General features: G+C 41.4%; 2 protein-coding genes across 4 annotated transcripts; both read right to left on the bottom strand.

Annotated features, from left to right (window-relative positions):
• Positions 1–25,781: 25,781 nt before the first annotated feature.
• LOC139751390 (ADP-ribosylation factor-like protein 3) lies at positions 25,782–70,018 on the bottom strand. Of its 2 annotated transcripts, none has more exons than XM_071666767.1 (5): positions 69,883–70,018; positions 54,741–55,001; positions 53,264–53,351; positions 40,736–40,884; positions 25,782–29,941 (listed from the first exon to the last, which is right to left on the bottom strand). In XM_071666767.1, exons 1-5 carry the CDS (start codon positions 69,883–69,885, stop codon positions 29,900–29,902), a joined length of 543 nt encoding a protein of 180 aa, XP_071522868.1. In that variant the 5' UTR covers positions 69,886–70,018; the 3' UTR covers positions 25,782–29,899. The 2 variants fall into 2 exon arrangements, with proteins under 2 accessions (XP_071522868.1, XP_071522869.1); XM_071666768.1 differs by lacking the exon at positions 25,782–29,941 and adding an exon at positions 29,956–30,351.
• Positions 70,019–79,255: 9,237 nt separating this feature from the next.
• LOC139751389 (uncharacterized) lies at positions 79,256–136,066 on the bottom strand. Of its 2 annotated transcripts, none has more exons than XM_071666765.1 (6): positions 135,822–136,066; positions 105,219–105,853; positions 104,721–104,831; positions 101,778–101,889; positions 97,394–97,480; positions 79,256–88,998 (listed from the first exon to the last, which is right to left on the bottom strand). In XM_071666765.1, exons 2-5 carry the CDS (start codon positions 105,846–105,848, stop codon positions 97,425–97,427), a joined length of 909 nt encoding a protein of 302 aa, XP_071522866.1. In that variant the 5' UTR covers positions 105,849–105,853; positions 135,822–136,066; the 3' UTR covers positions 79,256–88,998; positions 97,394–97,424. The 2 variants fall into 2 exon arrangements, with proteins under 2 accessions (XP_071522866.1, XP_071522867.1); XM_071666766.1 differs by having other exon boundaries at positions 135,733–135,887.
• Positions 136,067–144,179: the final 8,113 nt, after the last annotated feature.

Below are 144,179 nucleotides of genomic sequence, written 5' to 3'. Positions count from 1 at the left end.
ACTTGAATCTCCCACCAGTGCTATGTCATCAGCAAACAACAAATGATTCACTTCCCTGGCCACTATCACTTTCTCCAAGACCTTTGCATTTACCTCCCTAACCACCTCATCCATAAACAAGTTAAAACAGCTATGGTAGCATCACACACCCCTACCACAGACCACCTTCACCAGGAACCATTCAACCTCCTATCAGATCAACTACTCACACAAATGCCTTACTCTTTTGATAAAAACTCCTCGCTGCTTCTAACAGCTTTGCTCGCACAATATATATTTGTAACACTTTCCACAAAACATCCCTATCAACCCAACCATATGCTCTCTCCACATTCATAAATGCCATACACAAATCCTTCTATTTTTCTACATACTTCTCACACACATTCTTCAATGCAATTACTTGAGCCACATATCCTCTACCACTCCTGAAACCAAACTGTTCCTCCCTAATCTGATGCTCTGTGTATGCCACCACCCTTTCTATCACCACTCTCCCAACCAAATTACAATGTACACTCAACAAATTTATATCTTTGTAATTCCAACAATCACCTTTGTTCCACTTGCTTCTGCACAGTGGTACTAGACATGTATTCTACCACTTCCTTAGGTGCCTCAACATGATCCATTCATTCAATGATAATCCTTTCTAAACAAACAACAACACAGTAGCTCCTTTTCTAAAGAAATTGAACTGAAATATTCATCCAATCCAGGACCAGCATCTATTAAAGAATCCTGCTGTTACTGAAGACCTTGCAGCTCACGGCTGTGCTACTTCCACCATCAAGGAAATGCAGACTCTTTTGAAGTGAAAAGTTCTTTGGCAAGACTGTACTCTCAATGACACAGCCTCGCCAAAGTGACTTTTTACTTGTATAATATTATAACCTTGAGCAGGCAGAGTCCATTAACACCTGTACATACATATACAGTTTCTTTCAATATACTTCACTGCCATTTCCTGCATTGATGGTAGTGCCAGGAAACAGACAAGAAATGGCCCGTCCACTCATATACACATATATATATATATATACATATATGCACAAATGTCCATACATGCACATAAACATGCACAAACGTCCATACGCGCACATAAACATCATATACATATCAACATATACACATACATACATTTACATACACACACAGAGACATATATACACATGTAAATTTTCATACTTACTTCCCTTCATCCATTCCTGGCACTACCCTGCCCCACAGGAAACAGTATCACTACCCCTTGCTTCAGCGAGGTAGCGCCAGAAAAACAGGCAAAAAAGGCCACATTCGTTCACACTGTCTCTAGCTATCATGTAATGCACTGAAACCACAGCTCCCTATCCGCATCCAGACCCCAAAGACCTTTCCATGGTTTACCCCCGACATCTCACATGCCCTGGTTCAGTCCAATGTCAGCACGTCAACCCTGGCATACCACATCATTCCTATCCATTCTATTCCTTACATGCTTCTCATGCTCCTGTATGCTCAGGATCCGATCACTCAAAGTCTTTTTCACTCCATCATTCCTCCTTCAATATGATTTCCCAGTGAATGTTGGCTTGTGGCAGGAGTGTGTGATGTCCCCATAGTTGATTAATATGTTTATGGATGGGGTGGTTACGGAGGTAAATGCAACAGTCTTGGAGAGAGGGGCAAGTATGCAGTCTGTTGTGGATGAGAGGGCCTGGGAAGTGAGTCAGTTGTTTGCTGATGATACAGCTCTGGTGGCTGATTCGGGTGAGAAATTACAGAGGTTGGTAACTGAGTTTGGAAAAGTGTGTGAAAGAAGAAAGTTGAGAGTAAATGTGAATAAAAGCAAGATTATCAGCTTCAGTAGGGTTAAGGGACAAGTTAATTGGGATGTAAGTTTGAATGGAGAAAAATTGGAGGATGTGAAGTGTTTTAGATATCTGGGAGTGAACTGAGCAGCAGAAGGAACCATGGAAATGGAAGTGAGTCACAGGGTTGGGGAGGGCGAAGGTTCTGGGAGCAATGAAGAATGTGTGGAAGGATAGAATGTTATCTTGGAGAGCAAAAATGGGTATGTCTGAAGGAACACTAGTTCCAACAATGTTATAAGGTTGCAAGGCATGGGCTATAGATAGGGTTGTACAGAAAAGAATGGATATGTTGGAAATATAATGTTTGAGGACAATATGTGGTGTGAGATGGTTTGATCGGGTAAGTAATGAATGGGTAAGAGAGACGTGGAAATAAAAACATTATGGTTGAGAGAACAGAAGAGGGTGTTTTGAAATGGTTTGGGCGCATGGAGAGAATGAGTGAGGAAAGGTTGACCAAGAGGATAATGTGTCGGAGGTGGAGGGAACGAGGAGAAGTGGGAGACCAAATTGGAGGTCACAAGATGGAGTGAAAAAGATTTTGAGTGATCAGGGGCCTGAACATGCAGGAGGGTGAAAGGCGGGCAAGGAATAGAGTGAATTGGATTGATGTGGTATACCGGGGTCGACGTGCTGTCAATGGATTGAATCAGGGCATGTGAAGCGTCTGGGGCAAACCATGGAAAGTTCTGTGGGGCCTGGATGTGGAAAGGGAGCTATGGTTTCGGGCATTATTACATGACAGCTAGAGACTGAGTGTGAATGAATGGGGCCTTTGTTGTCTTTTCCTAGCGCTACCTCGCACACATGAGGGGGGACGGGGATGTTATTCCATGTGTGGCGAGGTGGCAATGGGAATAAATAAAGGCAGAAAGTATGAATTATGTGCATGTGTATATATGTATATGTCTGTGTGTGTATATATATGTGTACATTGAGATGTATAGGTATGTATAATTGCGTGTGTGGACGTGTATGTATATACATGTGTATGGGGGTGGGTTGGGCCATTTCTTTTGTCTGTTTCCTTGTGCTACCTCGCACACGCAGGAGACAGCAACAAAGCAAAATAAATAAATAAATAAATAATACATATATATATATATATATATATATATATATATATATATATATATATATATATATATAAAATATATATATATATATTTTTTTTTGCTTTGTCGCTGTCTCCCGCGTTTGCGAGGTTGCGCAAGGAAACAGATGAAAGAAATGGCCCAACCCACCCCTATACACATGTATAAACATACACGTCCACACGCAAATATACATACCTATACATCTCAATGTACACATATATATACACACACAGACATATACATATATACACATGTACATAATTCATACTGTCTGCCTTTATTTATTCCCATCGCCACTTCGCCACACATGGAATAACATCCCCCTCCCCCCTCATGTGTGTGAGGTAGCACTAGGAAAAGACAATAAAGGCCCCATTCGTTCACACTCAGTCTCCAGCTGTCATGTAATAATGCCTGAAACCACAGCTCCCATTCCACATCCAAGCCCCACAGAACCTTCCATGGTTTACCCCAGACACTTCACATGCCCTGATTCAATCCATTGACAGCACGTCGACCCTGGTATACCACATCGATCTAATTCACTCTATTCCTTGTACGCCTTTCACCCTCCTGCATGTTCAGGCCCCGATCACTCAAAATCTTTTTCACTCCATCTTTCCACCTCCAATTTGGTCTCCCACTTCTCGTTCCCTCCACCTCTGACACATATATCCTCTTGGTCAACCTTTCCTCACTCATTCTCTCCATGTGCCCAAACCATTTCAAAACACCCTCTTCTGCTCTCTCAACCACACCCTTTTTATTTCCACACATCTCCCTTACCCTTACATATATATATATATATATATATATGGGAGGGTATTGATTGAGAGGGTGAAGGTATGTACAGAGCATCAGATTGAGGAAGAGCAATGTAGTTTCAGAAGTGGTAGAGGAGGTGTGAATCAGGTGTTTGCTTTGAAGTATGTATGAGAAATACTTGGAAAAACAAATGGATTTGTATATAGCATTTGTTGATCTGGAGAAGGCATATGATAGGGTGGATATACTTTGTGGAAGGTTTTAAGAGTATATGGTGCTAGAAGCAGTGAAAAGTTTTTACCAAGGATGTAAGGCATGCCTACGAGTAAGAAGAGAGGACAGTAATTGGTTGCTATTGAATGTCGGTTTGTGGCAGGGGTATGTTATGTTTCCATGGTTGTGTAATTTGCTTATGGATGGGTTGTTAAGGAGGTGAATGCAAGAGTTTTACTGAGAGGGGCAAGTATGCAGTCTCTTGTGCATGAGAGGGGTTGGAAAGTGAGTCAGCTGTTGTTCACTGAGTTTGTTAAAGCGTGTGAAAGAAGAAAGTTGAGAGTATATGTGAATAAGAGCAAAATTATTAGGTTCAGATGGGTTGAGGGACAAGTTAAATGGGAGGGAAGTTTGACTGAAGAAAAACCGAGGAAGTGAGGTGTTTTAGATATCTGGGAGTGGACTTAGCAGCAGATGGAACCATGAAAGCAGAAGTGAGTCACAGGGTGGGGGTTGGGAGTGAAGGTTCTGGGAGTGTTGAAGAATGTGTGGAGGGCGAGAACGTTATCTCGGAGCAAAAATGGGTGTCTGAAGGAATGCTTCCAACAATGTTATATGGTTATGAGGCATGGGCTATAGATAGGGCTGTGCAGAGGTGGGTAGATGTGTTGGAAATGAAATGTTTGGGGACAATATGTAGTGTGAGGTGGTTTGTTCGAGTAAGTAATGAAAGGGTAAGAGGGATGTGTGGTAATAAAAAGAGTGTGGTAGAGAGAGCAGAGGAGGGTGTGTTGAAATGGTGTGGGGACATGGAGAGAATGAGTGAAGAAAGATTGACAAAGAGGATATATGTGTCAGAGGTGGTGGGAATGAGGAGAAGTGGGAAAACAAATTGGAGGTGGAAGGATGGAGTGAAAAAGATTTTGAGCAATCAGGGCCTGAACATATAGGAAGGTGAAAGGCGTGCAAGGAATAGAATGAACTGGAACGATGTGGTATACCAGCGTTGATGTGCTGTCAATGGATTGAACCAGGGCATGTGAAGCATATACGGTAAACCACAGAAAGTTTTGTAGGGCCTGGATTTGGAAAGGGAGCTGTGGTTTTGGTGCATTACACATGACAGCCAGAGACTGATTGTGAACAAATGTGGCCTTTGTTGTCTTTTACTAGTGCTACCTAGTGTGTGCATGGGGGGAGAGGGGTGCCATTTCATGTGTGGCATGGTGGCAACGGGAATGGATGAAGTCAGCACGTATGAATATGTGAGTGTGAGGGCTTGGAAAGTGAGTCAGTTATTCACTGATGATACAGCACTGGTAGATGATACGGGTGAGAAACTACAGAAGCTGGTTACTGAGTTTGGTAAAGTGTGGGAAAGAAGAAAGCTGAGAGTAAATATGAATAAAAGGAAGGTTATTAGGATCAGTAGGGTTGATGGTCAAGTTAATTGGGAGGTAAGTTTGAATGGAGAAAAAATGGGGGAATTTAAGTGTTTTAAGATATCTGGGAGTGGACTTATCAGCGGATGGAGCCATGGAGGTGGAAGTGAGTCACAGAGTGGGGGAGGAAGCAATGGTTCTAGGAGCACTGAAGAATGTATAGAAGGTGAGCACATTATCTCAGAGAGCAAAAATGGTATGTTTGAAGGAATAGTGGTTCCAACAATGTTATATGGTTGCGAGGTATGGGCTATAGATAGGGTTGTGCGGAGGAGGGCAGATGTGTTGGAAATGAAATGCTTGACAACAATATATGGTGTTAGGTGGTTTGATTGAATAAGTAATGAAAGGGTAAGAGAGATGTGTGGTAATAAAAAGAGTGTGGTTGAGAGTGCACAAAAGGGTGTGTTGAAATGGTTTGGACACATGGAGAGGATGAGTGAGGAAAGATTGACAAAGAGGATATATGTGTCAGAAGTGGAGGGAAGAAGGAGGAGTGGGAGACCAAATTGGAGGTGTAAGGATGGATTGAAAAAGATTTTGAGCGATTGGGGCCTGAACATACAGGAGGGTCAAAGGCATGCAAGTAATAGAGTGAATTGGAACAATGTGGTATACCGGGGTCGACCTGCTGTCAATGGATTGAACCAGGGCATGTGAAGCATATACGGTAAACCACAGAAAGTTTTGTAGGGCCTGGATTTGGAAAGGGAGCTGTGGTTTTGGTGCATTACACATGACAGCCAGAGACTGATTGTGAACAAATGTGGCCTTTGTTGTCTTTTACTAGTGCTACCTAGTGTGTGCATGGGGGGAGAGGGGTGCCATTTCATATGTGGCATGGTGGTAACGGGAATGGATGAAGTCAGCACGTATGAATATGTGAGTGTGAGGGCTTGGAAAGTGAGTCAGTTATTCACTGATGATACAGCACTGGTAGATGATACGGGTGAGAAACTACAGAAGCTGGTTACTGAGTTTGGTAAAGTGTGGGAAAGAAGAAAGCTGAGAGTAAATATGAATAAAAGGAAGGTTATTAGGATCAGTAGGGCTGATGGTCAAGTTAATTGGGAGGTAAGTTTGAATGGAGAAAAAATGGGGGAATTTAAGTGTTTTAGATATCTGGGAGTGGACTTACCAGCGGATGGAGCCATGGAGGTGGAAGTGAGTCACAGAGTGGGGGAGGAAGCAATGGTTCTAGGAGCACTGAAGATTGTATAGAAGGTGAGCACATTATCTCAGAGAGCAAAAATGGTATGTTTGAAGGAATAGTGGTTCCACCAATGTTATATGGTTGCGAGGTATGGGCTATAGATAGGGTTGTGCGGAGGAGGGCAGATGTGTTGGAAATGAAATGCTTGACAACAATATATGGTGTTAGGTGGTTTGATTGAATAAGTAATGAAAGGGTAAGAGAGATGTGTGGTAATAAAAAGAGTGTGGTTGAGTGCACAAAAGGGTGTGTTGAAATGTTTTGGACACATGGAGAGGATGAGTGAGGAAAGATTGACAAAGAGGATATATGTGTCAGAAGTGGAGGGAAGAAGGAGAAGTGGGAGACCAAATTGGAGGTGTAAGGATGGATTGAAAAAGATTTTGAGCGATTGGGGCCTGAACATACAGGAGGGTCAAAGGCATGCAAGTAATAGAGTGAATTGGAACAATGTGGTATACCGGGGTCGACCTGCTGTCAATGGATTGAACCAGGGCATGTGAAGTGTCTGGGGTAAACCATGGAAAGGTCAGTGGGGCCTGGATGTGGAAAGGGAGCTGTGGTTTTGGTGCATTACACATGACAGCTAGAGACTGAGTGTGAACGAATGTGGCCTTTTTATAATAATGCACCAAACCCACATTCACCTCCCTAACAACCTCATCCATGAACAAATTAAACAACTATGGAGACATCACACACCCCTGCCGCAAACCTACATTCACTGAGAACCAATCACTTTCCTCTCTTCATACACGTACACATACCTTACGTCCTCGATAAAAACTTTTCACTTCTACCAACTTGCCTCCCACACCATATATTCTTAATACCTTCCACAGAGCATCTCTATCAACTCTATCATATGCCTTCTCCAGATCCATAAATGCTACATACAAATCCATTTGCTTTCCTAAGTATTTCTCACATACATTCTTCAAAGCAAACACCTGATCCACACATCCTCTACCACTTTGGAAACCACACTGCTCTTCCCCAATCTGATGCTTTGTACATGCATTTGCCCTCTCAATCAATACCCTCCCATATAATTTCCCATGAATACTCATCAAACTTATACCTCTGTAATTTGAGCACTCACTTTTATCCCTTTGTCTTTGTACAATGGCACTATGCAAGCATTCTGCCAATCCTCAGGCACCTCACCATGAGTCATACATACATTAAATAACCTTACCTACCAGTCAACAATACAGTCACCCCCTTTTTTAATAAATTCCACTGCATTCCCATCCAAACTCGCTGCCTTGCTGGCTTTCATCTTCCACAAAGCTTATATACCTCTTCTCTGTTTACCAAATCATTTTCCCTAACCCTCTCACTTTGCACACCACCTTGACCAAAACACCCTATATCTGCCACTCTATCATCAAACACATTCAACAAACCTCCAAAATACTCACTCCGTCTCCTTCTCACATCACCACTACTTGCTATCACCTCCCCATTAGCCTTCTTCACCGAAGTTCCTATTTGTTCCTTGTCTTACGCACTTTATTTACCTCTTCCAAAACATCTTTTTATTCTCCCTAAAATTTAATGATACTCTCTCACCCCAACTCTCATTTGCCCTCTTTTTCACCTCTTGCACCTTTCTCTTGACCTCCTGCCTCTTTCTTTATACATCTCCCACTCATTTGCATTATTTCCCTGCAAAAATTGTCCAAGTGCCTCTCTCTTCTCTTTCACTAATAATCTTACTTCTTCATCCCACCACTCACTACCCTTTCTAATCTGCCCACCTCCCACACTTCTCATGCCACAAGCATCTTTTGCACAAGCCATCACTGCTTCCCTAAACACATCCCATTCCTCCCCCACTCCCCTTACGTCCTTTGTTCTTACCTTATATTATCCCTGGGGATAAGGGAGAAAGAATACTTCCCACGCATTCCTCACATGTCACAGAAGGCGACTAAAGGGGATGGGAGCAGGGGGCTGGAAACCCTCCCCCTCTTGTATTTTAACTTTCTAAAAGGGGAAACAGAAGAAGGAGTCACGCGGGGAGTGCTCATCCTCCTCGAAGGCTCAGATTGGGGTGTCTAAATGTGTGTGGATGTAACCAAGATGAGAAAAAAGGAGAGATAGGCAGTATGTTTGAGGAGACGAGCCTGGATGTTTTGGCTCTGAGTGAAACGAAGCTCAAGGGTAAAGGGGAAGAGTGGTTTGGGAGTCTTGGGAGTAAAGTCAGGGGTTGGTGAGAGGACAAGAGCAAGGGAAGGAGTAGCATTACTCCTGAAACAGGAGTGGTGGGAGTATGTGATAGAGTGTAAGAAAGTAAACTCTAGATTGATATGGGTAAAACTGAAAGTGGATGGAGAGAGATGGGTGATTATTGGTGCATATGCACCTGGGAATGAGAAGAAAGATCATGAGTGGCAAGTGTTTTGGGAGTAGCTGAGTGAGCGTGTTAGTAGTTTTGAAGCACGAGACCGGTTTATAGTGACGGGTGATTTGAATGCAAAGGTGAGTAATGTGGTCGTTGAGGGAATAATTGGTATACATGGGGTGTTCACTGTTGTAAATGGAAATGGTGAAGAGCTTGTACATTTATGTGCTGAAAAAGGACTGGTGATTGGAAATACCTGGTTTAAAAAGAGATATATATATAAGTATACATATGTAAGTAGGACAGATGGCCAGAGAGCATTATTGGATTACGTGTTAATTGATAGGCGCGCGAAAGAGAGACTTTTGGGTGTTAATGTGCTGAGAGGTTCAACTGGAGGGATGTCTGATCATTATCTTGTGGAGGCGAAGGTGAAGATTTGTAGAGGTTTTCACAAAAGAAGAGAGAATGTTGGGGTGAAGAGAGTGGTGAGAGTGAGTGAGCTTGGGAAGGAGACTTGTGTGAGGAAATACCAGGAGAGACTGGGTACAGAATGGAAAAAGGTGAGAACAAAGGATGTAAGGGGAGTGGGGGAGGAATGGGATGTATTTAGGGAAGCAGTGATGGATTGCGCAAAAGATGCTTGTGGCATGAGAAGTGTGGGAGGTGGGCAGATTACAATGGGTAGAGAGTAGTGGGATGAAGAAGTAAGATTAGAGAAAGAGAAGAGAGAGGCATTTGGACAATTTTTGCATGGAAATAAAGCAAATGACTGGGAGATGTATAAAAGAAAGAGGCAGAAGGTCAAGAGAAAGGTGCAAGAGTTGAAAAAGAGGGCAAATGAGAGTTGGGGTGAGAGAGTATCATTTAATTTTAGGGAGAATAAAAAGATGTTCTGGAAGGAGGTAAATAAAGTGCGTAAGACAAGGGAGCAAATGGGAAATTCAGTGAAGGGGGTTAATGGGGAGGTGATAACGAGTAGTGGTGATGTGAGAAAATGGAGTGAGTATTTTGAAGGTTTGTTGAATGTGTTTGATGATAGAGTGGCAGATATAGGGTGTTTTGGTCAAGGTGGCATGCAAAGTGAGAGGGTTAGGGAGAATGATTTGGTAAACAGAGAAGAGGTAGTAAAAGCTTTGCGGAAGATGAAAGCCAGCAAGGCAGTGGGTTTGGATGGTACTGCAGTGGAATTTATCAAAAAAGGGGGTGACTGTATTGTTGACTGGTTGGTAAGGTTATTCAATGTATGTATGACTAATGGTGAGGTGCCTGAGGATTGGCAGAATGCTTGGATAGTGCCACTGTACAAAGGTAAAGGGGATAAAAGTGAGTGCTCAAATTACAGAGGTATAAGTTTGTTGAGTATTCCTGGGAAATTAGATGGGAGGGTATAGATTGATAGGGTGAAGGCATGTACAGAGCATCAGATTGGGGAAAAGCAGTGTGGTTTCCGAAGTGGTAGAGGATGTGTGGATCAGGTGTGAGAAATACTTAGAAAAGCAAATGGATTTGTATGTAGCATTTATGGATCTGGAGAAGGCATATGATAGAGTTGATAGAGATGCTCTGTGGAAGGTATTAAGAATATATGGTGTGGCAGGCAAGTTGTTAGAAGCAGTGAAAAGTTTTTATCGAGGATGTAAGGCATGTGTACGTGTATGAAGAGAGGAAAGTTATTGGTTCTCAGTGAATGTTGGTTTGCGGCACGGGTGTGTGATGTCTCCATGGTTGTTTAATTTGTTTATGGATGGGGTTGTTAGGCAGGTGAATGCAAGAGTTTTGGAAAGAGGGGCAAGTATGCAGTCTGTTGTGGATGAAAGAGCTTGAGAAGTAAGTTAGTTGTTGTTTGCTGATGATACAGTGCTGGTGGCTGATTCGTGTGAGAAACTGCAGAAGCTGGTGACTCAGTGCGTGAAAGAAGAAATCTGAGAGTAAATGTGAATAAGAGCAAGGTTAGAATAAGAGCAAGGTACAGTAGTGTTGAGGGACAAGTCAATTGGGAGGTAAGTTTGAATGGAGAAAAACTGGAGGAAGTGAAGTATTTTAGGGAGTGGATTTGGCAGCGGATGGAACCATGGAAGCAGATGTGATTCATAGGGTGGGGGAGGGGGCGAATGTTCTGGGAGCATTGAAGAATGTGTGGAAGTGAAGAACATTACCTTGGGAAGCAAAAATGGGTATGTTTGAAGGAAAAGTGGTTCCAACAATGTTATATGGTTGCGAGGCGTAGGCTATAGATAGAGTTACGAGGAGTCGGGTGGATGTGCTGTAAATGAGATGTTTGAGGACAATATGTGGTGTGATGTGGTTTGACCGAATAAGTAGTAATAGGGTAAGAGAGATGTGTGGTAATAAAAAGAGTGTGGTTGAGAGAGCAGGAGAGGGTGTTTTGAAATGGTTTGGGCACATGGAGAGAATGACTGAGGAAAGATTGACCAAGAGGATATATGGGTCAGAGGTGGAGGGAACGAGGAGAAGTGGGAGACCAAATTGGAGGTGGAAAGATGGAGTGAAAAAGATTTTGATTGATCAGGGCCTGAACATGCAGGAGGGTGAAAGGCGTGCAAGGAATAGAGTGAATGGGAACGATGTGGTATACCGGGGTCGATGTGCTGTCAATGGATTGAACCAGGGTATGTGAAGTGTCTGGGGTAAACCATGGAAAGTTCTGTGGGGCCTGGATGTGGAAAGGAGCTGTGGTTTCGGTGCTTTATACATGACAGCTAGAGACTGAGTGTGAACGAGTGTGGCCTTTGTTGCATTTCCTAACATTACCTCGCACACATGCGGGGGGAGGGGGTTGTTGTTTCATGTGTGGTGGGGTGGCGATGGGAATGAACAAAGGCAGACAGTATGAATTATGTACATGTGTATATATGCATAAGTTTGTGTGTATATATGTATATGTTGAGATGTATAGGTATGTATATTTGCATGTGTGGACGTGTATGTATATAAATGTGTATGTGGGTGGGTTGGGCCATTCTTTCATCAGTTTCCTTGCGCTACCTCACTAATGCAGGAGACAGCGACAAAGTAAAATAATAATAAATAATAAATAATATTTGTCTAAATGACTTTTGAAGGTATTTGTAGTCTTAGCATTCACTTTGTTTGATGGTAACTTATTCCAGTGCTTAACACACCTACAGGAAAAGATTTTTCCCACGGCCATACTAAATCTAGTTTTCAATTTCATTCCACTTGTCCTGGTAACCGTATTTTCTTGTATTTCAAAAAGATGTTCATGATTTATGTTATCAAACTTGTTCAGAATTTTGAACACTTAGATTAAGTTGTAGCGGTCTACACTTTTTTTAGGGAGAAGAGATCTAATCGTTTTAGCCTCTCTTCATATACAAGGTTTCTAAGGGATGGGATCAATTTTGTTGTGCATCTTTATACTTGCTCTAATTATTCCTCTTCTTTTTATAGTTTGGGGACCAAACCTAGACTGCATATCAAGGTATGGTCTTACTAAAGAATTATAAAGTGTGAGAATTGTTTCTGGTGTCTTATAATCTATGCTCCTGAATATGAAATCTAACATTTGATTGTCTTTTCAACATGCTTCTTTACACTGTTTAGTGTACTTCAGATTGTTGCTAATGACAACCCCAAGGTCCCTTTTCTTCATTTACTTTAGTAAGAAAGTTTTCGAAGTTATTAGTCGTAACAAATATTCTCTCCAAAGCGCATAACTTTACACTTGGCTACATTAAATTTCATTTGCAATCTATCTGACCACTCTGATAGAAAGCTAAGATCTCTTTGCATCATTTCACAGTCCTGCCTCTTTACAGATCTTTTTTTTTTTTTTTTTTTTTTTTTTTTTTTTTTTTACTTTGTCGCTGTCTCCCGCGTTTGCGAGGTAGCGCAAGGAAACAGACGAAAGAAATGGCCCAACCCCCCCCCATACACATGTACATACACACGTCCACACACGCAAATATACATACCTACACAGCTTTCCATGGTTTACCCCAGACGCTTCACATGCCTTGATTCACTCCACTGACAGCACGTCAACCCCTGTATACCACATCGCTCCAATTCACTCTATTCCTTGCCCTCCTTACACCCTCCTGCATGTTCAGGCCCCGATCACACAAAATCTTTTTCACTCCATCTTTCCACCTCCAATTTGGTCTCCCTCTTCTCCTCGTTCCCTCCACCTCCGACACATATATCCTCTTGGTCAATCTTTCCTCACTCATTCTCTCCATGTGACCAAACCATTTCAAAACACCCTCTTCTGCTCTCTCAACCACGCTCTTTTTATTTCCACACATCTCTCTTACCCTTACGTTACTTACTCGATCAAACCACCTCACACCACACATTGTCCTCAAACATCTCATTTCCAGCACATCCATCCTCCTGCGCACAACTCTATCCATAGCCCACGCCTCGCAACCATACAACATTGTTGGAACCACTATTCCTTCAAACATACCCATTTTTGCTTTCCGAGATACTGTTCTCGACTTCCACACATTTTTCAAGGCTCCCAAAATTTTCGCCCCCTCCCCCACCCTATGATCCACTTCCGCTTCCATGGTTCCATCCGCTGACAGATCCACTCCCAGATATCTAAAACACTTCACTTCCTCCAGTTTTTCTCCATTCAAACTCACCTCCCAATTGACTTGACCCTCAACCCTACTGTACCTAATAACCTTGCTCTTATTCACATTTACTCTTAACTTTCTTCTTCCACACACTTTACCAAACTCAGTCACCAGCTTCTGCAGTTTCTCACATGAATCAGCCACCAGCGCTGTATCATCAGCGAACAACAACTGACTCACTTCCCAAGCTCTCTCATCCCCAACAGACTTCATACTTGCCCCTCTTTCCAGGACTCTTGCATTTACAGATCTACTTCCTAGTTTTGTATCATCAGCAAATTTGGAGATCTTAGATATGTGACCGAATTCTAAGTAATTAATGAATATCATGAAAAGAATGGGGCCTAGAACTAACCCCTACGGCACACCACTTGTTAAGTTTAACCAAGCTGAGGCTTTACCATTTAATACATGATGCTTTCTTCTGGTAAGCCAGTCCCTAATCCATTTACAGTTTTTCACCGATACCATGTGCTTTGAGATTATGTAAAAGTTTCCTGCAAGGTTGCAAAGGGTTTTTGGAAATCTACACACACTACATCAGATTGTACTTTTTGGCCCCAATTCTGATAAAAAAAAAGCAAAAAATTCCAGCAAATCTGTCACGCAGGATTTTCTACTGCAAAAACTGTTGGTTGTTCAATATGATTTTTGTATGTTCTAGAAACATGACAATGTATCTCGTATCATTTTTTCCACTGTTTTACCTAACAATGATGTGAGGATTACTGGGCAGTAGTTTAAGGCACACTTTTTGTCTTGAGTGAGAAACTGCAGAAGTTGGTCACAGAATTTACAACAGTGTGTGAAAGGAGGAAGTTGATTGTAAATGTGAATAATTGCAAGGCTATTAGGTTCAGCAGTGTTGAAGGAATGGTTAGTTAGGGTGTGCCAGGAACCAACAAAAAAAGGTCACATCTGCTCAATCTGCTCACCCATTCTTTAGCTCTCGTGTGCAATGCACCAACACCAAAGCTCCTTATCCACAACCAGACCCCACAGGCCTTTCAATAGTTTACCCTAGATGCTTTACATGCTTTGTTTCAGTCCACTGACAGCATCTCAGCCCTAATATATCACATTGTTCCAATGCACTCAATATTGTATGCACCTTAAACTCCCCTGCATGTTCAGGCCCCAATTGCTCAAAATCTTTTACACTTCATCCTTCCATCTCTAATTTAGTCTGCCCCGTTCTCCTTGTTCCCTCCACTTCTGACACATATCCTCTTTGTAAACCTTTCCTCACATTTTCTCCATATATCCAAATCATTTCAGTACATCCTCTTCAGATGTCTGAGTGTGTGTGGATGTAACCAAGATGAGAAGAAAGGAGAGATAGGTAGTACGTTTAAGGAAAGAAACCTGGATGTTTTGGCTCCAAGTGAAACAAAGCTCAAGGGTAGGATGTTTTGGCTCTAAGTGAAACCAAGTTCAAAGGTAGAGGGGAAGAGTGGTTCAGGAAAGTCTTGGGTGTAAAGTCAGGGTTTGGTGAGAGGACAAGAGATCAGGAAGGAGTGGCACCACTCCTGAAGCAGTTGTGGGAATATGTGATAGAATGTAAGAAAGTAAATTCTAGATTGATTTGGGTAAATCTGAAAGTGGATGGACAGAGATGGGTGATTATTGATGCCTATGCACCTGGGCATGAGAAGAAAGGTTATGAGGCAATTGTCTTGAGAGCAGCTGAGTGAGTGTGTTAGCAGCTTTGATGCACGAGACTCAGTTATAGTGATGGGTGATCTGAACACGAGGGTGAGTAATGTGGAAGTTGAGGGTATAATTGGTGTACATGGGGTGTTCAGTGTTGTAAATGGAAATGAAGAGCTTGTGGATTTGTGTGCTGAAAAAGGAGTGGTGATTGAAAATACCTAGTTTAAAAAGATAGATACACATAAGTACACAAAAGTGAGTAGAAGGGATGGTCAAAGGGCATTATAGGATTGTGTGTTAATTGACAGGTGTGTAAAAGAGAGACTTTTGGATGTTAATGTGCTCAGAGGGGCAGCTGGAGGGATGTCTGATCACTTTCTTGTGGGGGCAAAGGTGAAGATTTGTAGAGGATTCCAGAAAAGAAAAGAGAATGGTGGGGAGAGGAGAGTGGTGAGAGTAGGTGAGCTTGGAAAGGAGACTTGTGTGAGGAAGTACCAGGAGAAGTTGAGTGCAGAATGGCAAAAGGTAAGAGCAAATGTCATGAGGGGAGTGGGTGAGGAATGGGATGTATTTTGGGAAGCAGAGATGGCTTGTGCAAAAGATGCATGTGGCATGAGAAAGGTGGGAAGTGGGCAGATTAGAATGGGTTGCGAGTGGTGGGATGAAGAAGTAAGATTGTTAGTGAAAGAGAAAAGACAGGTGTTTGGACAATACTTGCAGGGAAGTAGTGCAAATGAGAGGGAGATGTACAAGAGGGAGATGTACAAAAGAAAGCAGCAGAAGGTCAAGAGAAAGGAGCAAGAAGTGAAAAAGAGGGCAAATGAGAGTTGGGGTGAGAGAGTATCATTAAAATTTAGGGAAAATAAAAAGATATTTTGAAAGGAGGCAAATAACGTGCGTAAGACAAGAGAATAAATGGGATTATCAGTGAAGGGGGCAAGTGAGGAGGTAGTAACAAGTAGTGATGAAGTGAAAAGGAGATGGAGTGAGTATTTTGAAGGTTTGTTGAATGTGTTTGATGATAGAGTGGCAGATATAGGGTGTTTTGGTCAGGGTGGTGTGCGAAGTGAGAAGGTCAAGGAGAACGTTTTGGTAAACAGGGAAGAGGTAGTAAAAGCTTTGCAGAAGATGAAATCTGGCAAAGCGGCCGGTTTAGATGGTATTGCAGTGGAATTTATTGAATAAGGGGGCGAGCGTGTCGTTGACTGGTTGGTAAGGATAATGAATGTATGTATGGATCATGGTGAAGTGCCTGAGGATTGGCAGAATGCATGCATAATGCCATGGTACAAAGGTAAAGGGATAAAGGTAAGTGTTCAAACTACAGAAGCATAAGTTTGTTGAGTACTCCTGGGAAATTATATGGGAGTATTGATTGAGAGGGTGAAGGCATGTACAGATCATCAGATTGGGGGGAAGAGCAGTGTGGTTTCAGGAGTGGTAGAGGATATGCGGATCAGGTGTTTGCTTTGAAAAATGTGTGTGTGAGAAATACTAGAAAAACAGATGGATCTGCATGTAGCATTTATGGATCTAGAGAAGGTACATGCTAGGGTTTTAGGAGTATACAGTGTGGGAGGTAAGTTGCTAGAAGCAGTGAAAAGTTTTTACCTAGGATGTGTACAAGTGGGAAGAGAGGAGAGTGATTGGTTCCCAGTGAATATCAGTTTACGGCAGGGGTGTGTGAAGTTCCCATGGTTGTTTGATTAGTTTACAGATAGGGTGGTTAGGGAAGTAAATGCTAGAGTTTTGGAGAGAGGAGCAAGGATGCAGTCTGTTGTGGATGAAAGGGCTTGGGAAGTGAGTCAGTTGTTGTTCACCAATGATACAGCTCTAGTGGCTGATTCAGGTGAGAAACTGCAGAGGTTGGTGATTGGGTTTGGAAAAGCGTGTGAAAGGAGAAAATTGCGGGTAAATGTGAATAACCAAGATGTGAAAAAAGGAGAGATAGGTAGATGTTTGAGGAAAGGAACCTGGATGTTTAGGCTCTGAGTGAAACGAAGCTCAAGGGTAAAGGGGAAGAGTGGTTTGGGAATGTCTTGGGAGTAAAGTCAGGGGTTAGTGAGAGGACAAGAGCAAGGGAAGGAGTAGCAGTACTCCTGAAACACGAGTTGTGGGAGTATGTGATAGAGTGTAAGAAAGTAAATTCTCGATTAATATGGGTAAAACTGAAAGTTGATGGAGAGAGATGGGTGATTATTGGTGCATATGCACCTGGGCATGAGAAGAAAGATCATGGGAGGCAAATGTTTTGGGAGCAGCTGAATGAGTGTGTTAGTGGTTTTGATGCACGAGACCGGGTTATAGTGATGGGTGATTTGAATGCAAAGGTGAGTAATGTGGCAGTTGAGGGAATAATTGGTATACATGGGGTGTTCAGTGTTGTAAATGGAAATGGTGAAGAGCTTGTAGATTTATGTGCTGAAAAAGGACTGGTGATTGGGAATACCTGGTTTAAAAAGCGAGATATACATAAGTATATGTATGTAAGTAGGAGAGATGGCCAGAGAGCGTTATTGGATTACGTGTTAATTGACAGGCGCGCGAAAGAGAGACTTTTGGATGTTAATGTGCTGAGAGGTGCAACTGGTGGGATGTCTGATCATTATCTTGTGGAGGCTAAGGTGAAGATTTGTATGGGTTTTCAGAAAAGAAGAGTGATTGTTGGGGTGAAGAGGGTGGTGAGAGTAAGTGAGCTTGGGAAGGAGACTTGTGTGAGGAAGTACCAGGAGAGACTGAGTACAGAATGGAAAAAGGTGAGAACAATGGAAGTAAGGGGAGTGGGGGAGGAATGGGATGTATTTAGGGAATCAGTGATGGATTGCGCAAAAGATGCTTCTGGCATGAGAAGAGTGGGAGGTGGGTTGATTAGAAAGGGTAGTGAGTGGTGGGATGAAGAAGTAAGATTATTAGTGAAAGAGAAGAGAGAGGCATTTGGACGACTTTTGCAGGGAAAAAATGCAATTGAGTGGGAGATGTATAAAAGAAAGAGACAGGAGGTCAAGAGAATGGTGCAAGAGGTGAAAAAGAGGGCAAATGAGAGTTGGAGTGAGAGAGTATCATTAAATTTTAGGGAGAATAAAAAGACGTTCTGGAAGGAGGTAAGTAAAGTGCGTAAGACAAGGGAGCAAATGGGAACTTCAGCGAAGGGCACAAATGGGGAGGTGATAACAAGTAGTGGTGATGTGAGAAGGAGATGGAGTGAGTATTTTGAAGGTTTGTTGAATGTGTTTGATGATAGAGTGGCAGATATAGGGTGTTTTGGTCGAGGTGGTGTGCAAAGTGAGAGGGTTAGGGAAAATGATTTGGTAAACAGAGAAGAGGTAGTAAAAGCTTTGCGGAAGATGAAAGCCGGCAAGGCAGCAGGTTTGGATGGTATTGCAGTGGAATTTATTAAAAAAGGGGGTGACTGTATTATTGACTGGTTGGTAAGGTCATTTAATGTATGTATGACTCATGGTGAGGTGCCTGAGGATTGGCGGAATGCATGCATAGTGCCATTGTACAAAGACAAGGGATAAGAGTGAGTGCTCAAATTACAGACGTATAAGTTTGTTGAGTATTCCTGGTAAATTATATGGGAGGGTATTGATTGAGAGGGTGAAGGCATGTACAGAGCATCAGATTGGGGAAGAGCAGTGTGGTTTCAGAAGTGGTAGAGGATGTGTGGATCAGGTGTTTGCTTTGAAGAATGTATGTGAGAAATACTTAGAAAAGCAAAGGGATTTGTATGTAGCATTTATGGATCTGGAGAAGGCATATGATAGAGTTGATAGAGAAGCTCTGTGGAAGGTATTAAGAATATATGGTGTGGCAGGCAAGTTGTTAGAAGCAGTGAAAAGTTTTTATCGAGGATGTAAGGCATGTGTACGTGTAGGAAGAGAGGAAAGTGATTAGTTCTCAGTGAATGTAGGTTTGCGGCAGGGGTGTGTGATGTCTCCATGGTTGTTTAATTTGTTTATGGATGGGGTTGTTAGGGAGGTGAATGCAAGAGTTTTGGAAAGAGGGGCAAGTATGAAGTCTGTTAGGGGATGAGAGAGCTTGGGAAGTGAGTCAGTTGTTGTTCGCTGATGATACAGCGCTGGTGGCTGATTCATGTGAGAAACTGCAGAAGCTGGTGACTGAGTTTGGTAAAGTGTGTGAAAGAAGAAAGTTAAGAGTAAATGTGAATAAGAGCAAGGTTATTAGATACAGTAGAGTTGAGGGTCAAGTCAATTGGGAGGTCAATTGGGAGGTAAGTTTGAATGGAGAAAAACTGGAGGAAGTAAAGTGTTTTAGATATCTGGGAGTGGATCTGGCAGCGGATGGAACCATGGAAGCGGAAGTGGATCATAGGGTGGGGGAGGGGGCGAAAATCCTGGAGCCTTGAAGAATGTGTGGAAGTCGAGAACATTATCTCGGAAAGCAAAAATGGGTATGTTTGAAGGAATAGTGGTTCCAACAATGTTGTATGGTTGCGAGGCGTGGGCTATGGATAGAGTTGTGCGCAGGAGGATGGATGTGCTGGAAATGAGATGTTTGAGGACAATGTGTGGTGTGAGGTTGTTTGATCGAGTAAGTAACGTAAGGGTAAGAGAGATGTGTGGAAATAAAAAGAGCGTGGTTGAGAGAGCAGAAGAGGGTGTTTTGAAATGGTTTGGGCACATGGAGAGAATGAGTGAGGAAAGATTGACCAAGAGGATATATGTGGCGGAGGTGGAGGGAACGAGAAGTGGGAGACCAAATTGGAGGTGGAAAGATGGAGTGAAAAAGATTTTGTGTGATCGGGGCCTGAACATGCAGGAGGGTGAAAGGAGGGCAAGGAATAGAGTGAATTGGATTGATGTGGTATACCAGGGTTGACGTGCTGTCAGTGGATTGAATCAGGGCATGTGAAGCGTCTGGAGTAAACCATGGAAAGCTGTGTCGGTATGTATATTTGCGTGTGTGGACGTATGTATATACATGTGTATGGGGGTGGGTTGGGCCATTTCTTTCATCTGTTTCCTTGCGCTACCTCGCAAATGCGGGAGACAGCGACAAAGCAAAAAAAAAAAAAAAAAAAAAAAAAATGTGAATAAGAATAAGGTTATTAGGTTCGTAGGGTTGTGGGACAAGTTAATTGGGATTTACATTTGAATGGAGAAAAATTGGAATTGAAGTGTTTTAGATATCTGGTAGTGGACTTAGCAGCAGATGGAACCATGGAAGCAGAAGTGAGTCATAGGGTGGGGGAGGGGGCGGAGGTTCTGGGAGCAATGAAGAATGTGTGGAAGGAGAGAACATTATCTCAGAAAGCAAAAATGGGTTTGTTTGGAAGAATAGTAGTTCCAACAATGTTATGTCGTTGCAAGGTATGGGATATAGATATGGTTGTTGAGAGGAGGGTGGATGTGTTGGAAAAGAAATGTTTGAGGACAATATGTGGTATGAGGTGGTTTGATTGAGTAAGTAATAAAAGGGTACGAGAGATGTGTGGAAATTAAGAGTATGATTGAGAGAGCAGAAGAGGGTGTGTTGAAATGGTTTGGACATATGGAGGAAATGAGTGAGGAAAGATTGACAAAGAGGATATATGCATCAGAGGTGAAGGGAAAAAGGAGAGGCAGGAGACCAAATTGGAGGTGAAAGGATGGAGTGAAAAAGATTTTGAGTGCTCAGGACCTGAACATACAGGAGGGTGAGAGACATGCAAGGATTGGAGCAATGTGGTATACTAGAGTTGATGTGCTGTCAGTAGACTGACCAGGGCATGTGAAGCATCTGGGGTGAACCAAGTTTTTAAAGGTCTGTGGGGCCTGGATGTGGATAGGGAGCTATGGTTTCGGTGCATTACACGTGACAGTTAGAGACTGAGCGTGAATGAATGTAGTCTTTTTCTGTTGGTTTTCCCGGCGCTACCTCATTGAAGCAGGTTGTTGTGATAGTATTTCCTGTGTAGGGGGATAGCAACAGGAATGGATGAAGGCAAGCAAGTATGAAGATGTATATATGCTCCCATATAATTTCCCAGGAGTACACAACAAACTTCTGCTTCTGTAGTTTGAACACTTACCTTTATCCCCTTTAACTTTGTACCATGGCACTATGCATGCATTCTGTCAATCCTCAGGCACTTCGCCATGATCCATACATACATTGATTATCCTTACCAACCAGTCAACAACACACTCGCCCCCTTATTCAATAAATTCCACTGCAATACCATCCAAACCAGCCACTTTGCCAGATTGTTTAATTTGTTTATGGATGGGGTTGTTAGGGAGGTGAATGCAAGAGTTTTGGAAAGAGGGGCAAGTATGCAGTCTGTTGTGGATGAGGGAGCTTGGGAAGCGAGTCAGTTGTTGTTCGCTGATGATACAGTTTGAATGGAGAAAAACTGGAGGAAGTGAAGTGTTTTAGATATCTGGGAGTGGATGGAACCATGGAAGCAGAGGTGAATCATAGGGTGGGGGAGGGGGTGAAAGTTCTGGGAGCATTGAAGAATATGTGGAAGTCAAGAACATTATCTCAGAAAGCAAAAATGGGTATGTTTGAAGGATTAGTGGTTCCAACAATGTTATATGGTTGCAAGGCGTGGGCCTATTATAGATAGTTGTGCGGAGGAGGGTGGATGTGTTGGAAATGAGATGTTTGAGGACAATATGTGGTGTGAGGTGGTTTGATCGAGCAAGTAATAATAGGGTAAGAGAGATGTGTGGTAATAAAAAGAGTGAGGTTGAGAGAGCAGAAGAGGGAGTTTTGAAATGGTTTGGTCACATGGAGAGAATGAGTGAGGAAATATTGAACTAGAGGATATGTGGGTCAGAGGTGGAGGGAACGAGGAGAAGTGGGAGACCAAATTGGACACATACATATATACCCATGCACACAATTCACACTGTCTGCCCCCATTCACTCCCATCGCCACCTCTCCACACATGGAATACTTTCCCCTCATGTGTGCGAGGTAGCACTAGGAAAAGACAACAAAGGCCCCATTCGTTCACACTCAGTCTCTAGCTGCCACGCAATAATGCCCGAAACCACAGCTCCCTTTCCATATCCAGGCCCCACACAACTTCCCATGGTTTACCCCAGACACTTCACATGCCCTGATTCAATCCACTGACAGCACGTCAACCCCGGTATACCACATGGATCCAATTCACTCTATTCCTTGCCCTCCTTTCACCCTCCTGCATGTTCAGGCCCCGATCACACAAAATCTTTTTCACTCCATCTTTCCACCTCCAATTTGGTCTCCCACTTCTCCTCGTTCCCTCCACCTCCGACACATATATCCTCTTGGTCAATCTTTCCTCACTCATTCTCTCCATGTGCCCAAACCATTTCAAAACACCCTCTTCTGCTCTCTCAACCACGCTCTTTTTATTTCCACACATCTCTCTTACCCTTACATTACTTACTCGATCAAACCACCTCACACCACACATTGTCCTCAAACATCTCATTTCCAGCACATCCATCCTCCTGCGCACAACTCTATCCATAGCCCATGCCTCGCAACCATACAACATTGTTGGAACCACTATTCCTTCAAACATGCCCATTTTTGCTTTCCGAGATAATGTTCTCGACTTCCACATAGTCTTCAAGGCTCCCAGGATTTTTGCCCCCTCCCCCACCCTATGATTCACTTCCGCTTCCATGGTTCCATCCGCTGCCAGATCCACTCCCAGATATCTAAAACACTTTACTTCCTCCAGTTTTTCTCCATTCAAACTTACCTCCCAATTGACTTGACCCTCAACCCTACTGTACCTAATAACCTTGCTCTTATTCACATTTACTCTTAACTTTCTTCTTTCACACACTTTACCAAACTCAGTCACCAGCTTCTGCAGTTTCTCACATGAATCAGCCACCAGCACTGTATCATCAGCGAACAACAACTGACTCACTTCCCAAGCTCTCTCATCCACAACAGACTTCATACTTGCCCCTCTTTCCAAAACTCTTGCATTCACCTCCCTAACAACCCCATCCATAAACAAATTAAACAACCAAGGAGACATCACACACCCCTGCCGCAAACCTACATTCACTGAGAACCAATCACTTTCCTCTCTTCCTACACGTACACATGCCTTACATCCTGAATAAAAACTTTTCACTGCTTCTAACAACTTGCCTCCCACACCATATATTCTTAATACCTTCCACAGAGCATCTCTATCAACTCTCTCTATCATATGCCCTCTCCAGATCCATAAATGCTACATACAAATCCATTTGCTTTTCTAAGTATTTCTCACATACATTCTTCAAAGCAAACACCTGATCCACACATCCTCTACCACTCTAATAATTAATAATAATAATAATAATAATAATAATAATAATAATAATAATAATAATAATGTGGCGCCAGGAAACAGACGAAGAGCAACCCATCCACACATATACCCATAAATATACATAAATGCATAAACCAACAGAAAAGGCCACATTCATTCATACTCAGTCTCTAGCTGTCATGTGTAATGCACCATCATTAATGGGATGGCCTTTATCAGGGCCTCAGCTGCCCATGCTGTCTCAGCTATAAGAAAAAAAAAAATTTCTCACTTGCAACTTTACTTCTACCCTTTCTAATCTGCCCACCTCCTACCTTTTCCATGCCAACGGCATCTCCTGCACATGCCATCACTGCTTCCCTTAATACCTCCCATTCCTCACCCACTCCATCTATTCTTGCCTTTTGCCATTCTACATTCAATTTCTCATAGTATTTCCTCATACAAGTCTCCTTTTGCCATTCTACACTCAATTTCCCATTGTATTTCTTCATACAAGTCTCCTTTCTAAGCTCACTCACTCACCATTCTCTTCTCCTCAACATTCTCTCTTTTTCGAAGACCTCTACCAATCTTCACTCTTGCCTCCACAGCAGCCCCTCTCAGCACATTCACATCCAAACGCCTCTTTTACATCCCAATCAATTAATATGTAATCAAATAATGCCCGCTGACCATCTCTCCTACTCACATACGAATACTTGAGTACATCCCTCTTTTTAAACCAGGTATTCCCAACCACCAGTCTTTTTTCAGCACAAAACTCCACAAGCTCCTCACCACTTCCATTAATTACACTGAATACCCTATGCACCCCAATTATACCCTCAACTTCTACATTGCTTATCTTCATCTAAATCACCCATCACTAATACCCAGTCTCATACATCAAAACTGCTGGCACACTTACTCATTTGCTCCCAAAACACTTGCCTCTCATGATCATTCTTTTCATGGCCAGGTGCATGAGCACCAATAATCCCCCCATCTTTTGTCATCCACTTCCAGTTTTACCCACATCATTCTAGAATATATTTCCTAACACTACCACACATTCCCACAACTAATTCAAGAGTATTGCTACTCCTTCCATTACTCTTGTCCTCTCACCAATCTCTGACTTTACTCCAAAGACATTTCCAAACCATTCTTCCCTTTTACCCTTAAGCTTTGTTCCAATCAGAGCCAGAACATCCAGGTTTCTTTCCTCAAACATACTACCGATCTCTCCTCATCTTGGTTACACCCAAACACATTCAGAAACCCCAGGCTGACCCTTCAAGGAGCATTAGTACTTCCTGCCTGGCTCCTTCTGCTTCCTCTTTTAGAAACTGAAATAAAAGAAGGGTTGGTGGTGTTCTGGTCTGGCATTATGCCTCTCATAAAATCTTTAACATGTGGACAGGAAAGGGAACTGTTTACAAATTTTGCCTCTAACAAAGCTATCATGTTTGAACAAACCTTCATTAACGTTACATTCTTTGTGTATTGAATAATAGAAAATTCAATGATATTTCTTGTGGGAAAGGAATCACAATTAATAAGTGAATTAAAGTTACACCAGTCAATACAATGGTCATAATTTTTAACAATTACACAAAGCATTTCATTCTTGTCCTATTATTATACTATATTTGCTACTTACATTCAAAATAAAGATCCTTATCAGTCTGCCCAACATAAAACATATTGCAGTTTTTACAGGGGAGTCTCAGAACACAGCCTGTAAAATTTTCTGGCAAGCTTTTGATTAACATATTCTTTTTAGTCCCATCCTCTCCCAGCTTTTTTGCGTAACACAGCCTTGGAGCTGTTTAGATAGGGGTCCTGAGGTTATTACCCTAGGATCCTTTTTATAAAAGGGTCCAGTGGTTGTATAATACTGCAATTATAGTAATATCAGTAAACATATGTAAAAACGAATCCAAGATGATCACATTATATCATGCTGTTGCCCATGCCATCCTGGTAAAAATGGAGCAGCTAAATTATCATAGTTATAAATGATATGAATTTTTTTTCAATTATCAACTAAGTAATCCTTTTCAATTTTGACATAAGTCAGTTCATCAAAATATGATAGAATTTTCCTTTTGCAATCTTATGTAAACATAGAGAATTTTATCAGTTTCTCATCTAGTCCTTGGAATGATTTAAAAGAAAATTATGTGAAAGTTACTGCAAATAATAAGGACTTTAATATATAATACTATATGAGGTATTCATTGTTACATGTGTTAACAAATCTCAATAATACATAAGCAAATCAAAGTGGCAAGTGTGTGTTGTTTGATATCATCTTTATTCCCCATCCATTCACAAATACAAACTAACTAACATCTGCTTCCTATTACTTTTTACATTAAGCATTTGCAAAACTATCAGGACTTTTTCAAATTACAACTGCTCTGTTGGGTAAAGTAAACGAGAATGGCAGCCAAAAGTATCTGAAAATGCAGTAAATAAGCATAACAACAAGATATACATCACTATGTAGGGAAGATATCATAGGTATACTGTACTATGATTACCAAAACTTCTCATATACAAGCCATGCTCAAAAATACTAAACCTACAGCATAAAAGTAATTGAATACGTCCAAAGTTGGAAAAATACATTGACACAATTATTAAAGCAAAATGACTAGAATGACTGCTATACAAAAAGAATCAAACCTATGTAATTGAGGATAATGTCATGAAAATAAATGTGCAAATAAACAATGTTATTACTTTCAACACTGCCCCCATACTGTAGTCCGTATTCTGATAAGACAATCCCACAAGAACAGTAAACAGATTTTTGTATCTCATAAAATTGGGATAGACTAGACTGTATATTTCTCTGCATATGAAGACTAGAATTCAATGCTCACATAAATAGAATAAACATGACTAGATAATTGGTTCTCAAAATCAACAATTGTGCTTTACAAGAAAATACTAGCAAATTTGATTTAAGGAATTAGCCTATTTTTCCATAATTTCACTACTGGCTGTATCCTTATCACTAAAATCAGGTCCTGTCTCATGTTCAGCCATGTTACATGATCTTATACAACTAAGCTTAACACAAAATGTGGACACAACACATGGACGGAGAGATGTACACATGGACACAAATGGTAGCTATGATGAGCTTCTGCTTTGCAGACTCATGAAAAATTTAGATGAATTTGATGAAAATAAGTATCATGAAGATCAGGACAAAAATGATAGTGGAATGTATGACACTCATGGCCACCAAAAGCATTGGTATCAATGTTGCTGGACGGATTATGATCACAATGTTATATAACCTGGTCCCTGGAACGTGTTGAGGGATTCATAAGAAAATGAATTAGGAAAGTCTTCAAAATTCTTATACAATAACTAGATATTTCGTAATACACATCACTGCATACTTCAATCCAAAATGAAATAAAAAATCCCACCACATTATAATGAATATAAGCTTCCCTCTTCAAGAAACTTTGAGCAGAGCTACTATCATATCATCTAAATACAAAGCAGTACTTCAAAAAGGGAAAACTTTAAATACACTGTTCCACAGCTGATTTCCACACACTAATCCAACTTTAAATAATTCATGCACTGTACTGTGATTTCACCACACTAATACAACACTGTATAATTCACACACAGTACACGAGACAAATACATATTCAGGGTTCTGAATAAACTCTTCTACAATCTAAAACAGTGGTTCTTAAACTTTTCTCATCATGACCCAAAACTAGATCATTCATGCATGCTTGCAACCTATGGTATGATATGAACAGAAAAATTACAGAAATGTATTTTCTATGCTTTGTTAGTTTAAACAATCTATCATACAACATAATATGGTCCAAGTTAATAATATGATAATCTAATTAAATGTACATAATATAATTCAAATCAATGTGAGGGATGACCTTGTTTTGTATTAGACAGGTCTTCAAAGTGAAGTGTTGTGGCAGACATGCTGCAGTGCAGATCATGCTCAGTCTGCAGCCTGTTTTGAAGCTTCTTTGTCAGCACTGATGTTGAAAATCCTGCCTTACCAGATTCAAGTACATAACAGTATCACCAGGCACAAATGTTTCTAAGCAAAACTTATAATAAACCAGCCATCATTACAAGCAACAGCGTGAGTATGCTGGCCAGTACCAGAATGAAGACTGAAGTTTTTTACACTTTACACTTTTGATGAAAATAATAATTTTGTGCCCAACTTAAACATTTTGGTGTCTCTTCTCATGTAAACCATTTGAACATATAAGCAACCTAAGTTTAGGTTGTGACCCTTAGTTTAAGAACCACTGATGTAAGATATACAGCAATCACTTTCCTGGTAATCTCATAGCATTCCTGTAATTCATGAGATATCTAACTGTGAACCTCCTTCAGGTATTCAATTTTCTTAGACAATAAAAACAATATATTTCCATCAATTTTCATCCATCAGTAGAGATCTAAGGTCAGGTATACATTTTGAGTGTTATCATCTATATGCTGACTCCCATTTTATTAGAATGGCATTCCCTAGTAAATTAAGGCTGAATCAGTGACAGTCCTTAGCTCTTCTAATTCATCAATCCAACCATTTTGGCTCAAGACCTGTAAAAACATCCAAGGACTGTGATAGTAGTGATGCATTCATGCCACACTGAGACCTATAAGGTGCAAAAGCAATTCAGACAACTGACCCTATCAGCAACACAGACTACTGAAGATGAATGGACAGTAATGACAAACCAACACTGCCATTCAAAGCCTACTAGGAGAATGGTTCACAGAAAATCATTGGTAGCTACCTATATCAAAAGTAAATTCACCAACTGCAAAGTATTCTTTTCTAGAATAATTAAGAACACATACGTTTCTTTAGGATAAGTTTAACAAGCCAAACATATTTCTTTCAGTGCTTAACTAAGTGGTATGAATGAATCCTTTTAAAAAGAGCTAAAGCCACAAAAAGTAATTTAGGCTGGTAAATCACTCACGTTAATGTAAGTCTAGACACCACTGCTCTGATCCTACTACTTGCATATAATAATCTGAAAATTATGTGGGTATCCATTCTGATAAACAGTGGGAGAAAGCATAAAGGATATGCTCAGATAAAGCTGTGAAGGTTTGATTTTCAGTACAGCAACTACTGGTCTTTTCATCATAAAAACAGACATAAGCAAATCTATCCAAGGGGCTGAAAATATTCAAAGCAAAATGAAATTTGTCTCACAAGACAAAAAATAAATACTTTCAGATGCCTACTGATGATTTCACTTTAACCTATCACACTCTGAATAACTATTACCACTTTCTTTCCACCAACCTTCATGCTTATATCATTGGGGTGAAATTTCAAGTTCAAAGATGACACAAAAATATAAACATGATGCACCAAACATAATTCACCTGTCTAAGAATAAAAACTGATTCCCTCTTCTGCTGAAGCAGACACAACTTTGGTATAGTAGGCTTGTACCCTTTTACTGGTAAAAACAAATAAACTCATCTTCTGGTATTCAATCAATGGCCAATCATGAATCTAGTGCATCAGTAAGTTATACTATCAGGAAATTACTGAAAAAAAATACATATCGTAATTTCGTATGATAGTTGTACTACTATCCCACCGTTATTTTCACTTACATAAACACTGAACCCACTATACATCGTCATTTAAAAACAAAATAACAATCAAATAAAATACACAACTTTTTGTATCCAATGCATACTTCACTGATGTTAAGAATTCAATGAAAAAAAGACATTTCTACATACAGTAAAAACATATATCAAATATCTAATAGTTGCAATAATCTCTGGTGATAAACAAGCTTCTGTTCTCAGCAGTGTAGTATGTATCCATGATACTTACACCACACACAGAATTTCTTTTTTGGGAACACTGTAAATGATTTCTCATGTACTAACAGTATCTCTGTCTAAAGTAATACACAGTGACCTTTAGATTCTATATTTACATATGCAACCAAGTGTAAACATCATGTGATTAAAATAGTAAACAACATATTTTGTCAAATACTGTACAACAAAATCATAACAGGCAATCTTCAAAGTAATGTTAACTTAAAAGAAACTTGAGCAAATTTTTCTATGCCATGATTATTAGAATTCTCAAGCAGCTAGTGATCGATGATTAAAAAACAGTGTTGCATAAAACAGTTGACTGCATAACAAATAATTTCATCAATCCAATTTAAGATCATTTCAAATCAATTTGTCAACCCTGTTCAAGATCATTTCAAACAAAATATCCAAAAACATATCCATTAATTCTAATTTGTGCAAATATTGTAAGGTGTAATGTGTCAGTCATTTCCCTAATACAGTGACAAGCGCATGTGGCACTAAGACAGATTACACTACATGCTGTAAGATTGAACATACCTCACTTCTTTTTGAGAGTCTTACAAACCCACTCTAATCCATCCTGTGGAACAAGAGCACAATATTAATCAATCTTAAACTCATACTAATCACACAAAACAACAATCTAAACTTAAATCTCTAGCATCATCTCTTAAAATACAGCACTCCCTACATGAATCCTTAAATTTACACTTTTCTAAATATTCCCTTACGGTTATATCCCTTTCATCCACATATAATTTCACTAAGTCCTTCGATCTCACTCTTTCACCTTGTTTCCTCTTTCTAAAGTCATCCTTTTTGCATGCATTCTTTGCTTTTGTCAAAAGTATCTCATCTCTCCATTCCTCACCTTTACAATTACTCCATTCTCTATCTTATATTTCATTCCGACATACTCAAGTATCATTCTGTCCGCTCATCCTCCTACACATTCTTATTCTGGGAAATCCATCTCCATCACCAGCAATCCTGAAAATCGAAGGGGCTGAGTTCAGACACAATTGCAGGGTTTTTTTTTTTCTCTACTCCTCATTACATTCCTCAAACTACCAGCAACATGTCAACTTTCTATCTTCACCCCTCATTAAATTCCTCGAACTACCAGCAACTTGTCTACCTTCTATCACCATCTCAGGTCCATTCCTAAAACTTTACTCAGGAAATTTCTGATACATTTGAGATCCTTAGCCTAACTTTAAACTTGCCATCCCCCCCCTCCAGTTTTTACCTTTACAAAAGAAGGAACAAAGAAGGGGGCCAAGTGAGGATATTCCCTCTTAGGTTCAGTCTTCTGTTCTTAATGCTACCTCTCTATTGTGGGAAATGGCAAATATGTATGAAATTTTTTTTTTTTTTTTTTTTTTTTTTTATACTTTGTCGCTGTCTCCCGCGTTTGCGAGGTAGCGCAAGGAAACAGACGAAAGAAATGGCCCAACCCCCCCCCCCCATACACATGTATATACATACGTCCACACACGCAAATATACATACCTACACAGCTTTCCATGGTTTACCCCAGACGCTTCACATGCCTTGATTCAATCCACTGACAGCACGTCAACCCCGGTAAACCACATCGCTCCAATTCACTCTATTCCTTGCCCTCCTTTCACCCTCCTGCATGTTCAGGCCCCGATCACACAAAATCTTTTTCACTCCATCTTTCCACCTCCAATTTGGTCTCCCTCTTCTCCTCGTTCCCTCCACCTCCGACACATATATCCTCTTGGTCAATCTTTCCTCACTCATTCTCTCCATGTGCCCAAACCACTTCAAAACACCCTCTTCTGCTCTCTCAACCACGCTCTTTTTATTTCCACACATCTCTCTTACCCTTACGTTACTCACTCGATCAAACCACCTCACACCACACATTGTCCTCAAACATCTCATTTCCAGCACATCCATCCTCCTGCGCACAACTCTATCCATAGCCCACGCCTCGCAACCATACAACATTGTTGGAACCACTATTCCTTCAAACATACCCATTTTTGCTTTCCGAGATAATGTTCTCGACTTCCACACATTCTTCAAGGCCCCCAGAATTTTCGCCCCCTCCCCCACCCTATGATCCACTTCCGCTTCCATGGTTCCATCCGCTGCCAGATCCACTCCCAGATATCTAAAACACTTCACTTCCTCCAGTTTTTCTCCATTCAAACTCACCTCCCAATTGACTTGACCCTCAACCCTACTGTACCTAATAACCTTGCTCTTATTCACATTTACTCTTAACTTTCTTCTTCCACACACTTTACCAAACTCAGTCACCAGCTTCTGCAGTTTCTCACATGAATCAGCCACCAGTGCTGTATCATCAGCGAACAACAACTGACTCACTTCCCAAGCTCTCTATTTATTTATTATACTTGGCTATTTCTCACATCAGCAAGGTAGCACAAGGAAACAGACAAAGAATGGCTCAACTACTCATATACAAAAACATATATATATATATATATATATATATATATATATATATATATATATATATATATATATATATATATATATTTTTTTTTTTTTTATACTTTGTCGCTGTCTCCCGCGTTTGCGAGGTAGCGCAAGGAAACAGACGAAAGAAATGGCCCAACCTCCCCCCATACACATGTATATACATACGTCCACACACGCAAATATACATACCTACACAGCTTTCCATGGTTTACCCCAGACGCTTCACATGCCCTGCTTCAATCCACTGACAGCACGTCAACCCCGGTATACCACATTGATCCAATTCACTCTATTCCTTGCCCTCCTTTCACCCTCCTGCATGTTCAGGCCCCGATCACACAAAATCTTTTTCACTCCATCTTTCCACCTCCAATTTGGTCTCCCTCTTCTCCTCGTTCCCTCCACCTCCGACACATATATCCTCTTGGTCAATCTTTCCTCACTCATCCTCACCATGTGCCCAAACCACTTCAAAACACCCTCTTCTGCTCTCTCAACCATGCTCTTTTTATTTCCACACATCTCTCTTACCCTTACGTTACTCACTCGATCAAACCACCTCACACCACACATTGTCCTCAAACATCTCATTTCCAGCACATCCATCCTCCTGCGCACAACTCTATCCATAGCCCACGCCTCGCAACCATACAACATTGTTGGAACCACTATTCCTTCAAACATACCCATTTTTGCTTTCCGAGATAATGTTCTCGACTTCCACACATTCTTCAAGGCTCCCAGGATTTTCGCCCCCTCCCCCACCCTATGATCCACTTCCGCTTCCATGGTTCCATCCGCTGCCAGATCCACTCCCAGATATCTAAAACACTTCACTTCCTCCAGTTTTTCTCCATTCAAACTCACCTCCCAATTGACTTGACCCTCAACCCTACTGTACCTAATAACCTTGCTCTTATTCACATTTACTCTTAACTTTCTTCTTCCACACACTTTTCCAAACTCAGTCACCAGCTTCTGCAGCTTCTCACATGAATCAGCCACCAGCGCTGTATCATCAGCGAACAACAACTGACTCACTTCCCAAGCTCTCTCATCCCCAACAGACTTCATACTTGCCCCTCTTTCCAAAACTCTTGCATTCACCTCCCTAACAACCCCATCCATAAACAAATTAAACAACCATGGAGACATCACACACCCCTGCCGCAAACCTACATTCACTGAGAACCAATCACTTTCCTCTCTTCCTACACGTACACATGCCTTACATCCTCGATAAAAACTTTTCACTGCTTCTAACAACTTTCCTCCCACACCATATATTCTTAATACCTTCCACAGAGCATCTCTATCAACTCTATCGTATGCCTTCTCCAGATCCATAAATGCTACATACAAATCCATTTGCTTTTCTAAGTATTTCTCACATACATTCTTCAAAGCAAACACCTGATCCACACATCCTCTACCATTTCTGAAACCACACTGCTCTTCCCCAATCTGATGCTCTGTACATGCCTTCACCCTCTCAATCAATACTCTCCCATATAATTTACCAGGAATACTCAACAAACTTATACCTCTGTAATTTGAGCACTCACTCTTATCCCCTTTGCCTTTGTACAATGGCACTATGCACGCATTCTGCCAATCCTCAGGCACCTCACCATGAGTCATACATACATTAAATAACCTTACCAACCAGTCAACAATACAGTCACCCCCTTTTTTAATAAATTCCACTGCAATACCATCCAAACCTGCTGCCTTGCCGGCTTTCATCTTCCGCAAAGCTTTCACTACCTCTTCTTTGTTTACCAAATCATTTTCCCTAACCCTCTCACTTTGCACACCACCTCGACCCAAACACCCTATATCTGCCACTCTATCATCAAACACATTCAACAAACCTTCAAAATACTCACTCCATCTCCTTCTCACATCACCACTACTTGTTATCACCTCCCCACTTGCGCCCTTCACCGAAGTTCCCATTTGCTCCCTTGTCTTACGCACTTTATTTACCTCCTTCCAGAACATCTTTTTATTCTCCCTAAAATTTAATGATACTCTCTCACCCCAACTCTCATTTGCCCTTTTTTTCACCTCTTGCACCTTTCTCTTGACCTCCTGTCTCTTTCTTTTATACATCTCCCACTCAATTGCATTTTTTCCCTGCAAAAATCGTCCAAATGCCTCTCTCTTCTCTTTCACTAATACTCTTACTTCTTCATCCCACCACTCACTACCCTTTCTAATCAACCCACCTCCCACTCTTCTCATGCCACAAGCATCTTTTGCGCAATCCATCACTGATTCCCTAAATACATCCCATTCCTCCCCCACTCCCCTTACTTCCATTGTTCTCACCTTTTTCCATTCTGTACTCAGTCTCTCCTGGTACTTCCTCACACAGGTCTCCTTCTCAAGCTCACTTACTCTCACCACCCTCTTCACCCCAACATTCACTCTTCTTTTCTGAAAACCCATACAAATCTTCACCTTAGCCTCCACAAGATAATGATCAGACATCCCTCCAGTTGCACCTCTCAGCACATTAACATCCAAAAGTCTCTCTTTCGCACGCCTGTCAATTAACACGTAATCCAATAACGCTCTCTGGCCATCTCTCCTACTTACATAAGTATACTTATGTATATCTCACTTTTTAAACCAGGTATTCCCAATCATCAGTCCTTTTTCAGCACATAAATCTACAAGCTCTTCACCATTTCCATTTACAACACTGAACACCCCATGTATACCAATTATTCCCTCAACTGCCACATTACTCATCTTTGCATTCACTTCTTCTTTCCACCTCCAATTTGGTCTCCCACTTCTCCTCGTTCCCTCCATCTCTGACACATATATCCTCTTGGTCAATCTTTCCTCACTCATTCTCTCCATGTGACCAAACCATTTCAAAATACCCTCTTCTGCTCTCTCAACCACACTCTTTTTATTACCACACATCTCTCTTACCCTATCATTACTTACTCGATCAAACCACCTCACACCACATACTGTCCTCAAACATCTCATTTCCAGCACATCCACCCTCCTGCGTACAACTCTATCTATAGCCCATGCCTCGCAACCATATAACATTGTTGGAACCACTATTCCTTCAAACATACCCACTTTTGCTTTCCGAGATAATGTTCTCGACTTCCACACATTCTTTAACGCTCCCAGAACTTTCGCCCCCTCCCCCACCCTATGATTCACTTCTGCTTCCATAAACACCCATACAAGCACATATACATACATCAATGTATACATACATATACATACACAGAAATATACATGTATACACATGTACATATTCATACTTGCTGCCTTCATCCATTCCTGTCACCACACCGCCACACATAAAATAGCATCCTTCCCCCTTCAGCAGGGTAGCACCAGAAAATGACAAAAAAAGGCCCCATTCACTCATACTCAATTTCTAGCTGTCATGTGTAATGCACCGAAACCACAGCTCCCTTTCCACTTCCAGGGCTATTTTGTGTGTGACGGGGTGGTAACAGGAATTTATGAAGGCAGCAAGTATGGATATGTACACGTGTATATATGTCTGTGTATGTATATGCATGCATATGTTGAAATGTATATGTGCATGTGCAGGCATTTATGTATATACATATGTATGTGAGTAGGCTGGGCCATTCCTCATCTGTTTCCATGAGCTACCTTGCTCATGTGGGAGACGGTGACTGTTACAGTAAAATAAAAAAATTATTTATTCTATCCCTGGGATAGGGGAGAAGGAACACTTCCCACATATTCCCTGTGCATCATAGAAGGCAACTAAAAGGGGTGGGGGGCTGGAAATCCTCCCCTCCAGTTTTTACTTTTCCAAAGGAAGGAACAGAGAAGGGGGCCAAGTGAGGGTTTCCCCTCTAGGGCTCAGTCCTTTGTTTCTGACGCTACCTCGCTAACATGGGAAATGGCAAATATGAATGAAATGAAAAATACTTGTTATACTTGATCACTGTATCCCGTGACAGCAAGGTAGCGCCAGGAAACAAGCGAAGAAAATCCACCACTCATACAAAAATGCATATAAATATACACATATACATGTCCTTATACATATCAATCCTCCCACCTTCCAGTTTTTACTTTTCCAAAGGAAGGAACAGAGAAGGGGGCCAAGAGAAGATTTTCCCTCTGGGACTCGGTCCTCTGTTCTTGATGCTACCTCACTAACATGGGAAATGGCGATTATGTATAAAATAAGAAAATACTTATCATACTTGATTGCCGTATCCTACGACAGTGAGGCAAAGCCAGGAAACAGGCGAAGAAAAACCCATCCACTCATACACAAATGCACATACATGTCCTTATACATATCAACATATACACATATACATACATACACATACATAGACTTTTTCATATTATTCAGTATTTCTCGCATTAGCAAGGTAGCGGTAAGAACAGAGGACTGAGCCTTTGAGGGAATATCCTCACTTGGCCCCCTTCTCTGTTCCTTCTTTTGGAAAATTAAAAACGAGAGGGGAGGATTTCCAGCCCCCCACTCCCTTCCCTTTTAGTCGCCTTCTACGACACGCAGGGAATACATGGGAAGTATTCTTTCTCCCCTATCCCAGGGATAACATAGACATATACATTTGCTTGTCTTCATCCATTCCCAGTGCCACCCAGCCCCACAGGATCAGCATCGCCACTAACTGCATCAGCGAGGTAGCACCATGAAAACAAACAAAAAAGGTCACATTCAATCACATTCAGTCTCTAGCTGCCATGTGCAAATTGGAGGTGGAAGGATGCAATGAAAAAGATTTTGAGTGATCAGGGTCTGAACATGCAGGAGAGTGATTGGCATGCAAGGAACAGAGAGAATTGGAACGATGAGGTATACAGGGTCGAAATGCTATCAATGGACTGAACCTGGGCATGCGAAACATCTGGGGTAAACCATGGAAAGGTCTGTGAGGCCTGGATGTGAATAGGGAGCTGTGGTTTCCGTGCACTACAAATGACATCTAACATTTTATGAGAATGGATGTGGCCTTTCTTAGACAGTTCCTGGTGCTACCTTGCTAATGTGGGAAATGGTGATCAATTATGAATAAAGAATAGGAACAATGTGGTATACTAAGGTTGATGTGCTGGCAATGGACTCAACCAGGGCATGTGAAACATCTGGGTCAAACCATGGAATGGTCTGTGGGGCCTGGTTGTGGATAGGGACCTGTGGTTTCAGTAATACGGGTAACGGCGATCATATATGAAAAAATTATATATATTTCTTCAACAAATCTTTAAACTTTTTAATATAGTGTTACCGCTATGGCATAATGCTAACTTTGGTATGTACACCTCTCGTTTAGGTGGCTTAGCTTCTCTGAGTAAGGATGAGAGTCAAGAAAGGACTATGGGACATGATAGTCCTCCTGACCGTGAGCTAAGGTTTGAGAGGAGCATGTGGTATAGCTAAACATAATGAAGGAAGTGCTGATGCATTCTCTCTATTATTGTTAACAGTAATGTGATATACTGTGCATATACTAAATACAAAATAAAAGACAGGACGAGATTTACATAAAAATATCCAACCAAAGAAGCCAGACATGTGGGCTTGTAGTGATGGAGCAAGCAAGAGAAGGAGAGAGAAATGACAGCCTTCTCTTTTTCTTTTTAACATGGTGGTCAGGGGGATAATAAAGAAGTAATTCTATCACCAACACTGTGCCCCAGTATGAAATAAGGGTACATAATACAGAGGGAAAAGAAGCTCATCAGACAGAAAGAAAAGAAAGTTCCATATACTCACCAGAAAGCTGTTAAACAACACTCACTCTCACTCTTTATCACCTCTTTATAAACGAAGGAGCTGTCAAACATAACCACATCCATTTCCACTGCCCTCAATTACTACTGAACCTGGCCAACATAAAAGTAATGACACAATTTTCTCTATTTTCTGTTACTTCTGAATGCCAAAGGTGGTGGTGCTTGTGGTAATGCTAATGGTGGAGGTGGTGTTGCAGGTTATAACTGATCTCTTCTTGACAGTTTGTAGTTGTTGTTGTTGTTATAATTGACTGTTCTTGACTGCTAATGAGTGATGATGGATGATGGTGGTATTGGTGTTGCTGGTATTAGAATTAACACTGGCATGGTAGACAGTGGCGGTACTGATGGGTAGTGGTGGTGCTGGTAGTTGTGAAAATGATGATATTGGTACTGCTGGCAGTACTGATGAGTGGTAGTGTATGGTAGGGTGAGGTGCTGCTAGTGCTGGAGGTGGACTTAGTATTTTCATTCTTGTGTGTTACTGATTCTGCATTGTGTTTACTTTCATAAACAAACCAATACATCAAAAAACTTAATTAGAATAGAATAATACACGTCAAAGTAACTGCTAAAGAAAACAAACACATGCTTCCACAGTCACATCATCCTGGATCTGATGTAGGCAAGGATTTGCACTTATGTTCAATACACTGTTATGTTCCAGGTGACATACATTGTTTTTTCAAGCAGATTTTCTACCATATTAACATATATACTAAGTAATGACTCAAACTATACTACAAGTTAAAGGTTGCTTTTAATTCAGTTTTCCACCATTTGATTTCCTAGGTTATGATACTTCACAATTTTTTGTATAATTAGGCCACGATACTGCACAATTTCTTGTTATAATCAGACTATGATACTGCCAAATTTCTTGTATAATTAGGCCATGATACTACACAATTTCTTGTTATAATTAGGCTATGATACTGCACAATTTTTTGTTATAAAAAGTAAACCCCATTCAGAATGACTGTTATACTGCGAACATCAGCACTCAAATCCATGATTTAATCTTTTTGGGATTAGCTATATTTTTGTCAATAATAAGTGTAACAAGAAAATGACATTACAGAAGTTCACTCATTAAATAGTAGAGATGCTTCTCCAAAAAAGTGATTTCTTATTTCTTTTCTAACATGTATGTATGAAAATCAAAAATCACTTTCAACACTATTTCAACATATGCAACATTACAACATATGAATTTGGGTTGTATCACCACCATAAATTCATGGGTGGGGGAGGAAGGTTACTCTCTCATCACCTCCCTACCCAACACTAACACCATCTCAAATTTTCTTTTTAACTCATGGGATTCACTATTTAGTTGTTGTGGAATGAACTGTTGTAGTTGTTAACTCAAAAGTGGTAGATTCCAAAATTAATGAGAAAATGACACAACTGTGACTTCCTACTGAATGACTGCTCTGGCAAACAATTATCTGCTTCTCCAAAAAAGTGATTTCTCATTTCTTTTCTAACGTGTATGTATGAAAATCAAAAATCACTTTCAACACTGTTTCAACATATGCAACATTACAACATATGAATTTGGGTTGTACCACCACCATAAATTTGAGGGTGGGGGAGGAAGGTTACTCTCTCATCACCTCCCTACCCAACACTAACACCATCTCAAATTTTCCTTTAACTCATGGGATTAACTATTTAGTTGTTGTGGAATGAACTGTTGTAGTTGTTAACTCAAAAGTGGTAGATTCCAAAATTAATGAGAAAATGACACAACTGTGTACTTTCTACTGAATGACTGCTCTGGCAAACAATTACCTGCTATTGCCACAGCATTTTTGAGACGTTTTTTAATTCTTTCTGTATCTACATTATCTACTTTTTAGAAACACTAGATAATGGGTCACTGGACAGTGGTGACCATGCATTGTTTCAGATGCTTACACTACTAATCCCTATGTTCTGGAGCTTGTCTACATATACCAGAAATAAACAAAATATTCTGGAAGAAGAAAGTTAAGAGTAAATGTGAATAAGAGCAAGGTTATTAGGTACAGTAGGGTTGAGGGTCAAGTCAATTGGGAGGTGAGTTTGAACGGAGAAAAACTGGAGGAAGTGAAGTGTTTCAGATATCTGGGAGTGGATCTGGCAGCGGATGGAACCATGGAAGCGGAAGTGGATCATAGGGTGGTGGTGGTGGTGGTGGTGGTGGTGGTGGTGGTGGTGGTGGTGGTGGTGGGGGGGGGGGGATTCTGGGGGCCTTGAAGAATGTGTGGAAGTCGAGAACATTATCTCGGAAAGCAAAAATGGGTATGTTTGAAGGAATAGTGGTTCCAACAATGTTGTATGGTTGCGAGGCGTGGGCTATGGATAGAGTTGTGCGCAGGAGGATGGATGTGCTGGATGTGAGATGTTTGAGGACAATGTGTGGTGTGAGGTGGTTTGATCGAGTGAGTAACGTAAGGGTAAGAGAGATGTGTGGAAATAAAAAGAGCGTGGTTGAGAGAGCAGAAGAGGGTGTTTTGAAGTGGTTTGGGCACATGGAGAGGATGAGTGAGGAAAGATTGACCAAGAGGATATATGTGTCGGAGGTGGAGGGAGCAAGGAGAAGAGGGAGACCAAATTGGAGGTGGAAAGATGGAGTGAAAAAGATTTTGTGTGATCGGGGCCTGAACATGCAGGAGGGTGAAAGGAGCGCAAGGAATAGAGTGAATTGGAGCGATGTGGTATACCGGGGTTGACGTGCTGTCAGTGGATTGAATCAAGGCATGTGAAGCGTCTGGGGTAAACCATGGAAAGCTGTGTAGGTATGTATATTGCGTGTGTGGACGTATGTATATACATGTGTATGGGGGGGGGTTGGGCCATTTCTTTCGTCTGTTTCCTTGCGCTACCTCGCAAACGTGGGAGACAGCGACAAAGTATAAAAAAAAAAAAAAAAAAAAAAAATTCTGGAAATCATAAAAGAACAATAAATTTTCCAGTTATCAAAGGATTCTGGTATCAAGATGATCAAGTGTGAATGAAAATCATTACATCATACTTCACCCAAGCAGTGTATACAAATACTTTTCCTAAAAACATTTTCACCAAAAAATCTACTGACAATTTTACTTACTTTAACACCCTCGCCTGACATAGCTGAGCATGCCTGTATCTGCCATGTGCGGTCCCGAATGGTATGTAACTGAAGACCCTCTGCTATCTCTGAAGCAGGAGCAGCATTGAAAAGGTCTTGCTTATTTGCAAATATCAAGACGGGCACACCTGTAAGGAAATGAAAAATCTATTTAAGTCATTTTCCATACTTGTTTGCCGTATCCAAAGTAGCAAGCTAACATCAAGAACAATTCAACCGCACCAATTTAAATTATGTTTCACCTACCTAGTCTTCCAGCCTCTAAAAAGAAAATATAACAAAGCTGCAAATCACACAAAACTGAGCTCTAAGAACAATCAGTGACTGCCAAGCCACCACAAACACTTAAAATCTTCACAATGAAATGAAGATCATCCCAATACAAACCCACCTCAACATGCTTGGCACTAAATTCTATGCAACAGCACCAAGCCCTTCCACCTTAACCACTCTAACCAACAGCCCCCAAGTAGAAGCAAAAACCTTACCCCTGCTTCATACTTCAGTAATCTCCACTTGAGGACCTCACTACCCCCAACAATTATAACAGACATAACACACACACACACTGAAATAACCCATAAAACTGAACAACCAACCTCCTAAATCAGTTTTAAACTCCAAACCACCAGACATACATAAAACAGAAACTACACTCCCCAGACAAACTTGAGTAACACTCTCCTGTTTACACTCTGGACATCACCCATCAACCTAAACCAAGACCCTAAATGCCTATAATGCAGTTTTCATAAGGAAGACATCAAGCACTGACTAATGAACTGGCCTGCACTCTCTGCAAACAGAAGCAAACACATCACAAAACTTTACAACCTGAGGTCCCGACCAATAAATGTGGCCAACTTCCTGAGTGCTGCAAATGCAGAAGTGAGTCACAGGATGGGGGAAGAGGCAAAGGTTCTGGGAGCGATGAAGAATGTGTGGAAGGAGGAACATTATCTTGGAGAGTAAAAATGGGTAGGTTTAAAGGAATATTAGTTCCAACAGTGTTATATGGTTGCAAGGCATGGGCTACAGATAGGGTTGTACAGAGGAGGGTGGATGTGTTGGAAATGAAATGTTTGAGGACAATATGTGGTGTGAGGTGTTTGATTAAGTAATGAAAGGGTAAGAGAGATGTTTGGAGAAAAAAAAAAGAGTATGATTGAGAGAGCAGAAGGGGGTGTGTTGACTTAGTTTGGATATATAGAAAAAATGAGTGAGGATATATGTGTCAGAGGTGGAGGGAACAAGGAGAAATAGGAGACCATATTGGAGGTGGAGAGATGGAGTGAAAAAGATTTTAATGAAAAGGTCTATGGGGCCTGGATAAGGATAGGGAACTGTGGTTTCAATGCATTACACAAGATGGCTAGAGACTGAGTGTGAATGAATGTGGCCTTTTTTGTATGTTTTCCTGGCGATACCTTGCTCAAGTGGGGGTAGCGATGCTGTTTCCTAAGGGGCGGGGTAGCACTAGGAATGGATGAAGACAAGCAAGTATGTATATGTACATGTGCATATATGTATGTCTGTGTATATATCATGTATGCATATAGTGATTCTTTTTTTTCATATCATTTGCCATTTCCTGCGTGAGCGAGGTAGCACTAAGAACAGAGGACTAAGCCTTTGAGGAAATATTCTCACTTGCCCTCTTCTCTGATCCTTCTTTTGGAAAATCAAAAAGAAGAGGGGAGGATTTCCAGCCCCCCACTCCCTCCCTATTTAGTCACCTTCTACGACACGCAGGGAATACATGGAAAGTATTCTTTCTCCCCTATCCCCAGGGATATATGCTGATTTATTTATTTATCTATTATACTTTGTCGCTGTCTCCTGTGTTAGCAAGGTAGCACAAGGAAACAGACAAAAGAATGGTCCAACCCACCCACATACACATGTATATACAAACACGTCCACACAAGCACATATACATACTTATACATCTCAACATATGCATATATATACATTCACAGACATATACATATGTACACATGTACATAATTCATACTTGCTGCCTTTATTAATTCCCGTCGCTACCTTACCACACATGAAATGACAACCCCCTCCCCCCATGCGCATAAGGTAGAGCTAGGAAAAGACAACAAAGGCCACATTCATTCACACTTAGTCTCTAGCTGTCATGTATGATGCACTGAAACCACAGCTCCCTTTCCACATCCAGGCCCCACACAACTTTCCATGGTTTACCCCAGACACTTCACATGCCTTGGTTCAAGCCATTGACAGCATATCGACCACGGTATAACTCATCATTCCAATTCACTCTATTCCTTGCACGCCTTTCACCCTCCTCCATGTTTAGGCCCTGATTGCTCAAGATCTTTTTCATTCCACCTCCAATTTGGTCTCCCACTTCTCCTCGTTCCCTCCACCTCTGACACATACATCCTCTTTGTCAATCTTTCCTCACTCATTCTCTCCATGTGATCAAACCATTTCAAAATCCCCTCTTCTGCTCTCTCAACCACACTCTTTTTATTACCACACATCTCTCTTACCCTTTCATTACTTACTCGATCAGACCACCTCACACCACATATTGTCCTCAAACATCTCATTTCCAACACATCACCCTCCTCCGCATAACTCTATCGATAGCCCACGCCTCACAACCATATCACAATGTTGGAACCACTATTCCTTCAAACATACCCATTCTTGCTTTACGAGATAATGTTCTCGCTTTAGACTCATTTTTCAATGCTCCCAGAACTTTTGCCCCCTCCCCCACCCTGTGGCTCACTTCTGCTTCCATGGTTCCATCCGCTGCCAAATCCACTCCCAGATATATGAAATACTTCATTTCCTCCAGTTTTTCTCCATTCAAACTTACCTCCCAACTGCCTTGTCCCTCAACCCTACTGTACCTAATAACCTTGCTCTTATTCACATTTACTCTCAGCTTTCTTCTTTCACACACTTTACCAAACTCACCAGCTTTTGCAGTTTCTCACACGAATCACCCACCAGCACTGCATCATCAGCGAACAACAACTCACTCACTTCCCAAGCTCTCTCATCCACAACAGACTGCATACTTGCCCCTCTTTCCAAAACTCCTGCATTCACCTCCCTAACAACCCCATCCATTAACAAATTAAACTATAGAGACATCATACACCCCTGCTGCAAACCAACATTCACTGAGAACCAATCACTTTCCTCTCTTCCTACTCGTACACATGCCTTACATCCTTGATAAAAACTTTTCACTACTTCTAACAACTTGCCTCCCACACCATATATTCTTAATACCTTTCATAAAGCATCTCTATCAACTCTATCATATGCCTTCTCCAGATCCATGAAAGCTACACACAAATCCATTCGCATTTCTAAGTATTTCTCACACACATTCTTCAGAGCAAATGTCTGATCTACACATCCTCTACCACCTCTGAAACCACACTGCTCTTCCCCAATCTGATGCTCTGTACATGCCTTCACCCTCTCAATCAATACCCTCCCACATAATTTCCCAGGAATACTCAACAAACTTATCCCTCTGTAATTTGAGCACTCACCTTTATCCCCTTGCCTTTGTACAATGGCACTATGCATGCATTCGACAATCCTCAGGCACCTCACCATGAGCCATATTTATGTATTTATTCATTATACTTTGTCGTTGTCTCCCGCGTTAGCGAGGTAGCACAAGGACACAGACGAAAGAATGGCCCAACCCACCCACATACGCATGTATATACATACATGTCCATACACACACATATACATATCTATAAATCTCAATGTATACATATATATACACACAGACATATACATATATACACATGTACATAATTCATACTGTCTGCCCTTATTCATTCCCGTCACGAACCCGCCACACATGAAATGAAAAACTCCTCCCCCCGCATGTGCTTTAGGTAGCACTAGGAAAAGACAACAAAGGCCACATTCATTCATGCTCAGTCTCTAGCTGTCATGTATAATGCACCGAAACCACAGCTCCCTTATCACATCTAAGCCCCACAGAACTTTCCATGGTTTACCCCAGATGCTTCACATGCCCTGGTTCAATCCATTTACAGCATGTCGACCCCGGTATACCACATCGTTCCAATTCACTCTATTCCTTGCACACCTTTCACCCTCCTCCATGTTCAGGCCCTGATCACTCAAAATCTTTTTCCCTTCATCTTTCCACCTCCAATTTGGACTCCCACTTCTCCTCGTTCCCTCCACCTCTGACTCATATTTCCTCTTGGTCAATCTTTCCTCACTCATTCTCTCCATGTGACCAAACCATTTCAAAACACCCTCTTCTGCTCTCTCAACCACACTCTTTTTATTACCACACATCTCTCGTACCCTTTCATTACTTACTCGATCAAACCACCTTTCACCACATACTGTCCTCAAACATCTCATTTCCAGCACATCCATCCTCCTCTGCACAACTCTATCTATAGCCTACGCCTCGCAACCATATAACATTGTTGGAACCACTATTCCTCCAAACATACCCAGTTTTGCTTTCCAAGATAACGTTCTCACCTTCCACACATTTTTCAATGCTCCCAGAACTTTCGCCCCCTCCCTCGCCCTATGATTCACTTCCGCTGCCATGGTTCCATCCACTGCCAAATCCACTCCCAGATATCTAAAACACTTCACTTCCCCTAGTTTTTCTCCATTCATACTTACCTCCCAACTGACTCATCTCTCAACCCTACTCTACATAATAACCTTGCTCTTATTCACATTTACTCTCAGCTTTCTTCTTTCACACACTTTACCAAATGTGTATATATATACATGTGTATGTGGGTGGGTTGGGCCATTCTTTCATTTGTTTCCTTGTGCTACCTCGCTGCGGGAGACAGCAACAAAGTATAATAATAAAATAAAAATACTATATATATATATATATATATATATTTTTATATATATATATATATATATATATATATATATATATATATATATATATATATATTGATTGAGAGGGTGAAGGCATGTACAGAGCATCAGATTGGGGAAGAGCAGTGTGGTTTCAGAAGTGGTAGAGGATGTGTGGATCAGGTGTTTGCTTTGAAGAATGTATGTGAGAAATACTTAGAAAAGCAAATGGATTTGTATGTAGCATTTATGGATCTGGAGAAGGCATATGATAGAGTTGATAGAGATGCTCTGTGGAAGGTATTAAGAATATATGGTGTGGGAGGCAAGTTGTTAGAAGCAGTGAAAAGTTTTTATCGAGGATGTAAGGCATGTGTACGTGTAGGAAGAGAGGAAAGTGATTGGTTCTCAGTGAATGTAGGTTTGCGGCAGGGGTGTGTGATGTCTCCATGGTTGTTTAATTTGTTTATGGATGGGGTTGTTAGGGAGGTAAATGCAAGAGTTTTGGAAAGAGGGGCAAGTATGAAGTCTGTTGGGGATGAGAGAGCTTGGGAAGTGAGTCAGTTGTTGTTCGCTGATGATACAGCGCTGGTGGCGGATTCATGTGAGAAACTGCAGAAGCTGGTGACGGAGTTTGGTAAAGTGTGTGGAAGAAGAAAGTTAAGAGTAAATGTCAATAAGAGCAAGGTTATTAGGTACAGTAGGGTTGAGGGTCAAGTCAATTGGGAGGTGAGTTTGAATGGTGAGAGGCTGGAGGAAGTGAAGTGTTTTAGATATCTGGGAGTGGATCTGTCAGCGGATGGAACCATGGAAGCGGAAGTGGATCATAGGGTGGGGGAGGGGGCGAAAATTCTGGGAGCCTTGAAGAATGTGTGGAAGTCGAGAACATTATCCCGGAAAGCAAAAATGGGTATGTTTGAAGGAATAGTAGTTCCAACAATGTTGTATGGTTGCGAGGCGTGGGCTGTGGATAGAGTTGTGCGCAGGAGGATGGATGTGCTGGAAATGAGATGTTTGAGGACAATGTGTGGTGTGAGGTGGTTTGATCGAGTAAGTAACGTAAGGGTAAGAGAGATGTGTGGAAATAAAAAGAGCGTGGTTGAGAGAGCAGAAGAGGGTGTTTTGAAATGGTTTGGGCACATGGAGAGAATGAGTGAGGAAAGATTGACCAAGAGGATATATGTGTCGGAGGTGGAGGGAACGAGGAGAAGAGGGAGACCAAATTGGAGGTGGAAAGATGGAGTGAAAAAGATTTTGTGTGATCGGGGCCTGAACATGCAGGAGGGTGAAAGGAGGGCAAGGAATAGAGTGAATTGGAGCGATGTGGTATACAGGGGTTGACGTGCTGTCAGTGGATTGAATCAAGGCATGTGAAGCGTCTGGGGTAAACCATGGAAAGCTGTGTAGGTATGTATATTTGCGTGTGTGGACGTGTGTATGTACATGTGTATGGGGGGGGGTTGGGCCATTTCTTTCGTCTGTTTCCTTGCGCTACCTCGCAAACGCGGGAGACAGCGACAAAGTATAAAAGAAAGAAAAAAAGATTTTTATTTTATCTATTTTGCTTTGTCACTGTCTCCTGCGTTAGCGAGGTAGCACAAGGAAACAGACGAAAGAATGCCCCAACCCACCCACATATACATGTATATACATGCATATCCACACACGCAAATATACACACCTATACATCTCAACGTATACATATATATATACACACACAGACATATACATATATATACACATGTACATAATTCATACTGTCTGCCTTTATTCATTCCCACCGCCACCTGACCACACATGAAATAACAACCCCTTCCCCCCTCATGTGTGCGAGGTAGCGCTAGGAAAAGACAACAAAGGCCACATTCTTTCACACTCAGTCTCTAGCTGTCATGTAGTAATGCACCAAAACCACAACTCCCTTTCCACATCCAGGCCCCGCAGAACTTTCCATGGTTTACCCCAGACACTTCAATCCCTGGTTCAATCCACTGACAGCACGTCGGCCCCAGTATACCACATCGTTCCAAATCACTCTATTCCTTGCACGCCTTTCACCCTCCTGCATGTTCAGGCCCCAATTGCTCAAAATCTTTTTCACTCCATCTTTCCACCTCCAATTTGGTCTCCCACTTCTCTTCGTTCCCTCCACCTCTGACACATATATCTCTTGGTCAATCTTTCCTCACTCATTCTCTCCATGTGACCAAACCATTTCAAAACACCCTCTTCTGCTCTCTCAACTACACTCTTTTTATTACCACACATCTCTCTTACTCTATTATCACTTACTCGATCAAACCACCTCACACCACATATTGTCCTCAAACATCTCATTTCCAGCACATCCACCCTCCTCCCCACACCTCTATCCATAGCTACTGCCTCGCTACCATATAACATTGTTGGAACCACTATTCCTTCAAACATACCCATTTTTGCTTTCCGAGATAATGTTCTTGACTTCCACACATTCTTCAACGCTCCCAGAACTTTTGCCCCCTCCCCCACCCTATGATTCACTTCCACTTCCATGGTTCCATCTGCTGCCAAATCCACTCCCAGATATCTAAAACACTTCACTTCCTCCAGTTTTTCTCCATTCAAACTTATCTCCCAAGTGACTTGACCCTCAACCCTACTGTACCCAGGGATAGGGGAGAAAGAATACTTACCACGCATTCCCCGTGTGTTGTAGAAGGTGACTAAAGGGGACGGGAGCAGGGGGTTAGAAACCCTCCCATCCTTGAATTTTGACTTTCTAAAATGGAAACAGAAGAAGTTCATCCTCCATGAAGGCTCCGACTGGGGTGTCTAAATGTGTGTGGATGTAACCAAGATGAGAAAAAGGAGAGATAGACAGAAGTTCATCCTCCTTGAAGGCTCAGACTGGGGTGTCTAAATGTGTGTGGATGTAACCAAGATGAGAAAAAGGAGAGATAGGTAGTATGTTTGAAGAAAGGAGCCTGGATGTTTTGGCTCTGAGTGAAACAAAGCTCAAGGGTAAAGAGGAAGAGTGGTTTGGGAATGTCTTGGGAGTAAAGTCAGGGGTTAGTGAGAGGACAAGAGAAAAGGAAGGAGTGTTGTGGGAGTATGTGATAAGGTGTAAGAAAGTAAACTCTAGATTGATATGGGTAAATCTGAAAGTGGATGGAGAGAGATGGGTGATTATTGGTGCCTATGCACCTGGTCATGAGAAGAAAGATCATGAGAGGCAAGTGTTTTGGGAGCAGCTGAGTGAGTGTGTTGGCAGTTTTGATGCATGAGACTGGGTTATAGTGATGGGGGATTTGAATGCAAGGGTGAGTAATGTGGCAGTTGAGGGAATAATTGGTGTACATGGGGTGTTCAGTGTTGTAAATGGTAATGGTGAAGAGCTTGTAGATTTGTGTGCTGAAAAAGGATTGTTTATTGGGAATACCTGGTTTAAAAAGAGAGATATACATAAGTATACATATGTAAATAGGAAAGATGGCCAGAGAGTTATTGGATTACGTGTTAATTGATAGGCATGTGAGAAACTTTTGGATATTAATGTGCTGAGAGGGGCAACTGGATGAGTAGGAAGAAAGGAGAGTGAATGGCTCCAAGTGAAGGTTGGTCTGTGGCAGGGTTGTGTGATATCACCATGGTTGTTCAATTTGTTTATGGATGGGGTGGTGGAGCAGGTTCATGAGAGAATCTTGGAGAGAGGTGCAATTATGCAGTCTATGGGGGATGAGAGGGCCTGGAGAATGAGTCACTTCTTTGCTGATGATACAGCACTGGTGGCAGATTCGAGAGAGAAACTGCAGAAGTTGGTGACTGAGTTTGGAAGGGTGTGTAAAAGGAGGAAGTTAAAAGTAAATGTGAATGAAAGCAAGGTTATTAAATTTAGCAAGGTTGTGAGATAGATTAGTTGGGGTGTGAACTGGAATGGAGAAAACTTGGAGAAAAAAAATTTAGATACCTAGTACTGGATGTGGCAGCCAATGGAAATATGGAAGCAGATTTGAGTCACAAGGTAGGTGAGGTAGCAAAGGTTCTGGATGCACTGAAGAATGTGTGGAAAGAGATTATGTTATCTGGGAGGGCAAAAATGGGTATGTTTGAAGGTGTAGTAGACCAAACAGTACTGTATGGATGCGAAGCATGGGCTTTAGATAAAGCTATGTGGAGGAGGGTGGATGTGTTGGAAATGGAATGTTTGAGGACACTATATGGTGTGAGGTGGTTTGATCAACTGAGTAATGAAAGGGAAAGAGAGGGATGTTGTAATGAAAAGAATGTAGTTGAGACAGCTGAAGAGAGTGTGCTGAAATGGTTTAGATACATGGAGAGAACGAGTGAGGAAAGGTTGACAAAAGGATGTCAGAAGGGGAGGGAATAGAGACTAAATTGTTTAACTAAATACTTCACATTCCTCGTCCAGTCCCTTGGCTTCATGTACTCTCACATTTTGTCACTCTCACATTTTGTCAATCTCTCCAGGCTTTTTGTAAAAAATTCCTCTTCCAGCAGCATACTTCCTAAACAGTGATTTTGCATCTTTACTCTTAATAACAAAAACATGCAAACATGAGCTATATAACATATTGTAATCTTTTGAATTCACTTGATTATAAAAGCAAACAGTGCATATGTGTGATACATTACATAACTGAAAGTGAAACTTCTCTAAATCGAAAATAATTTGTGCTCAGATGTTTTGGCAAAGACAGATTTTGAGCTAAGAGGTACTGTTTAACTTAAAGATCCCCTAACACTTTTTGGATCAAAGAGATATTGGCAATGTTACATTCTTTTTTCTGAAAATTACGTATGCTGTGCTTCTACGATAAAAAAAAATTGGAAGAAAAATTCTTTTTGTCATACTCGTCTGCCATTTCCTGCATTAGTGAGGTACCAGGAACAGAAAATCAAAAAAATAAAAGAATAAATAAATAAATAAATAAATACAGTGGATGTGCTAAAATGGTTTGGACATATGGAAAAAATGAGTGAGGAAAGGTTGACAAAGAGGATATATGTGTCAGAAGTGAAGGAAACAATGAGAAAAGGGAGACCAAATTGGAGATGGAAAAATGGAGTGAAAATTACTTTAAGCAATTGAGGCCTAAGCATGCAAGGGACAGAGTGAACAGGAATGATATGGTATACTGGGGTCAATAAGTTGTCAATGGACTGAACCAGTATATGTGAAACATCTGGGGTAAATCATGGAAAGGCCTGAGGGACCTGGTTGTGGATTGAGAGCTGTGGTTTTGGTGCACCATACATGACATTCAGAGAAAGGATGTGGCCTTTCTTCATCTGCTCTTAGTACTACCTTGCTAATGTGGGAAATGGCAATAAGTATGAAAAAAAAAAGTGATTGAGGCCTGAACCTGCAGGAGAGTGAAATGTTTGCACAGAACAGAATGTGCTGGAATGACGTGGTATAAAAGGGTAGATATGCTGTCCGTGGAATGAACCATGGCAAGTGAAAAGGCTGGTGTAAACCAAGGAAAGGTCTGTGGGGCCTGTTTGTGGATAGGAAGCTGTAGTTTTGGTGCACTCCACATGGCAGCTAGAGAATGGATGTGTGTGAATGAAGTCTTTCTTCTTGTTTCTGGAAACATGGAAAACAGTGATTATGAAAAAATCAATAAATGAGAGAATAAATTTTCTTAAAGTTACCCTTTCACCCATTACCATAAAAAGTAAAATTTTTGAAAAAGCTTTATATCCAACTCCATTCATGTTAAGACAGTTTAATAGTAAGCAGATTAGCCTTTTGTTAGTGGTGGTATATGACTAGAAGCATAACAAAAGAGACAGACAGATGGATGGAAGAAGGCTAGTGGCAGAAATATCAAAGAATTTGAAAGGGTGAAAAAATGTACCCCCTAAGGAGTTGTTACCTGAAAAGCTGAGGGGATCTGAAACAGTATTGGGCAAAGTTAGGATACTGGGGAGGCAGTTTAACACCACATCATTGAAGAGTGCCATGATGGTAAGCGGTAAGGCATGTACTGTATAGGTTAGAGAAAGACAGAAAATTAAGGCGGTATGAACATTTAAGGAAGCTGGAGGAAGAAAGAGCGTAAAAGCTAAACCTACCATAAAATAGCAATGAGTGGGGAAAAAATATTTAGAATACAAAGAATAGCTAAAAGAATAAGTATCAATAAAGGGACAAAAGATGAAGATTTCAGAAGTAAAATAAATCAGAATTCAAAAGAGAAAAAAAATTTCAGTTAAGTGATAAAAGTATAAATGAGGTATGTGTGAGAAGTACATCACAACCGGTTGACATCACCATAATTATTTTGTTTTTATGCATGCAATATGATAATGAACCATGGAGAAAAAAATGCTGCCACATTTTTTGCATACACATGATACTGTGGTGTTAGCTAAATTAGAGCAAGAGTTAGACAGAATTGTGGGCCTGTTCAATTATGTTGCTGCCTGAAAGTGAATGTGAATAAAACTAAGATATTAAGTGTATGAATGGTAAGGGTGGTCAGACTGCAAGATCAACGTGCATATTGAAGACCTAGAAATTGTGAAGGAGGATAAGTATTTGGGAATAAAGTTTAGGCAGGATGGTAATGGGACAGCTGAAGCTAAAAGGAAAGTCATGCAAGGGGGAAAAATTGAGGTGCACTGAAAGCTATGGTGAAAGGGAAAAACTTAAGTGCAGAGAACACAAAATTCCTGCTCGAAGTAGCTTACATCACATAGAGCTGGAAGATAGGAAGGAGTTTAGATATTTGGAAATAAAGTTCAGCAAGGATGGCATTGGAAAGGTGGATGTTGAAAATTATGCCAAGGAGAAAATCAAAGGTGCACTGAAAGCTCTGGTGAATGGAAAAAAAAATTTAAGGGTAAAGTGTACAAAAAGCCTTCATGAAAGAGAACTCATCACAGATGCGAACTAAAGTGTATATAGGTAAGAAAAAAAAAACCAGGTGAAGTAGAGATGGATAACTTGCATAATATAGTTGGAATAATGAGGATATATAAAATGAAGAATGAAGTCATGAGAAGGTTATGTGGCATGGAGATGTCACTGAAAGATGCACGGATGAAAATCTTTTAGGATGGTTTGTTCAGGTAGAAAGTATGACAGATGACAGATTGGTCAAGAGGACATATGGCAGTACAATCAATGGTACAAGGAGGAAAGGAAGACTGTAGAGGGGAAAAATAGATGTAGAAGTGATCAAAGCCATTAAGGTTACAATGGAAGCACTACAGAAGTGGTATGAATGAAGAAATTGGCCTCACTTGAAGAATTAAATCAGTATGGAAAGTAAAATCATATGAAGCCTTCTTATAGGTATGGGAGTCCATGTTTCACTTTAACATACAAGACATACTGATTTAAAATGTGTATGAATGATGTTCAAGAGCAGCATGAACCTCATCTAACCTATCATACTAGGAAAGGGGTAATGATAAAAAATATGTACAGCCTTAGTTAATGAATTCCTTTACTATTCAACAATTATCACACAAATCAAGTATCAAGCTGCATGCACCTGAACCACTCCATGTATATATAGGACTAGAGGCATTCTGTCTGACCTCTTTAAAAAATCTGAGGGCAATACTGATATGTCTACAGTAATGATAAAATAATGAATGCCTTACCAGCTAGCTTTTCTTCACTAAGAATTTCTCCAAGCTCTTGCCCAGTCTCTTCAAGTCGTCTTCTATCACCACTATCAATGACATAGATCTGGTATGTGCATGGAAAGAATGGTGCAAGAAATTAATAATGTAGCTGAATAATCCTCAATCAATATACTGATAAATTGTCATACTACTCTGCCACTTTTCAGGAATCACTGATCAAACTTGGGTTCACCTAAACATCAATGAAGGGAAAGCATATGAAAAATAATAAATAGTAATTGGTCATAACATAATAATGATGTAGTGCCACACCTATCATCCTGTTAGGGTATAAAAACAGTCTCCTAGATCAAAATTGATTTTTGGCACAACACTTTTCTATGTTTACATGCTGTTCATATGGAAAGGCAGTTGTATATATGGCCTACTGAGCCTAATAACCTTGTTCTTATTCAAAGTTACTCTCAACTTTCTCCTTTCACACACTTTAACAAACTTGGTCACCAACCTCTGCAGTTTCTCACCCGAGTCAGCCATTACTGAAATGGTTTTGATTAAGGCCCCAGTTTCCTGTGCCACCTCAGCTAACATAAAAAGGATGTTTGGAAACAATTAAATCTTAGCATCTAAACTGAACTCCTAATTTCTATGGGACACAATTACTTACATTAGTGATATAAGGTTTCCAAACCAAATTAAATACTACAGTGATACCAAGTATGTTTATTATATTTAGTGCTGGAATTATAGATAAATTAACACCCTTGCATACAATGATATGATCATTGTGTCAATTACTAGTTTCATGCAATTTGTCACTCAACCAAGGCTTTGCAGAAAAATTGACCTTTTTTTCTTTCTTTCTTTCAAACTATTCGCCATTTCCCGCGTTAGCGAGGTAGCGTTAAGAACAGAGGACCGGGCCTTTGAGGGAATATCCTCACGTGGCCCCCTTCTCTGTTCCTTCTTTTGGAAAATAATAATAATAAAAAAAAAAAAAATTGACCTAAAATAGAATATTTATAACTGACACTGAATTTTGGCAGAAAATGCTGTGTGCTAGCCTTTTAAAAACTTTCTCTAGTTCCTCTCACACACTCCTATTCTCCACAGTGCATTAATATTCAACTGAAAAACTATTTGTACAGCATTTATTAAGTGTATTTGGTGTGTATTTGGTGTATTTATATTTCACTAATTCAAACTTGTAACATATGAACTGCTATTTTGTTTAGCAATAACTGCCCTTCTGAGCATGTGATAAACATCTCATATCTCTGTAAAAATTATGTGAAAGGTTGTTATTCCTGGTACATAAGCATTTATTTTTGTTAATCATTCCAATTTGATTACGCTTTCATGATCCACTTTTTTAACAAGAAATTAATCTTAATGCTTTTCTATACCTGAGATATACTAAGAATTTACTATTTCTTATTCTGTTCTACAAGTATGAGAGAATAATAAAATAAATATTCATAGGGAAACTCACAAGCACATCAGTATTTTCAAAGTAGTTCCTCCAATATGGTCGTATCTTTCGTTGGCCACCTATATCCCAAACATTGAGCTTGAATCCATCAGACTGGACAGACTTTATATTGAAACCTTGAGTTGGGTTAGTTTGTGCTATATCCTCTGAGGCTAATTTCTTCAGTAAAGTTGTTTTACCCGCATTATCCAGACCAAGCAAAAGTATGCGCAACTCTTGATCTGGAGTTGACTTCAGTTTTCGTAGAAGGGAAAGGAGACCCTGAAAATACAACAATCACCATTATTCACTTTCAGGGTTAATTGCCTTTTAAAATCTTCAATACTTTTAGTAACACAGTAATGACTTTCCATCAATCTAATAATCATTAGAAAGTGATAAATGATGCCTACACATTTCTATCAACAAACTTTGAACACTTTCTGGTTGTCACAGATTTTGTATTAACATGTTTGAGGTTCTTTCTTGGCTCTGTAAATATATTCATCAGAACTTTATAATTCACAAATCTACTGAAACCTGCAACATCAGTGCTCCTTCATAATAATGTAATGTAAATTATTAATGAATATAGCAGCTAAATATTCCCTGCAAATAAAGATTTGGCACATGTCCACAAAAGAAAAACAAGAATGGTGTTCCAAAGAAATATGAATCTGAATTTTAAGAGAATATCAAGTCTGGATGAAATTGAATAAAAGTAGAAAAAGAGTGTGAGTATTGCCAGTAATGTAACATAGGATGAAGTGAGTATTGCCAGTAATGCAACATAGGATGAAGCTTATATAAGATGGAAAGAGTATTTCAAAGAAATTATCAAAGATAACGGTGAAAGTGACATGTCTATCAGAATAGTAGAAAGAGAGTAAGGAAGTAGGTAAATAGGTATATTGGATAGCATGACATTACAAAGGTTGAAGTCAAAAGAGCAAGAAAACTCTTACAGAATGGAGGAGCTGGGGACATAAATGAAGTGGTGCACAAGATGGTAAAGAGTGGAGTGAAAACTGCTGTGGAATGATTCTAGAAAATGAATGTGGAAGCATGGAGAAGTGGTTATGTGCCTGATGACTGGATGAAGGCAGCATCTGTTAAACTCTATGGTGGAAAGGGAGTAAAAGTGAGAGTAATCAATAAATAGTCTTCCTAACATAACCAGCATGGTATATGAGAGTGTAGTAACTGATCCTATCAAAATAATCAGTGAACTCATTGTTGGTAGAACAAAATGGGTTTAGGATGGGAAGAGGGAGTGAAGATATAAATCTTGTTCTTAAACAAGCAGTGGAGAAAGTTCTGAAGCATATATGCATGTTAACATTTATGGATTTAGAAAAAGTACATCAGAAAGTGAGCAAGATAGTATTCTGGGAGGTTTTGACAATATGGCATACATGGAAGACTTCTGAATGCAAGTGAGAGCTTTTATAAAGGTAGTGCATGTATGAAAGTAAGTGATGGTATGAATGAGTGGTTTGAAATAAGTGTGAGAATGCAAGGTAATTGTCTGGTTACAATGGTTCTTTACGTTTTCATATGGATGGAGCATTGCATAAAATGAGAGGAACGTGGAGTGACTGGTGTGATATTCAATTTTGGTGAAGCTGAATGAAAATAGCTGCAATTGCCATATGCAGTTGATGCTGTGTTTTCATCTAAATCAGAGGAAGAGCTTGGTGAGCTAATTTGATGACGAACGCAAGAAGAGGATGCTTAAAGTGAATGTAAATTAAAAGAAAACTTCATGTTAGCTTTTTGAAAAAGAAGGGATATCAGATTTAAGATCAGTTTGCATGATGAAAAACTGAGAGTTGTGGATGAGTTTAAATATTTAGGAGTAAATTCATATAGGATGGTATTGGAAAAGCTGAAGTTGAAAGATGTCATGCAAGGAAGAAAAATTAAGGGTGCAATGAAAGAAATGGTGAATGGGAAAACTTTACGCAAAGTAAGTGCAAAAAGAAACATGTCCAAATGCTAATGTATGAATGTTATGCCCAAGTATATATAGGTTATAACTGGTCAAGCATGTAGGTTCTGAAGTTGGGGTGGTATGTGAAGTGAGAGTCATGGAGAGTGGTTTGGTGAAAAAAGAAGGTGGTGACAGCCTTACATGGGACGAAATGTGGAAAGGTGTTTGGAGTGGATTTTACTGCAGCTGAATTCATTAAGAAAGGGGGGTGACTTTGATGCTGATTGGTCGGTAAGGATTTTCATTGGTTGGTTGTATGGGTCATGGTGAGGTGCCTGATTATAGGGGGAATGCATGCATAATGCCACTGTATGAAGGTAAAGTGTGATAAAGGTGAGTGTTCTAACTACAATGGTATGTTTGTTGAGTATATTTGGTAAGTTGTATGGTGGGGTTACTGACTGAGAGGGTGAAAGCATGTACAGATCATCAGACTGTGGAGCAGCGTGGTTTCAGAAGTAGTAGATGAAGTGTGGATCAGGTATTTGCTTTAAGAAACATGTATGAGAAATACTTAGAGATGCATGCGGATTTGTATCTGGCATTTATGGGCTTGGAGAAAACATATGATACAGTTGATAACGATGCCTTAAGAATATATGGTGGGAAAGGATAACTGCTAAAAGCAGTGAGAGGTTTTATCAAGGGTGTGAGGCATGAGTACAAGTAGGAAGAAAGGAGAGCGAATAGTTCTAAGTGAAGGATGGGTTGCAGTAGGGGTGTGTGATGTCATCAAGGTTGTTAAATATATTCATGGATGGCATGGCGAGGCAGGTAAAGGTGAGACTCCAGGATAGAGGGACAAGTATGCAGACTGTGGGGGATTACAGGGCCTGGGAAGTGAGTCATTAGTTGTTAGGTGATGATGCAACATTGGTTATTGACCTAAGTGAGAAGCAGCAGAAACTGGTGACTGAATTTGGAAGAATGTGTGAAAGGAGATAGTTGTGAGTAATGTAAATACAAGTAAGGTTATTATGTTTAATACGGTTGAGGGACAGGTTATTTGAGGGGCGAGTCTGAACAGCAAAAACTTGGAGGAAGTGAAGTGTTTTGAATAACTGAGAGGAAACATGACTGTGAATGTAACCATGGAAGCGGACATGAGTCACAGGGTGGGAGAGTGGATAAAGGTTCTATGAACGCTGAAGAATGTGTGGAAAGAGAGAAAGTTATCTGGTAGGGACAAAAATGGGTATTTCTGAGGGAACAGTAGTTCCAACAATACTAGATGATGCAAGGCATGGGCTATAGAAAAGGCTGTTCAGAGGAGGGTGGATGTGTTGGAAATGAAATGTTTGAGGACAATATGTGGTGTGAGGTGGTTTGATTAAGTAATGAAAGGGTAAGAGGGATGTGTGGTAATAAAGGAGTATAGTTATGAGAGCTGAAGAGGGTATGTTGAAATGGTTTGGACATTTAGAGAAAATGAGTCAGGTACAGTTGACAAGTGGAGGGAAGAAAGAGAACAGATAGATCAAATTGGAGATGGAAGGATGGAGTGAAAAAAAAATTTGAGCAATTGGGGCCTGAGCATGCAGGAGGGTGAAAGACATGCAGTATATAGAATGAATTGGAATGATGTTATGCTAGGGTCGATGTGCTGTCAATGTACTGAACCAGGGTATGTGAAGCATCCAGGGTAAACCATGGAAAGTTCTGTATGGCCTGGTTGTGGACAGGGAGCTATGGTTTCAGTGCATTACACATAACATACAGAGAATGGACATGAGCAGATGTGGTCTTTCTTCATATCTTCCAGGCACTACCTTGCTAACATAGAAAATGGCACTTAAGCAAGAAAAAATAAAAAATTGAATAAAAATTGATCTTTGTGGGGCATGGATGTGGAAAGAGAGCTGTGGTTTCGGTGCATTACACATGACAGCTAGAGACCAAGTGTGAACGAATGTGGCTTTTGTTGTCTTTTCCTTGCGCTACCTTACATGCGCACAGAAGGAGGGGGGTGCCATTTCATGTGTAACAGGGTGGCGACAGGAATGGATGAAGGGAGCAAGTATGAATATGTATATGTGTATTCCTGGGAAATTATATGGGAGGGTATTGATTGAGAGGGTGAAGGCATGTACAGAGCATCAGATTGGGGAAGAGCAGTGTGGTTTCAGAAGTGGTAGAGGATGTGTGGATCAGGTGTTTGCTTTGAAGAATGTATGTGAGAAATACTTAGAAAAGCAAAGGGATTCGTATGTAGCATTTATGGATCTGGAGAAGGCATAGGATAGAGTTGATAGAGATGCTCTGTGGAAGGTATTAAGAATATATGGTGTGGGAGGCAAGTTGTTAGAAGCTGTGAAAAGTTTTTATCGAGGATGTAAGACATGTGTACATGTAGGAAGAGAGGAAAGTGATTGGTTCTCAGTGAATGTCGGTTTGTGGCAGGGGTGTGTGATGTCTCCATGATTGTCTAATTTGTTTATGGATGGGGTTGTTAGGGAGGTTAATGCAAAAGTTTTGGAAAGAGGAGCAAGTATGCAGTCTGTTGTGGATGAGAGAGCTTGGGAAGTGAGTCAGTTGTTGTTCGCTGATGATACAGCGCTGGTGGCTGATTTGTGTGAGAAACTGCAAAAGCTGGTGACTGAGTTTGGTAACGTGTGTGAAAAAAGAAAGCTGAGAGTAAATGTGAATAAGAGCAAGTTATTAAGTACAGTAGGGTTGAGGGACAAGTCAATTGGGAGGTAAGTTTGGATGGAGAAATACTGGAGGAAATGAAGTGTTTTAGATATCTGGGAGTGGATTTGGCAGCAGATGGAACCATGGAAGCAGAAGTGAATCATAGGGTGGGGGAGGGGGCGAAAGTTCTGGGAGCATTGAAGAATGTGTGGAAGTCGAGAGCAAATTTGCGGACCTCGGAATCAGGGAAGAGAGAACATTATCTCGGAAAGCAAAAATGGGTGTGTGAAGGAATAGTGGTTCCAACAATGTTATATGGTTGTGAGGCGTGGGATATGGATAGAGTTGTGCGGAGGAGGGTGGCTGTGTTGGAAATGAGATGTTTGAGGACAATATGTAGTGTGAGGTGGTTTGATCAAGTAAGTAATAATAGGGTAAGAGAGATGTGTGGTAATAAAAAGAGTGTGGTTGAGAGAGCAAATGAGGGTGTTTTGAAATGGTTTGGTTACATGGAGAGAATGAGTGAGGAAAGATTGACCAAGAGGATATATGTGTCAGAGGTGGAGGGAACGAGGAGAAGTGGGAGACCAGATTGGAGGTGGAAAGATGGAGTGAAAAAGATTTAGAGTGATCGGGGCCTGAACATGCAGGAGAGTGAAAGGCGTGCAAGGAATAGAGTGAATTGGAACGATGTGGTATACTGGGGTCGACGTGCTGTCAATGGATTGAACCAGGGCATGTGAAGCGTCTGCGGTAAACCATGGAGAGTTTGGGGGCCTGGATGTGGAAAGGGAGCTGTGGTTTCGGTGCATTATTACATGACAGCTAGAGACTGAGTGTAAACGAATGTGGCCTTTGTTGTCTTTTCCTAGCACTACCTCGCGCACATGAGGGGGGGAGGGGGTTGGTATTTCATGAGTGATGGGGTAGAGATGGGAATGAACATGGGCAGAAAGTATGTATTATGTACATGTTTATACATGTATATGTCTGTGTGTGTATATATATATATATATATATATATATATATATATATATATATATATATATATATATATATATATATATATATATATATTTTTTTTTTTTTTTCTTTTGCTTTGACGCTGTCTCCCGCGTTTGCGAGGTAGCGCAAGGAAACAGATGAAAGAAATGGCCCAACCCACCCCCATACACATGTATAAACATACGTCCACACACGAAAATATACATACCTACACAGCTTTCCATGGTTTACCCCAGACGCTTCACATGCCTTGATTCAATCCACTGACAGCACGTCAACCCCAGTATACCACATCGCTCCAATTCACTCTATTCCTTGCCCTCCTTTCACCCTCCTGCATGTTCAGGCCCCAATCACACAAAATCTTTTTCACTCCATCTCTCCACCTCCAATTTGGTCTCCCTCTTCTCCTCGTTCCCTCCACCTCCGACACATATATCCTCTTGGTCAATCTTTCCTCACTCATTCTCTCCATGTGACCAAACCTTTTCAAAACACCCTCTTCTGCTCTCTCAACCACGCTCTTTTTTATTTCCACACATCTCTCTTACCCTTACGTTACTCACTCGATCAAACCACCTCACACCACACATTGTCCTCAAACATCTCATTTCCAGCACATCCATCCTCCTGCGCACAACTCTATCCATAGTCCACGCCTCGCAACCATACAACATTGTTGGAACCACTATTCCTTCAAACATACCCATTTTTGCTTTCCGAGATAATGTTCTCGACTTCCACACATTCTTCAAGGCTCCCAGAATTTTCGCCCCCTCCCCCACCCTATCATCCACTTCCGCTTCCATGGTTCCATCCGCTGCCAGATCCACTCCTAGATATCTAAAACACTTCACTTCCTCCAGTTTTTCTCCATTCAAACTCACCTCCCAATTGACTTGACCCTCAACCCTACTGTACCTAATAACCTTGCTCTTATTCACATTTACTCTTAACTTTCTTCTTTCACACACTTTACCAAACTCAGTCACCAGCTTCTGCAGTTTCTCACATGAATCAGCCACCAGCGCTGTATCATCAGCGAACAACAACTGACTCACTTCCCAAGCTCTCTCATCCCCAACAGACTTCATACTTGCCCCTCTTTCCAAAACTCTTGCATTCACCTCCCTAACACCCCCATTCATAAACAAATTAAACAACCATGGAGACATCACACACCCCTGCCACAAACCTACATTCACTGAGAACCAATCACTTTCCTCTCTTCCTACACGTACACATGCCTTATATCCTCGATAAAAACTTTTCACTGCTTCTAACAACTTGCCTCCCACACCATATATTCTTAATACCTTCCACAGAGCATCTCTATCACCTCTATCATATGCCTTCTCCAGATCCATAAATGCTACATACAAATCCATTTGCTTTTCTAAGTATTTCTCACATACATTCTTCAAAGCAAACACCTGATCCACACATCCTCTACCACTTCTGAAACCACACTGCTCTTCCCCAATCTGATGCTCTGTACATGCCTTCACCCTCTCAATCAATACCCTCCCATATGATTTGCCAGGAATACTCAACAAACTTATACCTCTGTAATTTGAGCACTCACTCTTATCCCCTTTGCCTTTGTACAATGGCACTATGCACGCATTCCGCCAATCCTCAGGCACCTCACCATGAGTCATACACACATTAAATAACCTTACCAACCAGTCAACAATAGTCACCCCCTTTTTTAATAAATTCCACTGCAATACCATCCAAACCTGCTGCCTTGCCGGCTTTCATCTTCCGCAAAGCTTTTACTACCTCTTCTCTGTTTACCAAATCACTTTCCCTAACCCTCGCACTTTGCACACCACCTCGACCCAAACACCCTATATCTGCCACTCTATCATCAAACACATTCAACAAACCTTCAAAATACTCACTCCATCTCCTTCTCACATCACCACTACTTGTTATCACCTCCCCATTTGCACCCTTCACTGAAGTTCCCATTTGCTCCCTTGTCTTACGCACTTTATTTACCTCCTTCCAGAACATCTTTTTATTCTCCCTAAAATTTAATGATACTCTCTCACCCCAACTCTCATTTGCCCTTTTTTTCACCTCTTGCACCTTTCTCTTGACCTCCTGTCTCTTTCTTTTATACGTCTCCCACTCAATTGCATTTTTTCCCTGCAAAAATCGTCCAAATGCCTCTCTCTTCTCTTTCACTAATACTCTTACTTCTTCATCCCACCACTCACTACCCTTTCTAATCAACCCACCTCCCACTCTTCTCATGCCACAAGCATCTTTTGCGCAATCCATCACTGATTCCCTAAATACATCCCATTCCTCCCCCACTCCCCTTACTTCCATTGTTCTCACCTTTTTCCATTCTGTACTCAGTCTCTCCTGGTACTTCCTCACACAAGTCTCCTTCCCAAGCTCACTTACTCTCACCACCCTCTTCACCCCAACATTCACTCTTCTTTTCTGAAAACCCATACAAATCTTCACCTTTGCCTCCACAAGATAATGATCAGACATCCCTCCAGTTGCACCTCTCAGCACATTAACATCCAAATGTCTCTCTTTCGCGCGCCTGTCAATTAACACGTAATCCAATAACGCTCTCTGGCCATCTCTCCTACTTACATAAGTATACTTATGTATATCTCGCTTTTTAAACCAGGTATTCCCAATCATCAGTCCTTTTTCGGCACATAAATCTACAAGCTCTTCACCATTTCCATTTACAACACTGAACACCTCATGTATACCAATTATTCCCTCAACTGCCACATTACTCACCTTTGCATTCAAATCACCCAACACTATAACCCGGTCTCGTGCATCAAAACCACTAACACACTCATTCAGCTGCTCCCAAAACACTTGCCTCTCATGATCTTTCTTCTCATGCCCAGGTGCATATGCACCAATAATCACCCATCTCTCTCCATCAACTTTCAGTTTTACCCATATTAATCGAGAATTTACTTTCTTACATTCTATCACATACTTCCACAACTCCTGTTTCAGGAGTACTGCTACTCCTTCCCTTGCTCTTGTCCTCTCACTAACCCCTGACTTTACTCCCAAGACATTCCCAAACCACTCTTCCCCTTTACCCTTGAGCTTCGTTTCACTCAGAGCCAAAACATCCAGGTTCCTTTCCTCAAACATACTACCTATCTCTCCTTTTTTCACATCTTGGTTACATCCACACACATTTAGGCACCCCAATCTGAGCCTTCGAGGAGGATGAGCACTCCCCTCGTGACTCCTTCTTCTGTTTCCCATTATAGAAAGTTAAAAAATACAAGGAGGGGAGGATTTCTGGCCCCCCGCTCCCGTCCCCTCTAGTCGCTTTCTACGACACGTGAGGAATGCGTGGGAAGTATTCTTTCACCCCTATCCCCAGGGATAATATACATATATATATAAACATACACACACATACACACACACACGCACATATACACACACACACATACATATATATACATGTGAAAAATGTAAGAAACAATTTAGAAAACTGAAACTTCTAGCTTGAAATGAAATGAAAAAATGAATGTCACATAATGGTTCAACCTCTGACTATATATATATATATATGTATGTAGCATTTATGGATCTGGAGAAGGCATATGATAGAGTTGATAGAGATGCTCTGTGGAAGGTATTAAGAATATATGGTGTGGGAGGAAAGTTGTTAGAAGCAGTGAAAAGTTTTTATCGAGGATGTAAGGCATGTGTACGTGTAGGAAGAGAGGAAGGTGATTGGTTCTCAGTGAATGTAGGTTTGCGACAGGGGTGTGTGATGTCTCCATGGTTGTTTAATTTGTTTATGGATGGGGTTGTTAGGGAGGTAAATGCAAGAGTTTTGGAAAGAGGGGCAAGTATGAAGTCTGTTGGGGATGAGAGAGCTTGGGAAGTGAGTCAGTTGTTGTTCGCTGATGATACAGCGCTGGTGGCTGATTCATGTGAGAAACTGCAGAAGCTGGTGACTGAGTTTGGTAAAGTGTGTGGAAGAAGAAAGTTGAGAGTGAATGTGAATAAGAGCAAGGTTATTAGGTACAGTAGGGTTGAGGGTCAAGTCAATTGGGAGGTGAGTTTGAATGGAGAAAAACTGGAGGAAGTGAAGTGTTTTAGATATCTGGGAGTGGATCTGGCAGCGGATGGAACCATGGAAGCGGAAGTGGATCATAGGGTGGGTCAGAGGGGGCGAAAATTCTGGGGGCCTTGAAGAATGTGTGGAAGTCGAGAACATTATCTCAGAAAGCAAAAATGGGTATGTTTGAAGGAATAGTGGTTCCAACAATGTTGTATGGTTGCGAGGCGTGGGCTATGGATAGAGTTACGCGCAGGAGGATGGATGTGCTGGAAATGAGATGTTTGAGGACAATGTGTGGTGTGAGGTGGTTTGATCGAGTGAGTAACGTAAGGGTAAGAGAGATGTGTGGAAATAAAAAGAGCGTGGTTGAGAGAGCAGAAGAGGGTGTTTTGAATTGGAGCGATGTGGTATACCGGGGTTGACGTGCTGTCAGTGGATTGAATCAAGGCATGTGAAGCGTCTGGGGTAAACCATGGAAAGCTGTGTAGGTATGTGTATTTGCATGTGTGGACGTGTGTATATGCATGTGTGTGGGGGGGGTTGGGCCATTTCTTTCGTCTGTTTCCTTGCGCTACCTCGCAAACGCGGGAGACAGCGACAAAGTATAAAAAAAAAAAAATATATATATATATATATAAGAGCAAGGTTATTAGGTACAGTAGGGTTGAGGGTCAATTCAATTGGGAGGTGAGTTTGAATGGAGAAAAACTGGAGGAAGTGAAGTGTTTTAGATATCTGGGAGTGGATCTGGCAGCGGATGGAACCATGGAAGCGGAAGTGGATCATAGGGTGGGGGAGGGGGCGAAAAATTCTGGGAGCCTTGAAGAATGTGTGGAAGTCGAGAACATTATCTCGGAAAGCAAAAATGGGTATGTTTGAAGGAATAGTGGTTCCAACAATGTTGTATGGTTGCGAGGCGTGGACTATGGATAGAGTTGTGCGCAGGAGGATGGATGTGCTGGAAATGAGATGTCTGAGGACAATGTGTGGTGTGAGGTGGTTTGATCAAGTAAGTAACGTAAGGGTAAGAGAGATGTATGGAAATAAAAAGAGCGTGGTTGAGAGAGCAGAAGAGGGTGTTTTGAAGTGGTTTGGGCACATGGAGAGGATGAGTGAGGAAAGATTGACCAAGAGGATATATGTGTCGGAGGTGGAGGGAACGAGGAGAAGAGGGAGACCAAATTGGAGGTGGAAAGATGTGAAAAAGATTTTGTGTGATCGGGGCCTGAACATGCAGGAGGGTGAAAGGAGGGCAAAGAATAGAGTGAATTGGAGCGATGTGGTATACCGGGGTTGACATGTTGTCAGTGGATTGAATCAAGGCATGTGTATGGGGGTGGGTTGGGCCATTTCTTTCGTCTGTTTCCTTGCGCTACCTCACAAACGCGGGAGACAGCGACAAAGCAAAAAAAAAAAAAAAAAAAAAAATATATATATATATTGGAGGTGGAAAGATGGAGTGAAAAAGATTTTGTGTGATCGGGGCCTCAACATGCAGGAGGGTGAAAGGCGTGCAAGGAATTGAGTGAATTGGATTGATGTGGTATACCGGGGTTGACGTGCTGTCAGTGGATTGAATCAGGGCATGTGAAGCATCTGGGGTAAACCATGGAAAGTTGTGTGGGGCCTCAGGCATTATTGTGTGGGGTTTCAGGCATTATTGTGTGACACTTGGAGACTGAGTGTGAATGAATGGATCCTTTGTTGTCTTTTCCTAGTGCTACCTCGCACACATGAGGGGGGAGGGGGATGGTATTCCATGTGTGGCGAGGTGGCGATGGGAATGAATTGGGGCATACAGTGTGAATTGTGTGCATGGGTATATATGTATGTGTCTGTGTGTGTATATATATGTGAACATTGAGATGTATAGGTATGTATATTTGCGTGTGTGTGTGTACATTGTGTATGGGGGTGGGTTGGGCCATTTCTTTCGTCTGTTTCCTTGTGCTACCTCGCAGACGCGGGAGACAGCGACAAAGCAAAATAATATAATAAATAATATATATATATATATATATATATATATATATATATATATATATATATATATACATTGAGATGTATAGGTATGTATATTTGCATGTGTGGATGTATAGGTATATACATGTGTATGTGGGTGGGATGGGCCATTCTTTCGTCTGTTTCCTTGCGCTATCTCACTAACGCGGGAGACAGCAACAAAGCAAATAAATGTACATGTCTGTGTATGTATATGTAAGTATATGTTGAAGTGTATGGGTATGTATATGTGCGTGTGTGGGGGTTTATGCATTTGCATGTGTATGTGGGTGGGTTGGGCCATTCTTTCATCTGTTTCCTTGCACTACCTCGCTGATGCGGGAGACAGCAACAAAGTATAAATAATAAAAATTGCATTAGAATCAAAAATAATATCAAACAATGAATGAAATTGTAATTTCAATTTGTAAAGTCAACTGTATTTTTCCTACTACACTGTACAACAGCAGCCTAAATGTTTAGAACCTAAGTATATTCCTGGAGATGGTTTAAAATTGTAAGAAAATAGCAAGTTTTCAAAGGAGAATGATTCAATAAAACTTTTCTATCTCAAATAACATTCATCAGGCAAGAATGTAAAATAGAATTTTGAATGCACAGTATTTCAGAATAATTTTATACAAGGAAGGTTGTGACTTTTATCCCTAAAGACAGAGGTGAAAGAGTGCTGCGATGGTTCAGTCCATAATGTAAATATTGTACTAATCATTCAAGCTGAATCAACCACTGATAAAGCTGTTAAACATCATGTCATCATCAGTCGACAGTCATTAAAATAAGGCTAAGTCAAAATACCTGGATCATCATGTGTCATCATTTCACCTGTCTGTAGAATCTGTTTTGTGTGGGCACTAAAATGTATGAACTGAAGTAGACTAAACAATCAAACAAGCTATAAGTCATTGTATCATCATTCAGATATAGTTAAAGTAACAAGAAGGTTGGTCCGAGATCAGCACTGATAAATTAATACACATATCAACATCACAACAAACGTCACCAAGTATAAAAATATCTTCCAAAGCAAAGGAGACATGTGGAACAAGGTGGAATGTATTCGAATATAAAAAATCAAGTGTTCCAAAATACTAAAAATGAGTAGGTGACACTATTGCCTAGGGCGACATGTCAACACCAGGCTGTTTTGATCACCTACTACTATCTTACATTCCCATAATGTTTTCCACTTTTCCCTAAGTAAGTTAAGGCCTATAGCACTTGTTTCTTGGCTGTTTATTATTCTAAGATGGTCTTTCATTTCAAAATTGAGAAATAATTCTAAACTTTGCTATTTTGTTATATGAGATGTAACTGCCAATTTGTATTGTATGGGGAGTTTTACACTCATGAGGCAAGACGTATATCAGTGTTTGAGATACCAATCTGGTGACTAAAACAAAGCAAAAAAATTAATTTTCTTACACTGGCTATGTATCTTTTCTCTTTCATATCAAAAATTGTTCTTCCAGCTCATTTTGACATAACTCAGGCAATTGAGATGGCATACACTGGGTTATTCTGGTGCATTCTGGCTAATCTAAACAAAATTTTGGAGTTGTGTCACACTGGATGGGGCAGGAGGGGCTGCTAGGCCTGTCAGTAATTCGCTGCCATTTATTGGCAGTTCTTCCAGTTTCACCATGGGTTCCATAAGTATATTTCAAAAACAACATTAACCTCTAAGATAAACTTTCTTCAACACGATGGGTGAGGGAATCATTGGTTCTGTTGGTTCTTCACATTTAAGGCATTTCTACATGATATACCCCACTTTTCCCTCTTTATAACCCACAATACTATTGCCTTAAATTACATTACAGAAAATATGAATTTCTAAGTTGTGCTTTGCAACTCTTACTGCATCCTCTAAATGCTACACTATCAATGCAGAAAATGATTACTTAATAACCTAAGCTACTTACAATGCATGACTTAACAGGTATCCTATAAAAAAGTCCAAATCATGCTCTGCTTCTCTTATTCTATTCTATAAACACTATACTACCCAAGTAAAACAAAAGTCAACATGTAAAGCTATTAACACCAGATGGATGAATTACAATTCAGTATTTGCCAAGACAATGGATGCACGATTTCTTTATCATAGAATTTGATAAACTGGTCATGGATTCCTTACAATGTGTAGAGTTGACATACAGTGTGGTATCTACAATGCAGCCCCTAGTAAAAGGGGCAAAGCTTTGAAGCAGAAGGACATTGTAGAGTAAAAACTCAAAATCAACAGCGACATTTTAAGTTAGGCATTCCAAACATTTTTGTAGAATCAAGAAAACAGTAAATGGAGAGGAGAGATGACTATGGTGTCCTTAAGTCATTTTCTAATGTCTTCTACAAAGTGACTGCCCTGCAGATGGATGTCAAAAAATATACCTAATTGGCCTCTATATATCTGGTTTGTAAATCAATATACTAGGCGTATTAAGCTGTAATTAACAGAGCATTTGCCTATAGAGTGTAGAAATACCAATTTCCCTTTAAAATCTATATATTCCAGTGGATGTTGCCATGCATTGTAACATCTTAGTCCAACTTAAACCAAATTTTGAAAATAGGGTGAATGAATTCAGATGTATACATAGATTTTAGGGTCAAACTAATCCCTATGAAATCTGTCCCACACAGTTTCAGATTTGTATATCTCTAAACACTTAAACTCACTATCAACATCCCAAACCAAGCAAATCATGGTGAAAAGAAGTGGAGTACATGTTTTTATACCAAATTTCATTAATAATACAACCCAAAAGACATCCGAATTATCAAAATGGGCAAGTTATCCTAGTTTTTATATCTAATGATATTTTACAATCATTACATAAGCCTACATTTTTCCTCTCCTTCATAACCTATTACTAACAGCTTATCAAATATAGGGATCGGTGTTACGGCTGAAAATGGAAAATTCACTCTGAAATAACTCTTTACAGTAGCAACAACTATTTAATTACCGTAGAACACAGATCATAACCCTATAACATGTATGACCACTTACTTAACTTTTACTTATTACTCTACCCACATAAAAATCAAACCAATATGAAGACTTTTCATGGTATACAAGGTGGTGTACATACTCTGTTAATCATTACTGCACAACTCTACCTCTGGCTGCAGCCAAGCACTGTACGTCATTAAATTTCAAGTTCAAGAGCATAACACATGACATCTTAAAAATACCCTTCCAGAACATATCTTTACTGTTTTCCTACTGATTTCCAAGCTATCAAAATCGTAACTACATCTAATAAGTAAATGTTCTTACATGCAGTTACCCAGTATCAGTTTACCGACAGATCACATTTCCCGTGGAAAAAAAAACATTAAGGTCCGATAACACTCTTGTCTCGGCTTGTTTCTAAGATCATCACTACTAATATCAATGTGTAGGGGCCAATGTTACACTTACCATTTCTTATATATACATACACGGTACAATACAATTTCAGACAGCAGTTGTGCTTGCACTACCTCGTTCGCCGTCTGCCTCCTGTCAACAATGTCCAGTGTTACCACAACCCAAGCAGAAAACACCTACCGCAAACGCAAAATATGCATAATAATGAAGGTACATACCTGTGTTTTCCATTTCGCCGATTACTATTCAAAACTTCCTCTTGATAGTTCAAACAATACTGAAATGTGCAAAAAAAACGACTCCAGAACTGATAAGTATTGTGTTTGTGTGTTTCGATATTAGGATTATGTTTTTGTCTGTATGCAAAGCTTTCGAGAAACTTGCGTGTTGGTAACACTTTACTGACGTCACAAATATTTGTCAATCAATATATCATTATATCCATCGGAAAGGATGTCAAGTTGCTTCATGGTGCTATTTTATCATTCCAATCTTGATTTTTGAGGATAAATTTTGATGTTGAGTCAATATCATTTGTTTCACTGGAAATTGAATGTGAGACCAAAGTTCGATCATGGATTCTACCATCGGACTTGGAGTACCTTCGGTCTGTTGCGGTACATCAGAAAAGAGAAATAGCTTTAAATGGGAACTTGCAGTTTAAAAGATATCATCAGACCAGACAACACGATATACCTACGTGCAGTGACCGATAGGGAGTAAAATGTAAACAAATAAAAGTGAACCAGTGGGTCGAACTGAGTCGTACATCCCAAAGACCCTACTACACCCTAATGCTAACATATTCATATTATCTGTCTGTTCTGTTTGTTGGTGCGTTCCAGTATGATTATTGTTTATCAGACTGCGACATATTAGGATGATGGAGCATATCTGGAAATGGGAAAGGCATAATGATTCTAAGTCATGCTTGGAGGGTGCCTGGATGCACAAGGAGACATATACCACGCTTTTGTCAATATTTTCATTTTCTTAATGGTGATATTTGATACAATTGGTAATATTTATTGATAAACATGTTTATATATGCAGGTGGCTCCTTAGTAGATATTTTCCACTGAAAAAGAGATAACAAGTCCCGTATCATCGTCAATGAAATCTGATCACACTTTTGAGCCCAAAGTTGCCATATTCCCGTACTTACGTCTATCAAACTGATATTGTCCAAGTTTGGGTCTGGTTGCATAAGCCTGTCTCATAACAGCCATTAATCAAACTTCAGTTTTGATAAGCTGGTATCGTTTATCATTTGAAACGAATTTCATTATATGTGTTCATTTCTCAACAAGGTTTGACTGGAGGTAATTACAATTAAAGAAATCAAGATTAGATTCTGAGCAACACTACGGGGGACGTGCTTGATTAAAATTTTGAATGAAATAGTTTTTTTACTTGTGTTTTCACTGAAAAGAAATAAATAATTGGAGACATAATACCTGTAGGGCTTACATTCGATTCAACATTTGGCAACGAGTGGCTAAAGAACTGGGAAAACAGAGGGTAAGGGAACGGATTACGTGCTGAATATCAGAAAAATCAGAAAAACTTATAGACAGTGAAGGTCGTGCCAATTTCCACATAGATTATCCTGCTTCATACAACATGGACACAAAATTCTCCTTGTTCCGCGTCAGGAGCACAAAATCATGATCTTTTTGGAGGGTTCTCTCAATCTTTGACAATGGCATATTCGTTTACTTATGAGGAAAGAGCGAACGTCAAATTGACCAAAGTGAAAACATATAACCATCATAATCTCATTAATATTTACGATAGTAATAACAGTAATCGTGATAATAGTTTGCTTTATATGCTTTATTATTTGACCTAAACAGTTATTTGCTTTACTCTTAGTAGAGATATCCATGTTGGTAGTACATTTTCTTTCCTTTTTTATGTTTTCAGATGATATCAATACTCCTAACAAATATTTGTGATCAAATTTACCTTCCTGCTCCAGGTGGGCTCTCGCACCTCTGGGGAAGCCGGCAACGTCACCGAGCGAGACCGCAGGTCAGAAAGTGTAATTATTTATTTCTACATAAGGGGAGAGAGTTTTACGCTGGTGGGTTCCCGTATCCTGTACTTTGTATTCTATCAAGAATACTTTTAGACCCTTGTAAACTTCCACCGTTTATTGTCTCCTTGGTTAGACTATTCCAACCATCCAGTACCCTTATACGAAACTAATATTCCTTTACATTTCTCTTGACCAGCCGCAGCCTGTTCCTCAGCCTCTGATCATGGCCCCTGGAAACTCTAGTACTGCTCCTCATGAAAAACTGTTCACGGTTAACGTCACCCAGATGAGTGAGTAACGTAAAAGCTGTTATCAGAAAACCCATCTCTCTTAATTCAGGTATGATCTTGTTTGCTCTTGACCAGACCCTCTCGCTCATCTGTTTGATTCTTTAGGTCATTGAATGCAATCTTGATATCTGTCAAAAGGAATTTTTCTCCTTTCACAGTTCTCATAAGGTGTAGCTGTAATGACGGACCAGGAATAATGTCGAATCTTTATATCTCTTTCACACTGCGATTCCTGTAGCTATATTTCTCACAAAGTGATACTCACTTGGGGCATTCTTTTCGGTAGTACCATCTACATTACCCTGCCCTTACTTGGATTGGATCTCATCATCCATCAATCAGATCAACTTCAAGATTTGTTCAGAGTCCCCTGTAAAGTGATCCAATCGTTCTCATTCTTTTTTTCTCTCATGATCTTGTCATAATCCGCAAAATATTTTAGATACGCGTCTAGTCCTTCCGGTGAGTCATTTGCATACACCAAGAGTAGCAGTGGGCCCAAGACCTAGCTCCTGCCGCACGCCACTTTGAACTTCCGCTCATTTTGAGAATGTGCCTCTTTACCTGCGTCCTTTGTCCCTTCCACAGAGGTAACCCTTAGTCAAGTGAAGGACTTTGCCCCTTATTCTTTCCTGTAGCTCGAGCTTCGAAATCAAGTCCAGATAGTGTCAAAGGCTTTCTGGTAGTCTACAAACACACAATCTACCCATTCATTCCTTTGATCTAAGACTGAGCCCACTCTGTCATAGAAGTGTGCAAAATGTGAGTGACATGACCTTTTCCTCTAAAATCATGTTTTCGCCCAGTTGAGCAATTTCTCCTTTGCAGGTAGTCGTTCAATTGTTTTCTGATTATCTTTTCCAGTATGTAAAAGATCTCATTCGTCAACCAGACAAGTCCGTAGTTCAGCGCGATTTTCTGGTCTCCTTTCGTGATCCTAAGTCCAACATTTGCTCTCTTCCACTTCTCTGGAACTATCCTTACCTGTACTATCCTAATGGACAGTATTTCGAGAGGTTTAACACATGCCTTCATACATTATTTCAGTATATGTGGGGAGACTTCATCAGGTCCATAGAGCCTGTGTAGGTTAAGTTGTTCAGATGGCTTGATCATATCATTTCTGTTAACCTTTATACTTTCCACGACTTCTTCCCCCTTCCTAACTCTCTATCACTGGTCTAGTACCATCCTCCGTGTGAACTTTTAGATTTATCAGTTCGTCTTAGATAATTCCTCTCCAAGAGTTCTCCCCTTCGAATCCCTCAGCCTGATAAGTTGTTCTTTAATGTATAATAATTTGCTTCCGATGAACGTATGGAAAATATTTGGATCGTCTTCCGCTTTGTCCATAACGCTCTCTTACAAATCTCTTTGCTCCTCCTTCCTTACCTTGCTGTACCCACCCCTTCCTCTCCTGTAATTTTTTTTATACTGACAGGCTACAGTAAAATGTTTGCACCTTTTCTACAATCCTTCCCTGAGCTCTCTCGCTTTTCAGCATTTTCCACTGAACCAATGCTCTGTCCACTTCACTCTTCCTTCTCTTTTACTGTTCTATTGTTCCACTTCCACTATAGTTAACTCGACTGTATTCCCTCGAAGGGTTTTGTGCTTCTCTGGTCACCCTCATGTGTCTTCCCCCTCCACATAGTCAAAATGAAGTACTACATAAAGTTCTGTACACTTTTATTTCCGTGTGTCCGTCTCAATGAACGTTTATATTCTTCTAGTTTATTTTGCCGTCTGTGAAATTCTCCATTATCTGTACCTTACCATTATCCATACACACACACACACACACACACATATATATATATATATATATATATATATATATATATATATATATATATATATATATATGGTAAATTATATGGGAGGGTATTAATTGAGAGGGTGAAGGCATGTACAGAGCATCAGATTGGGGAAGAGCAGTGTGGTTTCAGAAGTGGTAGAGGATGTGTGGATCAGGTGTTTGCTTTGAAGAATGTATGTGAGAAATACTTAGAAAAGCAAATGGATTTGTATGTAGCATTTATGGATCTGGAGAAGGCATATGATAGAGTTGATAGAGATGCTCTGTGGAAGGTATTAAGAATATATGGTGTGGGAGGAAAGTTGTTAGAAGCAGTGAAAAGTTTTTATCGAGTATGTAAGGCATGTGTACGTGTAGGAAGAGAGAAAAGTGATTGGTTCTCAGTGAATGTAGGTTTGCGGCAGGGGTGTGTGATGTCTCCATGGTTGTTTAATTTGTTTATGGATGGGGTTGTTAGGGAGGTAAATGCAAGAGTTTTGGAAAGAGGGGCAAGTATGAAGTCTGTTGGGGATGAGAGAGCGTGGGAAGTGAGTCAGTTGTTGTTCGCTGATGACACAGCGCTGGTGGCTGATTCATGTGTGAAACTGCAGAAGCTGGTGACTGAGTTTGGTAAAGTGTGTGGAAGAAGAAAGTTAAGAGTAAATGTGAATAAGAGCAAGGTTATTAGGTACAGTAGGGTTGAGGGTCAAGTCAATTGGGAGGTAAGTTTGAATGGAGAAAAACTGGAGGAAGTGAAGTGTTTTAGGTATCTGGGAGTGGATCTGGCAGCGGATGGAACCATGGAAGCGGAAGTGGATCATAGGGTGGGGGAGGGGGCGAAAATTCTGGGGGCCTTGAAGAATGTGTGGAAGTCGAGAACATTATCTCGGAAAGCAAAAATGGGTATGTTTGAAGGAATAGTGGTTCCAACAATGTTGTATGGTTGCGAGGCGTGGGCTATGGATAGAGTTGTGCACAGGAGGATGGATGTGCTGGAAATGAGATGTTTGAGGACAATGTGAGGTGTGAGGTGGTTTGATCGAGTGAGTAACGTAAGGGTAAGAGAGATGTGTGGAAATAAAAAGAGCGTGGTTGAGAGAGCAGAAGAGGGTGTTTTGAAGTGGTTTGGGCACATGGAGAGGATGAGTGAGGAAAGATTGACCAAGAGGATATATGTGTCGGAGGTGGAGGGAACAAGGAGAAGAGGGAGACCAAATTGGAGGTGGAAAGATGGAGTGAAAAAGATTTTGTGTGATCGGGGCCTGAACATGCAGGAGGGTGAAAGGAGGGCAAGGAATAGAGTGAATTGGAGCGATGTGGTATACCGGGGCTGACGTGCTGTCAGTGGATTGAATCAAGGCATGTGAAGCGTTTGGGGTAAACCATGGAAAGCTGTGTAGGTATGTATATTTGCGTGTGTGGACGTATGTATATACATGTGTATGGGGGGGGGGGGTTGGGCCATTTCTTTCGTCTGTTTCCTTGCGCTACCTCGCAAACGCGGGAGACAGCGACAAAAAAAAAAAAAAAAAAAAAAAAAAATATATATATATATATATATATATATATATATATATATATATATATATATATATATATATATATATATATATATATATATATATATATATATATATATATACAGAGAGAGAGAGAGAGAGAGAGAGAGAGAGAGAGAGAGAGAGAGAGAGAGGTTTTTTCATACATCGCCATTTCCCTCGTCAGCGAGGTAGGGTTAAGAACAGAGGACTGAGCCTTTGAGGGAATATCCTCACTTAGCCCCCTTCTCTGTTCCTTCTTTTGAAAAGTAAACAAGGGAGGGGAGGATTTCCAGCACCCCGCTCCTTCCCCTTTTAGTCGCCTTCTACAACACGCAGGGAATACGTGGGAAGTATTCTTTCTCTCCTATCCCCAGGGATAATATATATATATATATATATATATATATATATATATATATATATATATATATATATATATATATATATATATATATATATATATATATTTTTTTTTTTTTTTTTTTTTTCCAAACTATTCGCCATTTCCCGCATTAGCGAGGTAGCGTTAAGAACAGAGGACTGGGCCTTTTTCGGAATATCCTCACCTGGCCCCCTCTGTTCCTTCTTTTATATATATATATATATATATATATATATATATATATATATATATATATATATATATATATATATATATATATATATATATAATGATGCCAGACTCTGCCTGCTTTTGGTTCCACCGCATGCGAAAAGACACCGTCTGCGAGGCTATATCATCGCCAGTTGACGAATGGAAGTATTTTCGCTGTTTTTTTTTTCACTACAAAGGCGTCCATCATTTCCCTGCTTCAGACTGTAATCCTTCCTCGAAATCGCAGGAACCCCACAAAAAGGGCCCTGGAGGATTATGGATCTGGAGAAAGGGTGTGATAGGGTTGATAGAGATGCTCAGTGGAAGGAATTACGAATATATGGATTGGGGAAATTATAGGTGCTGAAAGCAATGATGAGTTCTTAAGGGAGTAAGGCAAGTATGCGAGTAGATAGAGAGGGGAGTGAGTGGCTCTAGGTAAAGGTTGGTCTGCAGCAGGGATGTGTGGTGTCATCATGGTGGTTTAAATTGTTTACGGATGGGGTAGTGAGGGAGGTGAATGCAAGGGTCTTGAAGACAGTCAGGCCTGTAGTCTGTCGGAGATGGGGGGAACCTGAGGGGTGAGACAGTTGTTGCATGTTGATGGCACGGTACTGGTGGTAGATTTAAGTGGTAATAAACTGCACAATTTGGTGTTTGGGTGTGAGAGAGTGCAAGAAAGGAGAAAGATGAGAGTAAATATGAATAAATGCAATGTTATTAAGTCTAGCAGTGTAAAGAGACAGGTAAGTTGGACTGGAAAGAACCCAGAGAAAGCTGGATGTTTTAACTTCATTACATATTTTGAGCTTAAGTACGTGTCAGGGGACGGTGACACTCCCGTGCTCCTCAAGGCGAGGAGTTCCATCATAGACAACAGGGAGTGGCGATAGACCTCCTCCTCTCATATAGCGTGGAAAGGAGGGATGGGAGGAGGGGTAGGAGTGGATGCCTTCATGTCTTATGTTCTTGATTATCTGCGACAAAATCCGAACAAAATACTGTAGTTTCAAGCCATCACCTCCGTCATCCATCACTGTGCATTAGATTTCACCACTAAAACCTTGCATTATGGCCGCATAATTTCACGCGCAGTAGGTTCAGTTGATCAGAGTGTTTCTGAAACCCAGAGGCATGGCGAGCTTTTGGGGTGGGGGACGGGGGATGGGTCGAGATATTCAGGGGCATTTCAAATGGAAAGGGAGGGAGGGAGGGAGGGGGAGATTCGCTTCTTGGACGATAGCGGATTTTAGGAAATAAAAATTTGGCCTTGGTAGGTTAGGGCGGAGTGCTTGTCAGGTGGGGGAGACGAGAAGAGTTTGCTAGCATACTTTATTCACCATTTAATCTATTTGCCATTATTGATGTCTCTATTAGAAAACTTAAGCCATATTGATGACTTTACGTGGGGGACTCAGGAGTGAGGGTGAGATGGAAGCTTGTGAAACAGTGTGTGTATATGCGGGGGGAGGGGGTTGTCATTTCATGCATGTGTGGCGGGGTGGCGATAGGAATGAATAAAGGCAGACAGTATGAATTATGTACATTTGTATATATGTATATGTCTGTGTGTGTATATATATGTATACGTTGAGATGTATAGGTATGTATATTTGCGTGTGTGGACGTGTATGTATATATATATGTGTATGTAGGTAGGTTGGGCCATTCTTTCGTCTGTTTCCTTGGGCTACCTCGCTAACGCGGGAGACAACGACAAAGCAAAATAAATGATATATATATATATATATATATATATATATATATATATATATATATATATATATATATATATATATATATATATATATATATATATATATATATATATAGAGAGAGAGAGAGAGAGAGAGAGAGAGAGAGAGAGAGAGAGAGAGAGAGAGAGAGAGAGTTCTCGTCTCTACTCATCCCATCGTCTGTTCCTGCAACCCTTCCACACACTAACATTGGCTAGTTACTTTTTCTTTTTCTGTCTGGTAGACTCCGTCACTGACCAGGATATTTGTTACCCGCCTGTCCCTTGTAGTCGTGCTCTCGCCCTGGCATCTCAGCCACCAATGTTCGTGATTCTGGCGCCCCTGAACTATAACCTTCCTTTCAATTATCCAGTATTTTTTTTCCTTCATGTGAAAATATTCCGGTCTTGTCTTTGTCATTATAGTTTGACTGCCACTTGAATCTCATTTAAAATGAATTTCTTCTCTACTGCTTAGGTCCAATAACCTGTCATCCCACCAACCTCCTCACTGAGATCAAGGCATCTTTTCTATGAATGAACGTCGTTGTTAACAAGGTTAGGGTCATTATAGCACAGGTATACACATGTAAGTCACAAATTACTCAGTGTTCCCCACAGATGTACATACCCCACCATCACCACAGACCATGCGCGCGTCTACTTCGTGTTTAACCAATCACGTCACCTAATCTATACCATTGACTTTGACAAGATTTTTTTTTTATATATATTCTTCACTACCGAATGCCTTCCTGTTCAATAAAGTATGAATTATACAACCCTATATGTGGGCGTCACGACTGCTTGTCCTTGGCAGTGAAGAAATATATCAGCGTGAGAATGGCTGATCTAAATCGATCATCGCAGTGAAAAACACCACATGTTCACGTATTGTGCATGACTGTGACTCTACACAAGTATGCAATACAAGTCGATCCAGGTAAAAGTTTCATACAGGTGTTTTCTTCGATCCCTTTCTTTGAGAATAACATATTCTAGATTCTTTTCATTACTGAAGAGGTTTTGTTGGGTATGTGTGGATATTATACGTATACTGCAGCCCACCCATCGTTCTACGTGGTCCTGGCCAGCGGTAAACAGGCACCTCCCACCTTACCCCCTCCTCGCGGTCTGCTCACAAGTTAGTGTCTTCTTGAGCAGGAAGCCAGCAGCCCTGGCTGGCTCCTCGTCCATCAGTCTGGTGTTGGCAGGGAACAAAACAAAGTCATCATTGTACTTTTAAGCGTTTTATTGCATTCATAAAATATACAGAATTTTGTTACCAATTCACAAAATGTACAAAGCCCTCAGACGAGTTGACACGAGTGAAAGAAGAATGAGAAACAGATGATGATATGGTGAAGGAGACAATAACAGGGAGGTAAGGAAGGTTGTAAGATGATTCTTGTCTAGATAAAAGGCTTTATATATATATATATATATATATATATATATATATATATATATATATATATATATATATATAGTATGGTGAAATCGCCCTTCAGTAGGAGTCCATACAGTTTTATTTAACATATATTTTTCTATACATGTGGCACGGCATGTTTCGTGAGACAATCCACCTCATGAGGTGCCACTACTTAACAAAGCTGTTCAAATCCCAACATCACACTTGATTCCCGCCGTCTGTAAGGATTCGTGTTGGACGCCGGGAAGCTAGAGTGATGTTGGGATTTAAATAACTTTGTTAAGTAGTGGCACCTCATGAGGTGGATTGTCTCACGAAATATGCCGTGCCACATATAGAAAAATTACTTGTAAAATAAAACTTTATGAACTCCTACTGACGTGCGATTTTACCTTCGCACATACACACACGCACACTATCGAGAATAAACAAGTGTAAGAGAGAAAAAAAAGACTTGAATGGTGATGAAGCAGGAGAGGAGAGAGTTGAAAGAAGCGAAGTAATTGAAGGGAGGTGGAGGAGAGACAGAAAGGGACATGACAGGTGAGAGTGGTAAGGGAGAGGTACATGACAGGTGAGAGTGGTGAGGGAGAGGTACATGACAGGTGAGAGTGGTGAGGGAGAGGTACATGACAGGTGAGAGTGGTGAGGGAGAGGTACATGACAGGTGAGAGTGGTGAGGGAGAGGTACATGATAGGTGAGAGTGGTGAGGGAGAGGTACATGACAGGTGAGAGTGGTGAGGGAGAGTGGGAGGCCGAGGAAAACATGATGGTGATCAGGGAGGGTAAAGTCAGCGTGAGTGGCATAACACTGTATGAACAGTACATGGTGGTCATGACGTCATGAGGAGCGCAGGCTGATGGTGGGAAATGGAAGGCAAAGTAGGCAGGAATATCATACAGAAGGGGAGAGGAAGGCAGGTATATCATACTGAAGGGGCGAGGAAGGCAGGTATATCATACTGAAGGGAAGATGAAGAAGAAAAGATTAGATAGCAATCAATGTGAGTAAAGAAAAGGATACAGAGAGAGAGAGAGAGAGAGAGAGAGAGAGAGAGAGAGAGAGAGAGAGAGAGAGAGAGAGAGAGAGAGAGAGAGAGAGAGAGAGAGAAAGAGAGAGAGAAAGAGAGAGAAAAAGAGAGAGAAAAAGAGAGAGAGAAAAAGAGAGAGAGAAAAAGAGAGAGAGAGAGAGAGAGAGAGAGAGAGAGAGAGAGAGAGAGAGAGAGAGAGAGAGAGAGAGAGAGAGAGAGAGAGAGAGAGAGAGAGAGAGAGAGAGAGTGGGGAAGTCAGAATAAGGAGAGTCTGGGGGCGAAGTTTGTCTATTCATACTTCTGTACACATCTTTATACACAGCGTCACAATACGGCACTGAGTCACTATACACACACAAGTAGTAGGTTGCAACAACTGTACTCGAATGATAAACAATAAATTAATGATTTACAATAACATCTTGAGACATTAATATTAACGATAGCCCATTACTGAGTCTGTGACTTCGTTCTTTAAAAAGCCTCACCTCATTCAGAAACATTATTGATAATATTGATAACAAAGTCAGCAGTACATCAATTTAAAGAACATACAAGCCTTTATTATATGGAGAATAGTACAATTATTATAAGAACGGTACAATTATTATAGGGAGAACAGTACTGTTCACTTGCCCACAGATGTGGAGTTAAGGCCTCGTTGTAAGATTACACAATTGATACATATACTTTCTACAACTGTATCCTCTTAGTATATAAATATATAAAAGGTAAATATCTTACACCTTCCCCTGTCATGACACCGGAAAGAGGGTGTCATGGGTGTACTTACTCATGCACAAGGTGTCGTGTGTGTACTGACTAATGCACAAGGTGTCATGGGTGTGCTGATGGATACACGAGGTGTTGTGGGTGTACTGACTGATGTACAAGGTGTCGTGGGTGTATTGACGGTGCCAAGGGTGTACTGATGGCTACACTGGGTGTCGTAGGTGTATGATGGCTACACTGGGTGTCGGTGTATTGATGGCTACACTGGGTGTCGTAGGTGTACTGATAGGGGTACAAGGTGTCGTGGTTGTGCGATCGGATACACAAGTGTCATGGGTGTACTCCCATACGCATGGTGTCGTGGGGGTACTGAGCGAGCCATTGTAACACATTATGTTAGACTGCTACACACACTTGAACACTTCTGCTCACAAACCTTCGTTGTGTGTGTGTGTATATATAAATATATATATATATATATATATATATATATATATATATATATATATATATATATATATATATATATATATATATATATATATATATATATATCATTCTTGAACACTTCGTGCATTTTCGATCCCTTGAGGAATATTGCAATAATAATGTTAGAAGTTAACGCAAGAACAAGCTGCCGCAAAATTATGTAAGTTGGTTAAGTCATCATGTGACATACTATGTGACTTATGTTCATTGTGTGCCTTACGTATTTCTCATATCAGACATGTGTCATATGTATTTCTTGCATATGTGTCTTATGTATTTCTCATATCAGATATGTGTCTTATGTATTTCTTGCATTAGATATGTGCGTAATGTATTTCTCACATGTATATGTCGTGTGGATGTTTACATAAGAAATGTGTCTTATGTATTTCTTATTTTTTTCATCGTCTGTTTCAGGTTGCTGGTAATGTTGGGTGTGAGGGCAGCCCAGGCGTATTGCTTGTGTGACTATATATATACATGGGTATCTGTGTCTTCAACACCTTTGTATAGTAACTAAGATGGAGCGGCATCAACTAACATTAACTGTTCTTTCTACATTTTTAAACTTGACATAAAACTGATTTTTCATTTTGATAATCATGCTGGGGTTGCACAAAACAAATTCATTTTTCATATCTTACTTTACATGAATTTTTTTTTCGTTTTTCTTTTTGATATGTGTAATATATTATAATCTGTTTATTCAAATTTTAGTAATTTTTCATTCTTGATTCGATATCTATGGTAAAATTGCATTAACTACATATTTTTTTTTCAAACTTTACATTTATTTCTTTTTTTGTAATTTTCTCATATCCAATAGTCATTATAATGAACATTCCTACTGCCTTAATAAAATACATACACCTCTTTCATCTTATACTAAATGATGAATTCCCACGGTCAAGCTAACTATTCTTATGGATATGTTCATAACATATATATATATATATATATATATATATATATATATATATATATGTATATACACACACACACAGATACATAGATATATGCGTGTGTGTGTGTTACCGGACTCCGCCTCCGTGTCGTTACACTGCGAGGGAAAAGTCACCAACGGCGAGGCTCTGTCATCTTCAATATTGCAAATGGAATAGTTAGTCTAACTCGTAAGAATCCATCATTCCATGGTCCAGACTGGAGAGCAGCCTCATGCTGCAGAGTTCCATAAAAGGAGTAATGGGGTTGTACAATTAATCCTTACAAATATACATATGAACAAATGCAGGTAAACGTACACACACAAAAATAACAAACACAAGCACGTTCAGAGGTGTGTGTGTGTGTGTGTGTGTGTGTGTGTGTGTGTGTGTGTGTGTGTGTGTGTGTTTGTGCATGCGCACGTGCGTGTATAGTTTAAGTGCATTTTCTGCTTTTGTATCAAGAACCAAATACCATCCCAAATCCCTAACTACTGACGACAAAGGAAGCAATTTGATCCACGCCACATACGGAAGAATCAGTGAAGATGAACACATTCTTTCTAATTTATGGTATGAGAAAAGAGTGAAATAATATCAAATAAAATATATAACGTCTAAATTATCAATTTATCTTTGTATAACATTAGTTCTGACTGTAATAATATACTATGGCTAATAAATTCATGTATTCAAATATATATATTTTTAAGGCTGGTATATACTTATATGTCCTAAGTCTCAATCCTTCTGTAAAGAGAAATCAAGTAATCTATTCGTCCATTGCTACGATTTACGTGATACAATAATAACCAATACTATAGTAATTTTGTACAAAATAACCAGCAAAAGTAAATAAGTTATCATCACTAAAATTAAGAGAAAAAAGACGAAAAAAATGCTACAAAGTCCTTAATAACTCAGGTCCTCATTCTAATAATATGTTCAGTAATTTATCGTTTCACTGAGGCGTCTTTCTTAATTCCCTGTCATTACATATTTGTCTTTTAAAGTAATATTAACATGTACCAACGCTGCTAACTCCACCCCCATCACTATAATAGATTAAAAAGGATAAATAGTAAGTCATCTTTTTTTAATCTTTTGCCTTCGGTTCATAATGGCATTAAGTCCCTTCCCTCTCACCTTGTTAGCAGCGTTGTACACTCTCTCCCTCCACACTCCCTACACTCACTCCTGTATAACACTGATTATCTTTATTAATAGTGCTTACTGGCCGTTCTTCCAGACAACGTGTCATAATCATCATACATTCGAATTACAAGCAAAAGGCAATTACTTTCCTCAACTTCAGTGAATTTACGAAAATGCTTTGGAAAATGTCGGAATATGTGTTGTTTACACACTACAGGATGTATGACGGTCGGTGGGGGTATGACAGAGGCCTTACGGACAATTCTATCAGTTCCACACCTACTCTAGCTAAGGAAAACGACCTTTAGTAGCGTTTTTATGTACACACTCTCGTGTAAATTTAACACGGAAATATTTCTCAAAGCCCCCGTGATGGGAGGCGGTAAGCCGGAGGACTTGGTGGGACGGGATCAATACAATCAACGGTTTTAACATGCAAATTGTATCTTTACGTGTGTGTGGGGTGAGCAGTGAACACCTTGAGTACTGAGCAACGTTAAACTGTTCAGGAACACACGATCAAAGAGGTAGTGCCTGGGGTATGTGGCTCTGGAGCCAGAAAAATGATGAGTGTCGACTATATGAGGTGATGGATTATTTACATCAATTAACAACAAAATTTATACATAAATCATCAGAACATGAAATTCATGATGTCAAGAGAAAACAATACAATAATACAGTTGACAGTGATACATCCGTTTGTCAGTGAATCATATGGTTTGACACTGACAGAGTAAACTTTAAATGTAAAATATATGAATCTATGAAAGCAAAGAAGGCCTTCAGGCTATTGATAAAACAGGTGATATGATATCAAGAAAAAATTACATCCGACAGTATAAAGAACATACTATCCAGACTCATGATATATAATTGAAAAGTTATTTTGTTCTCAGGAATGCTTACAGTTTTTTGGTAGTTATTAACTTTTGGTATCCATGCCTATTGATAGTTGGTGCCCATACATAATGATGGTTGGTGCCCATACATAGAGATGGTAGGTGCCCATACATAGTGATGGTAGGTGCCCATACATAGTGATGGTAGGTGCCCATACATAATGATGGTTGGTGCCCATACATAGAGATGGTAGGTGCCCATACATAGTGATGGTAGGTGCCCATACATAGTGATGGTAGGTGCCCATACAGAGTGATGGTTGGTGCCCATACATAGTGATGGTTGGTGCCCATACATAGAGATGGTAGGTGCCCATACAGAGTGATGGTTGGTGCCCATACATAGTGATGGTAGGTGCCCATACATAGTGATGGTAGGTGCCCATACATAATGATGGTTGGTGCCCATACATAGAGATGGTAGGTGCCCATACATAGTGATGGTAGGTGCCCATACATAGTGATGGTAGGTGCCCATACAGAGTGATGGTTGGTGCCCATACATAGTGATGGTAGGTGCCCATACATAATGATGGTTGGTGCCCACAATTAATGATGGCTGGCGCTCAATACATAGTGATGCTTGATGACCATACATACTGATGGTTAGAGCCCATACATAGTGATGGGTGGTGCCCATACATAGTGATGGGTGGTGCTCATGCATATTGATGGTTGGTGCTCATACATACGGTTGGTTGGTTGGTGCCCATACAAAGTGGTGGTTGGTGCACATACATACTGGTAGCTGGTGCCCATATATGTAGTTGGTGCCCATACATACTGATAGTTGGTACCAAATACATACTGATAGTTGGAGGCCATACATACTGATAGTAAGTGCCCATACATACTGACAGTTGGTACCAAATACATACTGATAGTTGGGGGCCATACATACTGATAGTAAGTGCCCATACATACTGATAGTAAGTGCCCATACATACTGATAGTTGGTGCCCATACATACTGATAGTTGGTGCCCAATACATACTGATAGTTGGTACCAAATACATACTGACAGTTGGAGGCCATACATACTGATAGTTGGTGCCTATACATATTGATAGTTGGTGCCCATACACAGTATTGGTTGGTGTCCATACATACTGATAGTTGGTAACCATACATATTGATGATTGGTGACCATACATACTGATAATTGGTGCTCGAGGAGACTAGCATTGGCTGCAGATAAGGAACAAGTCTCCACTGTCTTTCAATTTTGACTAACATTTGGCTAAGAGAAGGAACTGAAGTTAACAGTAACTAATGTCTAACAGGCAAAAAAAAAGGAAAGGATTTTACATCCTAAGGATGATAAGTTTCACTGTTCAATGATGACTTTCAGAGAACACGGAAAAATAACGCCAACGTTTAAAGACTGACGAAAATGACGTTATTAGATTCAGTATCAACCGTCGATGAGTTACTGCTAAAGGCCCATGAAAATCTAAATATAGGGCGAAAACTATATATATATATATATATATATATATATATATATATATATATATATATATATATATATATATATATATAGTCGGGGTAAATTAAGAGATGACTGGTGCAAAACGGCTTAGGTAATTCAATGTCACTGATGGTTGACATTTACTGTATTGCTAAGAGTACCGAGCAACAGTGCTGAAGAGAAAAACAGGAATTCGGTGATAATTTCTTTCAGTAACAGGTGATCTTTAAGAAACGCAAAGGATGAAAACTGGGGCCATTTAATGCTAACAGTTTATACTAAACGAAAATATAAAATAAATCGTGGACGAACAAAAACGTTATCCTTGCAGCTGAAGGTAAACACAAGGCCTGGATTGAAAAAAAAGAAAAGAATAAAAGGAGTAAGGCAATAAAGGGTAAATTACATATGAAAAGTAATCAGTAAACAGCTTAAAGTTGAAAACTAAACAATTTTAGTTACGTTATATCGAAAACGAAATCAAGAACTGGTTAAAGAAGATCGTTCCATTATACCAGATGGGTGGCGACGGATAGGCTATGAAATGCCTTGTTTTACAACGCGTTGACGTACAAGTTTTTGCTGTACCACAACCAGCCAATACGGCCTAAATCGTCTGAAAGCGTGAACTCATTTCATCATTACAACAGATGCGGATGAAACTTTCCAAGATGACTCAAAGTAAACGTACTGGGACAGATATCATCCACACAAGAGTGTTAAAAACAGGCCACACTGAACTAGATGAAATTATCTCTTAAATTTTGTAATAGGTCTTGCGTCACGACGGGCTATCCGGGTCCTGGAGAAATGCACAAGTGACGTCAACTTTCAAGAAAAGGCAAAATAAACTGAAACCGAAGAATTATAGACCCTTTAGGCTCACTTAAGCGGTGGTAAGCAACTCGTCACGGTTCAAGTAGTGCTTCCTATGGAACCTAATTACCTATTCACCCCCAATATTCGTGTGTGACTCGATCGCTCGAAGTTGTCGAGGAGTGATCTGATATCTTGGGGAGAGGAAGTGATGTTGAAAGCACAGGCTTCAGAGACGCCTCGGATACCTTATCTTATCAGAAACTTATACACACAGCTTATGACAAACTCCTAAGCAAGTTATATGCATGTGGAGTACATGGAAATAGGGTGGATTTAAAATGATTCCTGAGCAAACAAAAGTTAGTGTAACAGAATGGTGTCACCATGCAACATCCGGTGAAGAATGGTATCCCTCCTGGTCCTGGTCCACTGTTGGGGACCATTCTATTTCTGGTCTTTTTTTTTTATAAGAGATTTACCGGATGTGATCAACAACTACAGGATATACACACGATATACTCTGATATAGGCAACCCGAACGAGTGTGCGTCATTGCAAGACGACTTGAATAGCTGACCGAAATGATCAAAAGACGGGCCAACTTGCTTCATCGCAGCGGAGCGTTAGTATATTCACGTTGGGAAATCTAACCCGGAAAACAGGGTACTGTAAAAGGACAACGGAACTACAGCTGGCATTTAACAACTTGATCCTGAGAGAGAGAGGGATCCTGTTTGATGACTTGACTTTCTCGAAGCAGATGGTAAAGTAAGTGAATAAAGCGAACAAATGATAAGGTCTGATCGAGACAATCTGTATAAATCTTAAAAAGGACGTTAACAGCACACTATAAATCTTTAATCCGGCTTCATCTTGTGTGTCGAACTGCACTTTGATCACTTCATTTGAAAAAACATATCGCTTTAGTTAACGTCCATCCAGCACAGAGGAACTACGACAGTCAATGGCTTGAAATAACAACATACAGAGAAAAACTCCATGGACTGTGACACTTCCACAGTATACTATTGACAACATAGACCTCATGTTACGAGCCATTTAGACGATGTTGAAATCAATTCATTAGCTTTGGTGGACAGACCCAGAACCACAGGGCGTTAGTACAAACTAACAGAGACATTACCAAACACGACAAAATACATATAGATTTTCAGCAAGGGCAGTCAACCAATGGAACTGTTTCTAATGGAAACCGTGACGACAAAAAGTGAGACCTGTTTCATGAACAGATCAATCATTGCATAGAACAACAGAGAAGTGAAATTTGGGCTGGACGATACACAAAAAACAGTTGTGAATTTATCTATACCATTTAACTTAACCTTACACTTTCAACATAACATAACACAATACACTATGTATGTGTTTCCGAAAAGTACAGCAAGGAAGAAGAACCATCAAGAGTTCGTTACATGAAGAACAATGTTCTTTCTTCAACATGAGTAATCAAAGGTATACTGATAAAAAGGTGATAAACAGTGATATTTTGTGATAACAAACGCCAACACTGTGATGCCAACACATAATCTCTAACGCCAATCAAACTGACTATTGTTTCCAGTAAAGGCTGCGATTTAATGAGAATTTCTAATCTATTACAACCGACGTCTGATGACTGTAAGAATTAAGCACCTTGCCAATGATGGATAATCTCTCATGTTAATGTACGACATTATCTTCTGTTCCTGATGGCACGGGATTAGCCCGAAGATAAGAGATATGATACTAAGGTGAGGAGAGATCTGGCACAAGGTGGAAGGAGGTGTGGCACTTAGATAAAGAGAAATGGTCCCAAAATGACGAGGGGTCTGTTATCGAGATAAGGAGGGGTCTGGCACCTAAGTAAGGAGGGACTGCGCATCGAGGTAAGGAGAAGTCTGGCACCGAGGTAAGGAGGGATTTCGCACCGAGATAAGGAGCCTGGCACCGAGGTAAGGAGGCATTTCGCACCGAGGTAAGGAGTCTGGCACCGAGGTAAGGAGGGATTTCGCACCGAGGCACGGAGGGGAGCAGCATCGAGGTTGGAGGAGGTCTGAATACGTTGTGAGAAGATTTCTGGCACCAAGGTGAGGGAGGTGGGGTGTGACACTGAGGTGAGGGCACCCCGAGCTCCAGCACCTAGTATGTGGAGGACGTCGTGGTCGCTGGCAGTCTTGGTCAGAAAGGCACACTGGAAATGTACAGAGAGCAGATGACTGGGAGCGCCCAACGCCCACATGATGGAGGGAGGGAGATTCTCTTCCATTCATTCAGTGAAGCTGAGGGTTGTGGTGCTACAGGAAAACTACACCCAAAAATCATGATTATTTTCATGGCTCATTAGAAAGGATTAAAGGCCCTCAGTGGCTGTGCTAATTCGTAGCTTTGACAATATGGAAATGAAACAAGACAGTTTTACATTTTGAATGGAAAGCCAAAGTCATTACAGATGTTCTTCGAAGTAAAACAGATTTAACAAATAAAAAAAGGGGCAAAAACATTAATCACAAGGCTTAGATATGTAACAATATTTAGAATCTACTGCTACTGGAAACATCAGCTTGTATAAGACAGGCTTCACTTAACTTCTACACTGGAAAAGGTACTTTCGGAAATTTCAGAAAGTATATATATATATATATATATATATATATATATATATATATATATATATATATATATATATATATATATATAATGTATACGTATGTAAGTAGGAGAGATGGCCAGAGAGCGTTATTGGATTACGTGTTAATTGACAAGCGCGTGAAAGAGAAACTTTTCAATGTTAATGCGCTGAGAGGGGCAACTGGAGGAATGTCTGATCATCATCTTATGGAGGCGAAGGTGAAGATATGTAGAGGTTTTCAGAAAAGAAAAGAGAATGTTGGGGTGACGAGAGTGGAGAGAGTAAGTGAGCTGGGAAAGGAGACTTGTGTGAGGAGGTACCAGGAGAGATTGAGCGCAGAATGGAAAAAGGTGAGAGCAAATGACGTAAGGGGAGTGGGGGAGGAATGGGATGTATTTAGGGAACCATTGATGGCTTGCGCAAAAGATGCTTGTGGCATGAGGAAGGTGGGAGGTGAGCAGATTAGAAAGGGTAGTGAGTGGTGGGATGAAGAAGGAAAATTGTTAGTGAGAGATGAGAGAGACATTTGGACGATTTTTGCACGAAAATAGTGCAAATCACTGGTAGAAAAGAAAGAGGCAAGAGGTCAAGAGAAAGGTGCAAGAGGTGAAAAAGAGGGCAAATGAGAGTTGGGGTGAGAGAATATCCTTAAATTTTAGGGAGAATAAAAAGATGTTTTGGAAGGGGGTAAATAAAGTGCGTAAGACAAGAGAACAAATGGGATCATCGGTGAAGGGGGCAAATGGGGAGGTAATAACAAGTAGTGGTGAAGTGAGAGGGAGATGGAGTGAATATTTTGAAGGTTTGTTGAATGTGTTCGATGAGAGTGGCAGATATAGGGTGTTTCCGTCGAGGTGGTGTGCGAAGTGAGAGGGTCAGGGAGAATTATTTGGTAAACAGAGAAGAGGTAGTGAAAGCTTTGCGGGAGATGAAAGCCAGCAAGGCAGCGGGTTTAGATGCTGTGGAATTTATTAAAAAAGGGTGTGACTGTGTTGTTGACTGGTTGGTGAGGATATTCAGTGTATGTATGGTTCATGGTGAAAAGCCTAAGGATTGGCGGAATGCATGCATAGTGCCATTATACAAAGGCAAAGGGGATAAAGGTGAGTGTTCAAATTACAGAGGAATAAGTTTGTTGAGTATTCCTGGGAAATTGTATGGGAGGGTATTGAATGAGAGGGTGAAGGTATGTACAGATCATCAGATTGAGGAAGAGCAGTGTGGTTTCTTAAGAGGTAGAGGATGTGTGGATCAGGTGTATGCTTTGAAGAATGTGTGTGAGAAATACTTAGAAAAACAAAAGGATCTGTATATGGCATTTATGGATCTGGAGAAGGCATATGATAGAGTTGATAAAGATGTTCTGTGGAAGGTATTAAGAATATATATGGTATGAGGTAAGTTGCTAGAAGCAGTAAAAAGTTTTTATCGAGGATTTAAGGCATGTGAACGAATAGGAAGAGAGGAAAGTGATTGGGTCCCAGTGAATGTCGGTTGCGGCAGGGGTGCATGATGTCTCCATGGTTGTTTAATTTGTTTATGGGTGGGGTTGTTAGGGAGGCGAATGAAAGAGTTTTGCAGAGAGGGGAAAGAATGAAGTCTGTTGTAGATGAGAGGGCTTGGGAAGTGAGTCAGTTGTTGTTCGCTGATGATACAGCGCTGGTGGCTGATTCGGGTGAGAAACTGCAGAAGCTGATGACAGATTTTAAAAGTTTGTGAAAGAAGAAAGCTGAGAGTAAATGTGAATAAGAGCAATTTACTTGAAGAACGAGTAAATTGGCAGGTGAGTTTGAATGGAGAAAACTGGAGGAAGTGAAGTGTTTTAGATATTTGGGAGTGAATTTGGCAGTGGATGGAACCATGGAAGCGGAAGTGTGTCACGGGGAGTGGGAGGGGGCGAAGGTTCTGGGAGCGTTGAAGAATGTGTGGAAGGCGAGAACGTTATCTCGGAGAGCATAAATGGGTATGTTTGAAGAAATAGTCGTTTCAACAATGTTATATGGTCGTGAGGCATGGACTATAGATAAAGTTGTGCGGAAGAGGGTGGATGTGTTGGAAAAGAGATGTTTGAGGACAATATGAGGTGTGAGGTGGTTTGATCGAGTAAGTAATGAAAGGGTGAGAGAGATGTGTGGTAATAAAAAGAGTGTGGCTGAGAGAGCAGAAGAGGGTGTTTTGAAATGGTTTGGTCACATGGAAAGAATGAGAGAGGAAAGATTGACAAAAAAGATATGTGTTAGAGGTGGAGGGAACGAGGAGAAGTGGGAGACCAAATTTGAGGTGGAAGGATGGAATGAAAAGGATTTGAATGATCGGGGCCTGAACACGCAGGAGGGTGAAAGGTGTGCAAGGAATAGAGTGAACTGGAACGATGTAGTATACCGGGGTCGACGTGCAGTCAATGAACTGAACCAGGACATGGGAAGCGTCTGGGGTAAACCATGGAAAGTTTTGTGTGGCCTGGATGTGGAAGGAGAGCAGTGGTATCGGTGCATTACACATGACAGCTAGAGACTAGTGTGAACGAATGTGGCCTTTGTTGTCTTTTCCTAACGCTACCTCGCGCGCGCGCGGTGGGAGATGGGTGCCGTTCCATGTGTGGCGGGGTGGCGACGATAATGGATGAAGGCAGCAAGTGTGGATGTGTACATGTGTATATAGGTGTATGTCTGTTTATCTATATGTAGGTAAACGTTGAAATGTATAGGTATGTATATGTGCATGTGTGGGCGTTATGTATATACATGTGTATGTGGATGGGTTGGGCCATTCTTTCGTCTGTTTCCTTGCGCTACCTCGCTAACAAGGGAGACAGCGACTAAGTATGAAATAAAATATGAATATATATATATATATATATATATATATATATATATATATATATACAACGGGATAGGGGAGAAAGAATTCTACACCGACATTCCTTGCGTGTTGTAGAAGGCGAAGAATGAGGGCGAGAGCGGTGTAAGTGTGTGTGTGTGTGTGTGTGTGTGTGTGTGTGTGTGTGTGTGTGTGTGTGTGTGTGTGTGGAGAGGGGGTGGGGTCTCGAAGCCTCCCTTCTTGTTTTTTAATTTCTAAAAGATGGAGCAGAAAGAGTCAAGTGGGGAGTGCTCATCCTTCTCGAAGGCTTGGGTTTGGGGTGTCTAGATGCATGTAATGTTAGCAAGATGAAAAAGAATAGATGGTTAATATGTTTGAGGAAAGAAACTTTGATGTTCTGGCTCTGAGTGAAACAGCTCAAGGGTAAAGAGAAAAGCTGGTTAGTAAATATCTAGGGAGTAAAGACAAGGACTGGTGAGAGGGCAAGAGCTAAGGAAGGAGTAGCACTACACTTGAAACAGGAGTTGTGGGAGTATGTGACAGAGTGTAAGAAAGTGAGCTCGACACCGATGTGGGTATAACTCAAAATGGATTGGCAGAGATGGCTGATTAATTAGTCCTTATGCACCTGTCCATAAGAGGGATCATGAAAGGTAAGTGTACTGGGGGCAACTGAGTGAATATGTGAGCAGTTTTGATGTAAAAGACAGAGTATTTAAATGCAAAGGTAAGTAATGTGCCAGTCTACGGTATAATGGGGGGAAGAGGCAATCAGTATTATGAATGGAAATGGTGAACAGCTAGTGAAGTTGTGTGCTGGAAAATGATTGGTGATTGGGAATACCTGATTTAAAAAGAGGGATATACGAAGTATACGTATGACAGTCGGAAAGATGATCAGCGGGCATTACTGGATTACATACTAACTGACAGGCGTTCAAAAGAGAAACTTTTGGATGTGAATATGCTGAGAGGGGCAGCTGGTGGGATGTCTAATCATTACCTTATGAAGGCTAGGATGAAGATTTGTAAAGGTTTCCGAAAAAAGGAAATATTATGGGTGCGAAGAGAGTGATAAGAATAAGCGAACTTTGAAAAGAGACCTGTGCGAAGAAATATCAGGAAAGGCTGGAATCAGAATGGCAAAAGGTGAGAGAAACACAACTACGGATAGTGGGTTAGGAATGGGAGGTATTTACGGAAACAGTGTTGGCTTGTGCGAGAGATGCGTTGGTAGCATGCGTAAGGTGGGAGGTGGAGGCAGATTAGAAAGAGTAGTAAGTGGTGGGACAAAGTAAAGTTGTTAGTGAGACAAAAGAGATGTTTATCGGCAATATTTACAGAAAAGGAATGCAAACGATTGAGAATTGTATGGGAGAAAGAGGCAGGAGGCAAAGAGAAAGATGCAGAGGTTGAAAAAAAAAAAAGGGGGCAATGAGAGTTACAGAGCGAGTATTAGTAACTTTTTTGAAGGGGTTTAATAGTGCGAAAAACAAGAGAACAAATGGGAACATCAATGAAGGGGGCAAAAGGGGAAGTGGTAACAGGTAGTGATGAAATGAGAACGTGAAGTGAATATTCTGAAAGTCTGTTGTTTGTGTTTGATGACACGGCGGCAGATGCAGGGTGTTTGGATCGGCGTGGTATGCGAAGTGAGAGTCAAGGAGAGTGGTTTGGTAAAGAAAGAAAAGATGGTGAACGCCTTACGTAAGATGAAATGTGGCAAGGTAGCTGGAGTGGATGGTACTGCAGTTGAGTATCTTAAGAATGAAAGTAACTTGGTGTTGATTAGTTAGTTTGGATTTTCAGTGCTTGTATGGATCATGGTGAGGTAACTGAGAATAGGCGGAATGCATGTACATTGTCAATGTATAAATGCAACGGGGATAAAGATGAGTGTTCAAACTACAGAGACAAGTATGTTGAGTATACCTGGTGAGTTATATGGGAGTGATTTAGAGGGTGAAGGCATGTACAGAGCACCAGATTAGGAAGAAACAGTTGAGTATACCTGGTGAGTTATATGGGAGTGATTTAGAGGGTGAAGGCATGTACAGAGCACCAGATTAGGAAGAAACAATGTTGTTTCAGAATTGCGAGAGGATGTGTGGATGAAGTGTATGCTTTAAAGGATGTGCATGAGAAATACTGAAGAAAAGAAGGACCTGCATGTGACATTTATAGATCTAGAGGAAGCATATTATAGGGTCTATAGAGATGTCTTGCAGAGGGTTTTAGGAATATGGCATGTGGGAGAAAAGCTGTAAGAAACTTTCATTTTTCAAGAATGATGTATGTATATACGATTAAGAAAGGAAATTGAATGGTTATAAGTGAAGCTAAGTCTGCTGCAGCGGTGTGTGATGTCACCATGGCTGTTTAATTTGTGTATGGATAAGAAAGTGAGAGGGGTAAAGACAGGTCTTTGAGAGAGGGGCGAATATGAAGTCTGTATGGAATAAGGGGGCCTGGGAAGTTAGTCATTTTTCTTTTTTAATGACACCGGTGGCAGATTTAAGTGAGAAACTGCAGAAGTTGGTGACTGAGTTTGGATGAGAGTGTGAAAAGAGAGGATTGACAGCAAATTTGAATAAAAACAAGGTTATTACGTTAAGCAAGGTAGAAGGTTAGATGGAGAATGAGACTGAATGGAGAGAAAATGGAGGAAGTAAAGTGCTTTAAATATATGGGAATGGACATATTGGTAAATAGAAACATGTAAGTGAAAGTAAACCATAGGGTGGGTGAGCGGGCGAAGTTTTGGGAGCACTGAAGAATGAGTTAAATGGGAGGTCGCTATCTAGAAGGATGAAAATGGGTATGTTTGAAGGGATAGCAGTTCCAACAATGTTATATGGATGCAAGCCATAGGCTATGGATGAGGATGAGTGGAAGTGGGTGGATGTGTTGGATATATATATATATATATATATATATATATATATATATATATATATATATATATATATATATATATATATATATTTTTTTTTATACTTTGTCGCTGTCTCCCGCGTTTGCGAGGTAGCGCAAGGAAACAGACGAAAGAAATGGCCCAACCCCCCCCCCCCCCATACACATGTATATACATACGTCCACACACGCAAATATACATACCTACACAGCTTTCCATGGTTTACCCCAGACGCTTCACATGCCTTGATTCAATCCACTGACAGCACGTCAACCCCGGTATACCACATCGCTCCAATTCACTCTATTCCTTGCCCTCCTTTCACCCTCCTGCATGTTCAGGCCCCGATCACACAAAATCTTTTTCACTCCATCTTTCCACCTCCAATTTGGTCTCCCTCTTCTCCTTGCTCCCTCCACCTCCGACACATATATCCTCTTGGTCAATCTTTCCTCACTCATCCTCTCCATGTGCACAAACCACTTCAAAACACCCTCTTCTGCTCTCTCAACCACGCTCTTTTTATTTCCACACATCTCTCTTACCCTTACGTTACTCACTCGATCAAACCACCTCACACCACACATTGTCCTCAAACATCTCATTTCCAGCACATCCATCCTCCTGCGCACAACTCTATCCATAGCCCACGCCTCGCAACCATACAACATTGTTGGAACCACTATTCCTTCAAACATACCCATTTTTGCTTTCCGAGATAATGTTCTCGACTTCCACACATTCTTCAAGGCCCCCAGAATTTTCGCCCCCTCCCCCACCCTATGATCCACTTCCGCTTCCATGGTTCCATCCGCTGCCAGATCCACTCCCAGATATCTAAAACACTTCACTTCCTCCAGTTTTTCTCCATTCAAACTCACCTCCCAATTGACTTGACCCTCAACCCTACTGTACCTAATAACCTTGCTCTTATTCACATTTACTCTTAACTTTCTTCTTCCAAACACTTTACCAAACTCAGTCACCAGCTTCTGCAGTTTCTCACATGAATCAGCCACCAGCGCTGTATCATCAGCGAACAACAACTGACTCACTTCCCAAGCTCTCTCATCCCCAACAGACTTCATACTTGCCCCTTATTCATGATTGTTTGCCATTTCCAACGTTAGTGAGGTAGCGCCAAGAATATACGAAAAAAAATCGCCTCATTCACTCACATCCACTCTCTAGTCTTCCTATCCACAACCAGTCCCCATAAACTTTCCTTGCTTTCTCCCGACCGCTTCATATGCAATATTTATGCCCACTGATAGCAAGCCGTTTCCTGTAAACCACATCATTCCAAGTCTCTCCTTTCTTGAGAAATCTAACTGCAATACCACACGCTCTAGAAATTCAACTGCAATACCATTCGCTCCAGTCGCTACATTTGATCTGTTCTCTTTTCACGAAACCTCTTGCCATGGCCTTTTCGGTTCACGTACCTCCAATTCTCTAACAACCTGTATGTTCCACTGTATCATGTGCCAAATTCAGCAGTCCTTCAGAATACTTACACTTCTTGTCTGTTGCCATTTTTCCGTCTGCTCTTTTTACTGATGCTCCCGTAGGTTCTACTGTTCTCCTTACACTAACATCTTTCAAAATGTTTTCTTAGCCGATACTTTCTCACCACATCTTTACTTTCCTCTTTTTCAGCACCCTCCATCCTCCTGTTAACTTCCTCCCGCTTCCTTTTGTACATCTCCCAGTCACTCGCACTCTCTCACTGCTGGTAGTGCCAATACATCTCTCTTTTCCTTTCACTAATAAATTGACTTCCCCAGCTCACCACTCATTACCCTTTCTAACATGCTTACTTTCAACATGCCAAATACTTCTCTCAAGCATGTAAGCACTGCTCCTCGAAATGCCACCCATTCCCTGCTCAATCCCATTGTTTTGTTCACACTCATCTTTTGCCATTCCTCACTCAATCTCTCCTAGTAACTCCTCATACAAGCCCCCTTTCCAAGTCTACTAGCTTTCACCACTCTTCTCCCTCGTATCATTTCCTATTTTCGTAAAATCTCAACAAGCTTTTGTCCTGGCCTCCATGAACATGTGATCAACATCCCACCAGCTGTCCCTCTCTTCAATGCGCCTATCAATCAATAAATAATCTAATAATGCCCGCTCACCATTAATATATATGCCATCTCTCATTATCCCTGATTCTCCTAAACAGGGTATGTACAGACCCGGCAGCAAGTGTAAACATACCGTTGTGGTGGAAGACGGAGACAGAGTTGACTTACGCTGCGCGGGCCAGGAGGCTGGGGACGTCCACGTCAGCGTACGACACCAAACCTGCGGCAACATGGTATAATGTAGACACCATCAAGTCACCCAATGAAACAGCTTCAATACACAAACTAAACAGACACCAAGCTTGTGAGATCTTAAGACAAACGGCAACTTTTGCCGCTGATGGAGCTGGTAGCATTTGTCACGACTTATTCTTCTCATCAGATGAGGCCTGGGGCATAAACATGTCAATAAACAGAAATACCAGACCTGGAACATAAGGATCAAGTTAATAGGCAAGTGTCAGTAGTAATGGAAGAGGACTGCCCTACGTCATGTGGTGTCCGTTACACTATAGGTTGCCACAGTTCACTCCACTGCCGAGTAATGTAATTAACTTCTTATATCAGAATCTTCACGTGATACCGTTCTGGTTCGGTAAGCACTGCGGTCCTCACGTGGTACTGTCATGGCTCGTTATCTTAAGTACCGTAGTCTTGAGTTCCGAAGATTGAGAACAAAAACATGAGTCATAAATGTTCACGTAATGTACGATAACACTGACACAAAGACGTAATAAATGTTCACGTAATGTACGATAACACAGACACAAAGACGTAATACAAGATCCTCTGCAAGGACGAGGGTGACCAAAACAAAGGCAAGTGTCAGGCTGTTGACTGTACACTCCAACGATCACAGATTTGTTCTTGCGTACACAGTTCCTCCTCCAGGAGGCCGGTGTCATGCCTCGTAGCAGCAGAAGTTACTTCGTGTAACTAACAAAACATGTGTAGGAGTGACTACACATCTAATGCAACATTCACAATGAGACTGGAGCCTAGCTCATATCCGGCTCTCAGTGTGGCCTCAGGGCAAACTAACAACGTTTTGAGGGCTGTTCTTGGGACGCGTGGGTAAAATACTGATACAGCCAGACATACTGACTGTCCATCTCCCTACGGGAGGTAATTTGCTGCCACGGCGAGGATGTGGTGACACCCGCCCGACCTGACAATCGGTTACTGCTAGAGATGTCGCCTGGGTCGACCACCTCAAACAGATCCACGTGATACGGTTTAACCCGTGGCGCCTTTTCGTTAGACCTGCCATCGCTACAAAGTTATCATCAGCGTAAAAAAAAAAAAGACCCGAGAACCAATCCACTTATTAAGCGACGTAGAATGTAAACTCGCTCTGAATTCCAGGAGGACATGTTTTTAATTTCCATCACCCAGATTGGCGTCTCGTGCTCCCGGCGCTAACGCTGATGATGCAACTGTCAGTTGCCGCAAAAAATTATGTTTGCCATGTCAAATTGCTCACGACTTGAGACGATATCGAACCTTAATTGATTGGACGGGGGCTTTCAGATATCCGTGGTCACGAAAATAATTCTTACGAGGAGAAGCGTAAGATCCATAATGCCCTGAGGTTAGCACGAGGCATCATAACTATAGTCAGCTTTCTGACAACGGCACGAGGGGTCAGAATCCTCTGGCTTGTATTTCCTCGAGATGCGATTAATTCACCTGCTCTAATTTCACTGGGTTTAAAATTCTAATGAAGCTATTTGCCAGCTGATCATAGCGAGTGGGAATATTTACTCGGCCATGATTACCCAACAATGACGGGGAATTAACTCGGGGCAAAAATAGGTGGTTCAACTCCGTCTCAGCTGTCACTGTGGGTAGTGGCCAACTTATTTCATACTCCACCTATGTAATACCAGCTAAAGACTATATATATATATATATATATATATATATATATATATATATATATATATATATATATATATATATATATATATATATATAGCAACTTACTGGTATATTTCTCTCGTGTCTCCCCTGATGATGTGATTATTACACGAAAGTGCACTTGGGAACTTTTCGTGTTTCATTTTCCCCGAGGACTCATAGGAATATATATATATATATAGTTTTGATAATGGTGAAAAACTACCCTCAATTACATAGTCGTCTGTTATGATAAAACTGTCGGCACCTCTGAAATGATTCTTTCGAGAACACAGACAAACTCGTGATCACGGTGGGAGACTCATCGTTCAGAGGGACGGGGGGGGGGGGGGGGGGGGGGGGGGGGGGGGGGGGGGGGGGACGTCTCAAGCTAACCACATCAACGGCCTGGAATATTCCGTCGGTGGTTTAGTATTTCGTTCTGGAAAGCGAGATGATCAGCGGAGAAGTCAAGGACCTTGGAAATAATTTGGTGAGCGTCATGCCCATATGATGGCCCCTGGGGAGATGTCATTTCTTACGGTGATACACGATGACGTTAATCACTCCCAATGACACATGATAGTAGTTAGAAGAGGACGGTGGTACCCAGGCCATCTTGTGAACCAGGATGGTAGCAACCAGGCCATCTAGTGAACCACGATGGTAGCAACCAGACCATCTTGTGAACCACGATAGTAGCAACCAGGCCATCTTGTGAACCAGGATGGTAGCAACCAGACCATCTTGAGAACCAGGATGGTAGTAACCAGGCCATCTTGTGAACCAGGATGGTAGTAACCAGGCCATCTTGTGAACCAGGACGGTAGCAACCAGACCATCTTGAGAACCAGGATGGTAGCAACCAGACCATCTAGTGAACCACGATGGTAGTAACCAGGCCATCTAGTGAACCAGGACGGTAGCAACCAGACCATCTTGAGAACCAGGATGGTAGCAACCAGACCATCTAGTGAACCACGATGGTAGTAACCAGGCCATCTAGTGAACCAGGATGGTAGCAACCAGACCATCTTGAGAACCACGATGGTAGTAACCAGGCCATCTTGTGAACCAGGATGGTAGTAACCAGGCCATCTTGTGAACCAGGATGGTAGTAACCAGGCCATCTTGTGAACCAGGATGGTAGTAACCAGACCATCTAGTGAACCAGGATGGTAGTAACCAGACCATCTTGTGAACCAGGATGGTAGTAACCAGGCCATCTTGTGAACCAGGATGGTAGTAACCAGACCATCTAGTGAACCAGGATGGTAGTAACCAGACCATCTTGTGAACCAGGATGGTAGTAACCAGGCCATCTTGTGAACCAGGATGGTAGTAACCAGACCATCTAGTGAACCAGGATGGTAGTAACCAGGCCATCTTGTGAACCAGGACGGTAGTAACCAGGCCATCTAGTGAACCACGATGATAGCAACCAGACCATCTTGAGAACCAGGATGGTAGTAACCAGGCCATCTTGTGAACCAGGATGGTAGTAACCAGGCCATCTTGTGGACCAGGATGGTAGTAACCAGACCATCTAGTGAACCAGGATGGTAGCAACCAGGCCATCTTGTGAACCACGATGGTAGCAACCAGGCCATCTTGTGAACCAGGGTGGTAGTAACCAGGCCATCTTGTGAACCAGGATGGTAGTAACCAGGCCATCTTGTGAACCAGGATGGTAGTAACCAGGCCATCTAGTGAACCACAATGGTAGTAACCAGGCCATCTTGTGAACCACAATGGTAGTAACCAGGCCATCTTGTGAACCAGGGTGGTAGCAACCAGGCCATCTTGTGAACCACAATGGTAGTAACCAGGCCATCTGGTGGACAGGGATGGTAGTAACTATCAACCTAGTTCAGCGGGAGGTGTGGCAGCTACCAGGATGGTGATAACCAGGGCGCTCAGTAAAACTAGGACGCCTAGTGAACCAGGACAGCATTATTTAAAGCAAAGTGAAACTTATGATGCGATCAATGATGGTCGGCAAATATACCAAGTGATGTACAAAGCCAGTAACTTGACTGTTGGATGGTTCAAGATGGTAACAATAAGACCTCCAGTTGATCCAAGCAAGAAGTAATTAGATCATCAGGTGATCCAAGCAAGAAGTAATTAGACCATCAGGTGATCCAAGCAAACGGTAATTAGATCATCAGGTGAGTCACGCAAGCAGTAATCAGACCATCAGGTGATCCAAACAAGCAGTAACTACACCATCAGGTGATCCAAGCAAGCAGTAATTAGACCATCACATAAACCAAACAAGCAATAACTAGTTGACCAGGTAAACTAAGCAAGCAGTAAGTAGATCACCAGATGAACCAGGCAAGCAGTAGTTAGACCACCAGGTGACCCATGAGAGACGCGGTCACACACACACACACCACTACATGACCCAGAACTGCTGTGACTGGACCAGTGTGTGTGACTTAAAATAGTGAGTGAGTGGGAGGCGACCTACTAGCAGTAATTACATCATATAAACCAAGTTGCCCAGCTGAATTTACAGCCCATCAATTTTTTTTTCTGTGAGGATTAACACCTCGAAGCCAAGGTTTAGAGTGAGTGAAAGTTGGTTCTGGACCTGAGGAGGACTCACGTACCTGTGGAAGTGACGAGGTTCTGGAGGGAGGCGAGGGCGGAGAGGAGGTCGACGTGCCAGACCTTGACCCCAGCCACCAGCAGCCCACCCTGACGCTCTACCTCCACCGTTACCTGTAACAACACGACACACCTTACCATGGCTTGCAGCTTCTCTTGTTCATCTTTCCCTCAGTCTCTCTCGCTTAATTTCTTACACACATACAAACATCTGATACACAAGCGCACACGTTTTGCTCTTAACCCATACAAGGCTCATAGTCCTGATGAAATGTGATGAGGACGTGTGCCGATACACTATACATGCCTCTTGAAATACAGTTCATGTCGCTGGAGAGAGGTAATGTGCCAACGGTGTTGCAAAAAGCAAACAGGTAACAGGCATTAAACTACAGACCTGTCTCACTGACAAGTGCGGTCTGTCAGCTTTTGGAAAAGGCAATTAGAAATCAAATGGATGTCTTTCGACAAAAGAGAAAGTCCCTACGTCAGAAACGGCACGGGTTTAGGGGAAAGGAGGTCGTGTGGGGAATGAGAGAGTGAGCTCTGTCTTAGAAGGAAAGGTTTGGTGGGGTGTCTGTATCTGCACTGACAGAAAGCGTTTGACACCATCTCATGGGAGGCTGATTAAGAAGCTGGAATAAAAGGTTAACTCCATCTATGGATATATCACCAACGTGAAATTGAATAAGGATGTATGTCAGAAGAACCTTCTCTATATGGGTGTAGCTCACTAGCGGAGTACCACAGGACTCTGATTTAGGATCATTACTCTTCTTGATCTACGTAAATGACTTGCCTCTAGGTATGGGCCCCTATCTGAATATGTATCCAGATGATGCAAAGGTCATGAGAGTGAAAAGCGTGTGGAGGAATGCATCACCTTACAAGGGGACCTTGACAAACTCCAACACTGGTGTGATACACGGTTGATCATGTTCAACCCGAGTAAATGTAATGAGGATGGGTCCCAGTGAGAGATGGCCTCGATTCGATACTCAAGCAATGATCACGCTGCAGGAATCTGTGTGTGAGAAAGACTTGAAAGTCGTCCGAGTCCCATCTTAGGAGTTAAGGAGAACAGCTGTCTGTCTGCAAATAACAGAATAGGATTCATGGAAAAGGAATTATCCGGTAAGCTGTTCACATCATACATACGGTTACTGCTAGAATATGCTTCTCAAATTTGGTCACCGTACCTACAGAGGCACACAGAACTATGAAAGTCCAGAGGAAAGGAACAGAGTACCAGAATTAAGAGACCTAAATCACAGGGAATGACTAGAAGCTTTGAATTTGCTCTCCTTTGAATATAATAGAGTGAGAGGGTGATCTAATAACACCTTTTCAGTTTTTTAAATAAATCAATAATGAAAAGTGAACAATTCTTCGAGAGATGTAGTAGTAACACAACCAGAGAACAAAACATGAAATTCAGAATTTTTTTAAAAGATAAAATGATGTGAGGAAATACTTATATAGGATAAGCGTTATGAACGAACAGAAGGCAATGACTGAATACATGGTTAATGTAGAGAGCAGAGAAGTAATTCAAGATGTTGCATGGTTGAAAATGTCTAAGAAATGAGGCCCCACGAGTGTAAAACTCCCTCCCCGTACGGAACAAATACGAACTTACAGAAAACCAAACTTAAAAATATAAGTATACAAACATACACACACTAGAGAGACACCTGCGTACATACACACACATATATTCACATGTAAAGTCGTACGCATGACGCATGAACACTGCAGCCAACACCGAGAGTATCATGCGTGAGTGGTGAAGGGCGAGGGCTGGTGACAGGCACCTACAAGTCTGCGGTACATTATGCAAATGATTGGAAAGCAAGGATACTGACAACATCATTATGGTGGTCTAAACTACTCTAAGAAAAAAAAGAATTCTTTTACCTACGTTCCTTCCATGGCTGGTATTTACTAGTTCAGTATAACTCATATGCCACAACCCATAGGTGTCAGGGGTTACTTCTGTATAAACGTGGTGCCACTGGACCTCCTCCTGAAGGGTTACGTTATTCTGGGTAGTGCCCTTCACCCTGATGGTAATGGTGGTCATGGGACGGGCGCCCGTCACCGTGGCAGTACTGGTGGTCATGGGACGGGCGCCCGTCACCGTGGCGGTACTGGTGGTCATGGGACGGGCGCCCGTCACCGTGGCGGTACTGGTGGTCATGGGACGGGCGCCCGTCACCGTGGCGGTACTGGTGGTCATGGGACGGGCGCCCGTCACCGTGGCGGTACTGGTGGTCATGGGACGGGCGCCCGTCACCGTGGCAGTACTGGCGGTCATGGGACGGGCGCCCGTCACTAGCCTGCAGCCACCGTCTGCCCGCCGACCACGTACAACAACACTAAACGTTACAGAACGGAAAAATTTTACTGGTAAGAATTTATGCTGCACATACGCCTCTGTACTAGGTTAGGTTAGTCTCACTTCAGGCGTCTATGACACAACCTTTCTGTCATTACCATGATGAACACAGCATTTATGTACAGCAAAAATGAAATTGTAAAGAGGTTAATTTGACTTTGTTTTTCCTTACCAAGAGTTCTTCAGAGATGAATATATCTATCACATGGTAACTAATCTCGAGTAACGTATAGGGTTTGGCGCTCATTACGAATGACGAACCATTTTCATGAACCTTGTCAAACAATGTGGCCCCCAGAGTGTGTGTATGTGGGTGCGTGCCACAGAAAGCTACTAAGTAGATTCGTGTGGTATTCTGTCCGAGATATTCCTATCTCCAAAACGCATCAAAGGTTAACAAAAGGTTAATAACTCTCTGTTCTGGTTTCGCGTTCAGATGTACCCACAAGCGCGTTCTATCCTGTTCCATCCAGTGAGAGGCGCATTCCTGGTCCAGTCACCGCTGGCGTGTGTGGGGAGGAGACTGTGTTGTACTGATGAGTCTCACCTTTGCCCCGGAGAACGTCCCTTGCCAGCCCGACAGCTTGGGGCATTCTGGCGGGTCCTTCAGGAACAGCTGGCACGCTAGGTCCTCCCCGCCCACCTCATGCTCCCCCTCCTGCAAGTGTTGGCAACTACGTAACAATACAGACATTACACATCCTGTGATGCTGTGTTCATGGACATAATCTCATGTCTTCCACATGAAGCTACAAAAAACTTATGGTATCACCTTCGTCAGATTTAAGATTTTATGATAAAAAGTAGAGTCCCTGATATTTCAGAGTTCTACTGAAAGTTCGACACTATAAGAGAGGAATAGATACAAGAGTATATCTGTTGTCATATCTAGATTAAGAAAAAGTGATTAAAATACTCTGATATCTGATGCTTCTACGGTATAAGTCTACATCATGAAGTTCCAGTAAATAGGAATCATGAAATGAAATGTTAACTTGGACAACATAATCATGGAATATGACATCTAAGGTAAGGCATGTAGTACCTGAGGCAGGTCGCAGATCACCATGGACTCCGAGCACGACATGACCAGGTCCTTCAGCGTGACTCCTTGCGGCTCATCACTGCCTTTGTCGTCGACGGCTTGAGCATCGTTGGAGTTGTCGCTTGTGAGACCTATGTCCGCCAGCTTCTGACGGAGGTCTCCTCGTGCCAGGAACTTTCTGAACACGCTAAACTTCTTCTCTGGGGATTCTCTCCCACTCTCTCCTTCTTTCAGTTGGCTGTTCTCGTCGTCTTCAGCGTCAACAAGAACCCATGAGGCCTCGTCCACAGGGCTGTGAGATCTCTTTTTCTCCTCTTTCTCCCCTTCGGCTTGGACAGAATCATCTTCATCTTCGCCTTTCACAGAATCATCTCCATCGTCGTCCCTAGGAGCTTGGTCGTCATCATCAATCTTGTCTTTATCTGCGCTCTCCTTACCCGCAGCCTCCTCCCGATGATGCTGTACTGGTGTTGGAGATGGGGTAGGGGAAGACCTCTTTTCATCGTCCACGGCCGCTTCAGCTATTTCCTGCGCCAGGAGTTCGAGGTCTTGCGTAGCCTCCAGATGTGGTTCAGGACATATTGAGATTTCTAAGTTGCAAGAGTCGAGTCCATCGTTGTGGTCAGCCATGTCGTCTGCAAAAGAAAATTCCCAATATATAAGACATGAATGATACGCTGTGCATTATATACTCCCTGATATGTTTTTGATCGCATTTCTTTTAATAGTAAATGACAAGGCACGGGCCAAAACTACCTAATTAAAGGAAAACAGAAATTAATCGAGGCTCTGCAGATGTGTGCAGACCGGACTTTCAAAGGTAGGAAGGTTATAGGAAGAGGGAACGACAAAAGGAGGAAGTGAATTCCACGGCTTAGCCGTCAATCCCCAAGCGGTTAGTCGCCACACAGAAACTGCTGGAAGCATCAGCCTCGGGTTTAAGCTTTGAGGGAGAAAGGAAAACAGCAACACTGAGGCGTACAGAAAGGGAATGGTTCAAGAGAAGTGATGCTAGGGGAATTAACGAGACGGAAGGCTTTTGACTCCACTCTTGCCAACAGAGAGGTGGACGAAGAACTATCCCAGATATCTAAGCAGAACTCCACACTGGGATGAAGAACTATCCCAGATATGTAAGTAGAACTCCACACTGGGATGAAGAACTATCCCAGATATGTAAGTAGAACTCCACACTGGGATGAAGAACTATCCCAGATATCTAAGTAGAACTCCACACTGGGATGAAGAACTATCCCAGATATGTAAGTAGAACTCCACACTGGGACAAATATGATATGTAGATACGGAACAGCTCCCACCAGGCAAACCCAACGGAAAAATAATTACAACACCAATACAACACTTCTAGATTCTGGGATGTACTACTGGTCATGTGGGGTTTCCAGCAGATACTGGAGAATATGGTTATGCCCAACACATGCTATGATAGAGTTGAATTGGGATGTTTTGAAAGTGGATAGAGGGAAATGAATGACTCAGAAGATCAGGAGATAAAGAGGAAATTTACGTTTTAACATCAAATGTAACCAAGTTACTGTTTCCCCATTCTGAGATGTTGCACAGGTCCCATCCTCCACCCTTGCCCTGTCTTCACCTAAACCTTTACCTTACACTCTCAGTTCCGTCTACCTCCCCACCCTCCACCCATTTTCTCCACCTGACATTTTACCCTCCACTCTCAGCCCCTCACTGAAAAAGCCCAACACCCACCACCTTTGTCTAGCATTTAACCCTCCACCAACCGCCCCGTCTCCACCCGCGTACCCTCGACCCACCTGCCCGTCCTCCGTCTCAACCAGCCTCTTTACCCTCCACTCACCGCCCAGTCTCCGTCTCCACCCACCGCCCCCTAACCCCTCCTTTTACCAAGGCTTGCAGTCCTCTCCTGTCTCCTGGGATTTTCTATGAATGGTTTGTATTTTGAGTGTTATACACATATAATGAGGCGCTCTCGTGCTTCCATGGTGGGCGGCGCGCCTAGACAAGAGCGCCCCCTCGGTCCCTCCGCACAGGAGAGGACAAAAAGTGAGGAGCCGGTGGTGCTGGGCTGGAGAGGTGCATTATACCCGCGTCCCACTCCTGATCACAGCCGGCCGGGGCAGGGCAATAGCTGGACTCTGTTGTCACGGCCTCACACTGGCTGTTTGCTTAATGAAATCACATTTATAAGGGTCTCAACATGTGCAAAAGCGAGGCAGCACTCGAGTCAGCGCGAGAGTGCGCGTCTCTCCTTGGGCGCACTGACCCAGCGGCCCGATGCACCGGGACTTAACCCTTATGCCAAGGGGCTGCAAGCCTCACGCATCTGCCCCAACGCACGCGAAGATAAAGGAAATATGATGCTACATTACGGTGCAGGCAGCGACTGGCGACTTTGGTGCCGGGCGCAGAAGGAGGAGGCAACAGAGCGAGCGGCCCGAGTGACCGGCGGCCGGCAAGAAGGGGACAATCCCGTACTAGTTTACTTGACGAGTTTGCTTGGCAAGTTTACCTCCGAGTCTGGAGTACAATCGAGCACAATACCCTCGTCCCTCCTCACTAATTGGCTGTCCTGGAGCCCTTCCAGCGACCCAGTGATGCCAAACGCTCAGCACGACAATCTCTCCCTACTGGACATGTCTCCCGCACTTTGGTCAGGGGATTTTTCTCGCAAACTTTTATTCATTATGAAAATTCCATCATCATAAAAGACGGAACACATAAAAATATAAAATGGCTCTCGGAACCATATCTAAAGTAGAAAATAAATCAGAGAAAACTGGCTACTTTGCCGGAAGTCTGAAAAGGGGTCACCATGAACTGATGTCTCTAAAGACAAAAGTGGCCTTATTGTTCTTATTGTAGGTCAGACAAAGTTCAAAGACGCTGGAGTCCCCGTGAAGGACAAGTTCTGAGGGAGGAGGAGGAGGAGGAGGAGGAGGAGGAGGAGGAGGAGGAGGAGGAGGGATGGCTGTTAGAGGGTGAGAGGTGAGGGCGAGGCGGACACTCCTCGACCTTGTGTTAACGTTTATGGTATCTGGAGACAGTAACGTTACCAGACAGTCATAATGTTTTATTGCTGTATAAATGTACGTCTAACGGGTGGTCCACGCCACGTCTACTTCAACAGGTATCATCGTATATGAAGACCCAACCTCCTCCTGGGATGACCCGGATGACGTCATAATACACCAGAGATAAAAAATAAAAAAAAGCTGCATCGAAAGTGATAAAGTTGGCGTGAATACATTTCCCGCGCTAGCGAGGTAGCGTTAAGAACAGAGGACTGAGACTTAGAGAGAATATTCTCACTTGGCCCTCTTCTCTGTTCTCTCTTTTTTTCTTTTTTTTTGGAAGATCAAAAACGAGAGGGGAGGATTTCCAGCCGCCCGCTCCCTCCCCTTTTAGTCGCCGTCTACGACACGCAAGGAATACGTGGGAAGTATTCTTTCTCCCCTATCCCCAGGGACAAAGTAAATATAATATATGTGTAAGCGAGTGTGACCATTTTCATTTGTTTCCTGGCGCTACCTCGCTAACGTAGGAAACAGCGATCAAGTATAATAAACAATATATATATATATATATATATCTTCTTCTTTTAAACTATTCGCCATTTCCCGCGTTAGCGAGGTAGCATTAAGAACAGAGGACTGGGCCTTTGAGGGAATACCCTCACCTGGCCCAATTCTCTGTTCCTTCTTTTGGAAAATTAAAAAAAAAAAAAAACGAGAGGGGAGGATTTCCAGCCCCCCGCTCCCTCCCCTTTTAGTCGCCTTCTACGACACGCAGGGAATACGTGGGAAGTATTCTTAATCCCCTATCCCCAGGGATATATATATATATATATATATATATATATATATATATATATATATATATATATATATATATATATATATATATATATATATATATATATATATTTATTCTTTTTTTTTTTTTTTTTTTTTTTCTTGCTGTCTCCCGCGTTTGCGAGGTAGCGCAAGGAAACAGACAAAAGAAATGGCCCAACCCACCCCCATACACATGTATTATACATACATCCACACATGCAAATATACATACCTACACAGCTTTCCATGGTTTACCCCAGACGCTTCACATGCCCTGATTCAATCACGGACAGCACGTCACCCCGGTATACCAGATCGATCCAATTCACTCTATTCCTTGCCCCTCCTTTCACCTCCTGCTGTTCAGGCCAATCACACAAATATCTTTTTTTACTCCATCTTTTCACCTTCCAATTTGGTCTCCCACTTCTCGTTCCTCCTCCTCTGACACATATTCCTCTCTTTAGTCATTCTTTCCTCACTCTTTTTTCTCCATGTTGACACAAACCCCATTTCAAAACACCTGTTTGCTCCTCTCCAACCACATCTTTATATTACCACACATTTCTCTTACCCTTTCATTACTATTCGGTATTCAAAACACTCACACCACAACATTTGTCCTCAAACATCTTCATTTCCAGCACATCCACCCTCCTGCGCACACTATTATTCCCATATCCACGACTTGCAACCAGATATGATTGCTTGGAACAATATTCTTTCAAAATAAACCATTTTTTGCTTTCCAAGATATCGTTACGACTTCCAGGCATTCTTCAACGCTCCCTGAACATTAGCCCTCTCCCCCACCCTTATGATTGGACTTCGCTTCCATGGTTCCATCCTCTGCAGAACCACTCCAGATATCTAATACACTTCAATTCCTCCTGTTTTTCAGCCATTAAATTTACCGCCCGACTGACTTATCCCTTACCTACTGTACCTAATAACATTGCTCTTATTCACATTTACTCTCAGCTTTCTTCTTTCACACACTCTACCAAACTTCAAGTTCACAGCTTTGCAGTTTCCTCTCCCGAATCAGCCATCGCTCGATTGTATTCACAGCGAAACAACAATGACTCACATTCCTAAGCTTCCAAACAAAAAAAAATACCCTACTCTGCCTTAATAACCTTGCTCTATTCACATTTACTCTCACCTTTTTTCTTTCAAACACCTTTACCAAACTAAGTCACCAGCTCCTGCATTTCTCACCTGAATAAAGCCACCAGCGCTGTATCATCAGCGACAACAACTGACTCACTTCCCGCTCTTCAATCCACAACAGACTCATACTTGCCTCTATTTCCAAGACTCTTGCATTCACCTCCCTAAACAACCCCATCCATGAACAAAATATAACAACAGTGGAGACATCACCGCACCCCTGCCGCAAGAAAAAGGTAAAACTATCAATACTTACTGGGGAAAGCAAACAATATCTAAATTGTATTTATTACTCAAACATTCAGTGAGAACCAATCAATTTCCTCTTTCCTACAGTAACTTGCCTTGCAACCTCAGACAAAAACTTTTCAATGCTTCTAAACATACTAACTCCCAAACCATCTTTTCTTAAATACCTTCTCAGAGCATCTCTATCAACTCTTTTCATATGGCCTCCTCCAAGTGACTTATGTGCTTCATTACAAATACCATTTCTTTTTAAGTATTTCTCAACTAAAGTTTTCAAAGCAAACACTGATCCATACATTCATCCTCTAACACTTCTGAAACCACACTGCTCTTCCCCAATCTGATGTCTGTACAGCACTTCCCCTCTTATCATACCATCCCATACAATTTTCTAGGAATCTCAAGAAACTTATCCATCTGTAATTCCGAGCATCACTCTTATCCCCTTTGACTTTGTACCAATGGCACTATGCAGCATGTCGCCAGGCCTCATTGACCTCCAACTTGAGTATATATACATTAAATAACTTACCAAACAGTCAACAATACAGTCACCCCTTTTTCCATAAATTCCACTGCATAATACCATACAAAACCCGCTGCCTTGCCGGCTTTATCTTCCGCAAAGCTTTTACTCCTCTTCCCGTTTACCAAATTCTTCTCCCTAACCCTCACAATTTGCTCACAACTCGACAAAACACCCTATATCTGCACTATTTCATCCAAACATAATCACAAGCCTTCAAAATACTCACGCCATTCCTACATCAACCCTCTACTTATTTTCACATCCCCATTAGCCCCTGGGGATAGATGAGTCGAAAGAATACTTCCCATGTCTTCCCTGCGTGTTTTTGGTAAAAAGGCGGGACTAAAAGATGAGGGCAATAGGGGCTCGAAAGTTTCTCCCCACTGTTTTTACATTTCCAAAGAAGAAATAAGAAATGGGGGTCAACTGAGGATTTCCCCTCTTTGGGCTCACGTTCCTTCTGTTCTTTAAAGCCACCCCCCCCCACGTTAGCACAGAAAATGGGAATTTATGACTGATTAATATACATACATACATACATACAATACATAAATTTATATATATATATATTATATATATATATTTTAAATATATTAATATATATATATATAATATAAATATTATATATATATATAATATATACTATATATTTATATATAATATATATATAATATATATATTTATTATAATAATTTATATATATTTTATATCTCCCTGGGGATTAGGGGAGAAAAAGAAGACTGGGTGAATTTACATTATTCCCTACTATTCCTGAATGTCGTACATTTGAGGCACTCGAAGGGGGGGGCCGCGCGACGAGAACGGGCCTGGCTGAAAAAAGGGTGATAGTGGAACATAGCTTGATGAGCTGGGTGGAGTTGGGAGTAATGGTGGTAATTCAGTCATTCCCGACATTAATTTTCAAAGAAGGAAACATGAGAAGGGGGCCAGGTGAGGGATTTTCCCTCTAAAACCTCAAGTCTTGCTCTTTACTATACCTCGCAAACGCGGGAAATGGCTAATATACGCATACATACATACTTTTATATATATATATTATATATATATTACATATATATAGTATATATATATATTTTTTATTATTTTAACTATATTTATACCGAATAATGTGTATATGAACCGCACTCTCATAGAAACATACAAACTCCAACACCAGGATCGAACCTGGGACTACTTTGCAGAGGGCAGGCATGCTAACCGCATAGGCTAAGACTGTAGATTAGGAAAAAATATTTCGGGGAATACTAAGTTATGAATACCCTTCTCGTCTAACAATGGCGAGCCGTGTTAACGGGGTCTATCGGTTGTTTCCGATAACAGAAAACATAGCCAGTGATAGCGTTTTACCGTACCTGACTGACAACTCGGAGTTTTTGGAATAGATTAAAGTGTATATGAACGCCGCACCTTCATAGAACATACAAGCTCCAACAGCCAGGATCGAACCTGGGACCCCGTGTGCAAGAGGTTCGGTAATAACGTATCAGCAGGCTATCGGTTCTTTTCGGAATACAACGATAGACCCCGGTTGCCTCACACCATTGTGAGACGAAGGGGTATTCAGAGTACTTAGTTTTTCTATTTGTTGTTTCCTTTATATAGTCCCTTAGCCCTTGGAGGTTAGATGCCTGCCTCTTGCACTCACATAGGGGGTATGGTCCCTTAGAGGGTTAACTGGAGTAAGGTTTTATTTTTTCATCGAAGATCTCTGGCCTGTTGGTGCTTTTGTTTTGATGTTCTATGAAGATCTATTATTATATATTATATATAATTATATATATATATATATATATATATATATATATATATTTATTTATATATAATCATAAAAAACCAAGGACTCTTTTATGGGGTTTTATGCTGTTCGAGGTTCGTTTCCACAAAGGAACGGGAAAATAATGGACTCCTTTGGAGCAAGAAGGCCCAGCACATCACGTTTTTTCCGTACTGCTAACAGATTGATTTCTTTTCCCTGGATGGTGCACGGTTCATCATAGTGATATATATATATATTATATTTATATATATATATATATATATATATTATATATATATACTTATAGATTATATTTTTTATTATTCTTTGTCGCTGGTCTCCCGCGGTTTGCGAGGGTGGTAGCGCAAGGAAACAGTCGAAAAAAGTAATGGCCCAAAAACCCCCCCCCCCCCCCATACAATCGTATATACAATAAGTCCACACACGCAAATAGACTTACCTACACAGCTTTCCTTGGTTTACCCTGTACGCTTCACATGCCTTGATTCAAATTCCAACTGACAGAACGTCTCAACCCGTATACCACCATCGCTCCTTTTCACTCTATTCCTTGCCTCCTTTTACCCTCCTGCTGTTTCAGGCCCAACGATCACTACCAAAATCTTTTTCTCTCCATCTTTCCACCTCCATTTGGTCTCCCTCTTCTCCTCGTCCCTCCACCTCCGACACAATATTCCTCTTGGTCAATCTTTCCTCACTCTTTCTCTCCATGTGCCCAAACCATTTCAAAACACTCTCTTCTGCTCTCTCAACCACGCTCTTTTTATTTCCACACATCTCTCTTACCCTTACGTTACTTACTCGATCAAACCACCTCACACCACACATTGTCCTCAAACATCTCATTTTCAGCACATCCATCCTCCTGCGCACAACTCTATCCATAGCCCACGCCTCGCAACCATACAACTTTGGTGGAACCACTATTCCTTCAAACATACCCATTTTTGCTTTCCGAGATAATGTTCTCGACTTCCACACATTCTTCCAGGCTCCCAGGATTTTCGCCCCCTCCCCCACCCTATGATCCACTTCCGCTTCCATGGTTCCATCCGCTGCCAGATCCACTCCCAGATATCTAAAACACTTTACTTCCTCCAGTTTTGCTCTATTCAAACTTACCTCCCAATTGACTTGACCCTCAACCCTACTGTACCTAATAACCTTGCTCTTACTCACATTAACTCTTACCTTTCTTCTTTCACACACTTTACCAAACTCAGTCACCAGCTTCTGCAGTTTCTCACATGAATCAGCCACCAGCGATGTATCATCAGCGAACAACAACTGACTCACTTCCCAAGCTCTCTCATCCACAACAGACTTCATACTTGCCCCTCTTTCCAAAACTCTTGCATTCACCTCCCTAACAACACCATCCATAAACAAATTAAACAACCATGGAGACATCACACACCCCTGCCGCAAACCTACATTCACTGAGAACCAATCACTTTCCTCTCTTCCTACACGTACACATGCCTTACATCCTCGATAAAAACTTATATATATATATATATATATCTTTTTTTCATTATACTTAACCGCCGTCTCCCGTATTAGGGAGGCAGCGCAAGGAAACAGACGAAAGAATGGCCTAACCCACCCGCATACACATGTATATAAATATACATCAGAAGTGGAGGCAACAAGAAAGAGGAGACTAAATTGGAGGTGGAAGGATGGAGTGAAAAAGATTTTGAGCGATCGGGGCCTGAACATGCAGGAGGGTGAAAGGCGTGCAAGGGAGAGAGTGAATTGGAACAATATGGTATACTGTGGTCGACGTGTTGTCATTGGATTGAAAGAGGGCATATGAAGCATCCAGGGTAAACCATGGAAAGCTCCCAGGGGCCTGGTTGAGGACAGGTAGCGGTGGTCTCGGTGCATTACAAACGACAGAGAATGGATGTGAGCAGATGGGGCCTTCCTTTGTTCATGACACTACTTCGCTAACGCAATACCGGCGACAAGTATCAATATATATATATATATATATATATATATATATATATATTATATATATATATATATATATATATATATATATATATATATATATATATATATATATTTCATCCCTGGGGATAGGGGAGAAAGAATACTTCCCACGTATTCCCTGCGTGTCATAGAAGGCGACTAAAAGGGGAGGGAGCGGGGGGCTGGAAATCCTCCCCTCTTGTTTTTTTTTTTTTAATTTTCCAAAAGAAGGAACAGAGAAGGGGGCCAGGTGAGGATATTCCCTCAGAGGCCCAGTCCTCTGTTCTTAACACTACCTTGCTAACGTGGGAAATGGCGAATAGTTTGAAAGAAAAGAAAGATATATATATATATATATATATATATATATATATATATATATATATATATATATATATATATATATATATATATATATAGACAGATAGATAGATATTAACCGAACTTACATATCGTAGCTCCTGCAAAAGATACCATGTCGGTCAATACCTGAAAAGCGTTGCGCACTGGCGCAGTCACGCACAAGGAAAAGGTAAAATGGAATAGCCTAACCATCGTGGTGTAATGCGTCCCACATATCCCACAGGCCCGGTTTGCACACCTACACAGGGCAGCCGGTCCACAGTTAACCAATGTGTGTCGATATGTGGGTGGGTACCCGGATTTGCTATGATATAAATAGATCAATTAAATGAATAAATATAGAAATCTTTTCTACACATGATCGCCATTTCCTACGTCAGTGAGGAGGCGTCAAGAACAGTATGGAAAGAAAAAAAATTTGAGTATCGGGGCCTGAACATCTAGAAGGGTGAAAAGCGTGCACGGAATAGAGTGAATTGGAACGATGTGTTACACTGGGGTCGACGTGATGTGAGTGGACTGAGCCGGGGAATGTGAAACGTCTCAGGTAAACCATGGAAAGGTCTGTGGGGCCTTGATGTGGATAGGGAGCTGTGGTTTCGGTGCATTACACATGACAGCTAGAGAATGTGAGCAGATGTGGCCTTTTTTTCGTTTGTTTCTTGACGCTACCTCGCTGACGCGGGGGGTGGCGATGCTGCTTCCTGTTGGGCGGAGTGACGCCGAGAATATATACATATATATATATATATATATATATATATATATATATATATATATATATATATATATATATATATATATATATATATTTATATGTGTGTGTGTGTGTGTGTGTGTGTGTGTGTGTGTGTGTGTGTGTGTGTGTGTGAGTAGATGGGTCTTTCTTCGTCTGTTTCCTGCCGCTACATATACATTTTATCGACAACCTCTGCAGGGGGAGAAACAGCTGGGTTGACTATGGTCCAACTGCCGCAACCAGGATTCATCCCTGTGCGCTTGAACTCGACACACACTCACATAAAACACAGACGGATTAACAAGACCATGTGGTAGCCAGTGTTGTCATATCTGTCTAACCTGTATGATGGTTTCGTATTACTGACGTATATCTGATGTATTGGGAATGTTATAACTTGAGGGTAAAAGTATACATTATCACTAGAGCCACTGTGAGGGGGGAAGGCTACTGACTGTGGCAGACCGGCGGAGTTACGAGCGATAGTGGGATGTGAGGTCATCAGGGAGGATGACCCGCCTTAAACCCGCCGTCACATCCCTCCTGCTGGGGAGGTGGATGCCCATTATGGGCACTCTTGTAAGACGGTTGAGCCAGTGAGGAGCAAATTAACATATTGTAAGAATAATGTATGGAACTGGTGCGTAAAAGACTCCTTGGCACGTATCATAAGGGACATGTCCTCGTCCATAGCAGGTCTTACACAGGATTAAGTCGAGTGCAAAAGTTTACTATTTACGGTGCTCAAATAAGAACATACATTAAGACAGTTTCAAACGATGTCACCACGAAAATGTATCGAGTGTGGAAAAGTCACCAAGTGACGTCGTGATGTAATTAATCACGAAAACTGAAATAATCGCCTTAGCGACCCAACATGCGCATTCCATGTCACGCAGTACACAGATGAGATTAGGGTCAGTGAATATCCTATCCTCTTGGAGACAATGACCCAGCCCGGGGGAATCAGCATTCAGCATCCGCGAGAATCCCGGGCACCAGTTTGGGTCGAGCATCTGTAGGGCACCAGTCAGGGTGCCAGATATGGAGTCTTGATTGTGTAACGACCGACTCTGTCTGTGTGCAGCGCCGAGGACGTGCTTGACCCAGCAGGCGCGGTACGGCGCGCCGCTGCGTGAAATGCGAGCACGGACCGACCTGACGTGGAGGACGAAGGTCCATCCCTTGGCCACAGACACACTCATGTCTAGAGACCCGGCTGAAGTCCAGCTCCTCAAAATCCAGCTAAGAACATATGTTAACAATTGATATCACTTGGGTGAAGTTCTGCCACGAGTGAATAAGCAGAGCCGCTTGTCAATATCATGTTGTGCGGCGGGAACTACAGTACACTGTGTAACATGTCAGTCGGTTAAGGGCACTGACAAGAATTGTTAATTGTGAATTAGTATGTTTAGTTCCTATGAGCAGTTGTATTAGGATGCATGCTACATTAATTCTGATACTGTGAGTAGCCTTAGTTGTTCAATGTAATAATGTCCGCGGTCCCATGCATGATGACTGATCATGTTAGCAGTGTTCTAACCAGTTAGATGTTAAGATATCCCAGTGACTGCGTACACAGACACATATCACTGTCATATTATGTGGATCCATGTCATTCTATTTAGGTATTAAATGTAAAAAGGTTGTTGGTTTTTCCTTAACCTATAGAAAACTGAGTAGTTAAATTATGCTTAGCAGTCCATTGGCCTAGTTGGGTCATTAATGTCTGAATTAAGGGGTTTTACTTAAACCATGGCTATGGACCCCAATGGTAATCTCACCTGAACATTATCAACCAGCAAACAATAATCTGTACTAAGTACTACTAGTAATAACGCAGCAGCACTATCTTGTAAACTATTTTTTCTTCTTTTTTTGAGCCCTTATATATATATATATATATATATATATATATATATATATATATATATATATATATATATATATATATATATATATATATATATTATACTTTCTCGCTGTCTCCCGCGTTAGCGAGGTAGCGCAAGGAAACAGACGAAAGAATGGCCCAACCCACCCAGAGACACATGTAAATACATACACGTCCACACACAGCACATATACATATCTATACCTCTCCACGTATACATATATATACACACAGACATATACATATATACACATGTACATAATTCATACTGTCTGCCCTAATTCATTCCCGTCGCCACCCCGCCACACAAGAAATGAAAACCCCCTCCCCCCGCATGTGCGCGAGGTAGCGCTAGGAAAAGACAAGAAAGGCCACATTCGTTCACACTCAATCTCTAACTGTCATGTATAATGCACCGAAACCACAGCTCCCTTTCCACATCCAGGCCCCACAAAACTTTCCATGGTTTACCCCAGACGCCTCAAATGCCCTGGTTCAATCCATTGACAGTACGACGGCCCCGGTATACTACATCATTTTAATTCACTCTATTCCTTGCACGCCTTTCACCCTCCTGCATGTTCAGGCCCCGATGACTCAAAATCTTTTTCACTCTATCTTTCCACCTCCAATTTGGTCTCCCACTTCTCGTTCCCTCCACCTCTGACACATATATCCTCTTTGTCAATCTTTCCTCACTCATTTTCACCATGTGACCAAACCATTTCAAAACACCCTGTTCTGCTCTCTCAACCACACTCTTTATATTACCACACATTTCTCTTACCCTTTCATTACTTATTCGATCAAACCACCTCACACCACACATTGTCCTCAAACATCTCATTTCCAGCACATCCACCCTCCTGCGCACAACTCTATCCATATCCCACGCCTAGCAACCATATAAGATTGTTGGAACCACTATTCTTTCAAACATACCCATTTTTGCTTTCCAAGATAACGTTCTCGACTTCCTGACATTCTTCAACGCTCCCAGAACGTTCGCCCCCTCCCCCACCCTATGATTGACTTCCGCTTCCATGGTTCCATCCACTGCCAGAACCACTCCCAGATATCTAAAACACTTCACTTCCTCCAGTTTTTCTCCATTCAAATTTACCTCCCGACTGACTTATCCCTTAACCCTACTGTACCTAATAACCTTGCTCTTATTCACATTTACTCTCAGCTTTCTTCTTTCACACAGTCTACCAAACTCAGTCACCAGCTTCTGCAGTTTCTCACCCGAATCAGCCACCAGCGATGTATCATCAGCGAACAACAACTGACTCACTTCCCAAGCTCAACCCTACTGTACCTAATAACCTTGCTCTTATTCACATTTACTCTCACCTTTCTTCTTTCACACACTTTACCAAACTCAGTCACCAGCTCCTGCAGTTTCTCACCCGAATAAGCCACCAGCGCTGTATCATCAGCGAACAACAACTGACTCACTTCCCAAGTTCTCTCATCCACAACAGACCGCATACTTGCCTCTCTTTCCAAGACTCTTGCATTCACTTCCCTAACAACCCCATCCATGAACAAATTAAACAACCATGGAGACATCACGCACCCCTGCCGCAAACCAACATTCAGTGAGAACCAATCAATTTCCTCTCTTCCTACACGTACACATGCCTTACATCCTCGATAAAAACTTTTCACTGCTTCTAACAACTAACCTCCCACACCATATATTCTTAATACCTTCTACAGAGCATCTCTATCAACTCTATCATATGCCTCCTCCAGATCCATAAATGCTACATACAAATCCATTTGTTTTTCTAAGGATTTCTCACATACATTTTTCAAAGCAAACACCTGATCCACACATCCTCTACCACTTCTGAAACCACACTGTTCTTCCCCAATCTGATGCTCTGTACATGCCTTCACCCTCTCTATCAATACCATCCCATACAATTTCCTAGGAATACTCAAGAAACTTATCCCTCTGTAATTTGAGCACTAACTCTTATCCCCTTTGCCTTTGTACAATGGCACTATGCAAGCATTTCGCCAGTCCTCATGCACCTCACCATGAGTCATAAATACATTAAATAACCTTACCAACCAGTCAACAATACTGTCACCCCCTTTTCCAATAAATTCCACTGCAATACCATCCAAACCCGCTGCCTTGCCGGCTTTCATCTTCCGCAAAGCTTTTACTACCTCTTCCCTGTTTACCAAATCATTCTCCCTAACCCTCTCAATTTGCTCACCGCCTCGACCAAAACACCCTATATCTGCCACTATATCATCAAACATATTCAACAAGCCTTCAAAATACTCACTCCATCTCCTCACATCACAACTACTTATTTTCACCTCCCCATTAGCCCCCTGGGGATAGAAGAGAAAGAATACTTCCCATGTATTCCCTGCGTGTTGTAAAAGGCGATTAAAAGATGAGGGAATAGGGGGCTGAAAGTCCTCCCCACCAGTTTTTACATTTCCAAAAGAAGAAACAGAAAAGGGGGCCAACTGAGGATTTTCCCTCTTGGGCTCAGTCCTCTGTTCTTAAAGCTACCTCGTTAGTACAGAAAATGGCGAATATGAATGATTATATACATACATACATACATACATATATATATATATATATATATATATATATATATATATATATATATATATATATATATATATATATATATATATATATATATATATATATCATCCCTGGGGATAGGGGAGAAAGAATACTTCCCATGTATCCCCTGCATGTCGTACAAGGCGACGAAAAGGGGAGAGAGCGGGGGAGTTGGAAATCCTCCATTCCCGAATTTAATTTTCCAAAAGAAGGAACAGAGAAGGGGGCCAAGTGAGGATATTCCCTCTAAACCTCAGTTCTCTGTTCTTTACTCTACCTCGCAAACGCGGGAAATGGCGAATATACACATACATATATATATATATATATATATATATATATATATATATATATATATATATATATATATATATATATATATATATATATAAACATATATATATATATATATATATATATATATATATATATATATATGTATACGAATAAAGTGTATATGAACGCGCACCGTCATAGAACATACAAAGCTCCAACAGCCAGGATCGAACCTGGGACCCCTTGTGCAAGAGGCAGGCATGCTAACAGTTAGGCTAAGGGACTGTATAATAGGAAACAACTATTCGAAATACTAAGTACCCGAATACCCTTCGTCTCACAATGGTGAGCAACGGGGTCTATCGGTTGTTTCCGAACAGAACACATAGCCAGCTGATAGCGTTTTACCGAACCTGACTGTACAACGCGGAGTTATATGAATACGAATAAAGTGTATATGAACGCGCACCTTCATAGAACATACAAAGCTCCAACAGCCAGGATCGAACCTGGGACCCCTTGTGCAAGAGGCAGGCATGCTAACCGCTAGGCTAAGGGACTGTAAAACAACTATTCGAAATACTAAGTACTCGAATACTCTTCGTCTCACAATGGTGAGCAACGGGGTCTATCGGTTGTTTCCGAACAGAACACATAGCCAGCTGATAGCGTTTTACTGAACCTGACTGTACAACACGGAGTTATATGAATACGAATAAAGTGTATATGAACGCGCACCTTCATAGAACATACAAAGCTCCAACAGCCAGGATCGAACCTGGGACCCCTTGTGCAAGAGGCAGGCATGCTAACCGCTAGGCTAAGGGACTGTATAATAGGAAACAACTATTCGAAATACTAAGTACTCGAATACCCTTCGTCTCACAATGGTGAGCAACGGGGTCTATCGGTTGTTTCCGAACAGAACAGTTAGTATTTCGAATAGTTGCTTCCTATTATATAGTCCCTTAGCCTAGCGGTTAGCATGCCTGCCTCTTGCACAAGGGGTCCCAGGTTCGATCCTGGCTGTTGGAGCTTTGTATGTTCTATGAAGACATATATATATATATATTTATCTATTTATATTATACTTTGTCGCTGTCTCCCGCTTTTGCGAGGTAGCGCAAGGAAACAGACGAAAGAAATGGCCCCCCCCCCATACACATGTATATACATACGTCCACACACGCAAATATACATACCTACACAGCTTTCCATGGTTTACCCCAGACGCTTCACATGCCTTGATTCAATCCACTGACAGCACGTCAACCCCGGTATACCACATCGCTCCAATTCACTCTATTCCTTGCCCTCCTTTCACCCTCCTGCATGTTCAGGCCCCGATCACACAAAATCTTTTTCACTCCATCTTTCCACCTCCAATTTGGTCTCCCTCTTCTCCTCGTTCCCTCCACCTCCGACACATATATCCTCTTGGTCAATCTTTCCTCACTCATTCTCTCCATGTGCCCAAACCACTTCAAAACACCCTCTTCTGCTCTCTCAACCACGCTCTTTTTATTTCCACACATCTCTCTTACCCTTACGTTACTCACTCGATCAAACCACCTCACACCACACATTGTCCTCAAACATCTCATTTCCAGCACATCCATCCTCCTGCGCACAACTCTATCCATAGCCCACGCCTCGCAACCATACAACATTGTTGGAACCACTATTCCTTCAAACATACCCATTTTTGCTTTCCGAGATAATGTTCTCGACTTCCACACATTCTTCAAGGCCCCCAGAATTTTCGCCCCCTCCCCCACCCTATGATCCACTTCCGCTTCCATGGTTCCATCCGCTGCCAGATCCACTCCCAGATGTCTAAAACACTTCACTTCCTCCAGTTTTTCTCCATTCAAACTCACCTCCCAATTGACTTGACCCTCAACCCTACTGTACCTAATAACCTTGCTCTTATTCACATTTACTCTTAACTTTCTTCTTCCACACACTTTACCAAACTCAGTCACCAGCTTCTGCAGTTTCTCACATGAATCAGCCACCAGCGCTGTATAATCATAAAACACCAAGACTCCTTTTATGGGGTTTATGCAGCTTCGAGGTCGCATTCCACAAAGGAACGGGGAAATAATGGACTCCTTTGGAGCCAGAAGGTCCTGCACAACACTTTTTTTTCCGTCTGCTAACAGCTGATTCCCTGAAGGTGCCCTTTCACTCATAGTGATATATATATATATATATATATATATATATATATATATATATATATATATATATATATATATATATATATATATATATATATATATTCATTTTTATCATACTTAGTCGCTGTCTCCCGCGTTAACGAGGTAGCGCAAGGAAACAGACGAAAGTATGACCCAACCCACCCACATCACATGTATAACCATAAACGCCCACACACGCACATATACATACCTATACATTTCAACGTATATATGCATATACATACATAGATATATACACATATACACATGTACATATTTATGCATGCTGCCTTCATCCATTCCTGTCACCACCCCGCCACACATGAAATGGCACCACTCTTCCCCCGCGTGCGTGCGAGGTAAAACTAGGAAAAGACTCAGTCTCTAGCTGTCATTATAAAGCACCGAAACCACAGCTCCCTTTCCACATCCAGGCCCCACAAAACTTTCCATGGCTTACCTCAGACGCTTCTCATGCCTTGGTTCAATCCACTGACAGCACGTAGACCCCGGTATGTGTTGTGTATGTATGTTGTATGTTGTAGTATGTATGTTGTATGTATGTATGTATGTAGTATATTATATATATATATTATATATATATAATATATATATATATATATATATATATTATATATATATATATATTAATATTATAATATATTATATATATATATATATTATATATATATATTATATTTATATATATATATATAATATATATATATACCCTTTCGTTACTTACTCGATCAAACCACTCACACCTCATATTTCCTCAAACATTTCATTTCAACACATCCATCCTCCTCTGCACAACCCTATGTATAGCCCATACCTCGCAACCATATAAGAATAGTGGTTCTAACAATGTTATATGGTTGCGAGGTATGGGCTTTAGATAGGGTTGTGCGGAGGAGGGTGAATGTGTTGGAAAATATAATGTCTGAAGACAATATGTGGTTAGAGGTGGTGTGATCGAGTAAGTAAGGAAAGGGTAAGAGAGATGTGTGGTAATAAAAATAGTGTGATTGAGAGAGCAGAAGAGGGTGTGTTGCAATGGTTTGGACACATGGAGAGAATGAGTCAGGAAAGGTTGACAAAGAGGATATATGTGTCACAGGTGGAGGGAAGGAGTAGCGGGAGACCAAATTGGAGGTGAAGGATGGAGTGAAAAAGATTTTGAGGGATCGGTGCCTGAATATACAGGAGGGTGCAAGGCGTGCAAGGAATAGAGTGAACTGGAACGATGTGGTATACCTGGGTCGACGTGCTGTCAATGGATTGAATCAGGGCATGTGAAGCGTCTGGGGTAAACCATTGAGAGGTCCGTGGGGCCTGGATGTGGAAAGGGAGCTGTGGTTTCGGTGCATTACACATGACAGATAGACTGAGTGTGAACGAATATGGCCTTTCTTGTTTTTTTTCTCCTGGTGCTATTTCATGTGTGGCGGGGTGGCGACAGAATGGATGAAGGTAGCAAGTATGAATATGTACATGTGTATATATGTATATACATGTGTATTTGGGTGGGTTGGGCCATTATTTCCTTTTTTTTCTTGCGCTACATCGCTAACGCGGGAGACAGCGTCTAAGTACAATAGTAATAATACATATATATATATATATATATATATATATATATATATATATATATATATATATATATATATATATATATATATATATATATATATATATATATATAAAGTTTCCACTGCTAGACTTGAACGTCATTTCAAGGTTTCGATCAAGCTGAGCGCTGTGGTGGCCGGACATATTCCACACAATACCCTTCATTATAAGATCCGCTTCCTCTCCCTCGATCCCCACCTGGTGCACTTCATTTCCCTTCGTGTGGCAGTTTTGGACATACTCATATCGGTTACGCAGATACACAAAGGGCCACGATGTTAGGTCATTACAGTAAGATATGTCAAAGATACTTAAACAGCAGGGAAAGAAATGGGGCAACGTGAGCTGTCCCCGTATTACACAATTAGTAATCACAATTTGCGATCATACACACAGACATGTATATATACGTACACATGTATATATAGTATAGGATATATCAAGACAGTAACAGTATTAGTAGTATTAGTATTAGCAGTAGTAGTAGTAGTAGTAGTAGTAGTAGTAGTAGTAGTAGTAGCAGTAGTAGTAGTAGTTTTAGCAGTAGTATAGTAGTAAAGTGGGCGAGTGAGACTTATGGGAATGGGTGAGATTAGCGTTAGGGGGAAAGTTTCGTGATGCACAAGACGGCAGTCCTCCGGGAGAAGAATGTGCTGTGGGAGGGAAGGTTGAGAAGAGGTCACGTGAGACGCGGAAGGGGCATGCAAGATGTGGGAGGAAAGTATTTCTTTTTATGGGACACCTGAAGATGGGGTGTGGGAGAGGAAGGTGGGCTGCTGCAGGGAAGGATAAGGGGTGTTGGAGTGTTGGATAGAAAGGTGTGAGTGGGATGTGGGAGGAGAAAATGAAATGTGGGAGGGATGAGTAGCGAGTTTGAGGTAGACGTGGGGTGTGAGTAGAACATGATTGGGTGTCGAAGAAAGAAAGACATGTGTGAGGGAGGGGAGGAGTGCGGAAAGGAAAGGTAGAGTGCGGCAGGGATATAGAAGGAACGGGTGGTAGGTTAGAGGGAGAGAGGAATGGACCAGGTGTGGGAGGGAGGAATGGACCAGGTGTGGGAGGAAGAAATGGACCAGGTGTGGGAGGGAGGAATGGACCAGGTGTGGGAGGGGGGAATGGACCAGGTGTGGGAGGGGGGAATGGACCAGGTGTGGGAAGGAGGAATGTACCGGCAGGTGTGGGAGGGAGCACGGGTGATTCTAACCGTGTGTCAGAAACAAGAGGAGAGTACTGCATCACCAGCAGGTGGTGGGGTCAGGACAAAGCTGTGAGGCCCTACATGGGAAGACCTGTCTGTGCCTTCTTATATAACAATGTCGCCCAGTCTCGTCTTACGGTACAGTGATAATATGAGTTTCCTTCTTCGGTCAAGTGGCAGGTAAGGATCCCGTTCTGTTGCCCTGATGATGAGTTCTGAGAAGTAGTATGTGGATGTAGTGATGTTGACAAAAGTCTGGCTGGCTGGTCTTACTGCAACGCTCCCTGAAACAGACGCACGTGTTCTTTTTACGTCTCAGTTTGACACAGGCTTTGTTACGTTGGTCTGGAGCAGACTCTCGTGTTCTTGTTACGTCAGAGTTTGACACAGTGTCTTGTGACGTCCGTTAGAAACACTCACGTGTTCTTGTTACGTCAGAGTTTGACACAGTGTCTTGTGACGTCCGTTAGAAACACTCACGTGTTCTTGTTACGTCAGAGTTTAACAGACACTTGTTATGTTAGTGACACAGACTCACGTGCTCTTATGTCAGAGTTTGACACAGGCTCTTGTTATGTCTGTTTGAAACAGAATCTAGTGCTCTTTTTACACAAGTTTTGAAACATACTCCACTGCTCTTATCATGTCGGAGTCTCCAACAGACTTTTGTTGTTAGTCTGACACTGACTGACGTGGTCTTGTTATGTCAGAGATGGAAACTGCTTCACTTGCCCTTGATATGACAAGGTTCGAAACAGATTCACCTGTCCTTTATATGACAAGGTTTAAAAGACTCACCTGCTCGTTATATTAACGTTCGAAACGGACTCTTTGTTATGTCAGTGTGACACAGACCTACGTGCCCTTGACAATAACGTAGTTGGTAATTGACTCGCGTGCTCTTCCATAACGTATTTTGAAACAGTGACTCACACGAGTGAGTCATGCGCTCCATGACTTCGGCAAGACCCGCTCGCTGGCCCGTGATAAGAACACAAAACATTGTCTCTCATTCACGTCAAGGTTTCCGTGTCCTCGTCAGTATCTCGTCACCGGTTGAGACAGAGGAGTGTTAGGGAATCTACCTTCATCCTTATAACGCAAACATGAAACCGTCTCTCTGGTACATCTACTCGGTGGCGACCCGCTGTATACACGTGCTATGAAACCTAGTCACGCCGACACCAACTTTCCCGAGGTGTCCAAGAGAGGACGTGAGACCGACTGAGCTTCTGCGAAGAGTTTATCTACTGGAGGACAGTATTAGGAGCTGAAATTCCTGATGTATATAGATGGAGACAGGACAGTACAGCAAAGAGGCTCCTCAGCCTCACTTGATTTTCACGTAGAAAGATATGTTTAGCTCGCTCTATCCCCGTTCCTAGCATGAGAAGAAGAGGCGTGTCCCTAGAGTAATCATGGTACCTCATGACTGCGCCGCCCTTGTGGAAAAATTCTGAACACTCGAGTCATCTTTCCTGTAAACGACAGGCCGTGTCGGCCAAATGTGCGTAGGAATGTGAGTCGTTACATTACTAGTCTCCTGTTTTTCACCGGGGTACAAGAACTTCGTATGTCGACCTATATTCAACAGCTGTGGGCAAGGACACGTCTGCGTTTATCGCATGTGAAATACCATATGACTACGCATGCCAATAAACTATTTACAATATATATATCTAAAGCATTCCCGGACTCCGCCTGCAAGTGGCTACAAACCAAGCGAGACGTCACCGTCAGTAGCCGGACAGGAGTTCATCGCCCGTCTCACAGAAGTCCAACTTTCCTGCTCCTGCCTGAAGCGTCGCCTCGTGGGAACTTGGTTTTATGTAACAAACTTGATAAATATATATATATATATATATATATATATATATATATATATATATATATATATATATATATATATATATATATATATAACGTGCAACAAGAAAAAGGTGTGAATTATTGAACTATAAATCAATGATGGGTGTCCCATGAGAATGGCACCTACAGTATCAGTTATGTAAGCGGTTTGTCAGTACACGTCAAGCTATACAGTATATCTAAACACGACACTTAGAGGAACCTGACGTTCCACTCCGACGTTCGTCTGACAGAAGCAAAAGGCATTTAGTTCTCTTTACTATTTATACCTTTTTCACAACAAACTTTAACAGTGACGTCAAAGTTCTTAATACATCAATAGCACCGATATGTGGAACCAGTATGCATGATTTAGAGTCTTCTGAGATGGAACTGATAAAGCAACGTAGGCATTACGACCCTGATTTTCCGGAGTAAGAGCCAACCAACAACCTTGCCTCCCAGTTATACACACTTAAAAAAATTAGTAACACATTCATAACAATAACCTTCCATGTTATTTACCTGTCCGCTTATCTTTTAGTACATATGCGTCATGATCCAACAAATGTAAACAATATAACATAAAACAGAAACAATAGTTGAAAACCATGTCAAAGCTTTTTATGTGTTTATATCAGAGCAAGGTAACATGATGGTGTATGGCCGTACCGTTGTGTGCCTCGCTTGGCGTGAGACCCAGCAAGGCCAGGCCGCTGACTCACACAGTGCTGCCCTTGGTGACACTGCCTCCCGCCATTGGTAAAAGGCAGGAATCCAGTTTTTATGAACGTCAAAATGTACGTCTTTTGAAAAAGAGAATAACAACCCTTCTGTCGACTCGGAAAATATGTTGCTTCTAACTTGAATTTGTTATAAACGTTTAAAATATACAATTATTCGGGCGGATTCATGGAGCCGTCTAGCAAATCATGTACACGACCAAAAAATGCATACAGGGTAGAATTGAGAATAATAATAATAATATGTCTACGATGCTACATGTAACACATCTAGTGTCATACAATATCACAAGGAACAAAATCTCTACGAACTACATCAACCAAGGCTTCGAACCAACATCCTCTGAACACACAACTACGTTCACTGATCACATACTTCAAATGTAATCTTAAATCACTGCGACTCAGGGTAGCTCACTTGAGAATATACCTTAGATCAGTCGTTCTCGAGTGTGGAACGCTCGAAGCAGTATACCATTCTGCCGCCACAGAAAACGTGAGCTTCAAATTCAACAGTTGGAAGGTAGACTAAACACAGCAATAAGCTTATTTGACTTGAGATTTGCAAAATTAAGTTAACTGCTGTGGGGGGTACAAAATCAGCAAGACACTTCAGATATTGTTATCAAACTTTCTGAGACTTAAACTTGCTCAGTATTTCGAAACCACATCACCTCCTCAGGTGCACAAGCCGTCAGCGTCTACCTCATGAAGCGAGGCAGGATGATAGGTTTGGTCCGCAGTGCGGCGCTTGATGATACACCTAGCGGCATCAAGCATCACGCGAAGTATATCGAGGATGTTGCTACGATTTCTATCTCAACCGTAATGGCAGGGGAAATACATCTTGTATCATTAACCAATCTTGCTTTTAGTTTCTTGATTGTTCATCGTTACTTAATAATCTATTTCGTATGACTGTGATCATTACGTTTTTTTTCAAACTGTATTGTTTGGATACGTCATGGGATGAGATGCAGCTTTACGTTACTCTAAAGATAGGGCAATTGTCTTGACAATGTTGCATTAACTCTGTACTGGATATCAGGCCAGCAGTCGCTGCTCTACCTGGTAATTCGTTACAGCAAAATGGCACATAGATATCAATAGAAGCAAGAGGCCGATATGCTTCACGTAAGTTCATACCTAACATCATACATATAATGGCTTCCGTTGTGTAGTGGTTAGTGTTACTGACCATGAGTCAGCGTGGGTACCGCCGGGGTCGGTTTCGAATTCTGGGCGCAGTGATCGGTCCACATCCACCCTAGGTTCATTCTGCTTTGGTACTGGTCGATAAATGGGTACCTGGCTTATGCTGAGGCATGTGTATGCGTATCCACACATAACAGTCAGGTTATGATACATACATACGAGGTAACACGCATATAAAAATCTCCACCTCCCCCCTTCTACCCTTGACACACAAACAGTAATTACACACGCCCACGTATGTATTAGTAAAATAGTAAGGGAGACAATCTACCTGCCTGCAAATCTCAGAATAACATTTAAGTATAATGATGAAGAAATGTTCAGCAAGCTGTTCAAATCCTCCACTCAGCCAAAACTAGATAATGAACTGGAAGAAGCACAGAAAGTAAATATAGAAGGTTCAGAGAGGGCAGTGGAGGTAATATCGGAATTAAGAGAGTTGAGTTACCAGGAAAGGTTAAAGGCCTTACATTTGCCTAACACAGACGTGAGAAGAGCAAGGGGTGACCTGATCTTAACCTTCAAGTTCTTAAACCAGCTTGATGACGCAGTCGGTATATAGTTCTTCAAATGACGCTGTGGCCTGCCGTATTATGTGGTCTACCTCGTAGTAGGAGAACACAAGCAGCCAGCTCTCTGGGACAAAAACCAAATTAATACTTATGAAAGAGGGAAAGTGAACCAATATTGCGGCGTAGGGCAAGTGGGTCAAGTTTGGAAGTTAGCCTGAAGGGGTTAATAAGTGGGACTGCTTTCAACTCAACTCCGTCAAGTAAGGACGCAGAGCTAAAACTACTCTGATGTGACAATAGTACTCCATACAAGGACGGACCAATCCTTTGTATGAACGGAGCAACTGTTCGGTAGAAAAGAAATTTGAGGGACACTATTGTGTATGGAGGAAGGGGTATCCATCAACAACCAAGGGATACATCGGCTAAAGAGGAAGCTAGATACAAGGGAGCAAAGAGAGGGAGGGAAGCCAAAAGAGATGAGCTTAGAGATGAGACCCCCGATGCCACATTCTGTCAAAGCCTTTGGATAAGTCAAGGCCAACTACATAGGATTCTCCAAAATCTTTCAGGGATGATGACCAGACATTAGTAAGATAGGAAAAAATATCACCAGTGGATCTCGCCATACGGAAGCCATACTGGTGATCAGAGAGAAGACAGAGATTCAAGATGTCTGGGGATATGGAAGTTAAGGAGGGATTCAAATACTTAGGAAACGGCAGATGTCAAAGCAACAGGAAAAGAGTCTGAGAGGTTAGAAAGGTCGCGCTTCTTTAGGACGGGATGTAACAATACATACTTCCAAAAAGGAAAACTTCTCTTTTGTAAACAGAAACGGAATAGACGAGCAAGCACAGGAGGACGTCAGAGGCAGATTCTTTCAGTGCACAAGAAAAGCGCTTTTCGATCGGTCTGAAAAGAGATTACGGGGAGGGGCGTACGGGAAGTAAAAGGTACATCAGGGGGTGAAGTAATGTTAGAGACATCCAAGATGGAGTTAGAGAAGAAAAGAGAACCAGAGTTGCTTTGTATACGGGTGAGACAGTCATATGTCAGAATGGAAGTGAAGGGAAGTTAGAGCGACAAGTTATTAGCGATGCCTTTCGCGAGAGACCAGAAAGACCTATCAGTAGATGAAGAGGGGAGTTCATCGCACTTCCTCACAGATACTACACTTGCGATGACTACAGGTAGCGATAACTCCTAAGTGGAAGTCGGAGGGAGCTTTCCAAGCCCGATATTCCTGATCTCTTTCCTAAATGGCCTCAGAACAAGAACGATGAACCATGGATCCGAAGAAGTTGTCGTCTTGGAGGGAGAGGGGATAAATGCTTCCATTCCTCCAAGACAATAACTTCTGCTATGCGTTTGGCGGAGACAGAAGCATCAACACATGAGATGGTAATTCACCCAAGGAAAGTCAAAAAACAATTTTCCTAAGTTATTCCAGTTAACTTTGTTGAGATGCCAATATTAACGTTTAGAAAGGGCTGCTTGATGGGGCTGATGCCGTTAAGAGATGTATTTATGAAAGTGTGGTCAGTTGAACCAAATAGGGCTGAGATCATGTTGCTACAGTGCGAAGGTTTAGATGTGAAAAACAGATCCGGAAAATTAGGAGTGTGGTCACTGCTGTCAGGAATATAGGTGGGGTGGGTGATAATTTTTTCTTGATCGTTGACAATGGAGAACGAAAGGTCTCCCAACCCTCCACCATCCGTGTTGGAGTTCAGTCATTCCCTATGTTGAACGCTGAAATCTATGCTGAGGATCTCGGCTTGTGGTTAAGAGGATATCAAGGCCTCATGGCAGTTTAAATAGCCGAAGAAAATCATAAGATTTTCAGAATTAGGAAAACAGTAAGTGAAGTCAAGGAAAACAGACCTTGAGCCAGATAACATCAAAGTTTGAGGACTTAAAGTCTTCGAGGCGTGCCACACGTGTGCTAATGTTGGAATAATCACAGACACCAACGATGAACAGGAATAGTAAATGGAGATTTTAGTTGGGCATGAGACAAGGGCTAGTGAAAATATTGTAAGACATCTGGGTCTCCGAGAGCAGTACGATATTAGGATACATACTAGACAGATGGTGTTCAAGAGAAGTTGCTAAAAAGATCACAAATGCTGGTATCGTGAACAGAAAAAGAGGCAGGTCTACTGGAGAGGAAAATGTCGTGGGAGAGGCCGGTACTACAACTGTGTCAACTGCCCTCCCTCCCTCCCTTATTAGCAGTAGTCAGGTGGGAACTCTAGAGATTCTCAGCATCCTATGGTGCAGGGGACTAGTGACCATAGTCTGCTGAACTCCATCATGATTACATTTAAACACGATTGTGCAGACAAAAGATGGCAAGAGAACTTATGAAAACAAGTGAGAGCTGAGTGAGTGTAAACATTATTACATTCTTGACAGGTTATCTTATAAACCCCAGGTTTATAAGATAACCTTGTAAAGAAGGTAACGATGTATATCTTGGTCAAACTGGCCGTAGTCTAAGCACTAGAATAGCTTGGCATAAACATGCTGTTAGGTACGATCAGGAAAACTCTGCCATTTCTAAACATATACAAAATGACGGTCACGCTACTGACTGGGGCAATTCTTCTTTGTTATATAAGTCTCTCTGTACCTTTAGTAGGAAAAGAGAATCTGCTTTCATTAGCTCTACCCTTAACTTCAACCTGTTATGTGGGCAGTGGTCACCTGATCTGATCATGGCTTCTGTCATTAAGAGGATTATCCCCAACCCCTCCTAAAGCCAGTGGGTGGGTCACATGTCAGGTATCTTAGGTCAAGGGTTGGGCCCCGTGACTTGTCCTTCAAGCCTTATGGACGGTCACGTGACCAAACTCTAGGTCTTGTCTGTCTGTCCATCTCAGCGAAGTAACGTTTCAGAGGTGAGGATTTCCAGCTCCTCCCTCTTTAGTCGCTTTCTACAACACGCAGGGAATACGTGGGAAGTATTTCTGCCACACATACACACACACAATATATATATATATATACATATATATATATATATATATATATATATATATATATATATATATATATATATATATATATATATATATATATATATATATATATAATACTTTCCAGTTACTGAACTCCGCCTTTTTGAGGTCACTTTTAGCACGACTAATAATAAACACTATAAACACTTATCGTCAGCCGAGAACTGAGACTACAGCATTACGAAACTTCTTGTTCCATCTTTGTGCCTGCTACTGACTATACCGCAGCCTATAGGTTGCAGGGGCCTATAAAGGAGATCCTGGAATTATATATGTAAAATGAAATATAATAATAATAATAATAATAATAATAATCATAATAATAATAATAATAATGGTAATAAAAATACTAATAATAATAACGTAATCTTCCGTCTGCACAGTTATATTCGACAACCACAAAGATCTCTCCAGCGACTCGACCACGGCGTCGTCATACCAACCCACACCTGCAGGAGGAAGCTCGTGCAGGCTGATCACCTGCCTCACTTGGAACACATCAGACAGAGCACAGCTCACCTGACATCGGGTTGCTACCCGATACATGAGGAGGGCTTGGGTACGATAATCATATGTGGTCTACAAGGGGGGAAACCGGCACGGCGACGGTACACGGGGGTACGCCAAGTGAGTATGACGACGGTACACTGAGTGTGGCTGTAAGGCTGATCACGGGGGTACAAGTAAGCGCGAGTATAGAAATATGTACGAGTGTACAGGTGAGTACAGATGTACCAGTAAAGACAAAGGTAAGGGGGTACACAGGTGTGCACTGAGGTACAGCTCAGTACGACATTACAGGCGAACACTGCGGTACAGGCGAGTATCTGACGCATCTCACGATACACGTAGATAACATATGATACAAGAGCAACACTCCTTGGCAGTTATGTAAGACATCTTCCAAGACGTTAGATCCCAGAACACATTACTCTTTTTTTTATAATAATTACAGCTGAACATTCTATCAACCCAGAAAATTTACAGTTACGAAGTTGTTGGTACACATTTCTCATGTAGTGTGTGTGTGTGTGTGTGTGTGTGTGTGTTTATGGAGGACGCTTACTTAAGTATGAGGCGCAAGTTTGGTTTTTACAGGCAGGGCGGGTGGGTATTAGCATGAGGGAGTGGCTCGTGCAGTTGTGGACGTTGTACACTCCATGCTTTTAACCTTGAAAATAGAGGAGATGGGAGACTGGTACCTTGCTGTGAAGGTCGTACCTTGCCTCGCAAGATGCTGATGACCTTCAGTGTTCGCTGACTAAATAAATTCAATGATGATTCATGTCCGCTTTCATGTTCTAACTTGCCATCTTGGATAAGTATTCGAGATGGAAGTTCCCGCACTTCAACTCCTACGTAAAGGAGTAATAAGAATTTGGCTGCAGAATATCGTAAAGGACTGCCAGAATATGTGACGGCAATTGATTATAATATTCAGGTCATTTTCAATCTTGGTATCACAGAAGGCAGCCGTGATTTCGTGTATTGTGGTGTATCGATGACGCAACTGCTCAGCTGGGTAGACCTTGCGCGACTTTGCAGTCGGAGATTTGGGTTTTTCTATTTTATAAACTCTGTGTTTTGGATTGTGGCACAGTGATATAACGGTACAAGAATATAAAATTGTTCATTTAGATTTTAAAGACAGATTTTCTTTTCAATTTGGTCCTCAACTCCTGCATGAATAGATTTAGGCAGAAAACGATGATCTACGCAGTTCGAAGTATAATGGAAGAAAACGTGGCAATGTGGAACTGTTCAGGGGTTGTGGGTGTATTCGACAACACCACTCCTGGGTTTAGACTAGGCGCATTTGACCTTTACTGATGCAAATACCGTTAAGGAGAAAAACAATACTTGTTTGGGCAGAACCACTTTCTGGTCTCCTTAAAAATTATACGGGAGCTATATAAACATGACATTACGAAACAGTAGTTTGTGCGTGGCGTAATAATTACCCCTTGACGAACGACAAACAAATGAACTCGAAAGAAAAATTACGACGGTCTTAATCTTATCTTATAAAAGTTTAAAAAATATGAAAGAAAATACGCTACCTTTAAATGACATCTGATAACAGTTACAAGCTATGAAATAATCCGAGAAAACTACAGGAGATCGAATATGGTAATATCTGGTACTTTCTTAGTTAATACTACAATTTATATGTTGATCACGAGATATTCATCTCTTCAGCAAAGGAAACACCTGGAGACATAAATAGTATCGAACAATTTTAACAATGAATAAAATTGATGACATTAAGATACATCTCACCTGCCTCTGTATACTATGCAGGTGAGAAGTGTACAACAGAAACACAAGAAAAAGTCTTGCTTTGATAAAGACGCATAAGATAAAAAAAAAAAGGTAAATGTGGGAATTCAATAAACCAGGGTCTGACTAATATCAACAAGCCAGCGGGTGTGGGTCATGTGTGTACATCAACAAAGGCTGCATCACAGATACGCACTAGCCTCAGTCTACTGCTATTTCGCCTTGGCATTTCGTCTCACTTTACCCACAGTTCTAGTACTTATAGCTGCAGACTGATCGAACGAGGCTAGTGTAGCTTCCATCACAAATTAAGACGGATCTTTTCCATGGAAATCCGTAATCCATCGAGGAGTACCGTGATCAATATTACAAAACACTATACACCCTTCTGCACGCACTTCAGCTCACCTTTTTCGATCACTATGTGGGTGTTAGACACGTCTTCCGTTGTTGGTCTTTATCATACGAACTGTTCTATCAGAAGCTTCAACACTCACCAAGTCACGTAGATAGTTGTCACCAAGCTCCCTCCTATGCACTGTACGCGCGTGCACCACTTGTTTCGTTCGACGCAGCAAATCGAAATGTGTGTGTGGAAAGGGTCACACCACTTTCACTCAGACTGAAGCATAACACTTCTCCTGACATTTGATTCTTAGGCATATGCTCGGTTTAGGGCACCTCTCGTGTTATGCTTCTTCAGGGGATCAGAACAGCTGATCTTTAGGCCCTTAATAGAGCGTAGTTTTACCTGTAGACAGACAAAGCCAAACTTACTTTGGTAATGAATTAAGGTACTGCTCAAAGACTTTGATTCACTTTGGTATCATTAAACTATCTCTTCCTATCTGGACACTTTATAACAGTATTAGTTTACTTAATATACTGTACCTCAGAGACACTAAGTGAAATATACTTAATACAAACTGGCAACTAAGTACACTATGAACGCCAACTTCTTTAGACAAAGATTATTTTTCTGTGGGAGTTTAATCATCATTGTTGTACTTCTACGTGAAAGGTTATATCAATCAATTAAGTACCAATTGGTCGCACATAACTGAATGCTGACAATAATCGCCAATGCGACTGGAGAACGTGAGAATTAGGGCGATAGAGTGGCGGGAGAGGAGGCAAACAAGTACACCGCGAGGACAATTGCGAGGGAGGGAGGGAGGGAGGGTGGAGCTGGGGAAGGGGGTCACTCGGTCTACCCGGGACACATGTAATTATCATGACGTGAACATCATAGATAGTGTTGCCCACCTTCCATCTGCCTCATTACAATTAGGAATAGTACTTGAAGCTAACACAATTACTGAGAATTTACAGCGAAATGTATCTACGTGCGCATAAAGTATGCACAATATATTTCTTTCTTCTTTCATACTATTCGCCATTTCCCGCATTAGCGAGGTAGCGTTAAGAACAGAGGACTGGGCCTTTGAGGGAATATCCTCACCTGGCCCCCTTCTCTGTTCCTTCTTTTGGAAAATTAAAAAAAAAAATGAGAGGGGAGGATTTCCAGCCCCCCGCTCCCTTCCATTTTAGTCGCCTTCTACGACACGCAGGGAATGCGTGGGAAGTATTCTTTCTCCCCTATCCCCAGGGATAGCACGATATATATATATATATATATATATATATATATATATATATATATATATATATATATATATATATATATATATATATATATGGTGTTCTTGAACTCCGGCTACAAGACGCAACACCTCGAGCAAGAAGTCACCTTCGGGGAGGCTGTATCATCAACCTCAGCGAACAAAAGATAATGCAGGCTTCTCGAGGTCCTGGGGTTGAAATATATATATATATATATATATATATATATATTGCCTTGGATAGAATATTACTTAGCGGAAAATAATCTTCATGAATCTATGAGTGACACAGATCAAGGGGACGACACCACCTAATCTGTCACCAAGGGTGGACACCACCAGATCTGTGAGAGGCACACTATCTGCTGGCATATACCAAATACGCAGTCAAGTATGTGGATCGAGAAATATGAGGTATGCTGCTCACAGCATACGTTATATCGAAGCTGGATTACGCTTCTCATGTCTGCTTACCGTACCAAAGGGAGCAAAAAAATTAAGAATGACTGGGTCCAGAGAAGAATTACCAAGATGGTATCTTAATTAAGGAAGCTGAGCAACAATAAAAGACTGAGGGCTACACAGATGTCACCACTGAGGAGAGACGAGAGAGGAACGACCTGATATCAGCATCTAAGTTCCTAATCATATGGATGACGTTGACGTTCTCCCCGAGGTGGAGTACCAGAGTTACCAGAGGCCATGATCAGCAAGGGGAACAGGCAGGTCAAGAGGGCATGATCAGCTGAGGAACAGGCAGGTCAAGATGGATGTAAACAAAGAATGGTGTCGTCTGTGAGCTTCTTATTCCTACCTGGGGGTCTGGTGGTTAAGGGTCGAGTGCAGGTGCATAGTAATGACTGCCTAGCATGTTGAGGTGGGACTTTACTAGGAGGATCTTTATTTCGTAGTGTAGGTCAGCGTTTGTAGGGCATGTCAGAGTCACTTCCCTTGCCACCTCTGCTCCATGTAAATCAAGACATGTCGTCACCTTCGAAAAGGTGTTAGACGAGCTCATGTTTTGGTTTAGCAATGGTTGTAGTCTGTTTGCAGATGACAGTGTTCTGGTGGCTGACTCGAGAAAGAAACTGCAGAAGCAAGGGTACTGGCTGGTTGGAATGGTCTAAACAAGGAGACGGTAAATACTGGCTGCAGCTTACAAAGATTTATATGTCTTCTTGATGCTATCAAATGTACCAAAGATGCGGCCCCACGAGCGTAAAACTCTCTCCACGTGATGTATGAAAAGATAATTACACATATAATGGTGTTAATAACAGGGTGGTGGGGTCTCCATGGTGTGTGGTGTGGCAACCTAACCTGCTACCCCTGTGGGCTGGATGTGGCCCTTTCGCTGGGACCCCAGAGTCTGCTACAGTGGAGCGTGACACTCGATAAATTATGCAGAAATGTCAAATTATTGCTGATAATGACATGGCATCACACCTGAACGTTGTATAGAAGCGGTAGTTTTTATGTATACTTTACATAATGCTAGTCATATGACCGTATTACTTGAAGGTCTTATTATTAGCATGTAAGTCTGCTGGGCTAAATGGTTTTCTTTTCCAATGAGTTGTAAAGTTACGTAAATGACCTTTTGAAGTAAGGCTGTCCATAAGATGATCTTTAAAGTACGGTGACACACGTGATTCTGAATATCACAGGAAAAACGGTTTTGAAAACCTCAACTTTGAACACTGGCAAGACTTGACGCCCCCCCCCCCCCCCCTTTAGCAATCCTCCACTCATGGTAATCACAAAGAAATTCATAATCAAATGCATGGCTTAGTGAGGGAGGCGTATGTGGGCCTCGCTGGCCCACCCATTCCGTGTATGTATGTCATCACCACCAGACCTACTACGCGCTCCACTCACATGTTGCTAGAACACACCACCACTTACCCACTTACACTCAGATGTTGCCATATCACTCACCCCCATTTAACCACTTACACTCAGATGTTGCCTTACCACTCACCCCCACTTACCCACTTACACTCAGATGTTGCCATACCACTCACCACCACCTTAACCACTTACACTCAGATGTTGCCATAACACTCACCTCCACTTAACCACTTACACTCACATGTTACCATTATCACTCATTAACACCTATCCAATTACACTCACATGTCATAACACTCACCACCACTTACCCATTTACACTCACATTTGCCATACGCTCACCATCATTTAACCACTTACACTCACATGTTGCCATATCATTCACAAACACTTACCACTTACACTCAGACTCAGATGTTGTCAAGCCACTCACTCGCACTTTCACACTCACACTCACATGTTTCTATACCACTCTACCACTTATACTCACATGTGCTATATCACTCACTACCATCCGCTTATACTCACTTGTTGCCATACCAATAACTCTTACCCACTTACACTGACATGTTGCCATTCCACTAACTAACATTTCTAAGATTACACTCAAACGTTGCTATAACACACACCCTCACTTACCCACTTATACTCACATGTTGCCATATCACTCATCACCACTTACACTCACATGTTGCCATATCACTCATCATACTAACCCACTTAACATTCACGTTGCCATATCGCTCAACTCCACTCAAATTAACCTGAAGCCGACACACCGGAGCAACTATCACCATACAATCATACCACTCCCCACGTTCACACATACACATACCCCTCCATAACCACTGTATAACTACATACTCACACTAAAGCTCCTTCCTTACGCCCACTTTCTGGAACGTAATGAAACATCTTACACCCATTTATGAACAGTGTAACACTCTCCAGTTACATACACATTATGTCATTATGCATATATCTTTTTTTTTTAAATATTCAGATGAGATGGCATGGGCAACTGAGGCCCTAATCAAAGCCATTTCATCAACACTATATATATATATATATATATATATATATATATATATATATATATATATATATATATATATATATATATATATATTATCCCTGGGGATAGGGGAGAAAGAATACTTCCCACGTATTCCCTGCGTGTCGCAGAAGGCGACTAAAAGGGGAGGGAGTGGGGGGCTGGAAATCCTCCCCTCTCGTTTTTTTTTTTTTTTTTAATTTACCAAAAGAAGGAACAGAGAACGAGGCCAGGTGAGGATATTCCCTGAGAGGCCCAGTCCTCTGTTCTTAACGCTACCTTGCTAATGCGGGAAATGGCGAATAGTTTGAAATATAAATATATATATATATATATATATATATATATATATATATATATATATATATATATATATATATATATATATTAGTCTAAGTCAGATACCTCTTTTGTCAACCAACCCCAAAGGATGGATGAACAGCTGGGTTGACTGTGGACCGACTACCGCAACCAGCATTCGAACGTATGCGCTCGATCATGGGTGGCCCGGAATGCGTCATGGTCAGGAATATGCTGGACGTCCCCTCGTAAGTACACACCTATCATCCGTCTACATACATTCATAGTACATATACATATGTATATTACAAATAAGAGAGAACACGTGGTACATCTATACATGGGTAAGAGATGGGGCAACACGTGTCAAACTTTCTCACTGTAACACATAAACCGTAATCACACTTGGGAGTCGACATTGTGTTCCCAGGCACCACAGGATAAAGATGAAGGAGACGGAACTCAGCAAGCAGATACCAGAATAACGTTCAAATATAAGCTTGGAAATATCTACCTAGACGTGCACATTCTGCATCAGGCCAAAACTAGAATAAGCTTCTCGAGTTTGGTCACAGCATCTGAAGAAGTACAAAAAGCTGATAGTGAAGGTCTAGAGGAGGAAAACAACGTGGTACCAGAAAGAAGACAGATGAGTTATATGGGAAAGGCTAGAAGCATTAAAACTGCCCCATGTGGATGAGAAAAGTGAAGGGTGACCTGATCACAATCTTTATGTTTTAAAACCGACTGATGACGTAAGCAGTGGACAATTCTTCGAATGATGTTGGGTTAGAGCAAGATGACATAACACGATATTAAGCAAAAAACCTGTCAAAGAAGATATAAAGAAGTATATTTTCAGTATAAGACTAATACTGTAGACTGAATGGGGAAAAGTTTGAATAGATTTTTTACAGTAGAGAAGGTTGAAGAGATGGGGCCCCACGGGTGAAAAACTCCCTCCCCGTACAAGTGGGTAATTACTATTAGGTAATTGCACACACACACACACACACACACACACACAAAGACTACGATATGGATACTATCTAGCAAGAGATAGGCTGCAGGAGTCTTTGTGTGTAAAAGACTTGGGAATCAACACCGTCCTTATCCTGTTACCAGGGCCTCTGAGAGGAATTTTATCAGGGGGTACAAAGTTTCTTTCGGGTCCTCTTCCCTTCTCCATCAGTCATCCTGTTTTTATCTACTACGGTTTTATGCCATGTGTTTTGAAGAATATTTCTGCTATGTAGGCTCACACAAAATGTGAACGCTAGGCTTCAATATATGCAAACATTTTCTGAGATTCGAAGAAATTCCAGGGCCCCCTTTTGGACAATGTACCCCCTGCACCCCCTCCCCCCCCTTTCGTAGGCCCTGCGACTGTTACCACACTTTCAGCTTAGGATGATAAAAAGGGAGATAAACTGTCAGCTGAAAAATGTCAGAAATGCATTCAAGTTCGTGGAAAAGGAAATTTTCAGCAAGCTGTTCCTAGATAAGGCTAGAAGAGTATGTTTCTCAAGTTTGGTCACCGCACTTAAAAAGGCACAAAGGGATACTAGAGTAGGTCCAGAAAAGGGCAAAAGTAATGGTATCGGAATTAAGACAACCGACTTACAATGAAAAGTTAAGAGGCCTTAAATATGCCCAACATGGGAAAAGAAAGTGAGGTATGACCTGACCACAACTTTTCAGGGTTCAAATCAGTTAGGCGGTGTGGACTCTGACCTGATCACAACTTTTCAGGGTTTAAATGAGTTAGGCGGTGTGGACTCTGATCAGTTCTTAGAAAAATACTGAGATAGAACAACCACTTCATTACATGATATTTTAGATGGAAACTTGCTAGAGAGGATGTAAAATGAAAAATAATAATTTAATTGTATGAGAGTAATGGATACATGGAATAAACTGAACTGGGAAACAATGAATGAGGAGACAACAGTACAGATGGTTCAAGAGATAGGGACCTACCCGTGTATAATTCCGTCCCCGTAAAAATAGGTAATTACAGACATACATACACAAAAGGACTGGACTGATAAATAAATACGTTTGCGGATGTTACTATGGTCATGACGGAAGTAGCGTGACGTGTATTGCATTAACTCATAAGGATACCTAAACAAACTCCAAAGCTGGCCTGATTAATTGTCCAGGATATTAATCCTGAGTACATAATAATACAAGGAAGGGGCAAAGTGAAATAAGGATTTGATGTGAATACCAACCATCTGGGAAAAAAATGCAAAAACTCAGGAGCTGGTTTTGTACGCAACTCGGCGCCAGAGCCTAATCTTAAAAAACTGTAATGGAAACAAACTCGGTGGTGGCAAGCATTAGAACTGCATTCAAGTACATGAACACGAATATATTCAAACTGTTCACATCCTACATTAAGCCAAAATTAGACTCTCTCTCTCTCTCTCTCTCTCTCTCTCTCTCTCTCTCTCTCTCTCTCTCTCTCTCTCTCTCTCTCTCTCTCTCTCTCTCTCTATATATATATATATATATATATATATCTCATTTCCAGCACATCCATCCTCCTGCGCACAACTCTATCCATAGCCCACGCCTCGCAACCATACAACATTGTTGGAACCACTATTCCTTCAAACATGGTGTGAGGTGGTTTGATCGAGTGAGTAACGTAAGGGTAAGAGAGATGTGTGGAAATAAAAAGAGCGTGGTTTAGAGAGCAGAAGAGGGTTTTTTGAAGTGGTTTGGGCACATGGAGAGAATGAGTGAGGAAAGATTGACCAAGAGGATATATGTGTCGGAGGTGGAGGGAACGAGGAGAAGAGGGAGACCAAATTGGAGGTGGAAAGATGGAGTGAAAAAGATTTTGTGTGATCGGGGCCTGAACATGCAGGAGGGTGAAAGGAGGGCAAGGAATAGAGTGAATTAGAGCGATGTGGTATACCGGGGTTGACGTGCTGTCAGTGGATTGAATCAAGGCATGTGAAGCGTCTGGGGTAAACCATGGAAAGCTGTGTAGGTATGTATATTTGCGTGTGTGGACGTATGTATATACATGTGTATGGGGGGGGGGGGTTGGGCCATTTCTTTCGTCTGTTTCCTTGCGCTACCTCGCAAACGCGGGAGACAGCGACAAAGTATAATAAAAAAAAAAAAAATATATATATATATATATATATATATATATATCATTTACCAAATCATTTTCCCTAACCCTCTCACTTTGCACACCACCTCGACCAAAACACCCTATATCTGCCACTCTGTCATCAGACACATTCAACAAACCTTCAAAATACTCATTCCATCTCCTTCTCACATCACCACTACTTGTTATCACCTCCCCATTTACGCCCTTCACTGAAGTTCCCATTTGCTCCCTTGTCTTACGCACCCTATTTACCTCCTTCCAGAACATCTTTTTATTCTCCCTAAAATTTACTGATAGTCTCTCACCCCAACTCTCATTTGCCCTTTTTTTCACCTCTTGCACCTTTCTCTTGACCTCCTGTCTCTTTCTTTTATACTTCTCCCACTCAATTGCATTTTTTCCCTGCAAAAATCGTCCAAATGCCTCTCTCTTCTCTTTCACTAATACTCTTACTTCTTCATCCCACCACTCACTACCCTTTCTAAACAGCCCACCTCCCACTCTTCTCATGCCACAAGCATCTTTTGCGCAATCCATCACTGATTCCCTAAATACATCCCATTCCTCCCCCACTCCCCTTACTTCCATTGTTCTCACCTTTTTCCATTCTGTACACAGTCTCTCCTGGTACTTCCCCACACAGGTCTCCTTCCCAAGCTCACTTACTCTCACCACCTTCTTCACCCCAACATTCACTCCTCTTTTCTGAAAACCCATACTAATCTTCACCTTAGCCTCCACAAGATAATGATCAGACATCCCTCCAGTTGCACCTCTCAGCACATTAACATCCAAAAGTCTCTCTTTCGCACGTCTGTCAATTAACACGTAATCCAATAACGCTCTCTGGCCATCTCTCCTACTTACATAAGTATACTTATGTATATCTCGC

The sequence above is a fragment of the Panulirus ornatus genome, chromosome 11 (assembly GCF_036320965.1).
Source record: "Panulirus ornatus isolate Po-2019 chromosome 11, ASM3632096v1, whole genome shotgun sequence".
Lineage (NCBI taxonomy): Eukaryota > Metazoa > Arthropoda > Malacostraca > Decapoda > Palinuridae > Panulirus > Panulirus ornatus.
This window is presented reverse-complemented; position numbering and strand designations above follow the sequence as displayed.

Coding starts and splice junctions, on each gene's coding strand:
- LOC139751390 (XM_071666767.1), bottom strand. Junction 40,885..53,263: donor TAGTGAAGAAAAGCTAGCTG/GTAAGGCATTCA, acceptor ATTTCCTTACAG/GTGTGCCCGTCTTGATATTT. Junction 29,942..40,735: donor TGTCAGGCGAGGGTGTTAAA/GTAAGTAAAATT, acceptor CTTGTTCCACAG/GATGGATTAGAGTGGGTTTG.
- LOC139751389 (XM_071666765.1), bottom strand. CDS start 105,848: ATGGCTGACCACAACGATGGACTCGACTCTTGCAACTTAGAAATCTCA. Junction 104,832..105,218: donor TGATCTGCGACCTGCCTCAG/GTACTACATGCC, acceptor CAACACTTGCAG/GAGGGGGAGCATGAGGTGGG. Junction 97,481..101,777: donor GAACCTCGTCACTTCCACAG/GTACGTGAGTCC, acceptor ATGTTGCCGCAG/GTTTGGTGTCGTACGCTGAC.